The 144,179-nt window shown below is 49.9% G+C and overlaps 1 protein-coding gene across 1 annotated transcript; it reads left to right on the forward strand.

Moving 5' to 3' along the window:
* Positions 1–12,633: 12,633 nt before the first annotated feature.
* LOC123076243 (TANK-binding kinase 1-binding protein 1) lies at positions 12,634–106,650 on the forward strand. The gene is made up of 4 exons (XM_044498600.1): positions 12,634–12,708; positions 54,155–54,545; positions 104,898–105,189; positions 106,026–106,650. The coding sequence occupies exons 1-4, from the start codon at positions 12,634–12,636 to the stop codon at positions 106,576–106,578; spliced, it is 1,311 nt and encodes a 436-aa protein (XP_044354535.1). The 3' UTR covers positions 106,579–106,650.
* Positions 106,651–144,179: the final 37,529 nt, after the last annotated feature.

Raw genomic sequence — 144,179 nt, forward strand, 5'->3', positions numbered from 1 at the left:
TCAGATATAAGAAAACGTAACCCATTACGTTGTCTTCCTTGTCCAATATCAAACTTTTAGCATGTCATATTTTAATGAGTGCTCACATTTACAAAAGATGTCCAAGATAGTATATTTATATGTGAAATACCTCTTCCTTCAATATTCTTTCATGAATTGTTCAAGTGACCAATTCTACGTTTGCTAACTTTCAATAAGTTTACTACCTATACTTATTATGTGTGAAGTCATTACTCCCCATGTTATAAGCATATGAAACATATATAAATTCAGATTTATGACATTCAATTTATCCAACCGTTTACTCATGGGATATACGTGAAGCACATGAGTAAATGACAAACTACTCCAAAAGATATGAGTGAAGAACACTGAGTAGTCAAATAATTAACTAGCCATGGGAGGATTCTTTTTTCATTCAATATTTCAGATCCAATGATTTTATTTAACAGCAAGTAAAATTTAAAATACGCTTCAAGCAAAACACATATCATGTGACGAACAAAAATATAGCTCCGAGTAAGGTATACCGATAGTTTTGAAGACGAAAGAGGGGATGCCTTCCGGGGCATCCCCAAGCTTAGGTACTTGAGTCTTCCTTGAATATTACCTTGGGGTGCCTTGGGCATCCCCAAGCTTAGGGTCTTTCCACTCCTAATTCTCCTCATATCAATATCTCACCCAAAGCTTGAAAACTTCAATCACACAAAACTTAACCAAACTTCGTGAGATAGGTTAGTATGATAAAGAGTAAACCATTCACTTTGGTACTGTTAAGGAAAATTTACATAATTTTTATCACATAATTCCTACTGTACCATATCATTTCTACAATTTATATTGAGAAATATAAGTCATAGAAACTAGAAAACAAGCAAACTATGCAATGAAAACAGAATCTGTCAGAAACAGAACAGTCTGTAATGATCTGAACATAAACCATACTTCTTATACTCCAAAAATTATGAAATAAATTGGTGGACGTGAGTAATTTGTCTATTAATCTTATGCAAAAAGAATAAACTAAAAATCACTCTTCTGTAAAAAATGACAGCAAATCTTGTGAGCGCAAAGTTTCTGTTTTTTACAGCAAGATCACATTGACTTTCTCCCAAGTCTTCCCAAAGGTCTTACTTGGCACTTTATTGAAACAAAAGCTATAAAACATGATTAATACAGTATCTTAATCATGTAAACACACAAAAACAGTAAGGGTAAATATTGGGTTGTCTCCCAACAAGCGCTTTTCTTTAATGCCTTTTAGCTAGGCATGATGATTTCAATGATGCTCACATAATAGACAAGAATCGAAACACAAAGAGAGCATCTTGAAGAATATGACTAGCACATTTAAATCTAACCCACTTCCTATGCCTAGGGATTTTGTGAGCACACGACTTATGGGAACAAGAATCAACTAGAATAGGAAGGCAAAACAAGTATAACTTCCAAACATTAAGCACATAGAGAGGAAACTTGATATTATTGCAACTCCTACAAGCATGTATTCCTCCCTCATAATAATTTTCAGTAGAATCATGGATAGCAACTTTGTTCTCCTACTCAATTGGAACCTCTTCCGAAATAGTGGAATCATTACTAGCTAAAGTTGACACTCTTGCAAATCCACTTTCATAAATATCACACTAAGATTCAATACCCTCCAAAATAGTGGGATCACTAATTCCTAAAGTTGACACTCTTCCAAACCCACTTTAAATTATAGTATTATTCATACTCCAAAAGATACAAGTGAAGTTCATGGAGCATTCTACAATTAACATAGACTAACCAATACCCAAGCTCAAAATGTATAAGTGAATCACATGAAGCATTCTATAAAACCATACTCAAAAGATTTAAGTGAAGCACAAAGAGCAATTCTATAAGATCATACTTAAAATATTTAAGTGAAGCACATGAAGTATTCTATAAATCAATGAAGGGCTATCTCATTCTAGCATGGTTCTTAAAGGAAAAAAAACACAAAAGACACAAATCATGTGAACAAAGCAAAAACCGAGGTATACCGATATTTGTTGAAGAAGAAAGATGGGATGCCAACCGGGGCATCCCCAAGCTTAGATGCTTGAGTATACTTTGAAATATTTACTTGGGGTGCCTTGGGCATCACCAAGCTTGAACTCTTGCCTCTCTTTATTCTTCTCATATTGATAGCTCCTCGACCTTCGGACACTTCATCCACACAAAACTTTAACAAAAACTTGTGAGATCCGTTAGTGTAATAAAGCAAATCACTACCTTTAGGTACTGTAATGAACTCATTATTTAGTTATATTGGTGTTAAACCTACTGTATTCCAACTTCTCTATGGTTCATACCCCCCGATACTAGCCATAGATTCATCGAAATAAGCAAACAACACGCGCAAAAGAGAATCTGTTAGAAACAGAACAGTCTGTAGTAATCTGGAAGTTTGGTAAACTTCTGTAACTCCTAAAATTATGAAATAAATTTGAAAATTTGAAAAATTTGTACAGAAGTAATGTTCAAAAAGTTTCAGACCCATTTGACTTTCCAATAAAAATGTAAATTCACGCACTACAGCCAAAGTTTATGTTTTTGTTCTGCACATAGTAAACAAGCAATCTAATCATCCTAAAACCAAAGCTTGGCACATTATTTTTATTATACAATGGATATATACAAGGGGATAATTATTTACAGAGAAACTTCCATGAAAAATTCTACATTGTTTCCTTGAGCATGAACACAAGTGCTCAAGGTCGACCCTCACTTCTTCAATGCATAACTTTCCAATCACTTCTCTTTTTGAAAAACATTTTAGGCATGAGAGGCAAGTAATTTTTTTTGTATTTTCATTCTTTTTAAAAAAATTGTATGTTTCACCCGCAACTAAACAGAAACAGAAAGTTAAAACAAAATCTACTTAGTGAAGAAAGCAAACAAGCACACACGAGAATATCAACCCCACGCTATTGCTCCCCGGCAACGGCGCCAGAAAAGAGCTTGATAATCCCCAAGTGCAGGGAATCATCGTAGCAATTTCCAAAGGTGGAAGTGATAAGTATGGAGTGTCGAACCCACAAGGAGCTAAAGGTAAGATCAATATTCTCTCAAGCCCTATCTGCCATTGATACGACTCTACGTACACCGAACGTGTGCTTCCAACTAGCAACGAGAAATAAAACTATGTTGTGGGTATGAAGTGGATAACTTTGCATGATATCGGAGCGCTAAAATATGAAAGTAGGTGCTGTTATCATAAAGTTAGAATATATTACTAAATATTATAAATAGCGAGTGTGGAATAATGGTGGATCGGTGTGCGGAATTGTCCTAGGCAATCGTTAACAAGACCGTAATCACTATTGGAGTTTAATATGAGGGAGAGGCATAAGCTAACATACTTTCTCTACTTGGATCATATGCACTTATGATTGGAACTATAGCAAGCATCCGCAACTACTAAAGATCATTAAGGTAAAACCTAACCATAGCATTGAAGCATCAAGTCCTCTTTATTCCCATACGCAAAAACCCCCTTACTCGGGTTTGTGTTTCAGTCACTCACCAACCCACTATAAGCAAAACATGAACGTATTGCAACACCCTACAGCAGCAACCCCTCACGCTTGTGCGACACGGAGGGCACCATAGGATAGCACCAAAGTAAAACATACAACTCATACCAATCTAGATCATCAATCAACCCAAAGACAAAAGATATCTACTCAAAACATCACAGGATGGCAACACATCATTGGATCATAATATGTGGCATAAAGCACCTTGTTCAAGTAGGTATTACAGTGGGGTGCGGGAGAGTGGACGCGTAAAATAGATGAGTATGGTGATGATGATGGTGATGTTGATGAAGACAATCACCAAGGCGATGATTCCCCTCCCGATGGCACTCCGACGCCACCAAGAGCGTGGAGGAGAGGTTCTCCCCCTTGTGGTTCCTCCTCCATGGCCTTCCCCCTAGATGGGGAGAGGTTCTCCTTCTGGTCCTTGGCCTTCATGGCGATGATGGCCTCTCCGGGATCCTCCTCCATGGCCACCGGTGATGATGGCCCCCTCCGGCAGGGTGCCAGAGAGGGCCTAGATTGATTTCTCGTGGCTACAGAGGCTTGCAGAGGCGGAACTCCCGATCTAGGTTAATTTTCTGAGGTTTCTGTATTTATAGGAATTTTTGGCGTCAGTCTCACGTCAAGGAGCTGCCCGAGCTGTCCACGAGGCAGGCCCACGCGCCCAGGGGGTGGGCGCGCCCCCCACCCTCGTGGGCAGCTCGGGACTCTTCTGGCCCAACTCCGAGGCTCCGTGGTCTTCTTTTTGTCCATAAAAAATCATCAGAAATTGGCACGTCAATTGGACTCCGTTTGGTATTCCTTTTTTGCAAAACTCAAAAACAAGGAGAAAACAGAAATTGGCACTAGGCTCTAGGTTAATAGGTTAGTCCCAAAAATCATATAAAATAGCATATAAATGCATATAAAACATCTAAGATGGATAATATAATCGCATGAATACTTCATAAATTATAGATACGTTGGAGACGTATCACATACCTATCGGTATCTGTGAGGATGTGCCCGTTTTTGTTGCTAATGTTACTATTTTGACTGACTTTGTTATACTTGAGATGCGCGACGACGACGACATGTCGATTATCCTTGGTAGACCCTTCTTGAACACTGCAGGGGCTGTTATTGATTGCAGTAAAAGCAAGGTCACTTTTCATATTAATGGTAATGAGCATACGGTGCACTTTCCGAAGAAACAATTCCAAATGAATGGTATTAATATTATTGAAAAATCTCCGACAATCACTATTGGAAGTTTTCAAATACCTCTACCTACTATCAAAAGGAAATATGAAATGCTTATTGTTGGGGAGATGCATATCCCCATTGAGGTAACTTAGTGATTTACAAAAGTTCTTCGGTTTCATGCTAATCGAAAGTGGTTTTTAATAAGACCTGATCAACCTTATTAATGAATCATTTTTGAGCGGTATGAAGTTGATGAATTTAGTAAGCACTACTCTCTGTCCCTACTTTTTATTCTCTATTTTTATTAGTAAAATAAAATAAAATGCCATGCTTTGTCTGTTTTCTGAATTTCCCGTGCAATAAAAAAATGACCCAAAAATAAAAGTTCTCAGAATGCCCTGGAAATTTTATATGATTTTTCCCTGAATATTTAAGAATTTTTGGTGCAAATAATACCAGAGGGGGTGCACCTAGAGGGCACAACCCACCAGGGCGCACCAGCACCCCCTTGCGCACCGTGGGGGTTGTGGTCCCCACGTGGGCCCCCTCACTTATCTCTTCATCCCACATTGTCACCTACTTCCAGAAAAAAAATCACTCTTGCTCTCTCTCCCGTGTTCTTGTGCTCAAACCTGCGGATTTCGATCTCTTTGCTCAAAGCTCCGTTTCCGAAACAGTTTCGGGGATTTGTTGCTTGGTATGTGACTCCACCACTTGTCCAATTAGTTTTTGTTTTAGTTGTTTATACTTTGAATAAATAGCTACTCTTGATGCTGCTATAGATGTGCTTGCATGTTCAATTCTTAGTGTTCTAGGTAGTTTGAATGCTTGCTATAGCCTCTATGTATCCCTATGAGTAGTTGATGTCGGTGTCCTGGGAACGGGGGTCCCCATTATTGCCTGCCTGCGGCTCACGGCGTGGCTCCAACAGCGGCCCTGTACGGCCCATCTTCACTAGCAAACACTCAAGACCTTCTCGAGGGGCCAAGCCTCGCGAGGCGGACGACGCAAGACCTCCTCGGGGGTGGCCTCACCAGGCTGTCTCGCGAGGGGCGGAGAGATCAAGGCAAGGGGCACCTCGCGAGGTTCCTGTGACGTAAGCCGTGATGACCAGGGCCAGGCGGGCGCCAGCGCGCAGTGTCCTCGTTTCCTCTTTGGTGCTAAAGAGGCAAGCGCAGGCGAGGAGTCCCGAGGCATCAGGCAAAGGTTTCCATGTCGGTGCAATGAGACCAAGACCAGCAGGACGGCAGGACGGAGGTCACCATGGAGTCCAAGACGGCGTCACCGCCAGAGCCTTTGGCAGGCGAAGACCACCTTTAGTCAGGATAGCTTGTACTAGTTGTCTCCCTTCGAAATTGGCCGTTGTGGTATCCCTTCCCACTCAATATTTGGGAGGAGGACCAAGGCCTATATAAATAGGACTAGCCACCACCTTAGCAGGGGGACGGATCATTCAGATCATCCTAACCCACATAAGTTCACCAAGCACAAGAACACCTCTCCTCGGGAGGTTGTTCTTCCCTTGTAACTGTTCATCCTTAGCCCAAGAGGCAATCCACCACACCACACTGGAGTAGGGTATTACACCACATCGGTGGCCCGAACCAGTATAAACCTCGTGTCTCTTGTTTTGTGAGTTCGACGCATTGAGCTTTGAGATCGTGGTGAGGGCGTGAGCTAGGGGGAGGAGAGATCTTCGTGCGCACCCCAGTGTTCGAACCTCAAGGGTTTTGCCGGAACCCAAAATCCGACATTTGGCGCGCCAGGTAGGGGTGCGTCAAAGCTTTCCTTTCGGCGATCCACGCTCCATCGCCGCAGCACCTTGCCCCCATGGCCGGCGTTGCTCTTCCGGTTGCGACGGCGGATGCCCATGGCGGGGCATGGGATCTCAGGGCCTTGGCCCCCGCCTTGCGGCGGGTGCAGTGTCCACCCAAGTTCAAGCCAGAGATACCGCCGCGCTATGATGGCGCGGCGGACCTGTCGGCCTTCCTACTGGCGTATGAGGAGGTTGTCCTGAAGGACGGCAACGACGACAAGGTCATGGCCATCTGGCTTCCCGTGGCCCTCGCTAGTGCACCGTGCGCCTAGCTCCTCAACCCCCCAGGGTCCACGGTGGCATCTTGGGAGGAGCTAGGCAGCCACTTCGCTGCGCGCTTCGCGGCACCGGCGCCCCCCGCCGTTGTGGCCCTCCTCAGTGGCTCGCAAGCGCCGCCCTCGAGTCGTCACACCAAGCTATTCTTTCGCCATAACGACGCCGCCTCCGCGTGGCAAGGGCCTCCCCCGGGTTGGGCGGTGCCCAAGGCCGACCTGACCTTCGACTCGAGGGATCACCCTGTCACCACCGTCGGCTCGGGCATGCTCCCAATGCTTTGCACGCCCACCATCTGCAGCATAGCCGTCACCAAGACCCTCATTGAGGGCATCGCCGACTGTCGGTGTCAAAACCGGCAGATCTCGGGTAGGGGGTCCCAAGCTATGTGTCATGGATCGATGGGTAACAGGAGACAGGGGACACGATGTTTACCCAGGTTCGGGCCCTCTCTATCGAGTTAACACCCTACTTCCTGCTTGATTGATCTTGATGAATATAGGGTTACAAGAGTTGATCTACCTCGATATCATATGTTGTGGTCTAAGACCTAAAGGTATGATGAGTAATGTCATGATGATCTAGCTTATATCTATCAACTAGCCTAGCCTCGGTTTATATAATGCGCCAGAGGCCTAGGATAACAAGCGTCCTAGCCGAATACGCCGGTGGGGAGGAGTTCTTGTCTTGATCACCAAGTCTTGTGGAATATTCCTCGTGTATACATCGGTTGTCCGAAATGGCCCATGAGTATACGGCCATTGGGATCCTCGGCCCAATCTAACTGATTAGAAGACGACGTGGTGAGTACCCCCTAGTCCATGACACCGTCACCGGCCTCAATGTGCTCTTTGTGGAGGCTTTTAGCCTCCCCCGCGTACCGCTCGAGCGGCTCCGCCCCAGCAAGCCCTTCTCCAGGGTCGGCGGCGGCTCCTCCAGCCCCCTGGGGCAGATCCGTCTTCCCGTGACCTTCGGCACTCACGACAACTATCGCACTGAGTTGGTCGACTTCGACATCGCCCGAATTGGCCTCCTGTACAACGCCATCCTCGGGTACACGGCTTTGGCTCAGTTTATGGCGGCAACCAATCCGGCCTACAACCTCATGAAGATGCCAGACAGCAAGGGCGTCCTCACCGTAGTTGGAGATACTAAGGAAGCTCTGGTAGCGCTCAAGCTTGCCCTCAAGACCGCCGCAGCAGCGCGGCCGGCCGACGAGGTTGCCGCCGGAGTTAAGGAGGCCGCACCAGCCAAGAAGAAGGAGTTGTTCACTCAAGATCGGATAGAAACCAAGCAGGTGTCGGTCGAGGAAGATGGGTCCTCTGGAGCTACCTTCACCATAGGCGCCAACCTCGACCCAGATCAAGAGGAGAGATTGGTAAAGTTCTTGCGCGCCAACAAGGAGGTATTCGCCTGGGAACCCAAGCAGCTGGTAGGGGTCACGAGAGGGGTGGTCGAGCATCACTTAAGGGTGTGCCCCAAGGTGCGCCCTGTGAAGCAGAAGGCGCGGCGACAGTCCACAAAGAAGCAATCCTTCATTGTCCAGGAAACCCGCAAGCTGGAGGCAGCAGGCGTCATTCGCAAGGTTCGGTACCCCAAGTGGCTAGCGAACCCCGTCGTTGTGCCAAAGAAAGGTGGGAAGGAGCGCATGTGTGTCGACTTCACCAAGCTCAACAAGGCCTGCCCCCAAGATCCGTTCCCGCTCCACGCATCGACCAGATCGTCGACTCCACCGCAGAGTGCGACCTGCTATGCTTCCTGGATGCGTTCTCAGGCTATCATCAGATCAAGATGGCGGTAGAGGATGTGGAGAAGACGGCCTTCCTAACCCCGTGCGAAGTGTACTACTACACTTGCATGCCATTTGGGCTGCGCAACGCAGGCGCGACCTTCCAACGGCTAATGCACATCGCCCTGGGTCAGCAGCTCGGGAAGAACGCTGAAGCCTATGTCGGCGACATAGTGGTAACGTCTCGGGAGGCGAGAACTCTGATTCACGACCTGGAGGAGACCTTCGCGAGCTTGCGCCAGGTGGACTTGCAGCTCAACCCATAGAAGTGTGTGTTTGGTGTCCCCTCAGGCAAGCTGCTGGGCTTCCTCGTGGCCCATTGGGGGATCGAGGCCAAACCGGAGAAGGTCAAGGCAATCGACGACATGAACCCACCGCAAACCCTCAAGGAAATGCAGAAGCTTGCCGGCTACGTGACTTCACTAGGGCGCTTCATCTCCAAGCTGGGAGAGCGCGCCCTACCATTCTTCAAGCTGATGAAGAAGAAGGGCCCATTTGAGTGGACCCCGGAGGCCGACCAAGCGTTTCAAGACCTCAAGAGATACCTGACCAGCCCTCCGGTGATGGTGGCGCCCCGCCCTCTCGAGCCCCCGGTGCTCTACCTCCCCGCCACTCCTTACTCTGCCAGCGCAGCTCTGGTGGCGGTTCGGGAAGAGCGCCAGGTCAAGGATGCGTCACGCCGAGCCGCGCCCCCAGCCGGGGCAATTCAAGACCCATAGGGCATCGCAAGGGTTGCAGCAGCACCAACAGATGACCAGGCTCCGCAAGAAGGCACCCTCGGGCCTGCGGAGGCCCCACTAAGCGACCAGGCTTCGGGGGTTCCACCGCCTCAGGAGGCGCCTCAACCTCCAGCAGACATAGGCCCCGTCGACGTGCCTTCCCTCGTCGAGCACCCAGTGTATTTTGTTAGCACAGTTCTGCGGGATGCAAGGGCAAGGTACCCCATGCCTCAAAACCTCTTGCTCGCGCTCTTGGTGGCCTCGCGTAAGCTACGGCACTACTTTCAAGGTCACCCAATCAAGGTCGTCTCGGCTTACCCACTGGAGATGGTACTCAGGAGCTCCAACGCAGCTGGAAGAGTCACCGAGTGGAACATCGAGCTGCAAGCATTCTAGGTGGAGTTAAGCACAACCAGGGTCATCAAGGGAGCTGCGCTCGCCGACTTTGTGGCAGAATGGACGGACACCCCGGGGCTTGAAGCAGGCAAGGATCGATCCTCTCGCCAGGAAGTGAAGCGCCAGACGGCTGGGTTATGTATTTCGATGGCGCATTCGCACGCTAGGGCGCGGGGGCTGGAGCAGTGCTCGTCTCGCCTACCCAGGACAAGCTCTACTACGCCGTGTAGCTCTCCTTCCAGCATGGCGAGAAGGTCTCCAACAACATCGCGGAGTACGAAGGCCTCATAGCTGGCCTTACGGCTGTGGCGGCCCTGCGGGTGAAGCGCCTCACCATCAGGGGCAACTCGCAGCTCCTCGTCAACTTCTCCAACAAGGTGTACGAGCCAAGGGACGAGCACATGGAGGCGTACCTCGCGGAGGTGCGCAAAACAGAAAAGCATTTCATGGGCCTAGAATTGCAGCACGTGCCCCGTGGCACCAACAAGGAGGCTGACGACATCGCCAAAAGGGCATCCAAGCGACTACCCCAAGAATCGGGCGTCTTCGAGGAGCGGCTCTTCAAGCCGTCGGCAGCACCTCCGTTTTCGAGGCCGGCGCCGCCTCGGGAGGAGCTCCCCCAGCGACCAGCTTCGGGAGCCCCGGCCTGCGGCCCGCCCTCGGGAGCGAGCCTACTCTTGGCGCTTGAGCCTCAGGAAGGGTGCTGGACCAAGGAGTTCAAGGGATACCTGACGCAAGGGACGCTGCCGGAGAAAGAGGAGGACGCAGAGCGTGTGGCCCGGCAGGCCACCGCGTACTGCATCCAGGACGGTGAGTTATACAGGAAGCAACCGAATGACGTTTCTCTGCATTGTATCTCTAGGGAACAGGGAAAAGAATTGTTAGTTGACATTCACGGCAGAGACTGCGGGCACCACTCATTATCACGAACCCTTGTCGGCAAGGCATTCCGCAGCGGGTTCTACTGGCCTACGATGCTCAACGACGCGACTGAGCTGGTGAAGTCCTGCGAGGCCTGCCAATTCCACGCCAAGCAGATCCATCAGTCGGCTCAAGGCCTCCAGACCAGCTCGCTCTCGTGGCCATTTGCAGTCTGGGGACTCGATATCTTGGGTCCGTTCCCCCAAGCGCCTGGGGGCTACCATTACCTCTACGTCGCCATCGACAAGTTCACCAAGTGGGCGGAGGTAGAAGCTGCCCGCACCATCCCGGCCGGATCCGCGGTCAAGTTCATCAAGGGTCTCGTGAGCCGGTTCGGGGTCCCTAATCGCATCATCACCGACAACGGCTCGCAGTTCACTAGCAATCTCTTCAAGACATATTGTGCTAACCTTGGAACGTAGATCTGCTACGCTTCGGTGGCACACCCTAGGAGCAATGGCCAGGCTGAACGCGCCAACGCGGAGGTCCTGAGAGGCCTCAAGACCAGGACCTTCAAGAAGAAGCTCGAGGCCTTCCGCACCACCGCCACCAAGCCAGCGGGCGAGACCCCATTCTTCCTCGTCTACGGAGCAGAAGCGGTTCTCCCTCACGAGGTCAAGCATCGCTCCGCACGGGTCCTGGCGTTTGATGAGACGCAGCAGGACGCCATGCGGGGGATGGACCTTGTGCTGGGGGAGGAACGGTGCCGCGAAGCCACGCTACGAGCGGCAAGATACCAGTAGGCGCTGCGGTGGTATGACTACCGGAGCATCCGCTCCAGGACGCTCAATGTGGGTGACCTCGTCCTAAGGCAGGTGCTCTCCAGGGAAGGGCTGCATAAGCTTTCACCCATGTGGGAGGGCCCGTTTAGGGTCGCCCACGTCTCCAGGCCTGGGGCCGCGCGCCTGGACACGCAGGACGAGCTCCCCATCCAGAACACCGGGAACATCCAGCACCTCAAGAAGTTCTACCCATGAAACAAGGCGCAACGCCTGTGAAGCAAGGCCTAGTGCCTGTGAAGATCTCCGCTCGTGACACTCTCACGTAATAATGAGTGGGGCTGTACCCGCCCCGGAGTCTCAAGAGTGCCGCCCTCGGGCCTCGGGGGCTCCCTGCCACGTCCTAGTGGCAGCACTTAGCTCCGCGCTGGTGAGAAGACTAGACTAGGTGCCAGACGTGGCTTTTCATTTACTTTCCGCAGTTGGCTTGCCCCTCTTCAATGAAAATTTCCTTTCTGGTGTTCTTTGCCAGCTTGGTTCCATCGCCTTTTGCCTTCTGTTCTGCCCTCGCTTCCTCGTTTTGACCCGCACTCTCCCTTGCGTGCCTCGCTAGGGGGCTGGGCAGGCCCTCGTGAGCGCTTTTTCCAGTTCTTCACGAGGCACCCTCGCTCGAGCTCGCACCTCTCTCAATCCGTGCCACTCGGGTACCGCGATGCGAAGCGCTGGGTCATGGCCGGCTGCGTCGGCGACCAAGGGTCGGAAGAATAAGAGTTTCCTAATGAATTTTTGTAGTTCCTAGCCGCCTCCCAAGCCAAGGAGGCCTCGCCAGTTACTGGGAAATGCGCGCTTCACGAGGCGGAGACTACTTCGAGCGCGTCAAGCTAAGTTATTCCTATGCGCCTACATAAAACGTTGATGCTGCAACACGACACACGAACGATAAACATAGCATAGCAACATGGAAATCATAGTTGTTGCACGCCCCAGCGGGGCCCCATACTTGTCTCTCTCTTAATGCAGAGAGGAAAGGAACAACGAAACAAAAGTGGCACGTGCTCCCACGACAGTTCACGAGGATGGGCCCATGGCGCTCTCTTGAGCTCAGCCATACCCCTCCTCGCGCTTCACCGAAGCGCGGCGACGAGACGTCCCGCTGCCACCCTCGAAGCGGGCGCGGCGGCTGGTCGTAGCCGCCGCTACTGGAGCTGTCGCCGGAAGAAGAGTCTCCGTAGCTGGACGAGCCATGGCCGGTGCCGAGGACAAGCCCGCCTTCGCCCTCGTCATGGCCGTCGCCGAGGCTGAGCACCTCACCGTCGTTGTTGTCCTTAGGGCAGCACCCGACGCGGCGACCATCTTCCCCGAACACCCTCACATAGAGGGTCGCATTGCCATCGTACTTGAAGTGGAGGGTGCACCGCCGGCACAGGCCACGCGCGCGGGCAAACGCCTGCCACCCGTGGGCCAGGGCTGCGTTGCCCGCGACAGAGACCTCGACCGCGACCCATGAAGCCTTGCTGCAGCAGCCATCCGCCTGCAGCCACAGCCCGCCTGGACCTATGGCCGGCAGCTCGCCGACGAAGAAGCGTGGGAGCTGAAGCCAGGTGCCGCCCGGGTTCTCCGACCACATGACGAACTCCGGCAACACCTCCGCCGAGTGGAAGCACGGCAGGGGAGGCCCGACCATGGCGCGCCTCCCTTCGCTGACAGGGCTGCTACGACTTGGGCGACTCTCACCACGCGAAGAGGCGCCACTGGGGCCGCGAGGGGCCACGGCGGGGGTCGCGGCGTGCTTGCAGGGACGGCCGCGCCCCCTCTTGGGTGGCGGTGAGCCGGGCCCCTCCTGGCGGGCCTTCCCCTTCTCTGCGGCCGAGAACCTCTTCGCAGGTGCCATGGGTGTCGCTACTAGAAATGAAGCAACGAAGAAGAAACGAGCAGAGCAGAAAGAGATGAGCAACGGGGGCTCCGCCCCCCCCCCCCTTCATTTATAGCGGGAGAAGGCCAACCGGAGATCCCCACGATCATAGGTAATGATGATTTTTCTCTGCATGCAGCAGGGACTCGTCAAGTCGGATAGTTGCCGAGGCAGCGTGGGGAAGCAGAGACGCCCACGTCCAATCAATTGCCACGCGTCAAGCGGGGCCATAGGCTGTTGAGGCCCGCGGCGCTCCGCACTTGCCCCTTAGCTTTGCCTCGAGGCCAAGTCCGAGCACGCCTTGGGCCCGGGGGTTACTGTCGGCGTCCTGGGAACGGGGGTCCCCAGACTTGCCTGCCAGCGGCCCACGGCATGGCTCCAACAGCGGCCCTGTACGGCCCATCTTCACCAGCAAACACTCAAGACCTTCACGAGGGGCCAAGCCTCGCGAGGCAACGATGCAAGACCTCCTCGGGGGCGGCCTCACCAGGCTGGCTCGCGAGGGGCGGAGAGATCAATGCAAGGGGCACCTCGCGAGGTTCCTGTGACGTAAGCCATGACGACCAGGGCCAGGCGGGCGCCAGCGCGCGCAGTGTCCTCGTTTCCTTTTTGGTGCTAAAGAGGCAAGAACAGGCGAGGAGTCCCGAGGCATCAGGCAAAGGTTTCCATATTGGTGCAACGAGACCAAGACCAGCAGGACGGCAGGACGTAGGTCACCGTGGGGCCCAAGACGGCGTCACCGCCAGAGCCTTTGGCAGGCGAAAACCACCTTTAGTCAGGATAGCTTGTACTAGTTGTCTCCCTTCGAAATTGGCCGTTGTGGGATCCATTCCCGCTCAATATTTGGGAGGAGGACCAAGGCCTCTATAAATAGGACTAGCCACCACCTTAGTAGGGGGACGGATCATTCAGACCACCAGCCACCTCACAAGCTCATCAAGCACAAGAACACCTCTCCTCGGGAGGTTGTTCTTCCCTTGTAACTGTTCATCCTCAGCCCAAGAGGCAATCCACCACACAACACTGGAGTAGGGTATTACACCACATCAGTGGCCTGAACCAGTATAAACCTCGTGTCTCTTGTTTTGTGAGTTCAATGCGTTGAGCTTTAAGATCGCAGTGAGGGCGTGAGCTAGGGGGAGGAGAGATCTTCGTGCTCACCCCAGTGTTCGAACCTCAAGGGTTTTTCCGGTACCCGAAATCCGACAGTTGCTATTGGTTTTGTGAAATTTTTTTGGAAATATTTTGTGGACTAAAGATTCAGATTTTTGTTCATAGGAAAAATTGTACGCGGACATGAATATCTTCAGGAAATTTTGCTCTAAGAACTCCAAGGTGTTATTGGGGAGTCTTCTGACAGTGATATCCGCCCTCGGAGGTTGGCGGAGGTACGGCCGTGCGAATGGCCGCATACCCCGTTCCTCCAAGAGGTTGGAATTCATGAGGAGTTCATGCAATTTATTGCCAACGCCGGTCTCACTGACTTGATCGCAGATGAGTGTGAACAGCACCAAATCCTAACAAACATGTTTGTTCAAAGTTTTACTTTCCTGCCTAGGAATAATCCTCCTGAAGTGGGTTTTTATTTATATGCTGAAAACCATCAGATACCACTTACTGAGTTTTGCAACATATGCATGATCCCGTCAGATGGGAGCTTGGCTGAGCCTAGGCCGGCTGAGTTTGAGGATTTTTGTCGCACTTTGATAGTGGGTGATGAGAGGAGAGTGTTAGCCATCACTGCTGGTGGCTTACATTTTCCTGCTCTTCATTACTTTGCATATTTCATTACCAAATGCTTGCTTGCTAGGGACAAGGTGGGTGCACTTAGTTCACCAGACCTTGTTGTTTTACGTCATGCAATAGAGGGCGACAACACGTATAGCTTGGGAGCTATCTTGGCTCGTCGCCTGCACCTTAATAAATACCAAGGCAAAATACATGGTGGGGTTTTTGCTACTCGTTTGGCGGCTCACTTCGAGGTTGAGATACGCCCTCATGATTACCCTCTGACCAAGGTTTACCTAGACAAGGCAGCCATGCATCACCATCACTTTCTTGCACATGATCATCTTAACATTGCCATTCCTTATAACTTGGTTTATAGCGCTGATACTCGTGATGTTATCCCCTCGCCTGCAGCTGCTTTGTTTGATTCTGTTGCTAGGGCGGATATCGGATTATGCCTGCAGACATCCTCGCCTACTGGAACACTCACGCTGCTACAGAAGCTGCACAGGCACCTGAGAAGTGGGATGTGTGGATGCCCGCTCCTCAGGATCCCTACTACCCTCCAGGCTACTGATTGATTACCAACTTAGGCCCAAAAGCCTAAGCTTGGGGCAGTACGTGTTTCTCACCGACATTACATTCATTGACACATATCATTCTATTTGTCGGTGTTCACATTTTTTCATTATATCATCCATGCTTAGATTAATTTTCTTGCTTTCTTCTTGTGTGTTTGAAAAACTTTAGAAAAACCAAAAAAAATTAGTTGTAGTAATTTACCTTCTATGCATGCTTAGTAGTAGAGCTAAAAAGAAAATCCAAAAAGATTTCCTTGTTCTTCTTTTGCTTGTAGGGAGCTTTCCCGTGTAAATAGTTTTTCTCATTTTTAATTTTTCCCTTTTATTTCCTTGTTCAAGAAAACCAAAAACTCCAAAAATAGTTCACTGTGTTTCTCTGAATTTCTTTTCTTTTTATTTGAGTCTTACCGAGGAGAAGACCGCGATAAAAATGTGGAGTGGCTCTCATATGAATAACTGTTGAACTAATAAAGAGCACATTTTACCTTGTCTTCTCCTGTTGAATAAAATGTTTTGCAGATTCCAGCTTTGTCCATGGCACTCTTGCACTATTATTGTAGCGATCCGACCTTAGACGGTCAAATCTCTGTGCATAAGTGTCATCCCTGGATCGGTAATGCTGACACACACAGTACTCAATGATTTATAACAGAGTTCAATCACACCCTTATTACGTCGAATGTCTCAAAAAGAGTACTTATTACAATAATATGGCTGAAGGCCATCTAAATAATATAACTGCGGAAGCATCAAAGATAAATGAGTCCATCAACTCCAATGGCATAACTGAGTGCACGACAAGGACCTAGAGCACCTTACCCTTCGTCTTAAAACTCTGCAACATGATACGTTGCAGCCGTGTAGGTCATCACATGGAATATGCTGACAAAATAACACTCTAGCGGATAATGATGCAATAATAACTATCACTACATGCACATTTTTGGCTGGTGGAGGCTCTAGGTTTAGTTTTGCATAAAGCCAATTTTTCCCTACAACAAAGGAATATATTTTATTTCACTACAAAGTTGATTGAAATATTGAGAAGGTTCCTCCAACTCAATCCCAGAATAGTAATCATTAACCCAAACAAATTAATTAAGTAAAGTGTTGAGATCAACATGATAATCCAAGTACGAGAGACTCAAGACGTCCATAACCGGGGACACGGCTAACCATGATTAGCTTGTACACTCTGCACAGGTTTGCGCACTTTTACCCACAAGACTTGATCTCCTCCGTTAGATTTCTCGCACTACATGATGTTTGAGAAACGGATGACCGAGACACAGCCTTTCAGAAGCATTAACTCTTTACTCTGGATAGACAGTACCACCTACATCCCCTACATCTGCTAGCATACCACTGAAAGAGGTCACACAACATACTCAACTATGCCAGAGCCCATAATGGCTTGTGGCTGCACACGGAAGTTTCTAGCATGAATAATCTTATGATCCCTTTGATCCTAGGTGGCAAACCATAGGATGATCACACGGGTACTCCAGGATATCCAAGGACAACACTGGATTGCTCCTGGCGCCCTGCAACAAATCCACCCAGATGTGTATTCAAGTAGCTACCTTAAGTGTCCCTTAGTTAAATAATAACTCTCACATCTTGCATGAATCTCTCATACCAAACCACGTCTACAAGCATAGCATAACAGTTTAAGCATAACGTAGCAACTCCCAGGGTTTGAATATAAGACAATAGGTTCTACCTCATCAACTACTTCCCACCACCCACATGTTAATCAGATCCTACTCATGCAATGTTTGAGGATTGAAATTAATGCATAAAACTGGGTAATAAAGGGATATGATAAAAGTGCTACTTGCCTTGCTGACGATCGGAAAACCCTAGTGATTCGTAGTAGCAAGCCTCGCACTCCGGAAACTCTATCGTGATCAAACAATAGCATACATAAGCACTCAAGCAAAAGATGCAAAGATAAAACCAAGAGAAAACATCTAAACAGAAAGTACAAGTGAAGAGCTTCGATTTGCAAAAAGAATCAATCAATCGGAGCTACGAAACTCAAACTGCGATCAAAAGAAGTTCGAAATAATATCTGCTTGAAACCAAAATTTAAATTTTCAAAACCATGTTCAAGTTGATTATCTGGACAGAGGGAAATGAGACGAAGATTTTGACATTGGTTTCACTAGATTTGTTTAAACGAGCAAAAAGTAGCAAAGGTTTAAAGATCAGGGACTAATCTGCGATAAAATAATTATGGATAGGTCCCTGGCCGAAAAAATAAAACTAAAAGAAAAAAATCTACGGAATGAACATTCGCTTATAGAACTAAACGAACGAATACGTTCATTAACAGAAGCTAACGGGTGAACGTTCGCTAACAGAACTAAACGAACGAATACGTTCATTAACAGAAGCTAACGGGTGAACGTTCGCTAAATAACCTGATGAAATAAATAAAACCGATCTAATCTAAACCGAAAAAACCGAACAAAAACCGAAGAAAACCAAACGGTTTTTACTGGTCAACCGCGGCGGCGAGGTCAACGGCGAGATCCGGCACGATCCGGCGGTGCCGAGGCGAGGTGGGGCTCCGGCGGCGTGTAACACCCACGATGCGGCTATATCTCCCACGTGTCGAGGCACGACTTAGAGGCATAACCGCATGGTGGTTTTGTCGCAAGAAGGGTCATCTTCACAAAATCCCATGTAATGAACAAGAATGGGATAAAGAGTTGGCTTACAATCGCCACTTCACACAATACATAAATAAATCATACATCAATCAGAGTACAAACATAGGTCCGACTACGGAACCAAAATAAAAGAAGACAACCCCAAATGCTAGATCCCTGATCGTCCCAACTAGGCTCCACTACTGATCATCAGGAAACGAAACATAGTAACGACCAAGTTCCTCGTCGAACTCCCACTTGACCTCGGTTGCATCACCTGCACTGGTATCGTCAGCACCTGCAACTGTTTTGGAAATATCTGGTGAGTCACGAGGACTCAGCAATCTCACACCCGCGAGATCAAGACTATTTAAGCTTATGGGTAGGAAAGGGTAAGGTGGTGAGGTTGCAGCAGCGACTAAGCATATATGGTGGCTAAAATACGCAAATAAGAGCGAGAAGAGAAGCAACAGAACGGTCGTGAAGCTAGCAATGATCAAGAAGTGATCCTGAAACTACTTATGTGCATACATAACCCAGACCGTGTTCACTTCCCGGACTCCGCCGAAAAGAGACCATCACGGCTACACACACAGTTGATGTATTTTAATTAAGTCAAGTGTCAAGTTCTCTACAACCGGACGTTAACAAATTCCCATCTGCCACATAACTGCGGGCACGGCTTTCGAAAGATAATACCCTGCAGGGGTGTCCCAACTTAGCCCATTATAAGCTCTCACGGTCGACGAAGGATATTCCTTCTCCCGGGAAGACCCGATCAGTCTCGGAATCCCGGTTTAGAAGACATTTCGACAATGGTAAAACAAGACCAGCAAAGCCGCCCGAATGTGCCGACAAATCCCGATAGGAGCTGCACATATCTCGTTCTCAGGGCACACCGGATTGTCCAAGCTTCCGATAGGTGAGCCCAGAGTTGCCCCTGGTGGCCACCGGTGACTGACAGGTTGGACCAACACTCAGAGGAGCACTGGCCCGGGGGTTTAAAATAAAGATGACCCTTGAGTCTGCAGAACCCAAGGGAAAAAGGCTTAGGTGGCAAATGTTAAAACCAAGGTTGGGCCTTGCTGGAGGAGTTTTATTCAAAGCGAACTGTCAAGGGGGTCCCATAAATCACCCAACCGCGTAAGGAACACAAAATCAAGGAACTTAACACCGGTATGACGGAAACTAGGGTGGCAAGAGTGGAACAAAACACCAGGCCTAAAGCCGAGCCTTCCACCCTTTACCAAGTATATAGATGCACTAATTAAATAAGAGATATTGTGTTATCCCAAAATATCCTTGTTCCAACATGGAACCAACTTCAACTTCACCTGCAACTAACAACGCTATAAGAGGGGCTGAGCAAAAGCGGTAACTTAGCCAAACAATGGTTTGCTATGAAGGTGGGATAGAGGCTTGACATGGCAATATGGGAGGCATGATATAGCAAGTGGTAGGTAGCGCGGCATAGCAATAGAGCGAACAACTAGCAAGCAAAGATAGAAGTGATTTCGAGGGTATGGTCATCTTGCCTGAGATCCCGCTAGGAAGAAGAGCGAGTCCATGAAAAAGACAAACGGACGTAGTCGAACGAATCCTCACAACTCTGGAACGAAACTGAAGCTAACGAGAGAAGCAACCCGGAAAGAAACAAACAACATAGTAAACAACCACCACATACACATGGCATGATGCATAATCAAGTATGATGCACGTCCGGTTTAAATGAAGCATGGCATGGCAAAATGCAACAAACAATACTACAAATTCAGTGGAGCTCAATATGTAACAAGTTGCATATTGAAGAAAACACCACATCAAATATTTAGTTATCTCTCATTTATGTACCCAACAATATTAAATGTTGATTAACATGGCAAGAGGTGAAGCATAAGTAAACTAACTATTTAAGCAAGTTAAATGAGGCCGGAAACAATCAACAACAATTCCGGAAAATCCTCATGTCCATATTTTAGATTTGGTACTGTTCTTCCTAAAACCATATTTTATTGTTGTTAAACAGGAAAATGAAGTGTAACATGTTAATCTATGCATTTTTCTACCCCATTTACATATAAAGTTTATTAAAATCCGAGCTACGGTTATTTAGTTATGAAAAAATCATTTTAACATGGCATTTGAGCAAATTTAACCAAACAGCAATTTAAACATTTTAAACATGGATGAAAGTGGCATTATGCGAAACTAGATAAAATTCTAAGCATTTTACATGTTTAAAACATTTTAATCCGATGCACGGTTGTTGAGTTATTAAATGCATGAAGAACAGGGTTTTTCTGTAAAACAGAAGTTCACTAGATAATTGCAAAATGCGCAGCGTGTGAAAAAAATACATGGGCCGAACAACAGGCTGGCCAAACAGGTCGAAAAACAAGAGGAGGAGCGCTGGGGTGTGGCCTCACCCAGTGGGCCTTGGCCCGGTCGATAGATGTGGCTGAGGCGCGCTGGGCCTGGTGCAGATCTGGCCCAAGCGGGCGAGTGGCGCTCGTCCAGGCTGGCCGGATCGAACGAGGTGGAGGGGCGCGGTCAACGCTCCAGAACGAGCGGGACTTAGCGCTGGTCGTCGTCCCCGCACGCAGAAGCAGGGGAGGCCGGTGATGAGGGCTTTGGCGGAGGCAGCGGTGAGGAGAAGGACTCCGGCGAGGGTGAAGCTCCTCCTGTGGATGCATCAGAGAGAGAGGGAGACGTGTGAGAGATAGAAGGTGAACGGGAAGGAAGAAACAGGGGCACGGGCGCGGCTTGGCTCACCGGAGCTTCTCCATAGGCGTGCGGGCACGGCGGCGCTGCCGGAGGAGATGCAGGCGACGGGGAGGGTTCGTGGCGACGGCAGGACGCGAAGGAAGGCGCGAGGCTGGACCGGCCGGGGCTCAATGTGGTTGCTGAGGGGAACCAGATCCGAAGGCCAGAGCCTTGATCTGAAGAAGAGGACGGCCATGGCGTCCCTGCTGGACGGACTGAGAGAGCAGAGAGAGATGTGAGCGAGAGAACAAAAGAGGAAAACAGGAGCGAGAGGGTGGAGAGGAGCAACGAGACCTGGGGGTTTCGGGCGATGAAGACAGGCGCCCACGTCCTGGACGAAGCACAGGACTTGGCGCGGCTACGACGACGAGGAATCGAATGAGGAGGTCGGGGATGGGGCGTCGGGGCCAGATCCTATACAGAGGAGGACACAGGCGAGGCGGAGGAAGGCGGGGCACAGAGCTCCTGCTCTACTGTTGCGGGCATGGGGACGAGGAGGTGGAGCTCGGGCGTTGCAGATCGCGGAAAGGATGCAGGGAGCAGCGGGAGCAGGAGGTGCGCACGGGAGGGGCGCCATGGGTCTTGGGTACGTGCTCGAGCTCGAGCAGCGAGCTCCTCTTGCTCGGACGCGGGCGTTGAGAGGACGAAGGATGGCGAGGTGGCGGCTCGGGCTTCGGCCCTCCTGGACAGAGGCGACGGGGTTAGGAGCATCAGGTGCAGAATGAGGGAGAGGGCAGGGAAGGAGGCGCGGGTGGCCCGCTGCTCACCAGAGCTTGTCGGTGGCGGCGGAACGACGACGGGGCCGAGAAGAGGGAGCGTACGGGAGGGGCTCCAGAAGAAACTCCCCTTCGGGAGCGCGAGGAGGATTTCCTCTCCTTGGATCGTGTGCGCTAGGCAGAGCAGGAGGGGGATCGAGCGCTACTCCTGGTTGGTTCGATTTCAGTGGGGATTGGCCAGCGCTAAAAATTAGGAGGGAGGGGACTGGCTGTGTGGATCAGGGAAGGATCCCGAGGAACACGGAAGAGAGTGCCGGCGGCGGCTAGGAGGATCCCTAGAAATTAGGGATTTGGTCTCGGGTTAGACTAATATATATAGCAGATGAATTTAGGTTAGGGGATATTTGGTCCCTCCGATTTAAATCGGACAGTCAAGAAAAATAAGCTAGGAGAGTCCAACAAAGAAAACAGTGATGTTTTATAGATGTTAGGGGATGATCCGGACCCATCGGTAACAACAACCCGGGTCGGGTTCGGGACAATTTTCGGACGCGCGCGAGGGGTGGTCTGAGAGGGGTCGACAAAGACAAAGATTCTGACAAAAGGCCCCAGAGAAGACAAGAGAGAAAACGAGGAGCAACGTTGCAAGTGTGGTTGGTCTCGAAACGGTCAACGATAGCAAGGGGGGACGCGGCAACTATGAGCGGATGCATGTTTTAAAAACAATGACGGCAACGATGCAATGTGGATGATGCTATGATGAATGCAACAAACAAAAATAACACGCGGAAACAATCCAAAACATGGAAAGCATCTGGAGCGTCGGTCTCGCGGCGTTACACGGCGGCGGCGGGGTTGCGGGGCAGCGGCGGCGTGAGGTACTAGCGGCAACAACGGCGGCGAGCAGCGGCGGCGGTGGCGCAAAAGCGGCGGCGGCGTGGCACGGCTGGAGGCGGGGCTGCGGCGGCGATGATGATGAGGAGGAGGGGGCCGGGGTCCGGCTTATAAAGCCTCGGGGGGGGGGGGGGCGAGCGCTTGGGTGAGGGGGCGGCCGTAACTGGAGTCCGAGCCGGACTCCTCCCGAGTGGGGAAGGAGGCGGCGCGCGAGCTGGGCCAGTCCAGGATTTTTTTTAAAAATCGCCCGAAAGGAAAAATCTAAATAAAATATAAAAAAGATTCTAAAAAATTCCAAAAACAATTTTCACCGTCCAAACCTAATATTTAGGACAAGATGAACATTTTTCAGGGCTAAAATGAAATTTTCAAAAATGCAATTTTGCCGAATTTAATTCAAATAAAATTCGAATAGAACAAATGTTTTTATTTAAAATTAAATATCCAAAATTTCCTTTGTTTTGAAGAAGTCATATTGTCTTCTCTCATTATTTTATTTTGAAATTTTTGGAAAAATAATTTCAAATAAGAATCACTTTGATCCAATTACCAATTTTTTGAAAATTCAAAAATGGAATTTTATGAAAACCTCCAACTCTCTCAATTGGTCCTTGAGTTGCTTAAGGTCTCTGGGATCAAAATGCTCAAATAAGATCAATTAAATATGCAAAGAGCATGAATGCATATTTTGACTTAATGATTAACATCCAAATTGAAAATTGGGATGTTACAAACCTACCCCCTTAAGACGAATCTCGTCCTCGAGATTCGGGTTGGCTAGAAAATAGGTGTGGGTGGTCTTTCCGTAGGTCTTGTTCTTGCTCCGAGGTGGCTTCCTCCTCGGTATGGTGGCTCCACTGAACTTTGCAAAACTTGATGACCTTGCTGCGTGTAACTCGGCTCGCAAACTCGAGAATCTTGACTGGTTTCTCCTCATAGGTTAGGTCACTCTCCAACTGAATCGCTTCCAGGGGCACTGTATCTCTCAGAGAAATATCGGCCATCTCTGCATGGCACTTCTTCAACTGGGAAATGTGAAACACATCATGAACTCCTGACAATCCTTCGGGTAACTCCAACTTGTATGCAACTTCTCCCATACGTTCCAGAACTCGATATGGTCCTACAAATTTTGGGGCTAACTTTCCTTTAACTCCAAATCGTTTTAACTCCTCGATGTGGTGACACACGAAGATATGCTCTGTCTCCGACTTCTTAGACTGCCTCCTTGCGTTTCGTATCGGCATAACTCTTCTGCCTGAACTGAGCTACCTTCAATCTATCACGAATAAAATTAACCTTCTCTTCAGACTCCTTGATTAAATCCGGTCCGAACAACTGACGGTCTCCAACTTCATCCCACATCAACGGTGTCCTGCACCTCCTTCCATACAAAGCTTCGAAAGGGGCCATCTTCAAACTAGCCTAGTAGCTGTTGTTATATGAGAATTCTGCGTAAGGCAGATTATCATCCCAACTAGATCCGTAATCTAGCGCACAAGCTCTCAACATGTCTTCCAGAATTTGATTGACTCGCTCGGTCTGTCCATCTGTCTGCGGATGAAAGGCTGTACTGAATTCTAGCCTGGTACCCAAAGTCTGGTGCAACTGATTCCAAAACTTCGAAGTAAACTGTGTTCCTCTATCTGATACGATGGTCCTCGGAACTCCATGCAAACATACGATCCTGGTCATATATATCTTGGCCAACTTCGCGCTTGTATAAGTGGTTTTCATGGGGATAAAGTGAGCCACTTTGGTCAAGTGATCAACTACTACCATTCGGGTATCGGCATAGACTCCAGTAACCCTGCTGGCTTCTGATGTTCTGCCTTCACTCTCTGACATACATCACATATGGCTACATACTCGGCAATATCCTTCTTCATACCGGTCCACCAGAAACGCTCCTTTAAATCCAAATACATCTTGGTGTTTCCGGGGTGAACCGAGTATGGCGAATCGAGAGCCTCCTGAAGTATTAACTTCCTGATCGCTGGGTCATTGGGTACATATATACGATCCTCAAACCACAAAGTTTCGTGCTCATCCTCACGAAAACCTTTAGCTTTTCCTTTGCTCATCCTCTCTTTTATCTCCGCAATCTCCTTATCAGTCTTCTGGGCTTCTCGAATCTTTCCCAATAATGTGGACTCAACCTCCAATGCTGCAACAAAACCTCTCAGAACTATCTCCAAACGAAGTTCCCTGAGATCGTCGGCTAACTCCTAGGGTAATCCTCCGGTTAAGAGAGTATTGACATAATTCTTGCGGCTCAATGCGTCTGCTACAACATTGGCCTTTCCTGGATGATAATGCAGCTTCATATAATAATCCTTTATGAGCTCCAACCATCTCCTTTGCCTGAGATTCAACTCCTTCTGCGTGAAAATGTACTTCAAACTCTTATGATCCGTGTATACATCACAACGGTTTCCAGTGAGAAAATGTCTCCACGTCTTGATCGCATGCACTATGGCTGCTGACTCCAAATCATGAGTGGCATAATTAAACTCATGAGGTCGAAGCTGATGTGAGGCATATGAAACAACTCTTCCGTCTTGCATAAGTACTCCTCCAAGTCCTTGGCGAGAAGCGTCACAATACACTTGGAAATCCTTGCGTATATCCAGCAGAATTAGCACTGGGGCTGATACTAGACGCTTCCTCAACTCCTGAAAACTGTCCTCACATTCGTCTGTCCACTTGAACTTAGTGTTCTTCTTCAATAGCTCCGTCATGGGCTTCGCAATTTTGGAAAAATTCTCAATGAATCTCCGGTAATATCCCACAAGTCCAAGAAAACTGCGTATCTCTCCCACTGAGGTGGGTGCCAACCACTCTATGACCGACTGATCCTTGGTTGGGTCTACTGCTATACCTTCTCCTGATATAACATGTCCAAGAAATCCAACTTCTTTCAACCAAAACTCACATTTGTTGAACTTGGCATATAGCTGATGTTCCCTGAGCTTCTCGAGAACTAAGCGCAAATGTTCCTTGTGTTCCTCTTCATTCGTCGAGTATACCAATATATCATCAATGAACACCACAACAAACTTATCCAAGAACTCCATGAACACCTTATTCATCATACTCATGAAATAGGCAGGGGTGTTAGTCAATCCAAAAGACATAACAGTGTACTCATATAGCCCATACCTTATGGTAAAAGTTGTCTTGGGTATATCTTGTTCTCGGATCTTCAGCTGGTGGTATCCTGATCGAAGATCGATCTTGGAGAATACTTTAGCTCCTTGCAGCTGGTCAAACAAATCGTTGATCATCGGTAGTGGGTACTTGTTCTTGATCGTCACCTCATTCAATGCATGATAATCAACAACCATTCTCGAGGATCCATCCTTCTTCTCCACTAAGAGCACTGGGGCTCCCCACGGCGATGATATTGGTCAGATGTAAACTTTCTCCAATAACTCCTTAATCTGCTTCTTGATTTCCTCCAGATCATTCGTGGGCATCCGGTACGGTCTCTTCGATATTGGTTCGGTGCCTGGCAACAACTCTATCAAAAAATCTATATCCCGATTTGGTGGCATGCCTGGTAATTCCTCTGGAAAAACATCAGGATAATCCTTCACAACTGGCACTTCCTCCTGAACAACTCCCGAAAGTGAATTTACCTGAGTCCTCCTTGGCGCATGCCTAGACACATACTTGATCCTTTTTCCTTCTGGGGTGGTGAGGAGTATGGACTTACTAGCACAATCGATGTTCCCACCATACTTCGATAACCAATGCATGCCTAGTATTATGTCCAATCCTTGTGACTCCAAAATAATGAGGTCAGAGGGGAAAACATGCTTGCCTATGGTCAATGGCAACTGACAACACCAACGACTAGCCGTATATTCCACTCCTGGTGAGCTTACTAACATGGGTGATCTAAAAGGTAAGGTTTCCAGCTTAAACTTATCCACAAATCCCCTTGATATGTATGAATGCGATGCACCAGTGTCAAAAAGAACAAGACCTGTAAATGACTTAATCAAAAACTTACCAATAACTACATCAGGCTTCTCCTCAACTTCCTCCACGTTGATCTGGTTCACCTGACCTCTGGTAAATGGGTTTGGCTTCTTCCCTGAGCTTCTGTTACCATTACCATTCTTGGCTTCAGGACACTCGGTGGCGTAATGTCCAGTCTTCCCGCATTTGAAACAAGTAATGTGACTCCGATCCTTCTTAGCGGGTGTAGCGGGGTTGGAACGGTTCTGATTGTTGTTTCCTCCACTCCCATTGCCATTCTTAGGGCCATTATGGTTGTGTGAACTTCCTCCATTGTGAGAATGGCCTCCATGGTTATGTGCTCCATGGGTATGAGTGTGTCCTCCCGAGTACGGGGTATAGCGAGGCTTCTGCTGAGCTCCAGAGTTGTACTTCCCTTGTCCATATGTCCGTTTGCGGCTCTCTATCTACAGCTGCTTGTTTTCAATCATGAGGGCCCTGTCTACCAGCTCCTGATAGTTGGTGAATGTTGCCACCATTAACTGCATACTCAGCTCATCGTTCAGTCCCTCCAGAAATTTCTCCTGCTTTGCGGCATCTGTGGCCACATCATCTGGGGCACAACGAGCTAACTTGCTGAACTCATCCACGTACTGCCCCACAGTATGGTTCCCCTGGCGTAAGTTGCGAAACTCACGCTTCTACATACTCATAGCTCCAGCTGAGACATGTGTAGTGCGGAAAGCTTGCTGAAACGGATCCTAAGTAACATTGGCCACGGGGAAAGTGGCAGTGTAATTCTCCCACCATGAGGCTGCGGGTCCATCCAGTTGGTGTGCGGCAAAACGCACTTTCTCAACATTTGTGCGACCTGCGGTGGTCAGATCCCTTCCAATCTTGTGGAGCCAGTCATCAGCAACAATCGGCTCGGCGCTACTAAAGAACACCGGTGGATTCAACCTTAGGAAAACGGGCTAAGTTGTCAACTGGTGGTGGTGGAGGTGGGTTGTTGTTGTTGTTGCCTTGGTTCTGGACTAGTAACTGCATCAAGGCATTCTGCTGTTGGATCAACTGAGTGAGCTCCGGCAAAAAGGCAAATCCGGTGTCACGTCTCGGAGGCATCTGATAGGTTTAGAGGGATGAGAATAGAATAGAGTAAGGTCTAAAGAGAAATCACTACCCATATGCACATGAGACAAACACATTCAGTTCACACCACTCAATTGAAACAAGATCATACAATCGATCTAAGCTGCCGTTACAAAATACTCGGACTATTACTATATACATGGGGAAATAGTACTGATAATATGGTGGTCGACTAGAAATTTTGATCGGTGGAAGACTCCATGATATCCACTCCAGCTTCATCTTCAAAGTCATCACTCTCATCATCGCTGTCGGGGTCGGAGTCGGTGTCGTCGATAATGATATAGTCTTCAGAACGAATGTCCACTTCTGGGTCGGGATCTCCCATGAATATTCCTAGCTTCTTCTTTAGGTCTTCATTCTTCCCCAGTAGTACAGCAATTTCCTCTTCATATCCATCGCGCGTAGACTTGAGTTCCTCTTCTAGCTCCATGTTCCTGGTCATCACCTTCTTCATGTCTATCATATTGGCGCACATCTGGTTCTCCTGACGACGAATATGCTGATTTAACTCCTGAATGTAGGCTGCAATGGATTTATCCATTCTGGTGCTGATCATCTCCCATTGCTCATCTTGGCGTCCACATCTCTGGTAGATGGTGTCCTCAAGATCCTTGTTGTACACCTCGCCGATGCGTCCAATGGCGATGTGGGCAGCCATGATCTTTCCTAGACTCCAGGTGGGTGCATCAAAGGAAAACTCTATGGGCTCAGTAACTAGCGCGAACGTCCTTCCTGGAACATGAACTCGAATCGTCCAATGCTCTTCTTCAGGTAAAGTGGCGGTGTAGGTGCCGGTGAAGCTTGGTATTCCGATGCTCAGGTACCTAGTGACTTCCTTCAAGTGTCATCCAGAAGGGGTGTCATCATCCGGTTGAGTGAACTAGTTCCTTGAGTCCACCATCTATAGAGTAGAAATGGAGAAGAGCCAGAAATGGGTAGAGAAGAGTATCCTGTGGCTTATCCTAGTGGTCGCGTCCTACAGTCAGCGTGTGCTCTTATACCATCTTGTAGCGATCTGACCTCAGACGGTCAAATCTCTATGCATAAGTGTCATCCCTGGATCGGTAATGCTGACACACACAGTACTCGAGGATTTATAACAGAGTTCAATCACACCCTTATTATGTCGAATGTCTCAAAGAGAGTACTTATTACAATAATATGGCTGAAGGCCATCTAAATAAGATAACTGCGGAAGCATCAAAGATAAATGAGTCCATCAACTCCAACGGCATAACTGAGTGCACGACAACGACCTAGCGCACCTTACTCTTCATCTGAAAACTCGGCTACATGATACGTTGCAGCCGTGTTGGTCAGCACATGGAATATGCTGGCAAAATAACACTGTGGAGGATAATGATGCAATAATAACTATCACTACATGCATATTTTTGGCTGGTGGAGGCTCTAGGTTTAGTTTTGCATAAAGCCAATTTTTCCCTACAACAAAGGAATATATTTTATTTAACTACGAAGTTGATTGAAATATTGAGAAGGTTCCTCCAACTCAATCCCAGAATAGTAATCATTAACCCAAACAAATTAATTAAGTAAAGTGTTGAGATCAACATGATAATCCATGTACCAAAGACTCAAGACGTCCATAACTGGGGACACGGCTAACCATGATTACTTTGTACACTCTGCATAGGTTTGCGCACTTTTCCCCACAAGACTCGATCTCCTCCGTTGGATTTCTCGCACTACATGATGTTTGAGAAACGGATGACCGAGACACAGTCTTTCAGAAGCATTAACTCTTTACTCTAGGTAGATAGTACCACCTACATCCCCTACATCTGCTAGCCTACCACTGAAAGAGGTCACACAAAATATTCAACTATGCCAGAGCTCATAATGGCTTGTGGCTGCACACGGAAGTTTCTAGCATGAATAATATTATGATCCCTCTGAGCCTGTGTGGCAAACCATAGGATGATCACCCGGGTACTTCGGGATATCCTAGGAAAACACTAGATTGCTCCAGGTGCCCTGCAACTAATCACCCAGATGTGTATTCAAATAGCCACCTTAAGTTTCCCTTTGTTAAATAATAAATCTCACATCTTGCATGAATCTCTCATACCAAACCACGTCTACAAGCATAGCATAACAGTTTAAGCATAACCTAGCAACTGCCAGGGTTTGAATATAAGACAATAGGTTCTACCTCATCAACTACTTCCCAACACCCCCATGTTAATCAGATCCTACTCATGCAATGTTTGAGGATTGAAACTAATGCATAATACTGGGTAATAAAGGGATATGATCAATGTGTTACTTGCCTTGCTGACGATCGAAAAACCCTAGTGATTTGTAGTAGAAAGCCTCGCACTCCGGAAACTCTATCGTGATCAAACAATAGCATACATAAGCACTCAAGCATAACATGCAAAGATAAAACCAAGAGAAAAGATCTAAACAGGAAGTACAAGTGAAGAGCTTTGATTTGAAAAAAGAATCAATCGAATCGGAGCTACGAAACTCAAACTGCGATCAAAAGAAGTTCGAAATCAAATCTGCTTGAAACCAAATTTTAAATTTCCAAAACCATGTTCCAGTTGATTATCTAGACAGAGGGAAACGAGACGAAGATATTGACGTTGGTTTCACTGGATTTGGATAAACTAGCCAAATGTAGCGAAGGTATAAAGTTCAGGGACTAATCTGCGATAACATAATTACAGATAGGTCCCTGGCCGAAAAAATAAAACTAAAAGAAAAAATCTATGGAACGAACATTCGCTAACAGAATTAAACGAACGAATACGTTCATTAACAGAATCTAACGGGTGAACGTTCGCTAATTAACCTGATAAAATAAATAAAATCGATCTAATCTAAACTGAACAAAAATCGAACAAATACCAAAGAAAACCGAACGGTTTTTTCCGGTCAACCACGGCGGCGAGGTCAGCGGCGAGATCCGGCGGGGTCCGTCGGTGGCGAGGCGGGGCGGGGCTCCGGCGGCGTCGGCGTTTGGCGGCGGCGGCATGTGGGGACCCCGACATATGTCGTGATCACCGAATGCACGTGTACAGTGATCCCAGAGATCAATGCTCACTGAACACACAGAAGCTGAATAACAAGAGTCTTACATCCATACATACCGTATTACACAAGTAGGACCATTATGGTCAAGTCTTGAGTATAACATCGCAGCGGAAATCTTCGTCGATAACTTGGACCCATGCCATCTGCCTTAACCCTACAGGCATTCTGACTGGGAAGCGTCCTAGCTCGCACGTTCGTCACTGAAGTATTCTTCATCAAATCATGTTCTTTCATGCCTGGCCAATAAAATAACCAGTGGCAAGCCAATGAGTACTTTGAATGTACTCGCAACCAACCCAAGGGTGATAACAGAATAATTATGCAAGGCACTACTACTAAATTGGCATTTTTGCGGAAAGCTAGTTTTTCTCATGCAAGTATGATCAACATTTATCAAGGATATGAATGCGTCTGCAACATGTATCAGGAGGTTACAGACATGAACATCGAGAGAGAGTTGTGAACAACTCATGCTCAAGCTCATCGTGACTTCCTCACGAATCACGTCAATAGATTTACCAAACCTTGTTGTTTTCCAGAAATATATGGACGTAGTCTAAGCAGCACCACCCAACTGTCCTTGACCGTGGACACGGCTATTCGAATAGTTTTACACTCTGCAGAGGTTGCACAGTTTACCCACAAGATCCGGGGAACTTCCGTGTCATCCACGACCGACGGTACCTCAAGTACCCGGGGTAAGCACCCGATCACTATCTTTCCCTAGACGACACTAACATAGAGTCCACTCGATTGGTAGTAACCCCCGTGCCCAACATTTCACATCTTAAAATTTTGGAGCCTCGCTCCCATATTCATCACATACCACAAGCACGGGGTACCAATGGTGTGTCCGGTGCCCTGTGAAAACAGTCATGGCCGCCCTACCTGGCACGACCCTGTCCCGAGAGAGCGCAACAACGACTCTCCCGTCACTAGTAATGCGGGCTCCAAGCTTGTATCGGCCTAGGTAATCAATAATGCCCTTTCCCATATAAGGGTAGAGTGGTTGTGCATATAAGGTTGGGACAGTCGACAAATCTTAAATCTAATCCGTCTCTGGAAACATCACTTTTATCAAGCCTTGGTACACTACTTCTCCACCAAGTAGTGACCTAGTTCATCATCATCTCCCAGGGGCATCAGTGGCACCCACTGGGGTTGTTTGCAATTATGTCAAACCACACTTGTTTCTTTCCATGCATAACCCTGACCCACTTTGCGTAGCAACTACTTTAGCATCCAATCTACTCCCACCGGCATAACCCTCATAAGGAGGTAGGGTCATGCACCATGCAAGTATCAACGAGGAAGTAACGGTGGCAAACCACCCCATGTGGTCACCCCATCATTATGTCTCCGATGCAAGCAATAAAAGTGCTATATGACATGCATAAAAAAAAGGTTTCATAGGCATGGTCAAAGGGCTGCTTGCCTGTTTTAACAAAGTCTTCGAGGTCTTCAAATATCTTTGGTCCAACTCCGAGCATTTCGTCTACTTCATCAACTATCGTCGAAAGCAACCATAATAAGCAACACAACAAGGTAGAAAATAAAAGTGCTCTAAAAATATTAATTTGACTTTTCTAGGACATCTCTAGTTATATGAAAAATAACCAGAGTGGTTTCATTGGAATTGGGTCAGTGGATATTTCTAAACATTTTGATATGATGGAATTAGGGGGTTATGGATTTATAAGAAGTGTACAGAAACATATTTTTGAAAAATGAGCAAAGATACCCATTTGACAAGGCATGATTTTAGAAGCATTTAGGAGTTGGTTTCACTGGATTTGGAGTTCAAATGGTTTTCCTATGAATTTGCAAAGTTGACAAATATGAAGAAATGGCTCATTAATTTGTGTGGCACAGAAAGTATTAATAAAAATGTTCATAAACCAAGTTATGAACTTAGAAGCATCTAGGAATTGAATCATGGCATTTGGATCAATTTTGAGCTCTCTGTGATTTTCTAAAGTTCATCACAGAAATAGGAAAATAGGGTTTTACGAAATATGTGTGAAGAAAAGTTTCCTGGAAAAATGTGCAAACAGCACCGTGTGATAGATCATGAATTTATGAACTACTACAAATTTGAATCATCAAATTTGGAGCTCTGTTGAATTATTTATAGATTTTTGAAGTTGACTGGAAAAAGAAAAAGGAAATAAGGCTTTAACCTTATCCTGCGCACGGGGCGACAGATAGACCGTGGGCCGGCCCAGTCGCTCGGCTGCGCGGGCAAAGGTGGTGATGTCGAAGGCGGCTTCGCAGGGGCGCGCCTTCGCGCATGCGAGGCGGATCCGGCCGAAGCTGTTTCCACTTAAACGGTCGGGCCCGCCTGCTGGGTCGCTGACGCGCGGGGCCCAGCAGCAGGCCGTCTTCAACCTCCCGCGCGCGCTCCGGCCGCGGGGAGGACCGGCTCCCGCCGGCGATTTACGGCGCTACAGAGCATCTCCGGCAACGCTCCGCCCACCGGCGTGCTCAGGAGACCCGGCCGCGTCCAACCGTGGGTGGCACGATCGCCCAGGGGCATCGGGCTGAGCAGGGTGTTGGCCGCGGCGGACGAGGCCGGCGGTGATGGTGGGCACGACACTACAGCCACCGGGAGGAGTAACCAGAGTGCGGGGGAGCTTCGGGGGGTCGGGGAAGATGGATTGAGACGCATAGGTGGTGGGGACGGTGCTCGGGCGTCGCGAATTTAGCCCGGTGCCGGCGGCGGCTCTTCGGCCATGGAGGGCTATGGAGGGCACGAGGAGGGGAGTGGGTTGGTCCAGGGGGTGCACGGGAGTGGGAGAGAGCCAAAGGGGTAGAGAGAGGGCTCGGGGTGGCCTTAAGTAGCCGACCCGTGGCTCACCGTGGGCGCGGCACACGGGTGGCCGTGGCAACGGCCCGGGCGGCAAGGGGACAGAGCAAGGGGTTGTCTGCGGTGCGCGTGGGGGTGGAGTAGGGCGCCAGGAAGAGAGAGAGAGAGAGCGTGCGGGGATGGGTCAGAGGCATCGCGCGTGTGAGGCTACCCATTGGAGCCCTCGGGCGGCCGGTGTGCGTGCGAGAGGAGGCAGCAGGAGGAAGAGAGAGGAGGGGGCTAGCACGGTGGCATGTTGCAGACATCGAGGCACCTCGACTGGCGCGAGGGTGAGGCTCGAGGTGGTGGGGGGACGCGGTGTCAACGCTTGGGTGCTCTGCCACGCGCTCCAGAGCATGCAAATGGCCGGCATCCGCGGCTTTTTGCGTGCACCCGCGCGCCCACTTGTGTCTGGCGTCTGCAGGGGGTATGGGCAAAAGCTGAGGAGAGGTTTGGATGCTCTGGAATGTCAAGGAGGGAGAGAGAGGCTGACAGAGAGGGAGAATGCTGCTGCCCAGAGAAGAAAAATGGGGTTCTACCCCCCTTAATCATGGCTCCTCGGGCAGGGAAAGATGCAGGGGGTTAGAGGAGTATCACATGAGGCTGTGGTACAAACTTGGACTCAAGGAGATTAGTGGAAATGGACAAAACATGCATTTTAAATTTCATCCAGAAGGTGTTTGATGTAGGTTTGGGCAAGCAAATGGACTTCCCTTGTCATGAGGCTTGACAGGGTCAAATGGCATGAGAAAATAAGAGGTTCCACCAAGATTGAGTTTATTTGGGCAAAGTTGCCAATGCAACTTTTGTAAACCCTAGAAATCAACAGAAATGGACTTTTCAAGATTTAGTCATGCAAACCTATTCTCCTTGATGCACCACTTAGTGTAGTGTCATCATTTGAGGTTCTGAACATGTCCACAAAAGTTGAGATCAAAAGGAGAAAGTTGCCAATGTAAAGTTGTTCAACTTTGGTTCTGGACAGAGAGGGTTTTGGGGCACTTTGATCAACATAACATTCTCTTCAACTTGTGCCATTTGGTCTAGATGCATTATTACACCATTTGAGCATGTGCACCAAGTTTGAGAGCATTTGTACATGTTTGACAGTGCAAAGTTGTTCAAACTTGAAAAAGGACAGAAGTGGTTTTGAGAGGATTTCATGGGGTTATACTATTCTCCATGACATTAGACTTGGCAAGGTCATCAAACATGTCATATGTGACATGCTATAATTTTCTTGGAATTTTTGGGGAATGATTCCTTTGTAAATATTTCAAAATCTTAAAATATCCAGAAAGGGTTTTTGAGGGGTTTGACCAATAATTTGAACATGACCATGCGTTGAAACTCTTATATATGGACAATATATGTCCACTGAGTTTCCCTAGGTTTTTCCCAAATATTTTTAAAGAATTAAAATAATTTTAACCTATTAAAGACCATTTCTGGACTTAAGAAAAATCCTTTAAATAAAATAGGAAAATAAATTTTAAAATTATATTTTTGTCATTTCTGGGTGTCCTATATCTAATAGGAGTCAAATATATTTTTGGAAAGATTTTTACTGCCCTTAATTAAGTACTTGCAGTGCAAATCTCAATTCAGGGGTTTTTGGAAAACTAATTTTTGAAAATACTATTTGGCCAAATTATTTTTGTAAGAAATTATTTTTATGTCCTATACACATGGCATGATCATTGGGAAAGGTTTTTGGATCAAGGAGAAGGAGTATAAGAGTTGGAGAATTTATTTGATTTTTTAGAGCACTTGCAAACAGCAGTCAAACATTCAATCAAAGCAAAGGACAAAACACTCAAAAGTTTTTGTCAAACCACATTTTAGCATGATTTATTGACTTAAGTGTTGTGGCATGAAAATCAGGGTGTGACAGACCTACCCCCCTTACAAGAATCTCGTCCCCGAGATTCCCAGACTAGGCGCGGAAAGGGATACAAAAACTTGGATCTGGGGTAGTCTTCAAGTCCTCATGTTGCTTCTGCTTCCGTGTGGTGCTCCATTGAACTTGAAGTACTTGATGATCTGGCTTCGTGTATGACGTTCTTCTTGATCCAGGTTGCTAATGGGTGGCTCGCGGTAGGTTAGATTGGGTTGGGGTCGATGGCTTGGTGATCGATGTCCTCGTAGAGATCGGGCTTATCAGGGAGTTGGAAACACTTCTAGGGTTGTGATGCATGGAAAACGTTGTGCACATCAGGTAACTCAGGTGGCAACTCCAGCTGGTAACTGTCTTCTCTTCGTCTCGTAGTGATCTCAGAGGGGGTGTTAAATCTTGGAGTGATCTCGAAGAGGGCCGATGAATCTTGGTGTGGGTTTCTTTGTCATGGAAATGCTTGGTTCCTTAGAGAGGAGTGGCTTGTAGATACACCTGGTCTTCGATGCGGAAGTTTACTTCTTGGCGACGGTGGTTGGTATAGTTCTTCCTCCTCGACATGGCGGTCTTCAGATGTTCCTTGACCAGCTGAATGACTCTTCTTCCATCTTCAGGTAGACAAGTATGTCATCAAAGAAAGATGAAAACTAACTAGTCCAAGCACTCCATGAAGTCTATGGGGTACGTAAAGTGGGCTGAGGCATTGGTGGTGGTCACGGTTGAGTATTGGCCAAAGTCTTCTTGTCCTAGGTCCAAAGCCCATGGTCATGATCCGACCATATGGTGGCTTGGTAAGGCTTAAGGGTTTCAAGGATTCTAGGGTGCGAGTGAATGTTTATCATCTTATCCTTAAGCACGATTTCTGAGAGGCCAATTGTTCTATCTAGTCCTTCAAACAAATCACATCATATTACCAAAAGAATCATCTTGTGTAGGTCAACTCCAATCATCACTCATGCTATTCATATCCTTATGACTCTCGAGAGGAGGTTTAACAAAAATCATATAAGTCTATGATCCTCAAACTCATGTGTATGGCTATCCTATGTAAAAATCCATGGGTAGAGCATATAAGTTGCTAAGCTTCAATTAATCATGACAATCCAAGTGCTCAGCCTATTCTCCCAAGGTCCATGATAGGGCATCTCTTCCCTAAGGAAACACGTCGTATACCAATCCAAGATATTGATTCCTTCCTATGAATCAACTTCACAGCCCATTAACTAGACTAATAACTACATGATCCATAGGTTCCATAAATCCAATGTCTATGGTGTTCCACACGATCTTCTAATGCCCTATAATCCACAAACACTGGAAAGGGCTACCTGACTATAGTCAGTCCACCAATTTCTGTTATTGTGATTTGATAAACTCCAAGGTCAAGCTTATATAGAATCCTAGATCAACTTAGACAATTAATCAACTCTCCTAGTTTATTGTCCAACGAGAAACATGGTATCATGATCAAGATCATCAGTCTAAATCCAATTTACTCCGAACCATGTAGATATACTCAGCATTTATACTCAACTAGGATCACCTACTTACATCCAAATCTCATGCCCAACGAGAATTCCTATATGTTTACCCCAAGTCATTATCGTAACAACTATCTCCTATCAATATCCCTGGCTAAGTCAAATCCTTATACTTCCAAGAATTTTAGCTTGCGATCATAATTGTGCTACTAAATCCAATTTACTCAGGGTCAATGAGAGTTTTGCTACTCCATTAACACGATCTCTCCAAGTTCATCTACCAATATGAAAGCCTCATAATCGACAAAATAGTCTCAGATAAATCCCCCACGGTTACTGATGTAAACTCATCAAGTCATTTGTCCTCTATTCCCACATCCTCAAATTGGTCTTCCCTATGGCATCGTCAGTTCTCGTGCTAAATTAGGATCGTAATGTGCTAGTTCACTCTGTCCACTAGTTCCATATTGAACCCAGTGATAAGTAAGGTTACGGAGGCTTAACTGGTTCTCTTGCAATTCTGTGGGTTAAGCACATGGTTAAGGATTCGAGCTAGGGTATCTTGTGAAGTCTCGAAGGGTCTAGGAATGGGTTTCTAGTCTGGAGGGTTAAATCATAATTCTACGGGGTTGCACTTGGTCGTGGAGGTTGTAGCAGAAGTCTTCATTGCTAGTCGGTTGCCGAGGCAGAATCCTTAGTGTAGCTTGTCTTGCCGGTCTTCAGTTGAGGAGAGAGATGAGAGGGAAAAGTAGCATAGAGGAGGGGGATGCCTAAAGGGGGTTCTATAGTGCAAGTGCAAATAAGCAAGTGCCGAAAGTCCAAACACGAACAATAAAATAAGGCAGGTGATATAGCCGCGCACTAGTTGCCTAGGGAAAAAGTGCAACCTATATCAAAATACAAACAAATAAAAACAAGCAACACACAATCGTGGTTCTATTCGAACCATCATACGGACTCGACTGCGCATAGGGGGTACACGACTCATCCTACCCTAGGGGTTCTCGGACTCAGTAGTCGTGCCTTGTGCCTCGTGCAGTCTTCTGAGTTTTCCTCAGGTGTTGCTATGTCTCTTGTAGTTGTTCGATGAAACGATTTGGGTTGAGCCTGAAGAGTCTTCAAGAACTTCAGGCCTATTGAAGTGACGGGATGATGGTGGCTCCTCGTAGCTAGCATTGACTCGGTCTTCTGTTGTTTTCTTAGTCATGACGATCCCTTTAGCCTTTTAAGGTGTCAAGGTTTCGGATAAGCAATCATTTATGCAATGACATTAACAAGGCATAGTAGAGGTCCAACCTATTAGTTACGTTGATGACAACATCGATACCAAGAGTGGGGGACAAAGAGAACCATTTTCCTGCTCACTATAGTGAGGCGGACCAAATGGCTAGGTTCTCATCCACCGGTGGTTGCCGATACAATAACGGTAGTGAGAGGGTTACTCTATTAGCGATGTATATCATGATCTTGCATATCCTATGCCCTGATCATTTCAGGCTAGGGTCGCATCATCTTGGGGCAGTGTCAAGGGTGTCACCAACTTCTGGGTATTCGTGTCCTCATTCCTTGAGGATGTATCTACTGTTGGTATCGTCTTGTTGTGGTGTCACCAATCTTGTGTTCGGAAGATGTGGGTGAATGTCTGACAAGGCATCCTCCTTCTAGATTATAAACGAGGATCTCAAGGAATCTAGTGGTCAGAGGCATAAGGGTTCTAGCGACCAAAAATCTTGAAGGGGGAAGAGATCAATAAGGAAAGTATACCTTAGCTTTCAAAAAACTGAGAAGGGGAAGAGAAGTATAGATAGTTTTTGAAAACTAGCGATAGTTTTGAAAATAGTTTTACCCTAACTAACGACCATGCTAACTAAGGCTTCCTACAGTCAGGATGGCTCTGATACCAGTTCTGTGGGGACCCCGAATCATAAGTCGTGATCACCGAATGCACGTGTACAGTGATCCCAGAGATCAATGCTCACTGAACACACAGAAGCTGAATAACAAGAGTCTTACATCCATACATACCATATTACACATGTAGGACCATTATGGTCAAGTCTCGAGTATAACATCGCAGCGGAAATCTTCGTCGATAACTTGGACCATGCCATCTGCCTTAACCCTATGGGCATTCTGACTGGGAAGTGTCCTAGCTCGCGCGTTCGTCACTGAAGTATTCTTCATCAAATCCTGTTCTTTCATGCCTGGCCAATAAAATAACCAGTGGCAAGCCAATGAGTACTTTGAATGTACTCGCAAGCAACCCAAGGGTGATAACAGAATAATTATGCAAGGCACTACTACTAAATTGGCATTTTTGCGGAAAGCTAGTTTTTCTGATGCAAGTATGATGAACATTTATCAAGGATATGAATGCATCTGCAACAAGTATCAGGAGGTTACAGACATCAACATCGAGAGAGAGTTGTGAACAACTCATGCTCAAGCTCATCGTGACTTCCTCACGAATCACGTCAACAGATTTACCAAACCGTGTTGTTTTCCAGGAATATATGGACGTAGTCTAAGCAGCACCACCCAACTGTCCTTGACCGTGGACATGGCTATTCGAATAGTTTTACACTCTCCAGAGGCTGCACACTTTAGCCACAAGATCCGGGGAACTTCCGTGTCATCCACGATCCGCGGTACCTCAAGTACCCGGGGTAAGCACCCGATCACTATCTTTCCCTAGACGACACTAACATAGAGTCCACTCGATTGGTAGTAACCCCCGTGCCCAACATTTCACATCTTAAAATTGTGGAGCCTCGCTCCCATATTCATCACATACCACAAGCACGGGGTACCAACGGTGTGTCCGGTGCCCTGTGAAAACAGTCATGGCCGCCCTACCTGGCACGACCCCGTCCCGAGAGAGCGCAATAACGACTCTCCCGTCACTAGTAATGCGGGCTCCAAGCTAGTATCGGCCTAGGTAATCAATAATGCCCTTTCCCATATAAGGGTAGAGTGGTTGCGCATGTAAGGTTGGGACAGTCGACAAATCTTAAATCTAATCCATCTCTGTAAACATCACTTTTATCAAGCCTCGGTACACTACTTCTCCACCAAGTAGTGACCTAGTTCATCATCATCTCCCAGGGGCATCAGTGGCACCCACTAGGGTTGTTTGCAAGTATGTCAAACCACACTTGTTTCTTTCCATGCATAACCCTGATCCACTTTGCATAGCAACTACTTTAGCATCCTATCTACTCCCACCGGCATAACCCTCATAAGGAGGTAGGGTCATGCACCATGCAAGTATCAACGAGGAAGTAACGGTGGCAAACCACCCCATGTGGTCACCCCATCATTATGTCTCCGATGCAAGCAATAGAAGTGCTATATGACATGCCTAAAAAAGGTTTCATAGACATGGTCAAAGGGCTGCTTGCCTGTTTAACAAAGTCTTCGAGGTCTTCCAAATATCTCTGGTCCAACTCCGAGCATTTCGTCTACTTCGTCAACTATCGTCGAAAGCAACCATAATAAGCAACACAACAAGGCAGAAAATAAAAGTGCTCTAAAAATATTAATTTGACTTTTCTAGGACATCTCTAGTTATATGAAAATTAACCAGAGTGGTTTCATTGGAATTGGGTCAGTGGATATTTCTAAACATTTTGATATGATGGAATCAAGGGGTTTATGGATTTGCAAGAAGTGTACAGAAACATATTTTTGAAAAATGAGCAAAGGCACCCATTTAACAAAGGATGATTTTAGAAGCATCTAGGAGTTGGTTTCACTGGATTTGGAGTTCAAATGATTTTCCTATGAATTTGCAAAGTTGACAAGTATGAAGAAATGGCTCATTATTTGTGTGGCACAGAAAGTATTAATAAAAATGTTTATAAACCAAGTTATGAACTTAGAAGCATCTAGGAATTTGAATCATGGCATTTGGATCAAATTTGAGCCCTCTGTGATTTTCTAAGGTTCATCACAGAAATAGGAAAATAGGGTTTTACGAAATATGTGTGAAGAAAAGTATCCTGGAAAAATGTGCAAACAGCACCGTGTGACAGATCATGAATTTATGAACTACTACAAATTTGAATTGTCAAATTTGGAGCTCTGTTGAATTATTTATAGATTTTTGAAGTTGACTGGAAAAAGAAAAAGGAAATAAGGCTTTAACCTTATCCTGCGCACGGGGCGACAGATAGACCGTTGGCCGGCCCAGTGGCTCGGCTGCGCGGGCAGAGGTGGTGATGTCGAAGGCGGCTTCGCAGGGGCGCGCCTTAGCGCATGGGAGGCGGATCCGGCCGAAGCCGTTTCCACTTAAACGGTCGGGCCCGCCTGCTGGGTCGCTGACGCGCGGGGCCCAGCAGCAGGCCGCCTTCAACCTCCCGCGCGCGCTCCGGCCGTGGGGAGGACCGGCTCCCGCCGGCGATTGCCGGCGCTACAGAGCATCTCCGGCGACGCTCCGCCCACCGGCGTGCTCAGGAGACCCGGCCGCGTCCAACCGTGGGTGGCACGATCGCCCAGGGGCACCGGGCTGAGCAGGGTGTTGGCCGCGGCGGACGAGGCCGGCGGTGATGGTGGACACGACACTACAGCCACCGGGAGGAGTAACCGGAGTGCCGGGGGAGCTTTGGGGGGTCGGGGAAGATGGATTGAGACGCATAGGTGGAGGGGACGGTGCTCGGGCGTCGCGAATTTAGCCCGGTGCCGGCGGCGGCTCTCCAGCCATGGAGGGCTATGGAGGGCATGAGGAGGGGAGTGGGTTGGTCCAGGGGGTGCACGGGAGTGGGAGAGAGCCAAAGGGCTAGAGAGGGGGCTCGGGGTGGCCTTAAGTAGCCGACCCGTGGCTCACCGTGGGTGCGGCGCACGGGTGGCCATGGAAACGGCTCGGGCCGCAAGGGGAGAGAGCGAGGGGTTGTCTGCGGTGCTCGTGGGGGTGGAGTAGGGCGCCAGGAAGAGAGAGAGAGAGAGCGGGGACGGGTCAGAGGCATCGCGCATGTGAGGCGGCCCATTGGAGCCCTCGGGCGGCCCGTGCACGTGCGAGAGGAGGCAGCAGGAGGAAGAGAGAGGAGGGGGCCAGCACGGTGGCGTGTTGCGGACGTCGAGGCACCTCGACTGGCGCGAGGGTGAGGCTCGAGGTGGTGGGCGACGCGGTGTCAACGCTTGGGTGCTCTGCCACGCGCTCCAGAGCATGCAAATGGCCGGAATCCGCGGCTTTTTGCGTGCACCCGCGCGCCCACTTGTGTCTAGCGTCTGCAGGGGGTATGGGATAAAGCCGAGGAGAGGTTTGGATGCTCTGGAATGTCAAGGAGGGATAGAGAGGCTGAGAGAGAGGGAGAATGCTGCCCAGAGAAGAAAAATGGGGTTCTACCCCCCTTATCATGGCTCCTCGGGCAGCGAAAGATGCAGGGGGTTAGAGGAGTATCACATGAGGCTGTGGTACAAACTTGGACTCAAGGAGATTAGTGGAAATGGACAAAACATGCATTTTAAATTTCTGCCAGAAGGTGTTTGATGTAGGTTTGGGCAAGCAAATGGACTTCCCTTGTCATGAGGCTTGACAGGGTCAAATGGCATGAGAAAATAAGAGGTTCCACCATGATTGAGTTTATTTGGGCAAAGTTGCCAATGCAACTTTTGTAAACCCTAGAAATCAACAGAAATGGACTTTTCAAGATTTAGTCATGCAAAGCTATTCTCCTTGATGCACCACTTAGTGTAGTGTCATCATTTGAGGTTCTGAACATGTCCACAAAAGATGAGATCAAAAGGAGAAAGTTGCCAATGTAAAGTTGTTCAACTTTGGTTCTGGACAGAGAGGGTTTTGGGGCACTTTGATCAAGATAACATTCTATCCAACTTGTGCCATTTGGTCTAGATGCATTATTACACCATTTCAGCATGTGCACCAAGTTTGTGAGCATTTGGACATGTTTGACAGTGCAAAGTTGTTCAAACTTGAAAAAGGATAAAAGTGGTTTTGAGAGGATTTCATGGGGTTATACTATTCTCCATGACATTAGACTTGGCAAGGTCATCAAACATGTCATATGTGACATGCTATAATTTGCTTGGAATTTTTGTCATTTCTGGGTATCCTATATCTAATAGGAGTCAAATATATTTTTGGAAAGATTTTTACTGCCCTTAATTAAGTACTTGCAGTGCAAATCTCAATTTAGGGGGTTTTGGAAAACTAATTTTTGAAAATACCATTCGGCCAAATTATTTTTGTAAGAAATTATTTTTATCTCCTACGCACATGGCATAATCATTGGGGGAGGTTTTTGGATCAAGGAGAAGGAGTATAAGGGTTGGATAATTTATTTGATTTTTAGAGCACTTGCAAACAGCAGTCAAACATTCAATCAAAGCAAAGACAAAACACTCAAAAGTTTTTGTCAAACCACATTTTAGCATGATATATTGACTTAAGTGTTGTGGCATGAAAATCAGGGTGTGACACGGTGGGGTTGCGGGGCGCGGGGCAGTAGCGGCAACAGCGGCGGCGAGAAGCGCCGGCGGTGGCGCGGCACGGCTGGAGGCGGGGGTGCGGCGGCGATGATGATGAGGAGGTGGGGGCCGGGGTCTGGCTTATAAAGCCTCGGGGGCGACGGCTTGGGCCAGGGGGCGGCCGGAATGGGAGTCCGAGCCGGACTCCTTAGGCGGCGGCGGTCGGGACTCCGATCTTGAGCGGGGAAGGAGGCGACGCGCGAGCTGGGCCGGCCCAGGAGATTTTTTTTAAAATAATTTCGCCCGAAAGGAAAAATCCAAATAAAATATAAAAAAATTCCAGAAACAATTTTTGCCGTCCAAACCTAATATTTATGACAAGATGGACATTTTTCTGGGCTAAAATGCAATTTTGAAAAATGCAATTTTGAAAAATGCAATTTTGCCTAATTTAATTCGAATAAAATCTCAAATAAAATTCGAATAGAAGAAATGTTTTTATTTAAAATTAAATTTCCAAAATTTCCTTTGTTTTGAAGAAGTCATGTTACCTTCTCTCATTATTTAATTTTGAAATATTTGGAAAAATAATTTCAAATAAGAATCACTTTGATCCAATTACCAATTTTTTTAAAATTCAAAAATGGAATTTTATGAAAACCTCCAACTCTCTCAATTGGTCCTTGAGTTGCTTAAGGTCTCTGGGATCAAAATGCTCAAATAAAATCAATTAAAAATGCAAAGAGCATGAATGCATATGATGACCTAATGATTAACATCCAAATTGAAAATTGGGATGTTAAAATTATTATTTTCATATCATTCGGTCATGCAAGTGAAAGGCAATAATGACGATATTCGATGAGCTGGGCGTGGCAAAGAGAAACTGGTATGAACTCGATTGACTTGTTCTTGTTGTGTAAATATGTTTAACCTAGTATCCAGGCTTCAGCCCATTATGATTAAACATGTTTGCAATGACAATTAGAGATTATAGTTTCTCATGCCATGCATAAGTAGCCGGGAGTTGATAATGATTTATCTCGGATATCAACATAGAGTTAAAATGATTGTGGTGTAGTATGATGATATGGTATCCTCCTCTGAATGTTCGAGTGGCTTGACTTGGTACATGTTCATGCATGTAGTTGAATCAAAACCAACACAGCCTCTATAATATTTATGTTCATGGTGTTCATATCCTACTCATGCTAATGTCCAATGTTACTTATGCACAATGCCTGGTTATGATCGTTGTTGCTCTCTAGCTGGCCGCTTCCCAATCTTAATTGCTAGCCTTCGCCTGTACTAAGTGGGAATTCTGCTTGTACATCAAAAACCTTGAACCCAAAGTTATTCCAGATGAGTCCACCATACCTACCTATATACGGTATCACCCTGCCGTCCTAAGTAAATTTTCATGTGCCACCTCTAAAAACTTCTAAAAAATTATCCTTTTTGTGTGCCTGGATCGTTCGTGGAACGACAGGAGGTGGTCGATATCTTCCATGCTAGGCATGTTATCCTCAGGTCGAGTGTTTATTCACTCGCCATCGCACGAGGAAATGGGCGGTATTAGGGATGCCCGGTCCCAAATTGGAAACATGAAAAAGAGTGCATCTCTTGATAATCAAACAAAAACTCCCATTGGAGTCAAAACCTTTACTTTCTGCTTGCGAACCGCCACTAGCGTGCTTAGCATGGAAGATGTTGATAACTGATGGTCGTGAAGTGAATGAGAAGAGGGCATGTCTCAAAATATCATTTATCTCTATTTTAAAAATTGAGCTCTGGCACCTCTGCAAATCACTGCTTCCCTCTGCGAAGGGACTTTCTATTTACTTTTATGTTGTGTCATCACCTTCTAAAAACAAGCGCCAGAAACTTAGTAGAGCACAGCTGTCATGATTTATGCATTGTGTATAGCTATTGTTGGGTGCATCATGACTGGATCTTTTCTACCATGAGTTACAATGTTTAGTCGCTGCTTGAACTTTGGAGGTGCTCTGCATTTATGTTTTGCGGTCTCAGAAAGGGCTAGCGAGATACCACTATTGTCATATTATATCATGGTTGTTTTGACAACATGTTGCTGTTTGAGATATCTCATTATCGCTCGCTAGCTGATTATGTCATTGATATGAATCATTATAATCTTTAAATGTTATTGTTGACATGGTTAGTTATAATGCTGGCTGAAAACCTGGGTGCTGTTTAAGCTTATTTATGCAAACAAGAGCAAAAGAGTTCGTAAAAGTTTTTCTTTCTCACTTTCAGTTTATCAACTGAATTGCTTGAGGACAAGCAAAGGTTTAAGCTTGGGGGAGTTGATACGTCCCCAATGTATCTACTTTTTCTCACGCTTTTCCTCTTGTTTTTGACTCTAATTTTCATGATTTGAATGAAACTAAACCCGGACTGACGCTGTTTTCAGCAGAACTGCCATGGTGTTGTTTTTGTGCAGAAATAAAAGTTCTCGGAATGAAGTGAAACTTTGCAAGGATTTTTTATATCAAATACTCTTCAAATATTCTTTTGCTCCCCTTGTGTCGAATCTATAAATTTTGGTTGAATACTCTACCCTCGAAAACTGTCGCGATCCCCTATACTTGTGGGTTATCAATTTACCACTATCGTTTTGGGGTTATGCATTAGAGACAACCGCAATCACGTTAAAAAGGGCACCGTCTAAATCCGTTGAGACGATACCGTATGAACTATGGTTTGGCAAGAAACCTAAGCTGACGTTTCTTAATGTTTGGGGTTGTGACACTTATGGCAAAAGGCTTCAGCTTAATAAGCTCGAACCCAAATCGGAGAAGAACGTCTTCATAGGATACACTAAGGGAACAATTGGGTACACCTTCTACCATAGATCCGAAGGCAAGATCTTTGTTGCCAAGAATGGAACATTAGGGAAGGAGTTTCTCTCGAAAGAAGTGAGTGGGAGGAAAGTAGAATTTGATGAGGTAATTGTACCTTCTCTCAATTTGGAAAGTAGCACATCAGAGAAATCCGTTCCCGTGATGCCTACACCAACTAGAGAGGAAGCTAATGATGATGATCATGAAACTTCAGATCAAGTTACCACTGGACCTCGTAGGTCAAACAGCGCACGTTCCGCACTAGAGTCGTACGATAATCCTATCCTGGAAGTCATGTTACTAGACCATGGCGAACCTACGAACTATGAAGAAGCTATGATGAGCCCAGATTCCGATAGATGGCTTGAGGCCATGAAATCTGAGATAGGATCCATGTATGAGAACAAAGAGTGGACTTTGGTGGACTTGCCCAATGATCGGCAAGCCATTGAGAATAAATGGATCTTCAAGAAGAAGACAGATGCTGATGGTAATGTCACCATCTACAAAGCTCGACTTGTTGCGAAAGGTTTTCGACAAGTTCAAGGGGTTGACTACAATGAGACCTTCTCACCCGTAGCGATGCTTAAGTCAGTCCGAATCATTTTAGCAATTGCCGCATTTCATACTTATGAAATTTGGCAAATGGATGTCAAAAATGCATTCCTTAATGGATTTGTTAAAGAAGAGTTGTATATGATACAACCGGAAGGTTTTGTCGATCCTAAAGGTGCTAACAAAGTGTGCAAGCTCCAGCGGTCCATCTATCGACTGGTGCAACCATCTTGGAGTTAGAATATACCCTTTGATGAGGTGATCAAAGCATATGGTTTTATACAGACTTATGATGAAGCTTGTATTTACAAGAAAGTGAGTGGGAGCTCTGTAGAATTTCTGATATTATATATGGATGACATATTATTGATTGGAAATGATATAGAATTTTTTGATAGCATAAAAAGGATACTTGAATAAGAATTTTATAATGAAAGACCTCAGTGAAGCTACTTACATATTGGGCATCAAGATCTATAGGGATAGATCAAGACGCTTAATAGACTTTCACAAAGCACATACCTTGATAAAGGTTTGAAGAAGTTCAAAAATGGATTACTCCAAGAAAGGGTTCTTGCCTGTGTTACACGGTATGAAGTTGAGTAAGACTCAAAGCCCGATCACGGCAAAAGATATAGAGAGAATGAAAGTAATTCCCTATGCCTTAGCCATAGGTTCTATAAAGTATGCCATGCTGTGTACCAGACCTATTGTGTACCTTGCCAATGAGTTTGGCAAGGAGGTACAATGGTGATCCAGGAGTAGATCACTGTACAACGGTCAAAATTATCCTTAACTAAGAGGACTAAGAAAATATTTCTCGGTTATGGAGGTGATAAAGAGTTCGCCACCAAGAGTTATGTCGATGAAAGCTTTGACACCGATTCAGATGACTCTGAGTCTCAATCTGGATACGTATTGAAAGTGGGAGCAATTAGCTAGAGTAGCTCTATGCAGAGCATTGTAGACATAGAAATTTTTGCAAAATACATGCGGATCTAAATGTGACAGACTCGTTGACTAAACTTCTCTCACAAGCAAAACATGTTCACGCCTTAAGTACTCTTTGGGTGTTAATCACAAGGCGATGTGAACTAGATTACTGACTCTAGTAAACTCTTTGGGTGTTAGTCACATGGTGATGTGAACTATGGGTATTAATCACATGGCGATGTGAACAGATTATTGACTCTAGTGCAAATGGGAGACTGATGGAAATATGCCCTAGAGGCAATAATAAAATGGTTATTATTATATTTCCTTAATCATGATAAAGGTTTATTATTCATGCTAGAATTGTATTGACCGGAAACTAAAATACATGTGTGGATACATAAACAAATATCGTGTCCCTAGTGAGCCTCTACTAAACTAGCTCGTTGATCAAAGATGGTTAAGGTTTCCTAACCATAGACATGAGTTGTGATTTGATAACAGGATCACATCATTAGGAGAATGATTTGATGGACAAGACCCATCCATTAGCTTAGCATAATGATCGTTCAGTTTTATTGCTATTGCTTTCTTCATGTCAAATACATATTCCTTCGATTATGAGATTATGCAACTCCTGGATACCGGAGGAATGCCTTGTGTGCTTCAAACGTCACAACGTAACGGGGTGACTATAAAGATGCTCTACAGGTATCTTCGAAGGTTTTTGTTGAGTTGGCATAGATCAAAATTAGGATTTGTCACTCCTATATCGGTGAGGTATCTCTGGGCCCTCTCGGTAATACACATCATAAGCTTGCAAGCAAACGACTAAGGAGTTAGTCACGAGGTGATGTATTATGGAACGAGTAAAGAGACTTGTCGGTAACAAGATTGAACTAGGTATGAAGATACCAACGATCGAATCTCGAGAAAGTAACATACCGATGGACAAAGGGAATTACGTATGTTGTCATAACGGTTCGACCGATAAAGATCTTCGTAGAATATATAGGAGCCAATATGGGCATGCAGGTTCTGCTATTGGTTATTGATCGGAGAGGTGTCTCGATCACGTCTACATAGTTCTCGAACACGAGGGTCCACACGCTTAACGCTCGTTGACGATATAGTATTGTATGAGTTACGTGATTTGGTGACCGAATGTTGTTCGGAGTCCCGGATAAGATCACGGACATGATGAGGAGTCTCGAAATGGTTGAGAGGTAAATATTGATATATAGGATGATAGAATTCAGACACTGGAAGTGTTTCAGGGGGTACCGGGTACTTATCGGGTCATCGGAAGGGGTTTCGGGCACCCCCGGCAAAATATATGGCCTTATGGGCCAAGATAGGGAACGCACCGGCCACAAGGAGCTGGTGCGCCCCATAGCAGGCTGGCCTAGGAGAAGAAGGAAATGGGGGGAGGGAATGGAAAGTGTGGATTAGGATTCCCACTTCCTTCCCTCCCCTCCCCCCCCTCTTTCCTCCCCCCTCAGTTATATATGGCAGGGGGCACGGGTTGGGAGGGACTCCAAGTAGGATTCCTCCTACTTGGGCGCCTCGTATAGCTGCTCCTACCTCCCTCCTACCTATATATATGTGGGAGGGGGCACCTAGCACACATGAGACAATTGCCTAGCCGTGTGTGGCGCCACCTCCATCGTTTACACCCCGGTCATATTTTCGTAGTGCTTAGGCGAAGCCCTGTGGAAATCACTTCACCATCACCGTCACCACGCCGTCGTGCTGACGAAAATCATCTACTACCTTGACGTCTGGCTAGATCAAGAAGGCGAGAGACGTCACCGAGCTGAACATGTGCAGAGCACGGAGGTGCCGTGCGTTCGGTACTTGATCTGTTGAAGCACGAAGAAGTTCGACTACATCAACCGCATTGTGAAATGTTTCCGCTTGCGGTCTACGAGGGTACATAGACACACTCTACCCATGTTTCTATGCATCTCCATGGATATATCATTGTGTGTGCGTAGAATTTTTTGTTATCCATGCAACGTTTCCCAACAGAAATACTTTATGCGATGAACATGGAGCATAGCCAGACTATATGATTTTGTAGGGACAACTTTCTTTGGCCATGATATTTTGACAAGACATGATTGTTTTTTTAGTATGCTTGAAGTATTATTGTTTTTTATGTCAATATTAAACTTTTGTTTTGAATCTTATGGATCTGAATATTCTTGCCACAATAAAGAAGATTACATGGATAAATATGTTCAGTTGCATTCCACATCAAAAAATTTGTTTCTATCATTTATCTACTCGAGGACGAGCAGGAATTAAGCTTGGGGATGCTTGATACGTCTCCAACGTATCTATAATCTTTTATTGTTCCATGCTATTATATTATCTATTTTGGATGTTTTATATGCATTAATATTCTATTTTATATTATTTTGGGGACTAATCTATTAACCTAGAGCCTAGTGCCAGTTTCTGTTTTTTCCTTGTTTTTGAGTTTTACAGAAAAGGAATATCAAACGGAGTCCAAACGAGCTGAAAATGTACGGTGATTGTTTATGGACCAGAAGAGACCCATGGAGCATCGGAGTTGGGCCAGAAGGGTCTCGAGGCAATCACAACCCTAGGGGCTCCCCACCCCCTAGGGTCTGCCCCCTAGGCTTGTGGGCTCCTCGGGAACCCCCCTGACTTGTTTCCAATGCCAAAAATTCCTATAAATATAGAAACCCCCAAAAAGAAACCTAGATCGGAACTTCCACCGCTACAAGCCTCTATAGCCACGAAAAACCAATCAGGAGCCCATTCTGACTCCCTGCCGAAGGTGGAAACCATCACCGATGGCCATCTTTATCATCTCGACGGTCTCCATGACGAGGAGGGAGTAGTTCACCCTCGGGGCTGAGGGTATGTACCAGTAGCTATGTGTTTGATCTCTCTCTCCCTCTCTCTCTCTCTCTCGTGTTCTTGATTTTGCACGATCTTGATGTACCGCGAGCTTTGTTACTATAGTTGAATCATTTCGTGTTTCTCCCCCTCTACCTTCTTGTGATGAATTGAGTGTTACCTTTGAGGTTTCACTATTATCGGATTGAATACTATTATGGATTTGAGAACACTTGATGTATGTCTTGCGTGGGATACCCGTGCTGACAATGGGGCGTTCTATTGATTAATTTGTTGTATGTTTTGGCACTCAACTCGCAGATTCCCGAGGTGACATTAGGGTATCTATGCATAGGGGTTGATGCATGATTTGTCCTTGTTTCTCCGATAGGAATCTTGGGGCACTCTTTGAGGTTCTTTGTGTTGGGTTGAATATTATGAATCTGAAGTTGCTTGATGCATATCGTATAATTGGCCCACAGATACTTGTGGTGACATCGGAGTATCTAGGTGACATTAGGATTGGTTGATGTGTGTCATATGGTTTTATTTTACTATGAACTCTAGGGTTGTTTGTGACACTTATAGGAATAGCTCAATGGATTGATGGGAAAGAATAACTTTGAGGTGGTTTCGTACCCTATGAGCAATTTCATCTTATGTTCTCCGCGATAGGAATTTCAGAGTGACTCTTTGTCTCACATTGAGGGATTGCCATATGTTAAATATGTTGTCATTGTTGAGAGACCTTGCACTAGTGAAAGTATGAACCCTAGGCCTTGTTTTGAAGCATTGCAATACTGTTTTTGCTCACTTTTGTTACTAGTTGCCTTGCCGTTTTTATATTTTTAGATTACATAAACCTATATCTACCATCCATGTTACACTTGTATTATCATCTCTTCACCGAACTACTGCACCTATACAGTTTACCATTGTATTGGGTGTTTTGGGGACACAAGAGACTCTTTTTATTTGGTTGCAGGGTTGTTTGAGAGAGACCATCTTCATCCTATGCCTCCCAAGGATTGATAAACCTTAGGTCATCCACTTGAGGGAACTTTGCTATTGTCCTTCAAAACTCTGCGCTTGGAGGCCCAACACGAGTCTACAAGAAGAGGGTTGCATAGTAGACATCAGACACTCCTGCCTACTACACATGAGACGCGTCGAGCTTTTGGTATGACCTCCGTTTGCTGAAGGTTGTAATCTGCGAAGTGCCCACACCATCAGAAGACTACATGGATTACAAGCGCATTGCCTTTTTCAACATGGGACTAGTCTATCTGGAATCCGGTCGCCATACATGGTTATGGCTCATCATCAATCCTGTTAACCCTCCATTTATGTCTGATGCTATAGTGCATGATGGCATCTTTTACATGGTCGTTACACAGATTGGCTGCATATTGGTGGAATCTATCGTCGTGTAATTGTTCTATCTCATCTCATATTTACCTTGTGAATACGACTGCCTGTTGATTGTTTGAAATTTAGAATAGATAGTATTTCTATAACCACATCATTACTATATGTTCTTCTCATTTCCAAGATTTTTATGACCACACATGTTATTGTTAGAGTTGATATGAGAACAATTGGCATCTAATGATTGTTAGAATAGATATTATGAGTATAACCTCATGATTGCTATATGTTACTCTCATTTCCAAGATTTTTATAACCATACATGTTATTATTAAAGTTGATAGGAGAACAGTAGTCACTGCTATGGTAGAATATGAGTAGGCCTTGGCATAGTTGTTTTCCTCTCATTTTTACAGGATGTTTGAACCATGACATGTTGCTAGAATATGAAAGCCATTGGCGTATTTTTTAACTTGGGGTATGATTATGATCACTGCATTGCAATTCTCTTGCTATGATCTGTGTCACTATTATAATAATCTTAATTGCACACATACTCTGAACATGATTTTATATTCTTGTCCTTTTGATCTCCAATTTGATTTGTTGCAGCAGACGCAAATGTGTTGGGCTTCATAATCCAAGGACCTAGAAATATACAAGTCAATGGGTGGTGGTTTATCGCTCATTCAACTGATGGTGGTCATCTGATGCTCATTCACACGTACCAAATTGACCAAACCATTTCATCAAACCACATGCAGTACAATGCCTGGGGTGTTCGTGACTGTGATGGCTATGGTTGCTTCATGTTCGAGAAATATCCCAACTCCGTTGGGCCAGGCGTATTCAACTGGAGGCGGGTTTACAGCCTCAGCAACCACTCCATGTTCCTCGGGCTCAATTATCCGATCATCCAACCAATCATCGATCATATCACCGGTGATGATTATCGTGCTATGCAACTTCCATTCGCTAGGGGGAACTGCGTTTACACATCATACCATGGGTTTCATGAATAACCATATCCAGAGATTCGTCGACACAGCTTGTTGCAAGATGATCTTCAGTGCGTGAAAGGCATAGAGCTTCCAAGCGATGACTTTTGCAAATCCGACATGCGGCGATGTGGTACATGCCAACAGCAAATATGCACAACTTGATTCGTAGTGATATCTAGACTTAGCCATGTATCCAGCTGTTGTAGCATCACCCTCCTTTGTTCGATATTATGTAATGTAGTTAGTTTGAAGGATAGATACCATTCTGGGATCAAGTGCATCCTAACTCACCTGCGTAGCATGCACTGATAATGATGGCGGAGATCCTGTGCAGAAGCCATATATATCAATTAGGCTTCAAGTGCATACTTGTTGGTGAAAGTGTTGTCCAATGGGAATTATATTTTGTATTACTCGTGTAGCCTACAAAGTCTATCGCACAGCCTTGTAACTTTGGACTCCATTTCTAAATTTGTACTAGTACTAGTAGTCCTCTATACCGTATATTGCGCTACTCGTACTACTACTTGTAACACCCCGGATGTAACTTCCCATATTTGTAACTCCAACTCTTGCCATTTTCGGCTATGTGTTATGATATTCCCTTCGTGGCCGGGTTTTGTTTTTTGTTTTGCATTTTGTTCCTGTCATGCATCTCATATCATGTCATCATGTGCATTGCATTTGCATACGTGTTCCTTTTTTTGCATCCGAGCATTTTCCCCGTTGTCCGTTTTGCAATCCGGCACTCCCACCCCTCCGGCGCACCCCTCTTGTTTCGTTTCGTGAGCGGGTGTTGAACATTCTCGGAATGGACCAAGGCTTGTCAAGTGGCCTTGGTATACCACCGGTCAAGTTTCGTTCCATTTGGAGGTCGTTTGGTACTCCAACGGTTAACCGGGTAACCGCAGATGCCTTTTGTGTGTTGCAGCAAAAAAGCCCTCCAAACAGTCAAAAAAACCCTCTAAGTCTCTTCCATGCTCTAGGTCGTTCGATCACGATCGTGTGGGCGAAAACCGCACTCCATTTGGAGTCTCCTAGCTCCCTCTACCTATAAAACACCTCCCCCCCGAAATATTCGCGGTGCAAAACCCTAGTCCACTTCCCCTCTCCGCGGCCGGACGTGTCCGCCGCCGCCGGACAAATTCCGCCGCCGGCCGCAGCCACTCACGGCGCGCCACGTCGCCCGGGCTGCGCCCCACTTCGCCGCCGACCGCGCGGGCCCGGGAGGCCCACATCCGGCCCCCGCCGGCCCGTCTCCTCCTCCGCGCCCGCGCCTCCACCCCGCCCGCGAGCGCCGCCGCCACATCGCCGACCGTCGCCGCGCGTCGCCGCCCTCGGTGCCCGCCGCCTCGCCGGTCGCCGCCGCCGTCCTCCTCCGCGCCCGCACCCGCAGCCGCCCGACGCCGGCGCGCCGCCTCCCCGCGCCCTGCTCCACGCCGGCGCCCTCCTCCCGTCGCAATGCCGGCCACCGCGAGCAGCACTCCGGCGAGCTCGATCCGATCTGGATCCCGATCGAGTCAAATCCCACGGTTGACTTTCCCCCCTCCCAAAATATTCTAAGTCTCGTAATATTTGCATTACATGCTCATGTTCAACGCATCAAAACTCTCTGCATATAGCTCTGTTTCATGCGTGTAATATATCGAAATGTTCATTACGAGATGCTCTTCATTTTGTTCCTTTATGCCATGTCCATTTGAGTCCATCTTGACACCCAAATATCTGGTGCAAGAGTGCTAATTGCTTTTAACTGCTGTTACTTATCAGAACATGAGGATGTGTTATTTTTGTTGCATTTAATGTGTGCATCTTATGGGCATGAGCTCTACATATGTTTTGATGTATGCCATTACATCTTTAAGGAGGTGTATGCCATGTATTTTTGTGATCTCTGTGGTGACTAGCACAAGCATGCAAACTAGGCTTCGTGATGTTTCTGATTTCAGGGACTTGGTAATTTTACTAAGTCTGTGCCTGCCGTTATTTTGTTGCTATGTATCCATGTGTCTACAGAGAGATCGATGCTCCTTTTGGAGATGTTCAGGAAGGAGGTTTCGTAGATATAGTTGTGCTCTATCCATTCATGCCCCTGTTTGCAATTATGGAGTGCCATAGGATGACTCAATCTTGCTCTACTTTTGCTACAAAATGTTCCTGGCAGATTGTTTACTTGTTATTCAATTTTGTCAAGCTTGTTGTAGTTGTTTCATACATGCTATGAACTTGCTCTTGCCATGGATAGCTTCATAAACATGCCATCTTGCTGTAGGTATGCTTGTTTTGTCATGCATTGCCTTGTGTTGAGTGAATCAAGCTCACCAAGATGCCTTCATATTACTGTTTCTGCCATGCTCTGTTTTCTGCTAAGTCTGAAACCTGTTAACGAAACTTGCTATGTTTACATGGCTGCCATCATATCTTCTTGTCCTTTTTGGCTCATGGTCAGTGTCGTGGAATTGTCACGGCAGATGTCCTCGAACTAGGACTTAGTCGTGGAGCCATCGCAACTAGGAAGCTTGAAGGGGTTAAGTGGGACAAGGAACACGAGGGTTTATACTGGTTCGGACCCTTACGGTGAAGGTAAAAGCCTACGTCCAGTTTGAGGTGGTATTGATTAGGGTTTCGATGACCAGGGAGCTAAACTGCTATGCCTGGCTCTCGATGAGATCTTCCTTGTCCCTAAACCGCTGCCGGGTCGTCCCTTTATATAGGGAGGCTGACGCCCAGCAGCTCTCGGAGTCCCGGCCGGCTCATAAGAGTGTCCGGCTCGGACTCTCAACTATTCTTGCCTTACACTACAAGTTCTACTATGATAATGATTGTAACTACGGGCCTTAAGCCATATCCGGCTCTTAAGCCCATCTTTGGCCCACCGTCTTCAAGCTTGGCGCCGGGCTTCTGGCAATGACCATATGAGTAACCCGGCCCCTCCTGGCGGGTGACTCTAAGGTCTATATCCTCAACATTAGGCCCCAGATTGATTTGAGCTGGCTCATGTCAATCTTCAATCCTCTCGACAGAAAAAATCTTTGGCTTACCATTTGTGTGAAGGCCATAACCCGGCGTGACGTCATTCTCTGAACTCCGGGTAATCCGCTGTGACGTCATCTTCCATTAAGCCCGTTTTTTACTCCACCAGATCCGCAACGGATCTTATCTTCACTGCCATCCCGAAAATCGAGGCGTTTCGTGGGGAGATAATTACGCCGTGGTCTCCTCGTTTCTCGCACCCACTTATGAGCTCGCCCTTATAAATAGGCCGGCCCGACGGGCCTTCAGCCACTCCTCTCTTCTTCGTCTTCTTCCTCGCGCCACTGCTCCCCTGCTCGAGCTCTGCTGCTACCGCCGCCGCGGGTCTTCTCGCCGTCACCAACTCAGGCCGCTGCATCACCCTGATTTGACCAGAGAAACGCGACGACCTCCACGACTCTCCAGCCCCTGTAAGTCCTGGTTGCCCTGTAGAACAGATCTGCCGTAGGGTTCGTCCGTGCTCTTCGTGTTCTTCGCTGTCGCCCACGAACTCTGGTAGTTTTCACTTTTACTGCCCTTTTCTGATCTTAGCCCTGTATAGAACCACTGCGGTAGATGTTTTAGCACCCGTTTCACACGCATGTAGACCTCTTTTCACTGCATAAAGGCCTTGTTCGAGCTCAAGAACTCCCCTACGTCTGTTTTTAGGTCTAGAAATTTTCCTTTTGCCCGACCATTTTGATCCAAAATATTTACCGCAATGTGTGAAACCTGTTTTCACCACACTTAGTAAAAAACTGCACTCATTGAGTCATGGCGGTTTACATTTCCGGCTTAAAGAAAACACACGCCGTAGAACCTTCCGACTTAAAGGAGACCACGCGCCATAGAATTTTCCGGCTCATCTGTGTAAGGCCGTGGACAATCGAATTACTCTCAATACCTTGGGCGGCTTAAATAACCTGGTGCACTTAGATATATGTCATTAGTCCCCTCCGTAAGCCGCCACTTCAACAATGAACTATAACTTTCCTCCGGCTTATACTTAAACCGGACGTTTCCTTTTATCATAGGCTGCCGACTTTCACCATGCCTCCCAAAGCTCCTAAAGCCTCTATCACTTGCAATTGGATGAGTTCCAATGTCACCAATGAGACCTTAGCGGATTTTGTCAAGTCAGGCTACCTGCCCAAGAAGGACGTCATGTCCTACCGTGCCCCTGACCCATCAGAGGAGAGACCACAGCCAAAGGATGGGGAGGTGGTCATTTCTGCGGATCACATGAGCCGGGGCTTCGCACCGCCCGGCTCAAAGTTTTTTAGAGACGTGCTGAACTTCTTTGACCTGCGGCCACAAGATATAGGACCCAACTCGGTGTCCAACATCTGCAACTTCCAAGTGTTCTGCGAGGTCTATCTTGGAGAGGAGCCCAGCCTGCTGCTCTTTACAGAGCTCTTCTACCTGAACCGTCAGAATGAGTGCGCCAATGGGCCATGTTTGGAGCTAGGTGGCATCTCCATTCAGCGGCGGAGGGACTGCCTTTTTCCCTATGCAGAGCCGCCAAGCCACCCCAAAGACTGGAATCTGACGTGGTTCTACTGCCAAGACACGTCGCCGGCTGATGAGAGTCCGTTGCCCGGCTTTCGCCACTCGCGTCTGGAGCCAACACACCCACTGTCAGACAAGCTGACTCAAGCGGAGCGCCAACCTCTGCTCCCCACCATAAACAAGATCAAGGCTCTCCTGGGCGATGGTCTCAACGGAATCGATCTGGTCCGGGTCTGGATCTCCTGGCGGGTGATCCCATTGAGCCGCCGCCCCGGCTTAATGTGCGAGTACACGGGCCGAAAGGATGACCCTCAGAGACACAGCCACAACGATCTTCCTGAAGATGTTGCAGAAGATATGACCAAGGCTCTCTTGAACGAGAGCCTGGCAGACTGCGGGAGGACCGGGTTAGCCCCCTTCTGCAAGACCAATCCAGCCCCAGCGGTAAGCCGCTGATCTGAACATCTTATCTTCTTCTGTATATAACTTTCATCTGAATCGTTTTAGGAAATCATCATTGTATTTTTCAGGCTAATGACAAGTTCTGGCGGGTCAAATATGACCATGAGGCGGCCAAAAAGGCCAGAAAGGCGAAGAAAGCCGCCAAGAAAGCCGCCCCTCGCAAGAAAGTAAATAGGCCTACTGCTTCAGAGCTGATGCAACTGAGGGACAGCTCCGAGTCAGAGGTAACCCCTGAGCCTGTAAGTCCTTGCCGTATTTGTTGTTTATTTCTATCCGCCTTATCAATACTTGTTCATCAATAGGACGACACCGGAGCAAGTAACCCGGTGGTTGAAGAGGTAATGTCACTTTCCTCCGACTCGGAGCCCTTGCCAAGGCTGAAAGTCCGAAGGGTAACCCGGAAAGTAAGCTTTTCCAATCCTTTAGCTTATCAAGATCCTCAATTTATTTTGAAGCGACAGGTTCATGAAAGCCGGCGGCACACCCGGACCAACAAAGACACTGACCTTTCCGCCGGGTTACCTGACGCATCGAGGAAACGCCGGACCAAGGTGATCTCAAAGTTGTACCCTTTTCATCCTTTGGCAGGTGTTATACGTCAACCACTCAACTCTTCTGACTCAAATTATCAGGAAACTTCCCCCTCTTCTGGCGACTCTATGCAGTCGAATCTTCCGGCTTTCAAGACCGTGCCCGGGTAATGATGACCATCCCATGTTATACTTGTCTTTACTTACACTTTTGTGCTTAATCTTTTTTGTCTTTTCAGTGCCCAAGCAAAACTCAGCAAAAGGGCGAAGAAGCACAAGCCGGTCGATGAGCCGGACTTGCCTGAGCCAGAGGCAGCCGCTCAAGAACCGCCAGCTGCCTCTGCTCCTGAGGCCGCTGCTCCAACCAACAAGCCAACAGCAGAAGCTTCTGTTAACCCGGAGGCCTCCAGCTCGGCTCAACCAGCAGATGACCCGGACGTGGTAATCACCCGGACGGAATTTGTTGAGCCGGGGAGACCTACTGCGTTGGCCAAGTGCTCCGCCAAAGGGGAGCTGCTATAGCCCCGCCGGGTTATGGCCTTCACACAATCACGCTGTTAATCACAGATTCGTGTCATTCTTGTTTTGCTTGCCATTTGCAAACCGTGCATCCGTTTCCGGTGATCTTTATATCGATTTCGACCGAAATCATATTATATTTCCAGTGGCATGCTTGGTTTGCCAATTTACTGCCTTGTTCATCATTTTTCTTCTGGAGCACGCATATGCATCGCATACCACATCTCGCATATCATACATGTTTTGCATCATGTTGCTTGTGCATTTCCCGTGATTGATTGTGGTTCCGTTGCTTGTGTTCTTGTTGTGGGTAGAGTCGGGAGACGAGTTCGTGAACGAGGAACCTGTTGAGTACGCTTACGAGGATCAAGCTTTCGACAACTCTGAGAACCTTGCAGGCAAGATGACCATACCCTCGAAATCACTTCTATCTTTGCTTTGCTAGTTGTTCGTTCTATTGCCATGCTGCGCTACCTACCACTTGCTATATCATGACTCCCATATTTCCATGTCACGCCTCTCACAATCCTTTCCTAGCAAACCGTTGTTTGGCTAAGTTACCGCTTTTGCTCAGCCCTTCTTATAGCGTTGCTAGTTGCAGGTGAAGTTGAAGTTCGTTCCATGTTGGAACATGGATATTTTGGGATATCACAATATCTCTTATTATATTAATGCACCTATATATTTGGTAAAGGGTGGAAGGCTCGGCCTTATGCCTGGTGTTTTGTTCCACTCTTGCCGCCCTAGTTTCCGTCATACCGGTATTATGTTCCTTGAGTTTGTGTTCCTTACGCGGTTGGCTGATTTATGGGATCCCCTTGACAGTTCGCCTTGAATAAAACTCCTCCAGCAAGGCCCAACTTTGGTTTTACCATTTGCCACCTAAGCCTTTTCCCTTAGGTTTTCGCGAGCCCGAGGGTCATCTTTATTTATACCCCCGGGCCAGTGTTCCTCTGAGTGCTGGTCCAAACTAGAGCCACTTGCAGCGCCACCTTGGGGAAACTCGAGGATTGGTTTTAGTTGTACGTAGTGTTCATCCGGTGTGCCCTGAGAACGAGATATGTGCAGCTCCTATCGGGATTTGTCTGCACATTCGGGCGGCTTTGCTGGTCTTGTTTTACCATTGTCGAAATGTCTTGTAAACCGGGATTCCGAGACTGATCGGGTCTTCTCGGGAGAAGGTTTATCCTTCGTTGACCGTGAGAGCTTATAATGGGCTAAGTTGGGACACCCCTGCAGGGTATTATCTTTCGAAAGCCGTGCCCGCGGTTATGAGGCAGATGGGAATTTGTTAATGTCCGGTTGTAGAGAACTTGTCACTTGACTTAATTAAAATACATCAACCGTGTGTGTAGCCATGATGGTGTCTTCTCGGCGGAGCCCGGGAATTGAACACGGTTTGAGTTATGCATGAACGTAAGTAGTTTCAGGATCACTTCTTGATTATTTCTAGCTTCGCGACCGTTGCGTTGCTTCGCTTCTCGCTCCCATTTGCGTATGTTAGCCACCATATATGCTTAGTGCCTGCTGCAGCTCCACCTCAATATACCATCCTTTCCTGTAAGCTTAAATAGTCTTGATCTCGCGGGTGTGAGATTGCTGAGTCCTCGTGACTCACAGATTCTACCAAAACAGTTGCAGGTGCCGATGATGCCAGTGTAGATGACGCAACCGAGCTCAAGTGGGAGTTCGATGAGGAACGTGGTCGTTACTATGTTTCTTTTCCTGATGATCAGTAGTGGAGCCCAGTTGGGACGATCGGGGACCTAGCATTTGGGGTTATCTTATTTTCATTTGGATTTGACCGTAGTCGGTCTATGTGTGGATTTTGGATGATGTATGAATTATATTTATGTATTGTGTGAAATGGCGATTGTAAGCCAACTCTCGTTATCCCATTCTTGTTCATTACATGGGATTGTGTGAAGATAACCCTTCTTGCGACAATACCACAATGCGGTTATGAGATATAGCCGCATCGTGGGTGTTACAAGTTGGTAATCAGAGCCATCCCCGACTTAGGAGCCCCCTGCTTGATCGAATCGCTGGTGTTGTTGAGTCTAGAACAAAAAAATGTTTTGAGTCTTAGGATTATATATATCGGAGAGTAGGATTCTTTTTACTCCTCAGTCCCTTTGTCGCTCTGGTGAGGCCTCCTGACGTAGAATTTTTGACTCTTCTCTCCTCAAATTTCACTAAAAAAAATTAGGATCACGCGGGTATCTTAGAATTGTTCCGATGGTTTTGTGATGAGAACATTGTTCTTGGTGCCTCCTGACATTTAGGGGTTGTGGCAGTGTCCCGGGGAGTTGAGCTCCGAGGTGTTGTCGTCACAATTTTATCATTGCAGTTCTGGAATACCTGAGCTTCGCCGACATCGAAATCTCTTTTATGCAGTTGTTGGTGAGATCACCTCGACGCCACCCAGTACTGGGGCGGGAGTTCGGGAGTATTGCCATAACGCGTATAACGGATGTTTTTCGAAGGTTGAGGTACACGATTTCCGAAGGTTTCTTGGTTATGTGTTGACGGATGGATACAGCTGGATCTAGGGATTGCTAGTTTGGGTGATATATTTTTGTGACCCCTGTATCCCCAACACCAGATTGCATAACCAGAAAGTTTCGGGAGTTTATAAGTGGGAATTCAAGTAGCTCCTAGGATATCTTTCCGACAGACGCATGATATGAGATTGGGGTTCGACGTCTAGTGGTCCGCCTTTCCACGATTGGTTTTACAGTGGTCTCGTAGTGTCTTAAAGAGTCCTTGGCTATGCCGACTCAGGGACGCTTCTTATGTCATGTGCACTGCCTTGTACATGATGGTGCTGTACGATCGAGCCCGTGTGGGCCCCACCACGAAAACTTCGGACGAAATCTCTATCATATGTTTGTTCCGGCTTATTCTGCAAGCCAATACTTTGTTTTGTTTTGAATTGTGGTATTCGAGTTGCTTCGAAGTCAAATGTTGATTCCATACCTTTTTCGAAGTGGCTTCTCAACTTATGGAAGTGTGATGATTTACTATGGAATTCATTCGTTCATCCTCGTTCGAATGTTTATTGTGAAGACTATATGTTGCAATTTCTATCCGTTGATTCTACTTGTCTTTTGTCTATCAAGACGCTAACGGATGTCATCCTCTTCAGGATGGCTCCGCCAACGCGTCAGAATCCGGAACGCAATGAAGGGAGTCAGGCGAACCCTCCGCCACCACCTCCGCCTCCGGAGGCATGGCAAGCTATCATGGCAGCCACCAACGCCAATGCTCAGATGATTTTGCAACTCTTGCAAGAACGCACCCAAGGGCAAGGTAATCAAGGAAATCAAGGCCAAGGCAACAATCAGCCTCACTTCGCTACCCTCAACCAGTTTCTCGCAAATCATCCCAAGTCTTTCAGCTACTGTGCCGAGGCCACAGATGCCGATGATTGGCTCGTGGACATCAACAGGCATTTTGAATGTAGCAATGTCAGGCTTGAGGACTATGTCAAGTTCGCTTCTTTTCAACTCAAGGACCAAGCTGCTGATTTGTATCAACAATACAAAGATTCCAGAGGAGGTCGTGTGATCACTTGGACTGACTTCTGTCGGGACTTCAAACCGCACCACATTCCACAAAGTGTTCTTGAGAGCAAGCGTGAGGAGTTCCGCAATCTCAAGCAAGGCAACATGTCTGTGTATCAATTCAACATCCAGTTTCAGAAACTTGCTCGCTTCGCTAAACAAGACGTTCTTGATGAAAAGAGCATGATCTATCACTTCAGAGGTGGCCTTAGAGAGGATCTGCAGTTAGCTCTCGTTCTTGTTGAGCCTACTCAGTTTGATCAATTCTATAATATGGCACTGAAGCAAGAGGCTGCTCAGCTCAAGTGTGAGGCTTCTAAGAAGAGAGTCAGGGACGCAGTTCAGTCGTCTTCTTCCTCACTAGTGGCTGCTAAGCAACAGAAGTTCTGGTTGCCTCCTCCTCCTCCGTTTCGCCAGCCTTACCAGCAGAAGAACAAAGGTGGCCATGGATCTTCCCACTCTTTCAACCCTGGCTATCAGAACAAGTCTCAGAATCAAGCTCCAAAGTCGAATGCTCCTTATCATCGCCCACTCTCAGAGGTGACCTGCAACAAGTGTCAGCAGACAGGTCACTATGCTAACAAATGCTTCAACCAAAGGCGTCTTCCGCCTCCTCCTCCTGTGAGATCTTCCAGCAATGCAGTGGTCAAGCATAATCCCAAGTCTGCAAAGGTGAACATGATGAATGCAGCTCAAGCGGAGGAATCTACTGATGTGATAACGGGTAATCTCTCAGTTAATGATATTCCTACAAATGTCTTATTTGATACTGGTGCATCTCTTTCTTTCATTTCAAGACCTTTTGTTGCCAAGCATGAGTTTGTGACGGAAAGGATTCCTATCCCGTTGAAGATTGTGTCCCCGGGTAAGCAAATGACATCTAATAATTGTGTCCGAGATGTTTCCATCAAGATGGGAAACTATAAATTTCTGTCTAAACCAATTGTTCTTGGTGACTCGGATATTGATCTTATTCTCAGGATGGACTGGCTTTCTAAGCACAAGGCTCAACTTGATTGTGCTGCCAGGGAAATTCAATTGACACACTCTTCTGAGGATGTTACCATTTATGCCGCTCGTGATGAAACCATTCGGTTGTTTTCTCTCAATGAGAAGGGCGAGTTGAATGCCATCTCTCAGATTCCAGTCGTTTGTGAGTATCAAGATGTCTTTCCAGAAGAGCTTCCGGGTATGCCTCCTCACCGGCCAGTTGAGTTCGTTATCGATCTCGAGCCGGGCACTGAACCCGTTTGCAAGCGTCCTTACAAGCTGGGACCCAAGGAGCTGAAGGAATTGAAAAAACAGCTCGATGAACAAGAGCGTCTGGGTTTGATCAGACCGAGTTCATCTCCATGGGGTTGTGGTGTTCTTTTTGTCCAGAAGAAGGATGTCACGGAACGAATTTGTGTCGACTACCGTCCATTGAACAAGAAGACAATCAAGAACAAGTATCCTCTTCCCAAAATCAATGAGCTATTCAAGCAACTTAAAGGTGCTAAAGTATTCTCCAAGCTTGACCTTCGGATGGGTTATCTTCAGATTCGCGTTCGTGAAGAAGATATTCCCAAGACAGCATTCAGAACAAGCTTTGGTTCTTATGAATATACTGTCATGTCTTTCGGCCTTGTCAATGCTCCTCCAACATTCTCTTGAATGATGAATTTCATCTTCAACCCCTATACCAATGAATTCGTGTTGGTGTATCTCGATGATATCTTGGTCTTCTCCAAGAATAAGAAGGATCATGCCAAACATTTGCGATTGGTGCTCGACAAGCTCAGAGAGTATCAATTCTATGCGAAGTTTTCAAAATGTGAGTTTTGGCTTGATGAAGTTGTTTACCTTGGTCATATCATCTCTGCCAAGGGCATCGCTGTTAATCCCGAGAAAGTGTCCGCAATTGTGAATTGGGAACCTCCTCAGAATGTCAAGCAGCTCCGCAGTTTTCTTGGTCTTGCAAGCTATTGCCGAAGATTCGTTGAGAATTTCTTTAAGATTGCAAAGCCTCTTTCCAACCTCCTCCAGAAGCATGTGAAGTATGTCTGGTCTCCTGAGTGTGACGTTGCTTTCAACACTCTCAAAGAGAAACTAGTCACAGCTCCTGTCTTAACTCCTCCTGACGAATCCAAGCCATTTGAAGTTTTATGTGATGCTTCTCTTCAAGGTCTCGGTGTTGTGTTAATGCAAGAGAAAAAAGTTGTGGCTTATACCTCTCGTCAGTTGAAGCCCAATGAAAAGAACTACCCCACTCACGATCTTGAGTTGGCGGCAGTTGTCCATGCATTAATAACTTGGAGACATCTCTTGTTGGGAAGACAAGTGGACATATTCACCGATCACAAGAGTCTCAAGTACATCTTCACTCAGCCCAACTTCAACCTCAGGCAGACTCGATGGGTCGAAATGATTCAAGAGTACAATCCAAGTATTGAATATACTCTAGGCAAAGCCAATGTCATTGCAAATGCTTTGAGCAGGAAGGCTTATTGCAACAGCTTAATTCTCAAGCCATTTCAACCGGATCATTGTGAAGCTTTCCGCAAGCTGAATATCCAAGTTGTTCCTCAAGGTTTTCTTGCCAACCTCATAGTCTCTCCTACTTTGGAAGATCAAATTCGTGAGGCACAACTCCTGGATACCATGGTGAAGAAGGTGAAACGTGGTATCGACAAGGGTCTTTCCAAATACAAGTGCTATCGCATTGATGACAGAGACACTTTATTCTTCGAGGACCGGATTGTGGTTCCTAAAGGTGATCTAAGGAAAGTCATTATGAACGAGGCGCACAATTCTCTTCTTTCCATTCATCCTGGAAGTACGAAGATGTACCATGACCTCAAGCAGTCGTATTGGTGGACTCAAATGAAGCGAGAAATCCCTCAATTCGTGAATGAATGTGATGTCTGTCGAAGAGTGAAAGCAGAACACCAATGACCAGCGGGTCTCCTCCAACCTCTCGCTATCCCAGAATGGAAGTTTGATCATATCGAAATGGACTTCGTGACTGGATTTCCAAAGTCCAAGCGTGGAAATGATGCTATCTTCGTTGTCATCGACAAGCTTACAAAAGTGGCTCATTTCCTTCCAATCAAAGAATCTATCACAGCAGCTCAGTTGGCAGAGCTATACACCTCCAGGATTGTCTCCTTGCACGGCATTCCACAATTGATTTCTTGAGATCGTGGAAGCATCTTCACTTCTAAGTTCTGGGACTCCTTCCAGAAGGCCATGGGCACCAACATTCGCTTCAGCACAGCTTTCCACCCTCAAACTAGTGGCCAAGTCGAGCGAGTCAATCAAATCCTTGAAGATATGCTCAGGGCTTGTGTCATTTCCTTTGGCATGAAATGGGAAGATTGTCTTCCATATGCCGAATTCTCCTACAACAACAGCTTCCAAGCGAGTTCGGGCAAGGCCCCATTCGAGATTCTCTATGGCAGAAAGTATCGTACTCCTCTCAATTGGTCAGAGACTGGTGAACGCCAACTTCTTGGCAATGACTTAATCACAGAGGCTGAAGAAACGTGTAAAGTCATTCGTGAAAATCTCAAAGCCGCGCAATCACGCCAGAAGAGTTACTATGATAGTAAGCACCATGATGTGGCTTTCGAGATCGGAGACCATGTCTACCTCCGCGTCTCTCCAATGAAAGGCACTCGCCGCTTCGGTATCAAAGGGAAGCTTGCCCCTAGATACGTGGGTCCTTTCAAGATCATTGGCAAAAGAGGCGACCTCGCCTATCAACTTGAGCTTCCCTCCAACTTCGCGAACGTGCACGATGTGTTCCACGTGTCACAGCTTCGCAAGTGCTTCAAGACTCCTGAGCGCACCATCAACTTCGAAGAGATTGACCTCCAAGAAGATCTGTCTTATCATGAGCACCCTGTTGCTATTCTTGAAGAAATTGAGCGCAAGACTCGCAACAAGTCTATCAAATTTCTGAAAGTGAAGTGGTCGCACCATTCCGACCAAGAAGCCACCTGGGAACGCGAGGACCACCTCCGTTCCAAATATCCGGAGTTCTTTCAGTCCTAGATCTCGGGACGAGATCCTCTCGTAGTGGTGGAGTGTTGTAACACCCCGGATGTAACTTTCCATATTTGTAAATCCAACTCTTGCCATTTTCGGCTATGTGTTATGATATTCCCTTCGTGGCCGGGTTTTGTTTTTCGTTTTGCATTTTGTTCATGTCATGCATCTCATATCATGTCATCATGTGCATTGCATTTGCATACGTGTTCGTTTTTTTTCATCCGAGCATTTTCCCCGTTGTCCGTTTTGCAATCCGGCACTCCCACCTCCTCCGGCGCACCCCTCTTGTTTCGTTTCGTGAGCGGGTGTTGAACGTTCTCGGAATGGACCGAGGCTTGTCAAGTGGCCTTGGTATAACACCGGTAGACCACCGGTCAAGTTTCGTTCCATTTGGAGGTCGTTTGGTACTCCAACGGTTAACCGGGTAACCGCAGATGCCTTTTGTGTGTTGCAGCAAAAACCCCTCCAAACAGCCCAAAAACCCCCTCTAAGTCTCTTCCATGCTCTAGGTCGTTCGATCACGATCGTGTGGGCGAAAACCGCACTCCATTTGGAGTCTCCTAGCTCCCTCTACCAATAAAACACCTCCCCCTCCGAAATATTCGCGGTGCAAAACCCTAGTCCACTTCCCCTCTCCGCGGCCGGACGTGTCCGCCGCCGCCGAACAAATTCCGCCGCCGGCCGGAGCCACTCACGGCGCACCACGTCGCCCAGGCTGCGCCCCACTTCGCCGCCGACCGCGCGGGCCCGGGAGGCCCAGATCCGGCCCCCGCCGGCCCGTCTCCTCCTCCGCGCCCGCGCCTCCACCCCGCCCGCGAGCGCCGCCGCCCCGCCGCCACGTCACTGACCGTCGCCGCGCGCCGCCGCCCTCGGTGCCCGCCGCCTCGCCGGTTGCCGCCTCCGTCCTCCTCCGCGCCCGCACCCGCAGCCGCCCGACGCCGGCGCGCCGCCTCACCGCGCCCTGCTCCACGCCGGCGCCCTCCTCCCGTCGCAACGCCGGCCACCGCGAGCAGCACTCCGGCGAGCTCGATCCGATCTGGTTCCCGATCGAGTCATATCCCACGGTTGACTTTCCCCCCTCCCAAAATATTCTAAGTCCCGTAATATTTGCATTACATGCTCATGTTCAACGCATCATAACTCTCTGCATATAGCTCCGTTTCATGCGTGTAATATATTGAAATGTTCATTACGAGATGCTCTTCATTTTGTTCCTGTATGGCATGTCCATTTGAGTCCATCTTGATGCCCAAATATCTGGTGCAAGAGTGCTAATTGCTGTTAACTGCTGTTACTTATCAGAACATGAGGATTTGTTATTTTTGTTGCATTTAATGTGTGCATCTTATGGGCATGAGCTCTACATATGTTTTGATGTATGCCATGCCATCTTTACAGAGGTGTATGCCATGTATTTTTGTGATCTCTGTCGCCCTAGTTTCCGTCATACCGGTATTATGTTCTTTGAGTTTGCGTTCCTTACGCGGTTGGGTGATTTATGGGACCCCCTTGACAGTTCGCCTTGAATAAAACTCCTCCAGCAAGGCCCAACTTTGGTTTTACCATTTGCCACCTAAGCCTTTTCCCTTGGGTTTTCGCGAGCCCGAGGGTCATCTTTATTTAAACCCCCGGGCCAGTGTTCCTCTGAGTGCTGGTCCAAACTAGAGCCACTTGCAGCGCCACCTTGGGGAAACTCGAGGATTGGTTTTAGTTGTACGTAGTGTTCATGCGGTGTGCCCTAAGAACGAGATATGTGTAGCCCCTATCGGGATTTGTCTGCACATTCGAGCGGCTTTGCCGGTCTTGTTTTACCATTGTCGAAATGTCTTGTAAACCGGGATTCCGAGACTGATCGGGTCTTCTCGGGAGAAGGTTTATCCTTCGTTGACCGTGAGAGCTTATAATGGGCTAAGTTGGGACACCCCTGCAGGGTATTATCTTTCGAAAGCCGTGCCCGCGGTTATGAGGCATATGGGAATTTGTTAATGTCCGGTTGTAGAGAACTTGTCACTTGACTTAATTAAAATACATCAACCGTGTGTGTAGCCGTGATGGTCTCTTCTCGGCGGAGCCCGGGAAGTGAACACGGTTTGAGTTATGCATGAACGTAAGTAGTTTCAGGATCACTTCTTGATCATTTCTAGCTTCGCGACCGTTGCGTTGTTTCTCTTATCGCTCTCATTTGTGTATGTTAGCCACCATATATGCTTAGTGCCTGCTGCAGCTCCACCTCATTACACCATCCTTTCCTGTAAGCTTAAATAGTCTTGATCTCGCGGGTGTGAGATTGCTGAGTCCTCGTGACTCACAGATTCTACCAAAACAGTTGTAGGTGCCGACGGTGCCAGTGCAGATGACGCAACCGAGCTCAAGTGGGAGTTCGATGAGGAACGTGGTCGTTACTATGTTTCTTTTCCTTATGATCAGTAGTGGAGCCCAGTTGGGACGATCGGGGACCTAGCATTTGGGGTTATCTTATTTTCATTTGGATTTGACCGTAGTCGGTCTATGTGTGGATTTTGGATGATGTATGAATTATATTTATGTATTGTGTGAAGTGGCGATTGTAAGCCAACTCTCGTTATCCCATTCTTGTTCATTACATGGGATTGTGTGAAGATAACCCTTCTGGCGACAATACCACAATGCGGTTATGCCTCTAAGTCGTGCCTCGACACGTGGGAGATATAGCCGCATCGTGGGTGTTACACTACCTCCCTCCTGGTTTATTCGTCCCCTTTGTAATTTGTGTAAACTTTTGACCATAAATTTATCTAACTAAATTTTAATGCATGTCACAAAAAAATTATCATTGTATTCGTATTTCAACATAGTTTCCGATGGTATAATTTTCGGTGATATGCATTGACATTTTGTTAGTTAAACCTATGGTTAAAATGTGATACTAAATACGACTAGTAAGTAGTACAGTAGTACTATGTAATGACCAAACCTCGAAGGATTTGAGTCTCTGTGCTTACTGTGCTAGTCCCTGGATCGACTCGCTAGCACACACAGTATAGATGAATACCAGAACGAAGATCAATCTTAGAAAACACCGTAGCTCCCTCCAACTGGTCAAACAGATCATTTATCATAGGCAAAGGATATTTAATCTTGATGCTTACCTCATTCAGAGAAAGATAATCAACACACATCCTCAAGGTCCCATCCTTCTTCTCCAAAACTAAAACTGGAGCCCCCAAGGTGATGAACTTGGGCGAATAAATCCTTGTGCCTGCAATTCTCTTATCTGCTTCTTCAATTCCACCAACTCTTGAGGAGGCATTCTATACGGTCTCTTTGCAATAGGTCCGGTGCCTGGTACTAAATTAATAAGAAACTCAATATCCCTATCTGGTGGCATACCTGGCAACTCCTCTCGAAACACATCTGGATAATCCCTCACAACTGGCACCTCCTCCTGGCTACCCCCCTTAAGAGAGTTCACCTGTACCTGATTACGCTTATACTTACATACATATCTGATCCTCTTCACAATGACCAGGAGAATATGACAGAACCAAACTTTCACATGTTTGCACTTTTCAAATTTGAATTTGTTCAAATTCGAATCAAACCTTCCGGAGGCCATAACTTTCAAACCATTTAACGAAACTGGGTGTTACTTTTTGCATTATGTTTCTGGTGCATTGTAGTTGATTTGTACAGGATTTTATGCTACTTTTGTTGAATTCTAAAATTGTTTTCTTGTTGTTGGTTTTATTTTGGCTCTATTTGAATTTCGGTGATTGTTATGTTGATTGTGTGGAACGTGTAGATTGTCCGGAGTGCGACCTGAGCTATTGTCAGGAGTGTGACTTTTTGAACCAGAACGGAGGCAAGTTACATGTTGATCATCCTTTACCTATTGTTTTCTATGCATGCAGTATATATCACACTATGAGTTTATGCATGTATAGGATTACTATATTATTTTTGCTATTTTGTTGAGCTATCTCCCGTCAATGCAGATCGTGGTAGTTGTAGTTTTGCTATGCTTTATAGACGGGGGTGGTTCGTGTATACATTCAGTTTATGTGAGGATAATATATATAACTAAATGAGTAGTGATTAAGGATATAATTCACCTCTGGGCGGAAGTGGTATTGTTTAGTGTTGAGGGAAGGCATCATATGGTCTTGCACCTTTTCTAAGGCCATGTGCCCATGAGAGTGCACACTAAGTGGAACGCCGCCCAGGTTCAAAAAGATCAGACAGACTTAGTGACTAGTAGCTTCCATGTGCGGCCATTGGCTATATGGGCTCTGGCTTAGTTGATCAGTTGTTGGAACCCTTGCCCAGACAGTGTCGACAGAAGTAGCTTATGTAGGTGGGATGTGGCCGTCAGGTGGTTAAGGGAACCTCTTCCGAAAGACTTCATCTCAATCTTCGGATTGGGTCCAGTGGGTAATGTGTACAAAACTCTGCAGAGTATTAAAACTAATCATGATTAGCCATGCCCCGGTTATGGGAAAAATTGAGCCACTACGCCATTACAATTGTTGGATGATCTTGACAGATGTGACACTTAACAAATTTGTGTTTGACAAGTAATTATACATTTCTAATAATGAAATAACCTTTTTTTTAGATTTCCCATGCAGGTATTATATTTGCAAGACATGTCTGGATTGTTCACTTTGGAACACATCATTTAAGATCATGAACGTAAACAAGGCTAGTCCATATTGCATGTACTATACATATATGTATTCGGGTATTGGCGGCTGGCCGGCGAGCTCGCGCGTACGTACCTAAACACACACACACACACACACACACACAAAAGAGTCATACATGTGCTTGCACGTGAGATTCAAGCCCTTGCTCATTAGATGTGCATGTACATGCATGAAGTGGTTTAGCTATCCATGCACGCACGTATACACGCAGGAGCTGCCATTTGATCTTGTAGATTGGCACATATATGTACGTGGATCTCTATTACTGCTAGTACATGCATGAAGGATCAAGAATACGCCGGTGTGTATGTATTTTGTACCCATATACCAGTCGGAGAGCTCGCGTGTGTACGTATTTGAATACCTGAGACTAGCTATACTTAGAAGAAGAAGAAAAAAGCAAGGGAGCTGCCGGAGGTGTGTGTATAATCGGGAAGTCCCCAAGTTTAGGAAACAAAACAACCGACCTCGATGTTTATCATTGAAAGGCATATGTGAAACAACCAAGGTATGTATTGGATTATTTCCTTTTCTTCGTGCAGACTTGGACATCAAGAAAAATAATAGAAGGAAGAAACGAGGCGGTGGCTGCGTGCAGCCCCGGCCCTCCCATCCTATAAATGTGGAGCACCAACAACCCATGGAGGCGGGATCTCATGCAAGGGCAGAAGATGCACCATCGCAGCCGAGAACCTCACGCACGCACCGGGCAGAGACACGCCTGTTGGCGGCGTCAAACCCAAGTGCAAAGGAGGACGCGCTCACGGTGGCGTGGTGTCCGGTAGGCCAACGGCGTCGGCGACGTCATGCTAGAGGATGCGTAGAGGACGTCGCTGACAGCAGGCGCACTATGACATGGAGGCGAGGTCGTGATGCATGCATGTGCAATGACCCTGTAGGTACCTGCGGTCTTTTTTCTTGACAGGTTCCATGGAGGAGGAGACACGCCCGTGGCAGCGTCGTCAAAGTGGAACGCAAGCACGAAGGAGGACGCACCTGCGATGGCCGTGTAGGCCCTGTCTTGCGGTGACGAACACGCCGCGGAGATGACGAGGCGCACACAAAGAGGAGGCCTAGGAGGAAGCAGGAGACGCGCCGTGGCGGCAGCGTCGAGAACATCAGGAAGGCCACGCCCACGGCGGTGGCACGCTCGTCGGGCAACATGCACACGGCCTAGCGTTGTCCGGTGGCGGCAGTGCATGCGCCAACAAGGATCCGCGGAGGCCAGATACGTACATCTATGTCTTTTTTGTGTATGCAGGAGCCACGAACACATCTCAACGCAAGGAGGTAGCAGCGATGGAGAGCATGCACCAGCCGGGTTGGCGAGCCATGTACCCAGCGGCCACAGACGACGTTCCGATCACAGACGACGCGTCCACCATGGCGGCGCGCTCACCGGGCATCAAACATGCTGTTTGGCTCTGTCTGGCGGTGGTTGGCGGAGGAAAACACGGATGGCGCATGCACTAATGACCAACAGCTTATCTCTACATATATCTATCCCTCTTTGTATTCATAGGTACACGCAACCGAGGAGAAATCACGTGGTGAACTAGGACGGAGTCATCCCGGCCGGAGGCGGCAAACGACGCACGCGGCGAAGAGGAGCCTAGGATTCCAGAAGGAGTCCGGCGGTGCCCTCGCACACATGAATGCATGTTAGAACAAGGAGGTTATCGCCCACTTTTTCAATCCCGCGTACGCGCACGTGGTTGGAGCTTGAGGGACGCCACTGGCGTCCACTTCGTCAAGATGGTGCCTCGGAGGACGGCGACACGGAGCTCGCTCGGCCGATGCTCCGTCATCTTCTTCATCAAGCCGGCGCCAGGGAGGACGGAGGTGTGGAGCTCGCTAGGAGGATGCCGCCAATGGCAACATCATCAAGCTAGAGCACGGACACGTGGACCTTGTAAGGATGCCGCCGGCATGCCGCAGTGGATGGTGGCATGGAGCTCGCCAAGACGACGCCCATCGGCCATCGCCAACATCATCAACGCGATGCCGCGGAGGATCGTGGCGTGGAGCCCGGAGGCATGAAGCTCGCGGGGATGCCGCCGCATGCCGCGGAGGATGTCGACTCGGAGCTTGCTAGGACAACGCCCGTTATCTTCTTAATTAAACTAGTGGTACGGAGGATGGAGGCCAGGAGCTAGCGAGGATGCCGTTGTCATGCCATGATGGATGGCGACACCGAGCTCGCTAAGACAACGCCCATCATCAACATCATCAAGCCGGTGCCGCCGTGGATGGAGGCGTGGAGGTTGCGGGACGACACCACCGATGTCTACCTCATCAAGACGGAGCCCGCGATCCAGAGCCCATGAAGATGACACACGCCCCCGGTGCTGCCCGCAACACGGAGCCTGCGATACAAAGAAGATGGTGCTACGCGATGACACGTCTTCACTGACCCTTACCACGATCCCGCAATGTGTTGCCTTTGTCTTGGCGGACCACCGAATACGGCGTCCAGCCGAGATGAGGTGCACTCTTCATGGCGTATAGGTATCGGCGTACAGGCAGCATGCTGCTTGTCTTAGCAGACCACCGAATACGGCGTCTAGCTAGGACGACGCATTAACCACGCCCTTCCATGATGTCACCTTTCTTCGGCACCGTGATGCCTTGCCCTTGTCTTGGTGGACCACCGAATACAGCGTCCAGACGAAATGAGGTGCACCCTTCATTGCATCAGGTCTCGTTTGTCTTACAGGTGGCGTGATCCTTGTCTTAACAGACCACCGAATACGGCGTCTAGCTGAGATGGGGCATCAACCACGCCCCTCCATGATGTTACCTTTCTTCGGCCCTGCGGCATCATCCTTGTTTGGGCAGACCATGGAATACGGCGTCTAGCCAAGACGAGGCATCCACCACGCCCATCTAAGATGTTACCTTTCACGGCCTCCTGAGGCGGAGTCTTTGTCTTCACAGACTGTCGTAACCTTGGAGTCTAGTCGAGACGAGGCACCAACCACACCGGCAATGCCGATGCGAGTGGCCGTTTGTTTTACACCAATGCCGGTCTCCACAAAAGAATACTCCCGTGAGGCAACCCCTTGCATACCCCGATCAAGCCACTATATCGTCAAGAAGTCCGAGCCAAGCAGGATCCATGCTACTCCAACACCCACTACAACAACGCTGTCAAGACCGACGAGGCGCGACGGCGAGGGCAGACATGGCTAGCACAAAGCCATGTTTTGAGCGGCACGTGTACCGACGAGGACACGGGCTTTGCCGCTGCCCACACTACACATACACCATCATCATTATCATGCATGGAGAACGCGAAGCAAAGACGACGAAGACAACCACACGGCATAATCGGAGGTATCTCGCGGAGCAACCCGTGGGAGTAATTAACCAGGAGCTTTTTGAGGCCCCGGGAACCAGAGACTGCAATCGTTACAGTCAGGCAGGCCCCGCTAGTATGCCAGGGAGCGCATTCCATTTTATGGGATCTTGTAATTTTGTTTATCCGATGAGATTAATGAAATACTTGCTACCCATACAATTTTTTTGTATACTACGGTACACTGGCGCGCCCGCACACTTTTCTTTTCCCCGGTGCATGAGAGAGATCAAACACCTCCTCTTCCCTTCTAACGGAGCGCAGTAAGATTTTTCTCGTGTCAAACAAATTGGCACGTCCGGTGGGACATGGTTCTCCTCTCATCTGTCGGATTACGAGTTCCGGCAAACCCTTGAGGTTCGAACACTCGGGTGCGCACGAAGATCTCTCTCTCCCTAGCTCGCTCCCGCAACGATCTCATGGCCTAGCTCGACGAACCCAAAGAACAAGAGACACGAAGGTTTATACTGGTGCGTCCCACCGTTGCGGTGTAATACCCTACTCCAGTGTGGTGTGGTGGATTGCCTTGTAGGCTGAGGATGAACAGTAGAAGGTAAGAACAGCATCCTGAGGAGAGGTGTTCTAGAGCTCGGTGAGTTGGCCTTGGTGGAATGAGTCCAATCCAATATGAGGTGCCTCCCCATGGTGGTGGCTAGTCCTATTTATAGAGGCCCTGGTCCTCTTCCCAAATGTTAGGCGGGAAGGGATCCCACAATGGCCAAGTTTGAAGGAAGACAACTAGTACAAGCTATCCTGACAAAAGGTGGTCTTTCCCCTGCCAAAGGCTCTGGTGGTGACGCCGATGTGGGCTCCGCAGTGACCTCCGTACTGCCGTCCTGCTGGTCTTGGTCTCGTTGCACCGATATGGAAACCTTTGCCAGATGCCTCGGGACTCCTCGCCTGCGCTTGCCCCTTTAGCACCAAAGAGGCAACTGGTACTCTGCGCCCGCCTGGCCTTGATCGTCATGGCTCACGTCACGCGCACCTCGCGAGGTGCCCCTTGCATAGATATCTCCGCTCCTCGGGAGCCAGCCTAGTGAGGCTGCCCCTGAGGAGGTCTTGTGTCGTCCGCCTCGTGAGGGTCTTCAGTGGTTAATGATGAAGATGGGCCGTACCAGGCTGTTGGTGGAGCCGCGCCCTGGGCCGCAGGCAGCCAAGTATGGGTACCCCCGTTCCCAGGACGCCGACCGTAGCCCCCGGGCCCGAGGCGCGCTCGCACTTGGCTTCGAGGCAAAGCCAAAGGGCAAGTGCGGAGCGCCGCGGGCCCCAATTAATAGCCTATGGCCTTGATTGACGTGTGGCGACTGATGGGACGTGGGCGTCTCCACTTCCCCATGCTGCCTCGGCAACTGCCCGACTTGATGAGTCCCTGCTGCATGCAGAAGAAGAACCATCATTACCTGCGATAGTGGAGGCCGGCGGTTGCCCTCGTTGTGGCTATAAATGAGGAGGCGGGCGGAGCCTCCGTCACTCATCTCTTTCTCTATTCCGTCTCTTCTTCTTCCTCCTCCTTGCTCCACCGCCTTGCAGCGACACTCATGGTGCCAGTGAAGAGGTTCTCGGCCGCAGAGAAGGGGAAGGCTCACCAGGAGGGGCCTGGCTCGCCACCGCCTAAGAGGGGCGTGGTCGCACCCGCAAGCACGCCGAAATACCCGCTGTGGTCCCTCGTGGGCGCGGGCGAACTTCTTCGGGGTCCGGCGCCGTCCCTGGTGGCCGCGGTGGCGTCTCTTTGCACGGCGGAAGCCGCCCAAGACGTGACAGTCCGTCAATGAAGGGAGGCGCGCCATGGTCGCTCGGCCTCACCGGCCGTGCTTCCACTCAGCGGAGGTGCTGCCAGAGTTCGTCGTGTTGTCGGAGAACCCGGCCGGCACCTGGCTTCAGCTTCCGCGCTCCTTTGCTGGCGAGCTGCTGGCACCGGGTCCTGGCGGCCTCTGGCTGCAGGCCAACGGTTGCTGCAGCAAGGCTTCGTGGGTCGCGGTGGAGGTCTCCGTTGCGGGCAACGTAGCCCTGGTCCACGGCTGGCAGACGTTTTCCCCCGCGCGCGGTCTGAGCAGGCGGTGCACCCTCCACTTCAAGTACGACGGTGCAGCGACCCTCTTCGTGAGCGTGTTTGGGGAAGACGGTCGCTGCGCCAGGTGCTGCCCTGAAGACAACGATGGTGACGAAGTGCTCGGCCTTGGCGATGGCCGTGATGAGGATGAGGGTGAACTTGCCCTCGGCGACGGCCGCGGCTCATCAGGCGACGACAGCTCCTCCTCCAGCGAAAGCTCCAGCAGCGGCGGCTACGACCAGCCGCCACGTCGTCGGGCTCGCTTCGAGGATGGTGGTGGGTCGTCCCGTCGCCGCGCCCCAAGTGAAGCGCGAGGAGGGCTCCTGCTGAATCCGGGGGGGCGATCCTCGTGAGCAGCCGCGTCGTAGGAGCCGCTTTTGCCTGTCCTTTCCTCTCCCCCTGTATTACAAGAAACAAGTATGGGGCCCTGCGAGGGCGTGTAATGAACCATAGTGCTTATGCTGCTTTGTGCTATGTTTATTTTTTCTGGGTTGTGTTGTGGAATCTATGCTTTACGCAAGCGTAGAGGGATAACTTAGCTTGATACATCCGAGGTAGCTTCCACCTCATGAGGGTGCGCGCCTCCTGGCATCTGGTGGGGCTTACCTGCTGCCGACTTGAGAGACATCGCGAAGCTGCGAAAATTCGTTAGGAATTCCTTATCCCTCCTTGCATGAGGCCTCGGGCATGGGCGGATCATGGCCTAGCGCACCACGTCGCGGTGCCCGTGGGGCACAGACTTAAAAGGAGGGTGCGCCGGTAACAAGCTCAATCGAGGGCGCCTCGCGAAGACCAGGGGAGCGCGCACGCACACACACCTGTCCAGCCCCCTCGCGAGGCGTGCGAGGGAGAGCGTCGGGCAACTGCCGCCCTCCCTAGTGCAAAACGAAGAACCGAGGGAAGAATCAGAGAGAAGAGGGGATTCAACCAAGCCATCGAGAAACGCCAGAACTTCAAATTCCATTAAAAAAGGGGTGCAAGCCAACTACAGAAACCAAATGAACAGCCACGTCCGGCACCTAGTTTAGTCTTCTCACCAGTGCGGAGCTAAGTGCTGCCACTAGGACGTGGGAGGGAGCCCCCGAGGCCCGAGGGCGGCACTCCGAAGACTCCGGGGCATGTACAACCCCACTCATTATTACGTGAGAGTGTCACGAGCGGAGACCTTCACAGGCACTGGGCCTTCCTTCGTGGGTGGAACTTCCGGAGGTGCTGGATGTTCCAGGCGTTCTGGATGGGGATCCCATCCTGCGTCTCCAGGCGCGCGGCGCCAGGCCTGGAGACGCGGGCAATCCTAAACGGGCCCTCCCACATGGGTGAGAGCTTATGCAGCCCTTCCCTGGAGAGCACCCGCCTCAGGAAAAGATCGCCCACCTCGAGCGTCCTGGAGGGGACGCTGCGGTAGTGGTACCATCGCAGCACCTGCTAGTATCTCGCCGCACGGAGCGAGGCTTGACAGCGGCGCTCCTCCCCCAGCACGAGGTCCATCCCCCGCATGGCATCCTGACGTGCCTCATCAAACGCCAGGACCCATGCGGAGTGGTGCTTGACCTCGTGAGGGAGGACTGCTTCGGCTCCATAGACGAGGAAGAATGGGGTCTCGCCTGTTGGCTTGGTGGCGGTGGTGCGGATGGACCACAGCATGAACTGGAGCTCGTCGTGCCGGCCCCTACTGCAGGCCTCGAGCTTCTTCTTGAAGGTCCTGCTCTTGAGGCCTCTCAACACCTCTGCGTTGGCGCGCTCGGCTTGGCCATTGCTCCTGGGGTGTGCCAGTGAGGCGTAGCATATCTGCGTTCCGAGGTTAGCACAATATGTCTTGAAGAGATTGCTAGTGAACAACGAGCCGTTGTCGGTGATGATGCGGTTAGGGGACCCCAAACCGGCTCACGAGGCCCTTGATGAACTTAACTGCCGACCCGACTGGGATGGTGCGGACAGCTTCCACCTCTGCCCACTTGGTGAACTTGTCGATGGCGACATAGAGGTAGGGGTAGCCCCTGGCACTCGAGGGAACGGACCCAGGATATCCAGCCCCCAGACCGCGAACGGCCATGAGAGTGGAATAGTCTGGAGGCCCTGGGCCGGTTGGTGGATTTGCTTGGCATGGAACTGGCAGGCCTCGCAGGACCTTACCAGCTCGGTTGCGTCATTGAGTGCCGTGGTCCAGTAGAACCCGCTGCGGAACGCCTTGCCGACCAGGGTACGCGACGACGAGTGATGCCCGCGGTCTCTGCCGTGTATGTCAGCTAGCAACTCGCTCCCATGCTTCCTGGAGATGCATCGCAAGGAAACATCATTTGGTTGTTTTTTGTATAGCTCACCATCCTGGATGCAATATGCTATAACCTGCCGGGCCACGCGCTCCTCGTCCTCCTCTTTCTTCGGCAGCGTTCCTTGCACCAGGTATGCCCTGAACTCCTCGATCCAGCACCCCTCCTGAGGCTCGAGCGCCAGGAGCAGGCGCGCTCCTGAGGTCGGGCCACAGGCGGGGACTCCCGAGGCTGGTGGCTGGGGTAGTTCCTCTTGAGGCGGTGCGGGCTCCGCAGCTGAGGGGGCCACCAAGGGCTTGAAGAGTCGCTCTTTGAAGACACCGGGCTCTTGGGGCAGACGCCTTGACGCTCTCTTGGCGATCTCATTGGCTTCCTTGTTTGTGCTGTGTGGCACATGTTGCAGTTCCAGGCCCAAGAATTGGTTCTCCATCTTGCGCACCTCCGCGAAGTATGCCTCCATGTGCTCGTCCCTCAGCTCGTACACCTTGTTGGAGAAGTTAACGAGGAGCTGGGAGTCACCCTTGATGGTGAGACGCTTCACCCCCAAGGCTGCTGCAGCCTTGAGGCCGGTGGTCAACCCCTCGTATTCCGCGATGTTGTTGGCGACCTTCTCACCCCGCTGGAAGCAGAGCTGCACGGCGTAGTATAGCTTGTCTTGGGTGGGCGAGATGAGCACGGCGCCAGCCCCCGCACCTTGGCGTGCGAAAGCGCCGTCGAAGTACATGACCCAGCCATCTGGCGCTTCACTTCCTGGAGAGAGGGATCGGCTCTCGCTTGCTTCGGGCTCCGGAGCGTCATTCCATTCTGCGATGAAACCGGCGAGCGCGGCTCCCTTGATGACCCTGGTTGTGCTGAACTCTAGCTGAAATGCTTGCAGTTCGATGTTCCACTCAGCGACTCTTCCTGCAGCATTGGGGCTCCGGAGCACCCTCTCCAGTGGGTAGGCTGAGACGACCTTAATTGGGTGGCCTTGGAAGTAATGACACAGCTTGTGTGAGGCCACCAGGAGTGCGAGCAAAAGCTTCTGCAACATGGGATACCGTGCTCTTGTGTCTCGTAACACCGTGCTGACGAAGTATACCGGGTCCTCAACGTGGGCGGGAGCGTCGATGGGGCCTGTGGCCTCCGGAGGTTGCGGCGCCTCTTGAGGTGGGGGATCTCAGGAGCTTGGCCACCCACCGGGGCCTCCGCGGGCCCAGAAACACCGTCTTGTGGGGCCTGGTCATCCGCGGGCGTCGTCGTGGCTTTAGCGGAGCTGTCTCGACGCCGCAGTGTCTTGGCTGAAGGTGCTCTTGGCCTGGCGCTCCTTCCGGACAGCTACCAACGCCACGCTGTCTGAGTGGGGCGTGGCGGCCAGGTAGAGCACCAGGGGCTCGAGGGGACGAGGCGCTACCATCACCGGAGGGCTGGCCAAGTATCTCTTGAGGTCTTGAAACGCCAGGTAGGCCTCTGGGGCCCACTTGAACGGGCCCTTCTTCTTCATCAGCTTGAAGAACGACAGGGCGCACTCCCCTAGCTTGGAAATGGTGCGCCCCAGTGAGGTCACGCAGCCCACGAGCTTCTGCATTTCCTTGAGTGTTTGCGGCGGGCTCATGTCTTCTATCGCCTTGACCTTCTCCGGGTTGGCCTCGATCCCCTTGTGCGACACGAGGAAGCCCAGTAGCTTGCCGGAGGGGACACCAAATACGCACTTCTCCGGGTTGAGCCGGAGGTCCACCTGGTGTAGGCTGGTGAAAGTCTCCTCCAGGTCCTGAATGAGGGTTCTTGCCTCCCGAGACTTTACCACGATGTCGCCGACGTAGGCTTTAGCGTTTCTCCCTAGCTTCTGACCCAAGGCGATGTGCATCAGCCGCTGGAAGGTCGCCCCAGCGTTGCGCAGCCCGAACGACATGCAGGTGTAGTAGTATACCCTGCACGGGGTCAAGAAGGCCATCTTCTCCACGTCCTTCATCACCATCTTGATCTGGTGGTAACCCGAGAATGCGTCCAAGAAACACAGCAGGTCACACTCGGTGGTGGAGTCAACGATCTGGTCGATGCGCAGAAGCGGGAACGGGTCTTGGGGGCAGGCTTTGTTGAGGTTAGTGAAGTCGAGGCACATGCGTTCCTTCCCGCCTTTCTTGGGCACGACGACGGGGTTCGCCAACCATTCCTGGTACCGGACCTCGCGAATGACGCTTACCGCATGTAGTTTGCGAGTTTCCTAGACGATGAAGGACTGCTTCTCCGTGGACTGACGCCGCGCCTACTGCTTCACAGGGCGCACATTGGGGCACACCCTTAAGTGAAGATCAAGCGGAATCCCCAAAAACATGAGCAGTCCCTGACGGAAACCCTGAACACCTCTAAAAGATTCGCCCTCATCGTGCCTCATAAAGTGAACAAAACGATCATTGCCAAGAGGTTGTGGTGGCATCTGAAGGAGCGCGAATCTGACTGCAGCATCCCGTAGCTCAAAAAGACCCACCGATCTAATCCAAGGTTGAGCAGACCTCACCAAAACACCATGAGCTTGCAGCCACTGAACAACTTCCTCTCTAGAAGCACCAATCTAATCGGGAGGAGGGATGGGCATTACCTCAGCTAACATGAACTCCTCATGGTGGCGCACAATTGGGATATGTGGCGTCACAAAGGTCCGAGGCAAACGAGCATCACCGCCGTCCACAATGTGATGGCCCGCCGGCACATACAGCAAGGGGTCGAGGGGGAAGTTGGCCATCGGAGAGGCACAACCCGGGCTGGAAGAAGACGGCGAGGACTCCGGCGGAGGAGGGGTCTCAGGCGGCGCAGTCGAAGGTGTTTTGGGACCAGGACTGATGGAACAGGGCGAAGGAGTTAATGCGGAAGTGCAAGAGGAGTCCACGTTTGGTAAAAGCTGTGTCAGAGAGATATTCTCGGTAGGAGCTGAGCGATCCTCGGAAGTTGCAACGTTACCGGGTTTCGGTTGCCAAACCAAACCCAAGATCCGTGCAAACCTGTTGCAATCTTTTTTACCATGCCCCACCCGCAGACAAGAGGTACAATGCAGCTTGGACGTGCACGCCGCAGCAAAATGGCCCTTTTGCAAGCATTTCTGACACGTTAAATTTCGTCCACCATACCCGATACCAAGTTATCAAAATCTTCTTTTGCTTGCTGAGAGGATGGAATAATAGAAGGCCCAGAAGATAACATCGGCTCAACTTGGACCGTGGCACGTGTAGATGACGGCCCAATATGGGATGACACGTCCACATTCAAAGAGCCAGTATTCCCGCCCGAGATAGACGGCGTCCAATCCGCGGTTGGAAGAAGATCCCTAACCGTGCCAAAAGATATGGAGGGGGTGGTCGACGTCCACCGGAGTTCAGCCGGCGGTGGGGGATGGATGACCACCCTCTCATGCACAGAAAGCATGTACCCCGCATCTTCAACAGTTTGAATGCAATTTTGTGTGGCCGGATAACGATAACCACGACAAGCAGGATAATTATGGAACTTTGAAAATGAAAGCTTCTTGGCAGGGGCATGAGATGATCTTACCGAAGACTTTTGGGGTTTGGAGTGCATAGCCAACATGCCAAGGGCAGCTCGACGTTTGGAAGGACTAACAATGATCCACTCAGCATCACATTCCAACTTCCAAAGTTTGAACTCACGGCCCCAATTTGGGCCACCATTACCCCAAAGATGAAAGAAACATTTAAAATGATCACAAGAGAATGAACGGAGCTTGAGAATGATCATAGCCACAGCCTTGCAAGAAACTTGAAAACCAAAAACCTTATCCTTGATCGGAAAACCAATAAACTCAATGGCAGAACCTCTGATGGCCGCCTCAAGTGCCGCTGCCACTGAATCCTCATTCAAACGAAAATCATGCTGGCCAAAAGAAATTACCATGGTGAAGAAGCCCGTGTCATCCATGGGGTGCACCGGAAAGCCCGTAGATTGAAACACCTTATCCTAAAAAACCAGACCGTTGGAGAAGTCCAAGCCAAGGGTGGATCCATCAACAGAACCCACAGAGATGGGTATTAGGACGTAGATCTCAGAGCGCCGGAGAGATCTAATGGAGAGGAAAGGAAATTTGGTGGCTAGGGGAGGAGATCACCGGAGGTGGTGGCGATCGCCGGGGTGGGGGTGGGAGCGCCTATCATCCCGTATCGTTTGTCTACGTCTCTTGTTCGATAGCAGCCCACCGATGTTGAGGCGCCATCTACACCACCATCGACATCGAGCTTGCCTAAAGCGGGGTGTAACGCCCCGAGACTGATGCTTCAGTTGCCCTTCCATTTATGTTAGTTGTTGACGTTTGTTTATTATGTTTGTTGCATTATCATAATTGTTTTGCATATTTCTTTTCCCTATGTTGTTGCCATGATCATGATGAATGTCATTGCCATATTTTGATTCATGCATCATGTTCATCTTTTATTATATTGCATTGTGCCATCCTTGTTTGTTTGCCATGGTTGTGTCACTTGCTTTGTTCAATGCTTCATGTTGTGATATTGCCTTTGTCATTTTGTTGCATTTGCATCATGATCATTTGTCTTGTGCATATCTGTTGTGCGATTGTTATATTTGTGAACTCCTATTCATCTTCTTCTCCACCCATGACCCATTGCATGATCATCTTCTTCCCTGCCTTCTTTTCCATTTATTTGGGTATTTATTTTCCCTTCCTCCATTAATATTCATTCTTTCCCTATATCTAATTCACCATGTCTACATGTTCTGTGTCAAATTTCATCCCTTTTGAAGTTGTTTTGGTTGGGTTCAAAATTGCATCAAGTTTGAAGTTGATTCAAACATGGTTTACTTTTCTACCTGTAAAAATGCCTTGAGCAATTTATTCACATAGTACATATTTCCAGGAGTTTATTGATATTTTTATATCTCTCACATCCCTTCCCTAAGCCCCTGTGCATTTCTTCAAGATCTGTTTAGTTTTTATAAACAGAGAGTTTCAGAAGAAAGGAAACAGGAGAAAAGACCCAAGAAGAGTTCCTCTTAAATTCTTGCCTGTTCTCTTGAAGATGCGTAGTTGAAGCTTGATGCCATCCTCTCATAATTGTTTTCGATTGTGAGAATTCTTTTCACCCATCCGACGCATTTCAGGAGTTGCTTTCTTTTCTCGATCATCCGAAGGCCATCATTTCGAAAGATTTCTTTATTCTCATCTTTCCACTTCATTTCCACAATTCGTCTCAATTCATGCCTCTTCGTTCGTCTCCATATTCTTCCGGTGCATCGTTCAAGTATTCTCTAGTCAGCTCGTGATCTCTTCGTTCTCTTGTATCAAATTCACTCAAGTATCTTCGTTCGTTTTCTAATTCTTCCCGATGATTCGTGCTCTTTTCTTCGTGCGTTTCAAGTTCTTACGGTGGTTCATTTAAGATTCCTCTTCCTTTGCTATCATATCAATTTATTCGTTGTTTCAATCCTACCGGTAGTTCATTGAAGACCTTCCCAAGTTTGCGCTATATCTCTCTTAATCCTTTCTATGAGGATAAGTAGTATGACAGATCCATTGCTTGTCATCAGTTTAAGTTGATGAAGGATAATCATAACGTAATTCTTATTCTTCTTTCATGAAGATAATTCAATTCTTTCTTCCGGAGTTTGTTCATGATGAAGTAATCCTCTGTTCTAGTGTTTCATCTTTTCCTTTTCCGGAGTTCCAAGTTTTCTCGGTTATATCGTCGCGAAGCTCCATCTAAATCATCGCAAGGCTTTAATCTTATTCTTTTCATCCTTCATTTCTATCTCATCATCCTTTTGTTACCGGAGTTCTTCATGGTGGTTCATCATGATTTAATTCATTCCTCAAGTGTTCATCAAGATTCTTGTAGGCGAAGATCAAGTATTTCTTCTTCTTGCTTCTCAAGGTGCAAATAATTCTCCGTATTCTTTTGAAGTGGAGTTTTGCATTTCTTCATTCCTCTCAGCTATTCAATCATTTTCGTTTGTGGCCGGTTAGCACCTCACAATTTGGAGATGTTGTCCATAAGCCCACAACAAGCTTATTCATTTCGTTGTTGAATTTCCAACAACTTCGTTAAATCCTTCCTTGCAAGGATGCTTCTCAACTCAATTATGGTGGAAGTTGTCTTTTGTTTTCCCCTTTCTTTTCCTTCCAATGATTTACCTTCTATTCTTCCGTTTTGGAGGCAGTGTGATGTTGCTCTTTTCGCCCATCATCTGGTTGAATCCTTGCTTATCCATTTTACCGGAGTGTCAAGTCCTCTTTTGAAATCATTTTCTTGCCAAACTTTGCTTTCCTTTTCTATGTGGATGCCATCCCAATTCTTTCGTTCTTATTCCTTCTCTATCTTGTTCTAACCGGAGTGGTTTCAGAGTTTATCTTGTTCTTTGATCTTTTGATTCTCGTCATAATCGTTGTTCCTCTTTTCTACCTGAGTGTTCTCGACCTTGTTCATCTTCGCTTGCACTCTTGTTTATCTCATCCTCTTCTCTTCCGTCTCGCTCCTAAGATCTCGGGACAAGATCTTCTGTTAGTGGAGGAGAGTTGTAACGCCCCGAGACTGATGCTTCAGTTACCCTTCCATTTATGTTAGTTGTTGACGTGTGTTTATTATGTTTGTTGCATTATCATAATTATTTTGCATATTTCTTTTCCCTATGTTGTTGCCATGATCATGATGAATGTCATTGCCGTATTTTTATTCTTGCATCATGTTCATCTTTTATAATATTGCATTGTGCCATCCTTGTTTGTTTGCCATGGCTGTGTCACTTGCTTTGTTCAATGCTTCATGTTGTGATATTGCCTTTGTCATTTTGTTGCATTTGCATCATGATCATTTGTCTTGTGCATATTTGTTGTGAGATTGTTATATTTGTGAACTCCTCTTCATCTTCTTCTCCACCAATGACCCATTGCATGATCATGTTCTTCCCTTTCATCTTTTCCATTTATTTGGGATATTTATGTCAGGACCCCGATTCCAAGTCACATCGATCTAGCCGGTAACACCTCATATCACTTTGCGGCCTCACGCACGGTATTCCCACGAGTGTCGCCTTACCATGGCCCGGGACCGTTTGCGCCTTTTGGCTCACGTATATGATAGTGTCGCTAGCATCCATATGACAGAGAACCCAGGCCGACATGACTAGTCGTGAACCCAAAGTGGCACTAACTTACGGGGACAGGCATACATGAATCAACATCAAGCATGCCGGTCAGTAGCGTGCGAATCCGGGCTATAGCACTGGGCTAACAGGACTCCAGTGAACCGGGCTGTAGCAGGCTAGGCAGGACTCCGGATGTCACCCCGTGACATTTCCCCGAAGGGACAGACACAGGAACGAAGTGAATCACATGCCGGCCAGTTAAGTGTTCCGGAGCAGTAGTGCTAGGCTAGCAGGACTCCGGTGAACCGGGCTGTAGCGGACTACTATGGCTCATGGAAGCACAAGACTACATTTCCCCATAAGAGAGGCTACCAAGGATAAACAACTAGGTTGTCGGATCCCACACATACCAAGCATTTCAATCATACACACAATATGCTCGATATGTGTAAATACAACATGGCATCACAGCATAACTCTACGACTCAAGTATTTATTCATTAGGCTCCGAGGAGCGAGATATTACAAACATGGGTCTCATGACCCAACATTCAGAGCATACAAGTCAAAGCACATGCGGAAGCTTAACACGTCTGAGTACAGACATCTACAAATGAAAAAGGTTGAGAAGCCTGACTATCTACCAGATCCTACCGAGGGCACAAGATCGTAGCTGAGGTATCAAGCTAAACGTCGAAGTCCACACGGAACTACTAGCGAGACTGACGTCTCTCTACAAAACATAAAATAGGCAAACGTGAGTACAAAGGTACCCAGCAAGACTTACATCAGAACTAGCTACATATGCATCGGTATCAACAAAGGGGGTGGTGGAGTTTAACTGCAGCAAGCCAGCTTTGACTCGGTGGCTATCCTGAACTACCACTGCAAGTAACTCTTTTGAGGTGGCGCACACGAGTCCACATATTCACCATTTCAATACACCACTATGGATCTACTCCCGTCTCCCTACGAGAACGCCATCCATAGCACTCACGCTTATCTTGCGCATTTTAGAGTATCCACTTTCACTTGTCTATGAACTGTATAGGAAACCCAGAAGTCCTTTACCGCGGACACGGCTATTCGAATAGATGATGTTAACCCTGCAGGGGTGTACTTCTTCACACACGCTCTCGCCACTTACCACCATGTACACGTCGTGTATCTCGGCAACCTTCAAGCGGAAGCCTGGCGAGGGAGTCGGCCATGACCTGACTAACCACACAAGTCTCTAGTCCAGGTTTATCGCCTATTCGGGTTCCATCCGCAAGGAGATCCGGCCGGGGTGTCGCTCACGGCCCCAAACGATGGGTGCAGGGTTCCCAAGCCCACCTCCATGGATGGATCTACGCTTGGTACACCGTGCCACGGTGCCTAGTCTGTCCCAAGCCCACCTGTACCGGGTGCCACTTGGTAGACTACTAACACAACCTACAAACACCAGAAACTAGTTGCAACTCCTGGACAGAGATCGAGGCGGTTAATAAGCCGAGAGGGGTCGAGTTACCGGAACCCAATGTGTGGTAGTAACTATTCATGGATCACAAACACAGAACTTAGTTCCTGAGGATGGTTTCAATGAGACAACCCACCATGTACTCCTACATGGCCTCTCACCGCTACCTTTACCAAATCGTGTTCACACACTTAGCTCTCAACAGTAGGACATGTTCACCACATTCCAATTCATCCCCGATGAATCAGACCTGACTCAACTCTAAGCAGTAGCAGGCATGACAAACAAGCATGAATGAGTAGGAACATCAGGGCTCAAACAACTCCTACTCATGCTAGTGGGTTTGATCTATTTACTGTGGCAATGACAGGTCATGCAGAGGAAAAGGGGTTCAACTACCGCAGCATGTAACAGTTGAATCATTGTTGTCCTAATGCAGTAAAAGAGAGCAGGAGCGAGAGAGTGGGATTGTATCGGAATGAACAAGGGGGTTTTGCTTGCCTGGCACTTCTAAAGATAATATAGTTCTTCATCGGTGCCATCGATCACGTCGTGGGAAACATCGTCGACTGAGAGGGGACGGTTACCGGCAAACAGAGAAGGACACAATCAATGCAATGCAACAATATGATGCATGAATGTGACATGGCAATATGAGTGTGTTGGCCTAATGCAACTACAACCAAATGGGTTTGGGTCATTTTGAACCAAAGATTCAATCCCAAACTCAATTTATGAATTTAAATAGTGCCTTATCATGGTTTGCACTAAACAGCAAGGTTAAGTTGCTTTATCATGCATGAAACCAGTGCAGATGGATAGATTGGATTTTTCTGATCATTTTTCATATATAAATCTTTTCCATTGGAGTTATAGATTATTTTCTATGAATTTTAGAAGTTTGGGGTATTTTCTGAAATAAATAAATCATCTCTGATTTATTTAAATGTCACATCCTAGCTAGTTCATGCATTAGAGTGTTGCATCATCTTTACTTTTCCATAAACTTGAAATGGGGATGACAGAACCCCCAGCCCCCCCTGAAAACAACTAGGGTTTACTAAAATCATTTTCAATGAACCTGAAATGCCCTTCTAAAAAGTCCACCCTTTTTGTCTTGGGTTAGAACCTCTGAAAAAATGGGTTCACAATTTTCTAGGTCATCACAAGATCATTGAATTAAATCATATGTAACTTGCATTTGGGCATTTAATGATAGTAAATAATTTAAATACCTAAATAATTCTGGAAATAAATGTGGGCTGTTGGAAATAATCTAAACAGAGTCCCAAATTATTTTCAGGATTTTTGAAAGTGCCTAACTATTTTTAATAAAGCCACACAGTTACAAAAAAATAGAAAAAGACAAAAACAGAATAAAGAGAGGGAGAGAATCTTACCTGGCAGCCCCCTGGCCGGCCTAGCACTGTGCTGGCCCGTGCCAGCCATCTGCTTCCTCTAACCAGAGCAGGCAGAGAGGTGACGCCGGCGCGCGCGAGCTCGCCACAGCGCCACCTGCTTGCCGCCCGCGCCCCTGAACACCTAGGCGAGCTCCACGTCCCCGCCCCGACCCCGCAGACACCTCACACGCCCCCTGCCTCTCTCCCTCGCCCTCTCGCGCCATGGCCGACGCACCTGCCGCCGCACCGCCGACGTAGTCGCGCTCTCCGTCGTCCTCGCACCGCCCCGTCTTGTCCACGAGCTCTGCCGCTGTCCGCTACACCGAGCTAGCCGAGCCCCGAGCGGTCGCACGCTCTGCATCGCCTCCTTCGACCTCGTCTCCACCGAACACCGCCGGAGATCCCCTTCGCTGGTGCTGCCGCATCAGCTCGTCCCCGACCTCGCCGACTGCTCCATCGTGACTGCCGTGAGCCCAGCTACCTCCTCCCCCATCCCTTTCTCGCTCTCAAGCATCGTAGCAACCGCATGGAGCTTCACCGCATGCGCCGCCGCCGAGCTCGTTGCTGACGATGCTCCGGCCACCCAACGGCCACACCACCTTGTCCAACACACTCACCGCATCCCCAGAAGCCCGTAGCACCACCCCACCCGCCTCGCCGTGCCCCCTAGCGACGGGTTCGACCTCGCCCGAACTCCGGCAGCCGCACAGCTCGTCGCTGGCGACGTTTCCGGCGCCCCGAGCCCAACCGCCACCACCACTCGACGCGGCTCACCGCTAGCTGCTCGTAGATGGTCTCCGCCGCCCATTTGGTCGCCGGAGCACGAAACCCGCACCGCGCCGCCGCGTCTAGCCTCGCCGGCAGCTAAACACCGGTGAGGTGACCCCGCTGACCGTTGACCAGGTGGGCCCAGCTTGACTCCCTGGGTCACTGACGTGTGGGCCCCAGGCCACTAACTAAACTAAGTTAGTATTAGTTTAACGCTAACTAAATTTAGTTAGGTTAACTAACTATTGACAGACGGGACCCACTGGTCAGTTTGACCTGGACCGACCCCGTTGACCGCTGACGTCACCCTGACGGAATAAGTATTTTCTGGATTTATTTTTATACAGGAAATTCCAGAAAATACTACAAACTTCAAAAATTCATAGAAATTAATCTGTAACTCCAAATCCAAAGATTTATATACGAATTTTGATCAGAAAAATTCAATCCATCTATCTGTACTGGCTTCATGCATGTCAGAACACTTTTAACCCTGCTGTTTAGGTGAAACAAGTTACTACACTAATATCACCTCTTATTTTGGGTTAGCATTTGGATCCTTGATCCAAATGAACTCAAACCAATCTGTCCTAAGTTGCTTTAGCCAAAACACACTCATTTTGCCATGTCATTGCATGCACCATATTGTTGCATATTGCCATGTGGTGATTGTGTTCCGATGTGTTCTTCGTGGTAGGTTCTGCCTCCGAGGATATTCACGAGTATCCAACTGAAGGGCAGTATTCCACTACCACTCTGTCAGGCAAGCAACCCCATTGATCATTTCGATACAAACCCATCTTCTCGCTTCTGCTCTCGTTTACTACATTAAGACAACGTGTTTCCAACTGCTGCGTGTTGCGGTAGTTGAACCCACTTCCTCTGCATGACCTGCCATTGCCACAGTAACTAGATGAAACCCACTAGCATGTGTAGGAGTTGTTGAGCCATGTTTGTGTTTCCTACCATGCTATGCTTAGAATCGTGTCAGGTCTGGCTCATCGGGGTGATGAACTAGAGTGAAAGGTTGTGTCGGTAATGAGAGTGAAGTGTTGAACATGATTTGGTAAAGGTATCGATGAGAGGCCATGTAGGAGTACATGGTGGGTTGTTTCATTGAGGCCGTCCTTAAGAACTGAGATCTATATGCGTGATTTAAGATTTAGCTATTACCACACATTGGGCCCTGAAATATGACCCCGCTCGACTTACTGACCCCTCTTGTCCTCTGTCCAGGAGTTGCAAGTAGTTTCTGGTGTTTGTAGTTGCTGGAGGTCGTGCATAGCGCTGACTTTAGGGGTGGGCTGTGATGCGGTAGGCTCGTGGCACGGTGTACCGAGTCGCCCGTTTGGTGTCTCGGGAACCCTGCACACATTGTTTGGGGCCGTTGAGGACACCCCGGCTGGATTTCCTTGCGGATGGAACCCCATATAGGCGATAAACCTAGACTAGAGACTTGCGTGGTTAGTCAGGTCGTGGTCTACACCCACGTCGGCTTTCGCTTGAAGTCTGCCGAGCACATGTCGGGTGCAGACGCTAAGTGGTGGAAACATGTGTGACGAAGTACACCCCTGCAGGGTATAAAACTATTCGAATAGCCGCGTCCGCGGTAAAGGACTACTTGGTCGCTTATGCAGTTCATAGACAAGTTAATGGTTACTACTAAAAGACTCAAGATAAGTGTGAGTACCGCGGATGGCCCTCTCGTAGGATGACGAGGGACGATCCACGGTGGAGTATTGTGATGGTGATTAGTGGACTCGTGTGCGAAAACTATTTTACAAGTGGTGTCTCGTAGGATAGCTTAGCCAAGAGTCAAAGCTGGCTTGCTGCAATAACACCACTACCTTCTTGAGAATGTGCATGTATAGTAGGATCTGTTGTAAGACTTGCTGAGTACCTTTGTACTCATGTTGCTTTAATTACTGTTTTCAGACGACAACACCGCCCCCTCCGATGGGTTCTACGTAGATCTCGACGTTGACGAGTGACTTGCCACCCAGGTGGTGATCTGAGCTTGCGAAGGGCCCTATGTAGATAGACAGGCTTCGCCAAGCCTTCTTTCTTTCTAGTTGTCTGTACTCAGACAAGTTTGCTTTCGCATGTGCTTGTATGTTTGTATGACTTGAGTGTCGGGTCATGTGACCCCTACCTGTATGAACATGTTATGTACGGCTCTCCGGAGCCTTTAAATAAAGTACTTTGAGTTGTAGAGTTTTGTTGTGATGCCATGTTGTATTTACACATATCGAGCATATTGTGTGTATGATTGAAATGCTTGGTATGTGTGGGATCCGACAATCTAGTTGTTTATCCTTGGCAGCCTCTCTTATGGGGAAATGTAGTCTAGTGCTTCCATGAGCCATAGTAGTCCGCTACAGCCCGGTTCACCAGAGTCCTGCTAGCCCAGCACTACTGCTCCGGAACACTTGACTGGCCGGCATGTGTTTCACTTCGTTCCTGTGTCTGTCCCTTCGAGGAAATGTCACGCGGTGACATCCGGAGTCCTGTTAGCCCAGTGCTACAGCCCGGATTCACATGCTGTTGACTGACATGCTCGATGTTGATTCATGTATGCCTGTCCCCGTAAGTTAGCGCCGCTTTTGGTTCACGACTAGCCATGTCGGCCCGGGTTCTCTGTCATATGGATGCTAGCAACACTATCATATACGTGAGCCAAAAGGCGCAAACGGTCCCGGGCCATGGTAAGGCGACACCCGTGGGAATACCGTGCGTGAGGCCGCAAAGTGATATGAGGTGTTACAGGCTAGATCGGTGTGACTTAGAATCGGGGTCCTGACAGCGTTGGCATCAGAGCCGGACTGCCTGTAGGTTCGTCAAGCCAAACTGGTCGATGTTGAGTCTAGAAATGCTTTAGTTATATGTAGGGGAATTGATTGTGGGAGGGACGTAAGGCTATTTTTACTCCTTTACCTTATGCCCTCTGATCTGAGTCTTTCTCTTCTCATTCTACGTGGGTTAAGGACTAGGCTCTCTTCTCTCTATCAGGTTCATGTGTTACTAATCTGTAGTAACTTATAGGATTGTTGGTTACAAACCCAGTTGAGTTTCTACTACTTTTAGTATGTTGTCAGTTGAACCAGAACCTTGATATGATGTTGTTGAGTGGTTTTGCAAACTGTTGTGAATGTCTCAAATCTTTTTCTGAGCATTTACAGCCGTTATGCTGTCCGATTTCTCCTAGAAAATTATAATGCCTTTGCATTATTTCGTGCTTTTAGATGGCCACCCATTCCCGGAATCAAGTGGTTCGTCTGACTCGGTGCCTCGATGTACCTGGTCACACGGCCATGCTGGTCCGAGTGATGGTCGAGATAGGCTATCGATGGTATCCTGAGTATACCGTTGAGGAGCAGTTTCGAGAATTTAATCAGAGCCAATACCTTTGTACAGTCAGGATATACCCTTCCTATCCTGGAGCTACTGAACCCCTCATTTGCTCTTATGGACTTGGGGTTACCGTTGAGATGTCCATGCAGGACGCAGCTTACTCGATGATGACTATCATATGAGCCAGAACTGCCTTGCTTCGGAACACTGATTTCCGCTATATGCCAGCATCACTCCCTGGGGCACAAGGGTACTATCAGGCTATTTACTGTGACTCTACCCATGAGGATTCACTACTCCGCACCACCACCGAGATGCTTGAGGACAAGGACCGCGAGAATCGTGCCTTGCGAATGGAGCTCTTCAACGCTCGTTCTGATCACTGGGCCACTCTGACACGGTTTGCACCTGCCGTGCAGGGTGGGTATATGGACATGAGGGACTTGTACCCCGTGCGGTCTGGTCTGCCAGATTGTATGGAATGGCGTGATGTAGGAGGCATCACTCCACCCCGTGGACCCCGTCTGCCAACGTTTGTTGGACCAAGGCCACATCCAAGTCCTTATGGACCGCAAGCTCCACAGGACCGACTGTTTCCAGATGATCATGATCAGCTCCCAGGACATGGTGGTAATCTTTATGAAGATTACTACGGAGACGTCTGAGTTGGTAGTAGCTTCACTAGTAATGTAACAGTTGTATTCTCCACAATCCTGCGTGACTCGTGGGATACGACTTGGTGTGTATCACGTTCCGGAGGTGTAGAAAAATAATGTATAGGAGCTTGGAATGCCTCCGATGAGATGTAACGTCTTTCACCGTAGTTGTACTTTAGCCTGGGCTTGTACTAAACTATGTACGGTGTGTATGACCAATGGTATATATATGGCAGTTTCTATATTACCATGTCGTGCAAATGAACATCTCAACATTCCATGTCGTCCATTACATTCCGCACTTCCTTGCCAAGATTTTGCCATCCTTGTCTAAACCGTTGTCTTTTTTTTCCTAGGATGGTCAACACCCACAACAACCATGCTGCCCTGCCTCAACCGCCTTCTCTGGCCGAAGTTATGCTGGAGGCGGAAAGAAACGAGCATGAGACCAAGCGCTTGCTGGAGCGGATTGAGCAGAATACTGCACGTCATCAAGGAACGACTTGGTGTCAATCAATGACTTTGTCAAGTTGTACCCACCGAAGTTTAATCATTCCGTCGAGCCCCTCGATGCGGATGATTGGCTTCGCAGCATCACCCATAAGCTACGTTCTGCCAACTTAGTCGAAGCTGATAAGGTTACCTACGCTGCCTATCACCTCGAAGGCCCTGCTAGCCTTTGGTGGGAAAACTTTGAGGCTATGCGCCCAGCCGGCCAAATCACTACTTGGGCTGAATTCAGTGAGGCTTTCCGTGATCATCACATTCCGGAGGGTCTCATGGATCGTAAGCGGGAAGAATTCTGCAATTTCACCCAAGGCAGACTGACCGTGGATGAATACAGCCGTGAGTTTGGAAATCTGGCACGTTATGCTCCTGAAGAGGTATCCACCGACGCCAAGAAGCAGGCAAGGTTCGCAAAGGACTTAGCCCCGAGCTTCGCCGTGATCTTCGTCTGCACGAGTGCACCTCCTTCCAGAAGCTGGTCAATAAGGCTATCAGTGCTGAGACAGGTCAGACTGACTATGACGCTTCACGCAAGCACTCCCATGACTTTAGTTCTTCATCCGGCTCTGGATCTCAGAAACGGCGGGTCTGGATTCCAAACACAGCCCTGCCACCCAGGTTCACTCCGAGGCCATCCTTTGAGGCGCCTCACCCCAACCAGCAGTTTGCACCACCCAAGGTCTATGGTGGCCCCGCTGCTAATGCCGCTCCATGCCCCAATGTTGTGACATGCTTCAAGTGTGGAGAGACGGGTCACTATCTGCGCGAGTGCCCCCAGAACAACCCCAATCAGCCTGGAAAGTCCGTTGGTCGTGGCAAGCCAGCGGGGAAGACTTACTACGCCAAGCTAGCCACCACTGCACGTGGCCATGTCAACTATGTCTCAGCTGAGGAGACTCATGATGATCCCAACCTCGTCCTCGGTACGTTCCTTGTTAATTGCCATCCGGCAACTGTTCTTTTCGATACTGGAGCATCTCTTTCATTTATTTCTGAGAGATATGCTCGATTGCACAACACCACATTTTGTGACATGCCCACCTCCATGGTAATTCAAACCCCTGGTTCTAAATGGCAAACCTCTCAAGTAAGCCATGGAAATGAAATTCTTGTCGATAGATTGGTCTTCCTTGCATCACTGATAGCTCTCAAGTCCTCGGACATAAACATCATCTTGGGTATGGACGGGATGTCAGCCCATTATGCTAAGATTGATTGCTCTACTAGAACTGTTCAACTCACCCATCCATCGGGCAAGACAGTCAATGTTTTGATCCGAGTGTCTAAGCGTCAGCTCTACTCCCTAAATGCCAACCCTCTTCCAGACCTTGAAGATTTCCCGGTAGTCCGTGACTTTCTAGATGTCTTTCCAGAAGAACTGCCAGGTGTTCCACCTGACAGGGATGTCGAGTTCGTGATAGACCTTGTTCCAGGAACCGTCCCAATCTCTAGAAGACCCTATAAGATGGCACCCCTAGAACTAGCCGAGCTTAAGAAACAACTCGATGAGTCCTTGAAAAAGGGTTTCATCCGTCCTAGTTCTTCTCCATGGGCTTGCCACGTCCTCTTCGTCAAGAAGAAGGATGGAACGGATCGGATGGTTGTAGATTACCGACCTGTCAACTTGGTCACTATCAACAACAAGTATCCGCTCCCCAGGATCAACGATCTGTATGATCAGCTCGCTGGATCCTCAATCTTTTCCAAAATGGATTTGAGGTTGGGCTACCATCAAATCAAAATCAAGAACGGGGACATTCCTAAAACGGCCTTTGTTACTCGTTATGGCCAATATGAGTACACTTTCATGTCCTTCGGTTTAACCAATGCTCCAGCCACCTTCTCTCGGTTAATGAACTCGATCTTCATGGAGTATTTGGATAAATTCGTCGTGGTATACCTCGATGATATACTCATCTACTCCAAGAATGAGGAAGAACATGCCGAGCATCTAAGGCTAGTATTGATGAAACTTCGAGAGCACCGCCTTTATGCCAAATTCTCCAAGTGTGAATTTTGGTTGCCAGAAGTGACCTATCTAGGCCATGTAATCTCTGGTAAGGGTATTGCTGTCAATCCCGAGCGAGTTCAAGCCGTCCTTGATTGGACTCCACCTAAAACGGTCAAGCAAGTTCGGAGTTTCCTTGGCTTAGCGAGCTACTGTCGCCGCTTCGTCGAGAATTTCTCCAAGGTTGCTAAACCTCTAACTGAACTCCTCAAGAAAGATAAAAAGTTCAAGTGGACCCCATAGTGCGAGTTCAGCTTTCAGGAACTGAAAAGACGCCTGACATCTGCTCCCGTACTCGTGCCACCAGATTTTTCTAAGGACTTTGTTATCTATTGCGACGCCTCGTGACAAGGACTAGGTTGCATACTCATGCAAGGTCGTCATGTGATTGCCTACGCTTCTCGACAGTTGCGTCCACATGAGGATAACTATCCCACACATGATCTAGAGCTTGCAGCTGTAGTCCATGCACTCAAAACATGGCGACAATACCTTCTCGGTAATCGTTGCAAGATTTACACTAATCACCAAAGTCTGAAATACATCTTCACCCAACCGGATTTGAATCTCAGGCAAAGACGTTGGGTCGAGTTGATTACAGATTACGACTTAGGAATAACTTACACCCCAGGCAAAGCCAATGTCATGGCTGATTCGCTAAGTCGTAAATCTTATTGTAACAACTTGATGTTACAACAAAGTCAACCACTTCTCCACGAGGAATTTCGTAAGCTTAACCTTCACATTGTTCCTCGCGGATTCCTATCCACCCTGGTGGCGAAGCCTAACCTTACGAATCAAATCATAGCTGCCCAGAAGCGTGATAAGGGCATATCCCGGATTAAGGAAAACATCGCTAGCGGAGTTGCTAAATGTTTTTCCATGGATGAGCGAGGTGTTGTCTTCTTCGAGAACCGCTTGGTGGTTCCCAAGAAACAACATCTACGTCAGTTGATCCTTAAGGAAGCTCATGAATCCCCTCTCACCATTCATCCCAGTAGTACTAAGATGTATCAAGACCTACGCCAGAGGTTTTGGTGGACTAGGATGAAGAGAGAAATTGCTCAATACATTGCTAGTTGCGACGTCTGTCGTCGTGTTAAAGCAGAGCATCAACGGCCTGCTGGCACCCTTCAACCTTTGGCTATTCCTGAATGGAAATGGGATAAAATCGGTATGGATTTCATTACCGGGTTTCCCAGGACCAAGAGAGGGAATAATGCTATCTTCGTCGTTGTCGATCGTCTTTCCAAAGTAGCCCACTTCCTACCTGTTCGTGAGAGTATAACCGCTAGCCAGCTAGCTGACTTGTACATCTCCCGAATAGTGTCTCTTCATGGTGTTCCATTGGAGATTAACTCAGACCGTGGAAGTCTTTTCACCTCTCGATTTTGGGAAAGTTTCCAAAATGCTATGGGAACTCGTCTCTCCTTTAGCACCGCCTTCCACCCTCAATCAAGTGGTCAGTAGAACGAGTCAATCAAATTCTGGATGATATGCTCCGAGCTTCTGTCATCTCTTTCCGTATGGATTGGGAGAAATGCCTTCCATTCGCCGAGTTCGCTTATAACAATAGTTATCAAGCTAGCTTGGGCAAAGCTCCTTTCGAAGTTCTCTATGGATGAAAATGCCGAACGCCTCTTAACTGGTCAGAAACCGGGGAAAGACAACTCTTTGGCCCGGACATGATTCAGGAAGGAGAAGAGCAGGTTCGCATTATTCGTGAGAAATTGAAAACAGCCCAATCTCGTCAAAAGAGCCAATATGACCACACACATAAGCTCATGACTTATGAAGTTGGCGAGAAGGCTTACCTTCGGGTTACTCCTTTGAAGGGAACCCATCGATTCGATATCAAAGGCAAATTGGCTCCTCGTTACATTGGACCCTTTCGCATTCTTGCCAAACGAGGGGAAGTTGCCTACCAATTGGAACTACCTCCGCATCTCTCCAGAGTTCATGATGTCTTCCACGTTTCTCAACTCAGGCGTTGCTTCTCGGATCCTATCCGTGGAGTGGACCACGAAACGCTTGATCTCCAAGATAATCTCACATATCGAGAATATCCCGTTCGTATCCTTGACCAAGCCGAGCGTACCACTCGACGCCAGAATATCAAGTTTCTCAAGGTTCAATGGTCACACCATTCCGAGAAAGAAGCTACTTGGGAAAGGGAGGATCGTCTTCGACTTGAGTACCCCACCTTCTTCCCAACGGATCCTAAATCTCGGGACGAGATTCTTTTGAGTGGGGGTGAGTTGTCACATCCAAGCTAGTTCATGCATTAGAGTGTTGCATCATGTTTACTTTTCCAAAAACATGAAATGGGGATGACAGAACCCCCAGCCCCCCTGAAAACAACTAGGGTTTACTAATATCATTTTCAATGAACCTGAAATGCCCTTCTAAAAAGTCCACCCTTTTTGTCTTGGGTTAGAACCTCTCATAAATTGGGTCACAATTTTCTAGGTCATCACAAGATCATTGAATTAAATCATATGTAACTTGCATTTGGGCATTTAAATGCTAGTAAATAATTTAAATGCCCAAATAATTCTGGAAATAAGTGTGGGCTGCTGGAAATAATCTAAACAGAGTCCCTAATTATTTTCAGGATTTTTGAAAGTGCCTAACTATTTTTAATAAAGCCACACAGTTACACAAAAATAGAAAAAGACAAAAACAGAATAAAGAGAGGGAGAGAATCTTACCTGGTAGCCCACTGGCTGGCCCAGCACTGTGCTGGCCCGTGCCAACCAGCTACTTCCTCTCGCCAGAGCAGGCAGAGATGTGACACCGGCGTGCGCGAGCTCGCCACGGCGCCACCTGCTTGCCGCTCGCGCCCCTGAACACCTGGGCGAGCTCCATGTCGCTGCCCCGACCCCGCAGACACCTCACACGCCCCTGCCTCTCTCCCTCGCCCTCTCCCGCCATGGCCGATGCACCTTCTGCCGCACCGCCGACGTAGCCGCGCTCTCCGTCATCCTCGCACCGCCCCGTCTTGTCCACGAGCTCCGCCGCCGTCTGCTACGCCGAGCTAGCCGAGCCCCGAGCGCTCGCACACTCTGCACCGCCTCCTTCGACCCCGTCTCCACCGAACACCGCCGGAGATCCCCTTCGCCGTCGCCGCCGCATCAGCTCGTCCCCGACCTCGCCGATTGCTCCGTCGTGACCGCCGTGAGCCCAGCTACCTCCTCCCCCATCCTGTTCTCGCTCTCGAGCATCATAGCGACCGCATGGAGCTTCACCGCACACGCCGCCGCCGAGCTCGTCGCCGACGATGCTCCGGCCACCCAACGGCCACACCACCTTATCCAACACACTCACTGCATCCCCAGGAGCCCGTAGCACCACCCCACGCGCCTCGCCGTGCCCCTAGCGACAGGTTCGAGCTTGCCCGAACCCCGGCAGCCGCACAGCTCATCGCCGGCGTCGTTTCCGGCGACCCCGAGCCCAACCACCACCACCACTTGACGCGGCTCGCTTCTAGCTATTCGTAGATTGTCTCCGCCGCCCATTTGGTCGCCGGAGCACGAAACCCGCACCCCACAGCCGCGTCTGGCCTCGCTGGCGGCTAAACGTCGGCGAGTTGACCGCTGACCGTTGACTGGGTGGGCCCAGTTTGACCCCCTGGGTCACTGACGTGTGGGCCCTAGGCCACTAACTAAACTAAGTTAGTATTAGTTTAACGCTAACTAAATTTAGTTAGTTTAACTAACTACTGACAGACGGGACCCACTGGTTAGTTTGACCTGGACCGGCCCCGTTGACCGCTGACGTCACCCTGACGCAATAAGTATTTTCTGGATTTATTTTTATACAGGAAATTCCAGAAAATACTACAAACTTCAAAAATTCATAGAAATTAATTTGTAACTCCAAATCCAAAGATTTATATATGAATTTTGATCAGAAAAATTCAATCTTTCCATCTGTACTGGCTTCATGCATGTCAGAACACTCTAACCCTGCTGTTTAGGTGAAACAAGTTAATGCACTAATATCACCTCTTATTTTGGGTTAGCATTTGGATCCTTGATCCAAATGAACTCAAACCAATCTGTCCTAAGTTGCATTAGCTAAAACACACTCATTTTGCCATGTCATTGCGTGCATCATATTATTGCATATTGCCATGTGGTGATTGTGTTTCGATGTGTTCTTCGTGGTAGGTTCTGCCTCCGAGGATATTCACGAGTATCCAACTGAAGGGCAGTATTCCACTACCACTCTATCAGGCAAGCAACCCCATTGATCATTTCGATACAAACCCATCTTCTCGCTTCTGCTCTCGTTTACTGCATTAAGACAACGTGTTTCAAACTGCTGTGTGTTGCGGTAGTTGAACCCACTTCCTCTTCATGACCTGCCATTGCCACAGTAACTAGATGAAACCCACTAGCATGTGTAGGAGTTGGTTGAGCCATGTTTGTGTTTCCTACCATGCTATGCTTGCTATGCTTAGAGTCGTGTCAGGTCTAGCTCATCGGGGTGATGAACTAGAGTGAATGGTTGTGTCGGTAATGAGAGTGAAGTGTTGAACATGATTTGGTAAAGGTGTCGATGAGAGGCCATGTAGGAGTACATGGTGGGTTGTTTCATTGAGGCCGTCCTTAAGAACTAAGATCTGTATGCGTGATTTAAGATTCGGCTACTACCACACATTGGGCCCTGAAATATGACCCCGCTCGACTTACTCACCCCTCTCATTCTCTGTCCAGGAGTTGTAAGTAGATTCTGGTGTTTGTAGTTGCTGGAGGTCGTGCGCAGCGCTGACCTTAGGGGTGGGCTGTGATGCGGTAGGCTCGTGGCACGGTGTACCGAGTCGCCCGTTTGGTGTCTCGGGAACCCTGCACACATCGTTTGGGGCCGTTGAGGACACCCCGGCCGGATTTCCTTGCGGATGGAACCCGAATAGGCGATAAACCTGGACTAGAGACTTGTGTGGTTAGTCAGGTCGTGGTCTACACCCACGTCGGCTTTCGCTTGAAGTCTGCCGAGCACATGTCGTGTGCAGACGCTAAGTGGTGGAAACATGTGTGACGAAGTACACCCCTGCAGGGTATAAAACTATTCGAATAGCCGCGTCCGCGGTAAAGGACTACTTGGTCGCTTATGCAGTTCATAGACAAGTTAATGGTTACTACTAAAAGACTCAAGATAAGTGTGAGTACCGTGGATGGCCCTCTCGTAGGATGACGAGGGAGGATCCACGGTGGAGTATTGTGATGGTGATTAGTGGACTCGTGTGCGAAAACTATTTTACAAGTGGTGTCTCGTAGGATAGCTTAGCCAAGAGTCAAAGCTGGCTTGCTGCAATAACTCCACTACCTTCTTGAGAATGTGCATGTATAGTAGGATCTGTTGTAAGACTTGCTGAGTACCTTTGTACTCATGTTGCTTTAATTACTGTTTTTAGACGACAACGCCGCCCCCTCCGATGGGTTCTATGTAGATCTCGACGTTGACGAGTGACTTGCCACCCAGGTGGTGATCTGAGCTTGTGAAGGGCCCTAGGTAGATAGACAGGCTTCGTCAAGCCTTCTTTCTTTCTAGTTGTCTGTACTCAGACAAGTTTGCTTTCGCATGTGCTTGTATGTTTGTATGACTTGAGTGTCGGGTCATGTGACCCCTACCTGTATGAACATGTTATGTACAGCTCTCCGGAGCCTTTAAATAAAGTACTTTGAGTTGTAGAGTTTTGTTGTGATGCCATGTTGTATTTACACATATCGAGCATATTGTGTGTATGATTGAAATGCTTGGTATGTGTGGGATCCGACAATCTTGTTGTTTATCCTTGGCAGCCTCTCTTATGGGGAAATGTAGTCTAGTGCTTCCATGAGCCATAGTAGTTCGCTACAGCCCGGTTCACCGGAGTCCTACTAGCCCAGCACTACTCCTCCGGAACACTTGACTGGCCGGCATGTGTTTCACTTTGTTCCTGTGTCTGTCCCTTCGGGAAAATGTCACGCGGTGACATCCAGAGTCCTGTTAACCCAGTGCTACAGCCCGGATTCACACGCTGTTGACCGACATGCTCGATGTTGATTCATGTAGGCCTGTCCTCGTAAGTTAGTGCCGCTTTGGGTTCACGACTAGCCATGTCGGCCCGGGTTCTCTGTCATATGGATGCTAGCGACACTATCATATACGTGAGCCAAAAGGCGCAAACGGTCCCGGGCCATGGTAAGGCGACACCCGTGGGAATACCGTGTGTGAGGCCGCAAAGTGATATGAGGTGTTACAGGCTAGATTGGTGTGACTTAAAATCAGGGTCCTGACATTAAAATCCCAGAAAATATTTACTGCGTCAGCATCGCGTCACTGTGACGTCAGCAAGTCAACTACGGCTGACCAGGTCAAACCTGACCAGTGGGGTCCACTGGTCAGTCACACAGTGCTGTCTGGGTCAACGACATGTGGGGTCGGGTCAACGGCCACGTCAGCAAGTCAGCCCTGACGCGTGGGTCCGCTAGTTTTGTTAATTAATCTAACTTAAATCTAACTAGCGGCTTAATTAGGCAGCAGAGCCCACTGTCAGTGTCTATAGAGTGGGGTTAATTAGTGGTGTTAGCTGCTAATGATGACGCCACGTCATCATCGCCGGCGTTTAACCACCGTCGTAAACAGAGCACGACGAGGTTGCTCATCCGGCCAACTCCGGCGATGAGAGGTCGCGCGACCGGGCGCGTTGGAAGCGGTGCAACGAGGCGCGTCCGTTGGTCGCCTCGGGAGGCGCTGGGGTGGCGTGCAACGGCGGGGACAGCGAGTTGGGCGGCGGTCGGAGTTCGGCCGGGTGCGGGGACGTGGCTGCAGCGCTCGAGAGAGCGAGTTGGGGTGCGGGTTGGGTTCCTGGCGAGGTCTGGAGCACGTCCATGTGCCTAGGAGCGACAAACACGGCCTCTGGCCACGGCGGCGAGGAGCTCAGGCGGCGGCGCGAATCGGTCGCCGGCGGAACAGTGGCCATGGCGAGAAAAGGAGCACGGGAGCAAGGGGAGAGGAGGCAGGGGCTCACGGCGAGTCGGTTGGAGCAGACGACGAGCTCGGGGGAGGTCGGACAGCGGCGTAGCGAAGCCGGCGATCTCGGGCGGCCGGAGATGGGGAAGACGGCGTGGGCGGCGATGCAGGGCTCCCGGCGTTGTCTTGGAGTCGTCCGAGCTTGCGTGGGTTGGCGGAGAGGTAGCTGGAGTCTGGGCGGTGCTCGGGGGCATGGCCACGGGGCAAGGGGACGGCGGTGGTCCCGGTGGCAGCAAGCGGCGACGACGGCAAAGCTCGGTTGCGCGAGAGAGAGAGGGTTAGAGGAGGGGGCGAGAGCAGAGAGTAACGGGGAGAGGCAGAGAGGGGTCCAGGGCGGCGACGAGGGAAGGATCGGGGCTCCCAGGTGGAAGCAGGAGATGGCCGAAGCCGCACGCGCGCGCACCACGCCTCTCCTCTGCCTACTGGCTGAAGGAAGAAGACATGCGTGCCCCTGTGGGCTAGGCCCACAGTGTTGGGCCTGGTGGGCTGTGCCAGGTAGGTGGCCAGGTAACTTCTCTCTCTCTCTAATTTAGTTTCTGTTTTCTATTTATTTGCTCTGTTTTGATTAGTTTAGCACTAAATCATTTTTATATAATTCTGAGAATATTTTTGGGCACTCTCTGAATTAATCCGGTGTCCCTCAATATTTCTCAGAATATTTGGAGCTGTCAAAATATCTATAGCAATGTTTTGGAGCCCCAATCAAATACAATATCTGTTGAGGTAAAAATCCAAGATGGCTAGGAAAAATGTGCATCACCTCTGGTTGCTGTTTCCAGCATTTCCAAAAATCATGAACATTTTTCTAAGACCATTTTGGGTTCTTGGAATTTATTTTAGTTGAACCTATTTGATTTCTCTTAGGTGCTAGGGTTTGAGTCAATCCTCATTTCAAATTCACATAACTTTAGACATGATGCATGGATGCAATGCCACTATCTGCAACCAAATTCTAGGGCCGTGACAATTTATTTTCCCTTCCTCCATTAATGTTCATTCTTTCCCTATATCTAATTCACCATGCCTACACGTTCTCTGTCGAATTTCATCCCTTTTGAAGTTGTTTTGGTTGGGTTCAAAACAGCATCAAGTTTGAAGTTGATTCAAACTTGGTTTAATTTTCTACCTTTAAAAATGCCCTGAGCAATTTATTCACATAGTACATATTTCCAGGAGTTCATTGATATTTTTATATCTCTCACATCCCTTCCCTAAGCCCCTGTGCATTTCTTCAAGATCTGTTTAGTTTTTATAAACAGAGAGTTTCAGAAGAAAGGAAACAGGAGAAAAGACCAACCTGCCAGCCCAACCGCGGCCCAGTAGTAGCAGCCCGCAGCCCAGCCTAGCCTCTCTCTTTTTCTCTCCCTGGTAACTTGCCACGCTGGTCACCGTGCCGACCCCACCTGCAGCAACCGATACCCTCTCTTTTTCTTCCACCTCTTGCGACCTCCCCCTCACAGTAAAACTGGAGCAGCAGCAAACAGGGCCACCGTGGCCACGGCACCGCGCCCGCTCCTCCTATAAAACCCGCGCTCCTCGTCCTAGGGTTCCGTCCTCCTCCTCTTTCCCTCCTCGCCCCGCCGCCCGGTAAGCATCCAGTTCCACCGCGCCTCCTTCCCCAAGCCCAACGCCATGGAAGGCTCGGACCCGAGCTCGCCGTTGGCGTGATGAGCTCCGTCGGATCCCCTCCTCCGTCCACAAGCCCCGGGACGCCGCCGTGACTCCGTTACACGCCTTCCCCGAGTCGGATCGCCAATTTCCTCGACATCTTCTTCCTCTGCTCGACTTCTTCAGGGAACGCGAACACCTCCACGATCAGCGCTTCTTCCTGTACGCCTCCGTCGTCGCGTACCCGGCCTCCACGTCGTATCCTTCGAGCCCATGGTGAGCAGTCGCCCCTCCCCAGTCCTTCCCCGGCGTGATTTTCATCCCGTAGGCGTCGTTTTGATCTTGACCGAGGCACGTCCGCCATGGCCGTTTCTGAACAAAGCCGAGGCTCTGTTTCCACGCACCAGCACACCTTGCTGCCGCCCCTTGCTGCCGCCCCTTGCTGCACTTGCGCACCTTGCCAGATGCTGCTTCCGCCCGCACACCAGGCTGTCGCCGTCGCCTCGCCGCAGACCCGCAACCTCACCAGTTTCCGCATGCACGCACACCAGCAGCTCTCGCGCGCAATCAGAGCCTCGCCCGTCGCCTTGCAGTCATCCCATGCATCGCCGTGGTCGCCGCCATGGCCACAAGCTCGGCCTCCCGCAAGCCCCACCTGTGCATCCACACACACAGCAAGCGCCCGCCACAACCAAGTTTCCCTTGCCTATTTCCGCACCCCCGCCGGTGCTCTACTGCGGCAGAGGCCGCTGCCTTTGGTCACCGCCGTTGCCGTCGGTTGTCGTTGTGCAGCCATGGTCAAAGTCGATCTGCTGATCGATAGCTCAAAGGAGCCAGGGAGCATTGCATATTTACAGAATTGCCACTGTTTTACATTATCTATAGCTAAATATCCATGCATCCAAATAAAATATGTCATATATGAATCTTGCTTATATTTTCATCTACTTTCACAATATCACACTTTCATCCAGGGAAACGTTTCCCTATGGTGCGCCGTTCGAGCGTTTCGGCTGGTCGTGCACGCGCACTTTCTTTTACTCTTGCTGCTAGTAGGCCCACCCCATCGCTTTTTCTCATACCTTATCGTCTCGCACCCGCTCTCTCCACAGCCTGTCATTTGCTCTTCTTCATCCCGCATCTCAGCTTTTCTCCTCTAACAAATCGCCAGCAACGGCATGGCTGCCCATCGCCCCCGGCCACCCGTCGCCGGCAGGCGAGGTCGTCGGCGTCGACTCAACTGAGGCTGCGTGCTGCAACCCGCCACGACGGACAGCCGCTAGCCTGGGGCGACGGCCTGGCCGTGCGCCACCACACCCCGAGTCCTCTTGCGTTTGCGCTGCACGCTCCGACGAGGCCTTGCTACGAGCGGCGACCGGTCGCCGGAGACTGGCACAGCAGCGAGGCATGCTGCAACCTGCGTCCGTCGAAGCTGGAACCGCCATCTCGGCGTGCTGCAACCAGGCAACACAGAGCTGCGACGGGGGCGGGTGGCGACGGGCGGGGCTGGGATTGCTGGAGCCAGCGACGGGAGGTACTACAACCGGTGTCATCGGGAGCATCGACGGTCCGCGGCGGTGCTCCAAATTTTTCTTTGGTGGAAAGACAACGAGGTGGCTTCTTTTGCTGGAACCGGCCCATACTTTTGCTACTACCTTCTTTTGATTTTGCTGGAGCCGGCTAGAAATTTGCTACTACCGTATTTTGATTTTCGCTGAAAGAAGCCTAATTTTTTGCGACCACCGTCTTCTACTTTTGCTGGAACCAGTATTTGATTTTGTTTTTTGCTGGAAACATTATTTGATTTTGCTGGAACCAGCGAGTGGATTTGCTACAACTAGCGCCCAGATTTGCTACAAACCACAACAATGAAGTGTCGCCGGCGGTGACGGTGCTGTGATTTTTGCTACAACCGGTGCCCAGATTTGCTACAAGCCTACAACCAACGACAACGAAGTGTGGCCGGCGACGACGGTGCTGCGATTATTTTTGGTTGCAACCAGGGAACGGCGAGCGTGGCCGGCGAAGACGACACACGATTTTTTGTTGCTGCAGCGGGTGCTGGGATTTTATGCGGAACCATGGGGGCTCCTGGAACTGCGGTTGTCCGGGATCGAGAATGGCGAGCTGGCGGCGCGGGAGAGGAAGGATTCTCTCGTTCGTGCTATTGGCGAGTCACGACAGCGCGTAGGGGGTGCAGCGAGCGACGCCGGGAGGAGGGATTCGCCCAGGTCTCTGATTTGGGGACGAAGCAGTGGGGAATAAGAAGATATGATGACGTGGGGATAGGGATCGGATGGCTATGGGGTACAAAATCGGACGGATTGCGTGCGACCGGCCGAACCGTAGTGCCGGTCCGCCGGCGCCTAACAATCGCCTTTCATCCATGATAAAAATGCTTAAAATTGTTGTTTGCTTTTTTACTTAAATGGCATGCTAAAATGGTTTATTTCATAACTAAATAACCGTAACTCTGAATTTAATAAATTATATATGTAACGTGCTCAGAAAAATGCATAGATAAACTTGGTGCACTTATTTTGCATGCTTAACAACTCTAAAATTGTGTATAGGTAGAACAGTACCAAATTTAAAATATGCGCATGAGAATTTTCCGGAATTGTTGTTCGTTGTTCCGGCCTCATTTAAACTTGCCTAAATAGTTACTTTACTTATGCTTCACCTCTTGCCATGTCTAACAACATTTAATATTGTTGGGTACATAAACGAGAGCGAACTAAATAACTTTATTGCGGTGTTTCGTCAATACGCAACGAGTTGCATATTGAGCTCCACTTAATTTGTAGTATTGTTTGTTGCACTTTGCCATGCCATGCCTCATTAAACCGGACATGCATCATATTTGGTTGTGCACCATGCCATGCTTAAGTGATGGTTGTTTACCATGTTTTTTGCTTCTTTCCGGTTGCGCTTCTCCTTGATAGTTCCGGTTACGTTGCGATTGTGAGGATCCGTTCGACTACGTTGGTTCGTCTTCTTCATGGACTCGTTCTTCTTCCTAGCGGGATTTCGGGCAAGATGACCGTCACCTTGGATCTCACTACTATCTTTGCTTTGCTAGTTGTCTCGATGCTATCGCTATGTCGCGCTACCTACCACTTGTTAATCAAGCCTCCCAAAATTGCCATGACAGCCTCTAACCTTTTCACTCTTTCTAGCAAACCGTTGTTTGGCTATGTTACCGCTTTGCTCAGCCCCTCTTATAGCGTTGCTAATTGCAGGTGCAGTTGCAGGTTGTTCCATGTTGGGACATGGATACCATGGATATCTTGGGATATCACAATATCTCTTATTTAATTAATGCACATATATACTAGGTAAAGGGTGGAAGGCTCGGCCTTATGCATGGTGTTTTGTTCCACTCTTGCCGCCCTAGTTTCCGTCATACCGGTGTTATGTTCCTGGATTTTGCGTCCCCAACACGGTGAGGGTTTATGGGCCCCTCTTGACAGTTCGCTTTGAATAAAACTCTTCTAGCAAGGCCCAACATTGGTTTTACATTTGCCACAATAATACTTGAACTAAATAATTAATTGGCATAGGGCGTCATGAACCCGAGGATTCTTTTCTACATACAGGGCAGGGGCCAGTGCCGATGGTGTTGGTCCCAACTAGAGCACCATGCGGGACCGACCCTAGGAAACTTGGTTATATGGATCCTGTACGCTTCGCTCATCCGGACGTGGCCCGAGACGAGATACGCGCGGCTACTATCAGGGTGTCGGCACGCCGGGATGTCTTGCTGGATTAGTTTTACCATTATCAAAATGTCTTGTGCACCGGGATTCCGAGTCTGATCAGAGGTCCCGCGATGGAGGATTGTCTCCGCGGATCGTGAGCTTGTCATGGAATAAGTTGGGACAGCCCTGCAGGGTTTAATCTTTCGAAAGCCGTGCCCATGGTTATGTGGCAGATGGGAATTTGTTAATATCCGGATGTAGAGGACTTGAAATAACTCAATTAAAATACACCAACCGCGTTGTGTAACCGTGACTGTCTCTTTTCGGGAAAGTTCGAGAGGAGAACACGGTTGGGTTATGTTTGAACGTAAGTAGTTCAGGATCACTTCTTGATCATTACTAGTTGGCTATTGTTGTGTAGTTTCTCATCTTACTCTTGTACTCGTAAGTTAACCACCATACATGCTTAGCCACTTGCTGCAACCTCACCACTTACCCTTCCATACCCATTAAGCTTTGCTAGTCTTGATACCCATGGTAATGGGATTGTTGAGTCCTCGTGGCTCACAGATTACTACAACAACAGTTGCAGGTGCAGGTAATGCGATGTTCATGACGTGACAGCGATGTTTGCCTGTTTTGGAGTTCTTCTTCTTCGTTGATCTTGGGATATGTTCCTGCTTGGCAGCCCGGGCTAGCAGGGTGGATGTCGTTTGAGTTTCTGTGTGTGTTTCATCCGTAGTCGGATGTTGTTCTCTTGTATGATGTTGATGTATTCTTGCGGCATTTGTATGCCCTTTGTATGTATCCCCAACTATTATGTAATGGTACGATGTAATGATATCCACCTTGCAAAAGTGTGTCAATATGCGGTTCTATCCTTGGTGGGACCTTCGAATTCCTTTAGGATAGAGTCGCATATTGGGCGTGACACGGGGCTTGGTCGACTCTATGGTCCAGGCGGAGCTTGGCCCGGGCAGGGATTGATCTACACTGTCGTCGATGCGGAGCACGCCCAAGGTGTCGTGCAATCTACGCTGCTGAACATCCTAAGTTGGGGACACTGCCTACACTGTCACCGGCACAAGCTCACCCAGGTGGGGTGTCATTTACACCGGACATGCATCATATTTGGTTGTGCACCATGCCATGCTTAAGTGATGGTTGTTTACCATGTTTTTTGCTTCTTTCCGGTTGCGCTTCTCCTTGATAGTTCCGGTTACGTTGCGATTGTGAGGATCCGTTCGACTACGTTGGTTCGTCTTCTTCATGGACTCGTTCTTCTTCCTAGCGGGATTTCGGGCAAGATGACCGTCACCTTGGATCTCACTACTATCTTTGCTTTGCTAGTTGTCTCGATGCTATCGCTATGTCGCGCTACCTACCACTTGTTAATCAAGCCTCCCAAAATTGCCATGACAGCCTCTAACCTTTTCACCCTTCCTAGCAAACCATTGTTTGGCTATGTTACCTCTTTGCTCAGCCCCTCTTATAGCGGTGCTAGTTGCAGGTGCAGTTGCAGGTTGTTCCATGTTGGGACATGGATATCATGGATATCTTGGGATATCACAATATCTCTTCTTTAATTAATGCACATATATACTTGGTAAAGGGTGGAAGGCTCGGCCTTATGCCTGGTGTTTTGTTCCACTCTTGCTGCCCTAGTTTCCGTCATACGGGTGTTATGTTCCTTGATTTTGCGTCCCCAACACGGTGAGGGTTTATGGGGCCCTCTTGACAGTTCGCTTTGAATAAAACTCTTCTAGCAAGGCCCAACATTGGTTTTACATTTGCCACAATAATACTTGAACTAAATAATTAATTGGCATAGGGTGTCATGAACCCGAGGATTCTTTCCTACATACAGGGCGGGGCCAGTGCCGATGGTGTTGGTCCCAATTAGAGCACCGTGCGGGACCGACCCTAGGCAACTTGGTTATATGGATCCTGTACGCTTCGCTCATCCGGACATGGCCTGAGACGAGATACGCGTGGCTACTATCAGGGTGTCGGCACGCCGGGAGGTCTTGCTGGATTAGTTTTACCATTGTCGAAATGTCTTGTGCACCGGGATTCCGAGTCTGGTCGGAGGTCCCGCGATGGAGGATTGTCTCCGCGGATCGTGAGCTTGTCATGGGCTAAGTTGGGACACCCCTCCACGGTTTAATCTTTCGAAAGTCGTGCCCGCGGTTATGTGGCAGATGGGAATTTGTTAATATCCGGTTGTAGAGGACTTGAAGTAAACTCAATTAAAATACACCAACCGCGTTGCGTAACCGTGACTGTCTCTTTTCTAGGAAGTTCGAGAGGAGAACACGGTTGGGTTATGTTTGAACGTAAGTAGTTCAGGATCACTTCTTGATCATTACTAGTTGGCGATCGTTGCGTAGTTTCTCATCTTACTCTTGTACTCATAAGTTAACCACCATACATGCTTAGCCGCTTGCTGCAACCTCACCACTTACCCTTTCCATACCCATTAAGCTTTGCTAGTCTTGATACCCATGGTAATGGGATTGCTGAGTCCTAGTGGCTCACAGATTACTACAACAACAGTTGCAGGTGCAGGTAATGTGATGTTCATGACATGAAGCGATGTTTGCCTGTTTTGGAGTTCTTCTTCTTCTTCGTTTATCTTGGGATAGGTTCCTGGTCGGCAGCCCGGGATAGCAGGGTGGATGTCGTTTGAGTTTCTGTTTGTGTTTCATCCGTAGTCGGATGTTGTCCTCTTGTATGATGTTGATGTATTCTTGCGGCATTTGTATGCCCTTTGCATGTATCCCCAACTATTATGTAATGGTACGATGTAATGATATCCACCTTGCAAAAGCGTGTCAATATGCGGTTCTATCCTTGGTGGGACCTTCGAGTTCCTTTAGGATAGAGTCGCATATTGGGCGTGACATGGGGCTTGGTCGACACTACGGTCCAGGTGGAGCTTGGCCCGGGCAGGGATCAATCTACACTGTCGTCGATGCGGAGCACGCCCAAGGTGTCGTGCAATCTACGCTGCTGAACATCCTAAGTTGGGGACACTGCCTACACTGTCACCGGCACAAGCTCACCCAGGTGGGTTGTCATTTACACCGGCGCTGAGGCGGAGCACCGGCCATACCGTTGCTGATACGGAGATCGCCCGGGGAAGGGCGCCATCTACGCCATTGGAAAAGGAGCATTCCTGAGGTGGGAACAACATTGACCCCGTCGCCGACATAGAGCTCGCCTAAAGGGGGCGACATCGACACCAACACAAAGCTCGCCCAAGGTGGGTGCACCTTCTACACCGCCACTGAGGCAGAGCTCAATCTCTACACCTTCGCTGACACGAAGCCCGTCCAAGGCCACCTTGCATGGTTTCATGATAACCCTGTATTGCCACTTGTTAAGGTGGCAACATCGTCAACATCTACCCCAGCATCCACACGACGCACGTCCACAACATCGCCCAAGCACCAGCAAGGCGAAGCTGTACTCGACCGACATGTCTTTTACCAATGAAGCAACCCATATCTTGCGAGGCACTGATGAGGCAAAGGCAAATCATCCAGTCCGACACCGACAAGGCGGACACCACCAGGCTGGGCACCGACAAGGCGAAGGCCGCCCACTTCATCATCGAACAATGACAAGATGGAGGGATATGGCCAAGCATGGCTAGAGTGATGGGCGTATCGCTCTCCCTTTCACTTCATCACCACATCCCCACCATCGACACCAAGCCAACGGAGCAATCGAAGCTTTCAACAACACACTCGGTAAGATACTCAAGAAGATGGTGACAAGGAATAGGAGAGACTGGCATGACCGTATTTTCGAGTCCTTGTGGGCGTACCGCGTTACGGTCCATACCCCAACACAGGCAACCCCGTTTTCTCTCGTTTACGGGAGTGAGGCGGTCCTCCAACTACCCTCTTTTAGGGTGGCTATCCAAGCTGAGATCACCCAAGACGAACATGTACAACTGCTGTTTCAGGAGCTCAACGCCCTTGAAGAGAGCCGACTTAATGCCCTACAAAACCGGGAGCTTTACCGCCAGAATATGGTGAGAGCTTACGACAAGATCGTCAAGCAACACGTCTTCGGCAAATGCGAGTTGGTCCTTGTGCTCAGGCGGCCCATCGTCGTGACGCATAGGACGAAGGGCAAGTTCGAGCAAAAGTGGGAAGGGCCATACGTTATCGAGCAAGTCTACGACGGGGGAGCATACCAGCTTGTCGATTCCCAGGGAGTCCGTCCTATGCCCCCAATCAACGGAAAGTTCCTCAAAATATATTTTTCTTAATTTTTTTGCCTCTTTTGTTGCCTTCCGGTTTTACTTTGGGGAAACTTTTTCTGTGGGCTATCGGATCCATGATGCATTCTCCTTTGTATTTTGTGGATATATCTAGTTTTCCCAAATTTTTAGGGACTAAGTCCAACCAAAAAAATGGCTTTCCCCTATCGCACTACGCTGTTGATTGAAGTTTTGGCTACCCTAGGACTTGTTGGAGGGCGACACAATGTGTCGATTTGCAGGTGGAGCAGCTCCTACAGCCACAATGCACGACACGTACCAGGTGTATGCTTCTGGAGGCAGCGGAGATGATTACTTGGGCACTTCTGAGTATTGAGACCCGCACTCTTCATGTTTCCCGGCATGCCTCGTGTTCACAGAGGCTCGCGCACTCCAGGGAAGACTATAGGAAAAGATCATGGAGGGCTGCCTGACCCAACACAAGTTGGTTTTGTGCATAGTCACATGGCAACCCTGGGGTGCGCCACCAGAAGCCCCAGATAAAGTGCTAGAGGGTTTTCCTAGTCTACAGAGGTGAACAGTTCCCTTCCATGTTCCCAAGGTGGGTCCCCAAGAAAACCTAGAAGAAGAGTCCTAAGGAAGTTCGAACCGAATGTCAAAACAAGTCCATGAAGTCCGCGGCCAATCAATCATCCGCGTGAGCAATCATAATAAAATTCCAAAAGTCCAAGAAGCAAATTCAAGAAAAAAATCCCAACAGTCGAAGAAGCTATCAAGTGTTCCCAAGCAGTAAGGAACCCACTGGAAGGAAGGCGGAAGGTAGCTATTCACCACCCATCAATATGCATGAAGAAAAATCGCCAAGCCTTTGTCCCAAAACTATTTGCTCTGAACCTACCATACCCAAGTCTCTGGGTTCATGGGGTATGTGCAGGGGGCATGTCGAGTTGTGGGGCTCTCAATATGATGATGGGCTAGAGTATGAATTTTCGTTGCCTCTTGGAAGCATCCTAAAACACGGCGTCTTCATACACGTACACCGAAGCTTATTTAAGTTGTTGAGTTGCAATCGTCAAGGTCTTTCGACGGTTCCCAATGCCAAGTCCTTCGGTAGCCTTCTCGGATATCACGCCTATAGTTGGTGTATAACAGGAAAGCCAACATAAAAAAAACTTTCTCTCTCTCTCTCTTGTCTGTTTTCATTTGGTACTTCTAGATTGTGCTCCTCCGACATCTTCGCAGCCATGGAGAGGCAATCCCTATCATCGTCGATGGCATTCTGACGACAAGTCACTACATCGAACTACGTCAGGGGTGTTTGGGTGCAGCAATACCTATGCGTTCCTGACAACGCCGACGACAGCCTGGCAACCAATGGTCTACGCCGACATGCACGATGGGTGCCAGAAGGCAACACTTGTGTTCACGAAAGTGGAGCCGGTTCGTCTCCGCAACCCCGTCTCCAACAACAATGAAGCATGGGGCAACGTCAACCCCTCAATTATTCGTAAGGCCGATGGCGTCCCGGCGCACCACCGGAATTGTCACACCATGGATGGTGTGACGGTTCGCTCAACGAAGGGGAGCTATCGACGGTATATCGATGCCTCGCCTACATCAACACAAGGAGATCATGGGAGCAGTGCAACACGCCAGTGCGGCTAGCGTGAATCTATGAAACCCTCCAATCAACTCGGCTGCCGTCGTAGCAGCTAGACGGTCGCGACGAAATCGGTAATTTTTTTTTGTTTTCAGGACAAGGCATGATGTTTCTCCATGGAATGAAGATAGGATAGGGTTCATTCGTTGGCTGGCGTCGTGCGTGTTATACGATCCAACGAGCACCCTAGAGAACAGAGTGCGGATAGACATGCCTACACTAATTTACATTACAATCAATCAATCATCTTCGGGACGGCCATCTTCAGGACGTCACTCGATGTCACGGACCTCGGGTCAATACCTCTCTAGCCTGCACACATGTTGATGCACCAATTCTTTACAGAAAAAAGAAATGTTTTCACCAAACTAAGTTCGATCGCTTCACACTCGAACTTTATTTGGTGAGGGGGCATTTGTTTGACAAGTAATTATACATTTCTAATAATGAAATAACTTTCTTTGAGATTTCCCATGCAGGTATTATATTTGCAAGACATGTCTGGATTGTTCACTTTGGAACACATCATTTAAGATCATGAACGTAAACAAGGCTAGTTCATATTGCATGTACTATACATATACGTATTCGAGGACTGGCGGCTGGCAGGCGAGCTCGCGCGTACGTACCTAAATACACACACACACACACACACACACACACACACACACACACACACACACACACACACACACACAAAAGAGTCATACATGTGCTTGCACGTGAGATTCAAGCCCTTGCTCATTAGATGTGCATGTACATGCATGAAGTGGTTTAGCTATCCATGCACGCACGTATACACGCAGGAGCTGCCATTTGATCTTGTAGATTGGCACATATATGTACGTGGATCTCTATTACTGCTAGTACATGCATGGTGGATCAAGAATACGCCGGTGTGTACGTATTTTGTACCCGTATACCGGTCGGCGAGCTCGCGTGTGTATGTATTTGAATACCTGAGACCAGCTATACTTAGAAGAAGAAGAAGGAAGAAGAAAGCAAGGGAGCCGCCGGAGGTGTGTGTATAATCGGGAAGTCCCCAAGTTTAGGAAACAAAACAACTGACCTTGATGTTTATCACTGAAAGGCATATGTGAAACAACCAAGGTATGTACTGGTTTATTTCCTTTTCTTGGTGCAGACTTGGACATCAAGAAAAATAATAGAAGGAAGAAACCAGGCGGCGGCTGCGTGCAGCCCCGGTCCTCCCATCCTATAAATATGGAGCACCAACAACCCACAGAGGCGGGATCTCACGCAAGAGCAGAAGATGCACCATCGCAGCCGAGAACCTCACGCACGCACCAGGAAGAGACGCGCCTGTTAGCGCGTCAAACCCAAGTGCAAAGGAGGACGCGCTCACGGTGGCGTGGTGTCCGGTAGGCCAGCGGCGTCGGCGACGGCATGCTAGAGCATGCGTAGAGGACGTCGCTGACAGCAGGCGCACTATGCCATGGAGGCGAGGTCGCGATGCTTGCATGTGCAACGACCCTCTAGGTACGTACAGTATTTTTCTTGACAGGTTCCATGGAGGAGGAGGAGACACGCCCGTGGCAGCGTCGTCAAAGTGGAACTCAAGCACGAAGGAGGACGCTCCTGCGATGGCCGCGTAGGCCCTGTCTTGCGGCGGTGAGCACGCCGCGGAGATGACGAGGCGCACACAAAGAGGAGGCCTAGGAGGAAGCAAGAGACGTGTCGTGGCGGCAGCGTCGAGAACATCAGGAAGGCCATGCCCACGACGGCGGCACGCTCGTCGGGCAACATGCACACGGCAGTGCATGCGCCAAGAAGGATCCGCGGAGGCCAGATACATACATCTATGTCTTTTTTGTGTATGCAGGAGCCACGAACACATCTCAACGCAAGGAGGTAGCAGCGATGGAGAGCATGCACCGGCTGGGTTGGCGAGCCATGTACCCAGCGGCCATAGATGACGTTCCGATCACAGACGACACGTCCACCGCGGCAGCGCGCTCACCGGGCGTCAAGCATGCTGTTTGGCTCTGTCTGGCAGTGGTTGGCGGAGGAAAACACGGATGGCGCGTGCACTAATGACCAACAGCTTATCTCTACATATATCTATCCCTCTTTGTATTCATAGGTACACGCAACCAAGGAGAAATCACGTGGCGAACCAGGACGGAGTCATCCCGGCCGGAGGCGGCGGACAACGCACGCGGCGGAGAGGAGCCCAGGATTCCAGAAGGAGTTCGGCGGTACCCTGGCACACACGGATGCATGTTAGAACAAGGAGGTCATCGCCCACTTTTTCAACCCCGCGGACGACGCACGTGGTTGGAGCTTGAGGGACGCCACTGGCATCCACTTCGTCAAGATGGTGCCACGGAGGACGGCTACATGGAGCTCGCTCGGACGATGCTCCGTCGTCTTCTTCATCGAGCCGGCGCCAGGGAGGACGGAGGTGTGGAGCTCGCAAGGAGGATGCCGCAACAGGCAACATCATCAAGCTGGAGCCCGGACACGTGGAGCTCGTAAGGATGCCGCCGGCAAGTCGCGGTGGATGGTCGCGTGGAGCTCGCCAAGACGACGCCCATCGGCCATCGCCAACATCATCAACCCGATGCCGCGGAGGATCGTGGCGTGGAGCCCAGAGGCGTGAAGCTCGTGGGGATGCCGCCGCATGCCGCGGAGGATGTCGACTCGGAGCTTGCTAGGACGACGCCCGTTGTCTTCTTCATCAAACTAGTGGTAAGATAGACGGAGGCCAGGAGCTAGCGAGGATGTCGTCGCCATGCCGTGATGGATGGTGACACCGAGCTTGCTAAGACAACGCCCATCATCAACATCATCAAGCCGGTGCCGCGGTGGACGGAGGCGTGGAGCTCGCAGGACGACACCACCGATGTCTACCTCATCAAGATGGAGCCCGCGACCCGGAGCCCATGAAGATGACACACGCCCCCGGTGTTGCCCGGAACATGGAGCCTGCGATACAAAGAAGACGGTGCTACGTGACAACACGTCTTCACCGACCCTTACCACGATCCCGCGATGTGTTTCCTTTGTCTTGGCGGACCACCGAATACGGCGTCCAGGCGAGACGAGGTGCACTCTTCATGGCGTACAGGTCTCGGGGTATAGGCAGCATGCACTTGTCTTAGCATACCATCGAATACGGCGTCTAGCTAGGACGACGCATCAACCACGCCCTTCCATGATGTCACCTTTCTTCGGCATCGTGATGCCTTGCCCTTGTCTTGGTGGACCACCGAATACGGCGTCCAGACAAGACGAGGTGTGATACGTCTCCAACGTATCTATAATTTTTTATTGTTCCATGCTATATATTATATTCTGTTTTGGACATTAATGGGATTTATTATACACTTTTATATTATTTTTGGGACTAACCTATTAACCAGAGGCCCAGCCCAGAATTGCTGTTTTTTTTGCCTATTTTAGAGTTTCGCAGAAAAAGAATATCAAACGGAGTCCAAACGGAATGAAACCTTCAGGAACGTGATTTTCAGAACGAACGTGATCCAGAGGACGAACCCTACGTCAAGCCATCAACCAGGAGCGCACGAGGTAGAGGGGTGCGCCTACCCCCTGGGCACGCCCTCCACCCTCATGGGCCCCATGTTGCTCCACCGACGTACTTCTTCCTCTTATATATACCTACGTACCCCCAAACTACCAGATACGGAGCCAAAAATCTAATTCCACCGCCGCAACCTTCTGTACCCGTGAGATCCCATCTTGGGGCCTTTTCCGGAGCTCCGCCGGAGGGGGCATCGATCACGGAGGGCTTCTACATCAACACCATAGCCTCTCTGATGATGTGTGAGTAGTTTACCTCAGACCTTCGGGTCCATAGTTATTAGCTAGATGGCTTCTTCTCTCTTTTTGGATCTCAATACAATGTTCTCCCCCTCTCTCGTGGAGATCTATTTGATGTAATCTTTTGTGGTGTGTTTGTTGAGACCGATGAATTGTGGGTTTATGATCAAGTTTATCTATGAAGAATATTTGAATCTTCTCTGAATTCTTTTATGTATGATTGGTTATCTTTGCAAGTCTCTTCGAATTATCAGTTTGGTTTGGCCTACTAGATTGATCTTTCTTGCAATGGGAGAAGTGCTTTGCTTTGGGTTCAATCTTGCTGTGTCCTTTCCCAGTGACAGTAGGGGCAGCAAGACACGTATTGTATTGTTGCCATCGAGGATAAGAAGATGGGGTTTATATCATATTGCATGAGTTTATCCCTCTACATCATGTCATCTTACTTAAAGCGTTATTCTGTTCTGGTGAACTTAATACTCTAGATGCATGCTGGATAGCGGTCGACGTGTGGAGTAATAGTAGTAGATGTAGGCAGGAGTCGGTCTACTTGTCTCGGACGTGATGCCTATATACATGATCATACCTAGATATTCTCATAACTATGCTCAATTCTATCAATTGCTCAACAGTAATTTGTTCACCCACCGTAATACTTATGCTCTCGAGAGAAGCCACTAGTGAAACCCTATGGCCCCTGGGTCTATTCTCCATCATATTAATCTTCCAACACTTAGATATTTTCATTGCCTTTTATTTTACATTGCATCTTTATCATAAAAATACCAAAAATATTATCTTATCATATCTATCAGATCTCACTCTCGTAAGTGACCGTGAAGGGATTGACAACCCCTTTATTGCGTTGGTTGCGAGGATTTATTTGTTTGTGTAGGTGCGAGGGACTCGTGCGTGGCCTCCTACTGGATTGATACCTTGGTTCTCAAAAACTGAGGGAAATACTTACGCTACTTTGTTGCATCACCCTTTCCTCTTCAAGGGAAAACCAACGCAGTGCTCAAGAGGTAGCAAGGTGCACCCTTCATTGCATCAGGTCTCGTTTGTCGTATGGGTGGCGTGATCCTTGTCTTAGCAGACCACCGAATACGGTGTCTAGCTAAGATGGGGCATCAAATACGCCCCTACATGATGTTACCTTTCTTCAACCCCGCGGCGTGATCATTGTTTTGGCGGACCACCAAATACGGCATCTAGCCAAGACGAGGCATCCACCACGCCCATCTAAGATGTTACCTTCCACGGTCTGGTGAGGCGGAGTCTTTGTCTTCACAGACTGTCGTAACCTTGGTGTCCAGTCGAGACGAGGCACCAACCGCACCGGCAATGCCGATGCGAGCGGCCGTTGGTTTTACACCGACGCCGGTCTCCACAAAAGAATACTCCCGCGAGGCAACCCCTTGCATACCCCGATGAAGCCGCTATATCGTCAAGAAGTCCGAGCCAAGCAGGATCCACGCTACTCCAACGCCCACTACAACAACGATGTCAAGACCGACGAGGCGCGACGGCGAGGGCGCACATGGCTAGCACAAAGCCATGTTTTGAGCGGCACGTGTACCGACGAGGACACGGGCTTTGCTGCTGCCCACACTACACACATACCATCATCATCTTCATGCATGGAGAACGCGAAGCAAAGACGACGAAGACGACCACACAGCCTAATCGGAGTGTCGGGGGAAAAAACACCTACGGGATCACGAGGAATCCCTTTTGCTACGGTTGGTGGGCGCAGGGTTGTGGAAAGAGCGGGATTGACAGATCAACGCGGGGGGATTATCCAGGTTCGGGCCGCAAGTGATGCGTAATACCCTACTCCTGCTGGTTTCTGTTTATCTGGTGTTCTTGGACTAGCTACAAGGCATGCAGGGTCCAAAAAGTCCGAATCCTCTCCCAGTACGCCGCGGGCCTCCTTTTATAGACAAAGGGGCTGCCACAGTGGCACACAGGAGGTGGAAAGCTATATAGTGGTTGAGTCTATCCTCTGGCACCGTAGGACAAACGCATTTAATGCGCTGGCGACGTGCCCTTATTGTTTTATCGGGGACGGCAAGGAAGCTCATCCCAGCTGTCGCCGCCTCGCCTGGCTTCGACGCGCGTCCGAGCTGATGAGGCGGGTAGTGCCACGCTGGCTGGCTGGCTGCTGAGTTGGTGCGGTGGTAGAGCCTTCACGAAGATGTGCATGCCACCACGCAGGTGCATACTGAGTTGGCCTAGAGGCGGCACGTCGCCATACAGGTGCTCGCCTAGTTGGTGGGCTGGCAGCTGTATGGGAACGGCGGCGGAATCTTGGCAGATGTGGGCCTGGCTGCGGCCCCGTGAATTTCTTTGGAAAGGGTCTTGCCGGGGCCCCGGCAAGGGTCTTGCCGCGGTGTCCTGGGCTTTCCCGGCAAGGGTCTTGCCGGGGGGATCCTCGTGGGTATCCTCGGCAAGGATCTCACCGAGGATCTCCGTCTTCTGGTTATTCATCTAGTCTTGTATGCTTCTGGTCTTCACAAAGATCTGCATGCCACCATGGAGGCGCTTCCCGAGCCTTGGTTCCAAAGTGGTTTGAGGGCGTCGGAACTCTCAGGCTCAAGGGTGGCAGCCCTGCTGGCGTTGGGCAAGTTCCCCGGCAAGGCTCTTGCCGGGGCTATGGAGCCCCCCGGCAAGGGCCTTGCCGGGGGAGTCCACCTCGCCCTTTGCTCTTTGTGGTTCCAGCTTGGCTTTGGTCTAGTCGTCTTGTGCCTTTGCTTCTTCTGCCCCGCCAAGCATGGCCAGGGGCGTGGGTCTGCGACTGCCCGCGCACAAGTAAAGGGGTGCAAAAAGGGACCCCTACTTTTGTACATCGACAGAGCCCCCGGGCCTGAGCCACATATAAGCGCAGGGCGTTACTGGGCCAGGCCGAGAACGGTGCATGGGCGCGCGTGCGGCGGAGTTTTTACCGCAGTAACTCCCTCGCTCACTGCGCTTCCCCACGACCCGCATTGAATGCGCGACGTGGGGGTCATGCGTGGGGCGGTTGCTGCCCTCATGTGTCACATCATAGTAAAGAGGCGGCTCGCGCCTTCTCCATAAAAAGAGGAAAACGCAGGGGCGCGGCTCATTTACTAAGTGGACTCGAGTCGGTGGCCTTCAAGGCGCCCGTGCCCCACGATCACGGGGTGGAAAACGGCCGCCTCACTCATCTCCTCGATTTCGGCTTGCTCGCCACGTGTCCCCCATGCCTCGAAGATGGTAGGCGGTAGACGCGGGGGGCACGGGCCTTAAATGACGAGGCAGGGAACCGGGTCGTCGCTGATTGGAGCAGCGGGTCGGTCTCGATTCCCTACGCCCCTGGTGGCCGGATTGGTTAAGTGGGGCGGCCGAGCCCCGGCCCCGCCCCTTTATAAGAAGGGGAGGGGGATGGCACCCCTCAATCTTTCATCATTCATCTCCTTCCACCTTGGCTCCTTCCTTTCTTCTGCTATGGCGAGAGGGCGCGCCGGCACTCCGATGGCGGCGACGAGGGTCTCTTCTTGACAGCGCGCCCCTCCTTCCCAAGAGCTCGTGGCATCGGAGCCGGCCATGAGAGGAAGGGGGAGGGGCGAGGCCGAGGCCGCCGTGGCGCTCGGGGAAGAGGAGGACGGGGCGGCGCACCGGCCTCGCCTCCGCCAGCGGCCCCTCGCCTAATGGAGGGGCACGTCGGAGACCAGCCCCGTGAGTTCGTCATCAGGCTGCACCGGCCAGTGCACCGTTGCCTTCGTCTCCCTACTCCGTTCGCTTGGGATATGGAGCTCGACCCGCCACAGGCTCTGAGGTTGCATATGAGGGGCTGCGGGAATGGCAGCATGCGGGTCGACGTCAACTTCCCCGCCCCTCACGTCATGTATCTTCGTCGCGGATGGAAGACCTTTGCTCGTGCCCACAGCCTGTCGGAGGGACTCGTTCTCCACTTCAAATTAATGGAGAACGGCCTGCTCTCCATCAAGGTCTTTGGGCACTTGGGAACTCGCGTAAGGTGTTGCGTGGAGAGCTCCTCCGATGATGAAGACTCCTCCTCAAGCAGGAGTGACGAGGAGGACAGCGACAGCATCGACGAGGGCGTCAAGCGGGAGGACGCCGACTCCGACTGACCGCGCCGCCCTCCTCCCTCGGCCACGCGCCATGCCGAGGGTCTTCCTCGTCAAGCTCTCCATCGGCGCGTTCCCCGTCGCCACCTTTTTGCCTTCACCTGCCGCACCTGGGACGAAAGGGGAAAGAACGGGGATCACGGGGCACTTATCTTTTTTAGTTTTTAAGCCTGCGGGCTCCTGTTAGATTTAAACCTTGTAATCCCCTTGCTATTTTCTGGAACGTATTAATGAAAAAGGGTGCTTGCCGGGTTCTTTGTGCGTGAGCGAGGCCCATGCCAAGGAATGAATCCTTGTTATTTTTAAGATAAACATTGTCGCCCAGCAACAGGCCTTGCCGTCCCCTCACTTCATGCACGACCATACTCACGCTCTCGGCGGAGGCAGGGGCGAAGTAGGGTTAGGCCCTTCGTTTGCTTCCTTGTCACTGCAACTACAACCAAGTTCCGGCCCAGGGAATAGTTCTTGGGCACAGGAAAGGTGGAGCACGGTGGCCCAGGAATAAACGAGGCTTCATACATCCCAGTTCCATACAGAAATGCATAAAAGGGGATAAAGGACTCATCTGGATCTGCAGCCCCCGGCAACCTTGGATTGCCATGGTCGGGTGCTTGAATCTGCAGCCCCCAGGCAATGGCTTGCTAGGGTCGGGGATGTCAATCTGTCTCCCTGCCCTTAAATGGCTTAGCAGAAACGCATGTGCAGCCTGCGAACCAAAGAAAAGACTGGAAAGGACGGAAGGACACACACCCGACCTCTATGCTAGGGGTTAGTTGCCACCGAGCACTATCAACCCTACCAAAGAGAGATTTAACCTAGCATGCATGCTAAAACTTAGGGCGCCAGCGCTTCATTTATTTATGCTCAGGGACTGCGCCTGGCTTTGTACAAATGGTTACATGCCTTGTCGGCAAGGCTCGTACAAAAGGTGGCTTGCCGGGAGGCCCAGCAACTGCGCCTCATGGTTAAAACTTATGAAGATGTTCGATGTCCAGGAGTTGCTCACTGGGATACCATCTTCGGTCTCCAGGCGGACTGCGCCAGGCCTGGTGACTCGTATTACCCGATAAGGGCCTTCCCACTTGGGCGTCAACTTATTGGAATTCTTGGCCGATTGAACGCGCCGAAGAACAAGGTCGCCTTCCTCAAGACTTCTGGCATGAACCTTGCGGCTATGGTAGCGGCGCAAGGCCTACTGGTAGCGTGCAGCTCACACAGCCTCCCGAAGATGATCTTCCTCAAGGAGCGTCGCGTCATCTTGCCGCAACTGCTCTTGCTCAAGCTCGTCATAAGCAAGCACTCGAGGTGACCCACATGTGAGTTCCGTGGGGAGAACTGCTTCTGCCCTGTATACCAGGGCAAAGGGTGTCTGGCCGGTGGCTCGATTTGGCGTCGTTCTGATCGACCAAAGAACCGCGGGCAACTCATCAATCTAGTGCCTTCCACACTTGTGCAGCCTGTCAAAAGTCTTTGTCCTCAGGCCTCGCAGTACTTCAGCATTTGCCCTCTCCGCCTGGCCGTTGCTCCGTGGGTGTGCCACTCAAGCGAAACAAACCTTGCTTCCGAGGTCCTGGATGTATTGCATGAAGGTGCGGCTTGTGAACTGCGTGCCGCTGTCGGTGATGACTCTGTTCGGCACACCAAAACGACAAACTAGCCCCTTGAAGAACTTGACGGCTGACTGTGCTGTCACCTTCCTTACTACTTCCACTTTGGGCCACTTTGTAAACTTGTCGATTGCAACGTACAAGTACTCAAAGCCCCTGACAGCATGGGGGAAGGGGCCCAGTATGTCGAGCCCCTAGAACGAAAATGGCCAGGAGACAGGGATTGTTTGAAGGGCTTGAGCTGGTTGATGAAACCTCTTCGAATGGAATTGACACGCTTCACACTTGGTTACTAGCGCAGCTGCATCCTGGAGGGCTGTGGGCCAGAAGAAACATTGCTGGAATGCCTTGCCGGCAAGGGCCCTTGACCCGATGTGAGAGCCACACATACCTCCATGTATCTCTGCCAATAGCTCTAGTCCGTCCTCTCGAGGAATGCACTTCAGCCTGACTCCGTTTGGCCTCCTTCTGTATAGGGCCGACGGGCTACTTTCTCGGGGAGCTACTTTCTCTGCTTCTTGTACCGACGGGCTACTTTCTCTGCTTCTTCCAGCTCCTCGGGGAGCTCTCCTGTTTGGAGGAAACAGATGGTGGGCTACGCCCATGCCAGAGCATGGGGCTCGACGGCAAGGACCAAAGGCACATCTTCGGCCGCAGGGGTAGCTGACTCTACAGTCAGGGCCTGGGGCCCCGTCGGAGGTAGTTTCCCCTCGACAAGCTTGGGGTACCCGGCAACCTCCTTGCCGGCGGCTCCTGGGAGCTCAGCGGGAAGGTAGTTGCCGAGGCTTGTCTTCCTTCGCTTGTTCTGCCCTATTGATGGCTCTACGGATGGTTGTATTAACTGAAGTAGAAAGGTACCTGGTTCCACATGCAACTTGAGGGCAGCGCGTTTCGACAAGCCGTCGGCAATGTTGTTCTCCGCTCTGGGAACATATTCTGCCTGTAGGCCGTCGAAACGTTCTTCCAACTTCCTCACTTCATTCACGTAGGCCTCCATCAACGGTCTCTGGTAATCCTTGTTGACTTGCTTGACGACGAGTTGGGAATCACCTCTTATGATGAGCTTCTTGATTCCGAGGTCTGCCGTGATCCTGTGACCGGCAAGCAACCCCGCATACTCTGCCGTATTGTTCGTTGATTTTTCCCAGGGGAAGTGCATCTGGATTACGTACTTGAGGTACTCTCCGGTGGGTGCGACGAGTAGCACGCCAGCACCAGCACCTTGGAGTGAGAAAGCTCCGTCAAAGTACATAATCGACTCACTGCTTGTCTCCTTGTCGGGAAGGGTGGTCTCTTGGATCTCCTCGTCGGGCGTTGTGGTCCACTCTGCTACGAACTCTGCCAAAGCTCGGCTCTTGATCATTGAAGTACTTTCAAAACTAAGGCCAAAGCTCGACAGCTCCACTGCCCACTCCACAATCCTCCCTGTCGCATCTGGGTTGTGCAAAATCCGTTGCAAAGGGAAGCGAGGGACGATGGTGATCTCGTGTGCTTGGAAATAGTGGCGCAACTTTCTCGAGGCCATGAGAAAGCCGAAAAGCAGCTTCTGCATTCCAGAATATCTTGACCTAGCCCCCTGCAAGAGGGAACTGACAAAATACACTGGGTGCTGCACCATCTTATTCTTCTGTCCCACTTCGCCCATCTGCACAAGTTCTGCCTCGGCGGGTCTGAGCCTTGCTGGGGGTTCTGATTTACCGGTGTCAGGCTCTGCCGGGGAAGACCGGCTTGCCATCCGATGGCTCTGATGCAACTGCTGCTTCTCCCTCAAGTTCCCTCCGCGCCACCAGCAAAGCACTGATCACTTCATTCGTTGCTGCTAAGTACAACAGCAACGGCTCCGGTGGTTTAGGCGCGACTAGTATTGGCGTGGAGGAGAGGTACCTCTTCAAATCTTGCAGTGCTGCCTCTGCCTCCGAAGTCCATTTTACTGGACCCGCCTTTTTCAAAACTTTGAAAAAGGGGAGGGCTCGCTCAGCAGATTTGGAGATGAACCTACTTAGGGCAGCAACGCAGCCGGCGAGCCTAAGGATGTCTTTGACCCATTTCGGCGCCTCAATCTGCTCGATCGCTTTGATCTTGTCGGGATTTGCTTCGATTCCGCATTGAGACACAAAGAACCCAAGAAGTTTGCCGGAGGGGACACCGAACACGCACTTCTCTGGGTTGAGCTTGAGGTTGATCTTGCGCGGGTTTGTGAATGTTTCTTCTAAATCTTGCACGAGCGTGGCCCTATCCTTGGTTTTGACCACTATATCATCCATATAAGCTTCCATATTTCTATGCAGCTAGGGCTCAAAACCAATCTAGACTGCTCGGGCAAAAGTCGAACCAACGCTCTTCAACCCGAAAGGCATTCGTACAAAACAGTACATACCACATGGGGTGATGAACGCGGTCTTCTCTTCTTCTTCCTTCATCATGAAGATCTGGTGGTACCCCGAATAGCCATCGAGGAATGACAGCAGGTCACACCCGGCAGTGGAGTCTACTATCTGATCGATGCGTGGCAGAGGGAAAGGATCCTTTGGACAGGCTTTATTGATGTTTGTGTAGTCAATACACAGCCTCCACTTCCCATTTGCCTTACGCACCACCACCGGATTGGCCAACCACGTGGGGTGGAGTACTCCTCTTACCAGGCCTGCCGCCTCCAACTTCCTGATCTCTTCAATGATGAACTCTTGTCGCTCCAAAGCTTGCTTCCTGACCTTCTACTTGACGGGCCGTGCGTGAGGACATACAGCAAGATGGTGCTCAATAACCTCCCTGGGAAAGCCGGGGAGTTCAGATGCTTGCCATGCAAATACATCAACATTCGCCCACAGGAAGGCGGTGAGCGCGCTTTCCTATTTGTTGTCGAGGGTGGAGCTTATAGTGAAAGCCCCGCCCGTGCCGTCCTCCTTGACGGACACCTTCTTGGTTTCTGGTGGTGCAGCCTTGGACTTCTTGCTCCTGCTGGTGGAGCTCTCTGGCACATCCTCAACGGGAGCACAACACTCCGAAGAGGTGCGCTTGCCGGAGGGGGTGCAAGAGGTCTTGCCGGAAGAAGTCTTGCCGGAAGGAGTCTTGGCGGCCTTCTTCCTCCCTGGAGCTTTAGCGGCAGGAGCAAGTGACCTGGCGGCAGTTGCTGCAACTGCCTCTCGATAGAGTTGGTCAGCGCAGATGAGCGCGTCTTTCTTGTCAGAGGGGACGGTGATGATGGTCAGCGGCCCCGGCATCTTCAACGTGTTGTAGGCGTAGTGGGACGCCGCCATGAACTTGGCCAGCGCTGGGCGGCCAAGGATCCCATTGTATGGCAAGGGGATCTCGGCGACATCGAAGACGATCTTCTCTGTCCTATTGTTTAGCTCGCCCCCAAACGTAACCGGCAGCATGATTTTACCTTTGGGCTGGCTCCTTCCCGGGTTGACTCCTTGAAACGTGCCCATCTCTTCGAGGTCTCCATCAGGAATCTGCAGCTTCTTGATCACAGCGGGCGAGATCAAATTCAGACCGGCCCCACCGTCAACCAGCACTCTGGTCACCTTCAGGTTGCGTATTGTAGGTGAAACCAACAACGTCAAACACCTGACCACGGTTGTGCGGTCAGGGTGATCCTTGGTGTAAAAAACGATGGGCGTGCGGGACCACTTCAGTGGCTTCTGGGCATCGAATGACGGCTCCGCCACAGTGACCTCACGCACCGACTGCTTCAGCTGGCAGTGTGAGGTGTGCAACGAGGCGCCATCGTCGACACACATAGCCTCGGTAGCCTTCTGGAACTCGTGCTCGCCGGACTCGTCGTCCTCGTCGTGATCATCATCCTCCTCTTTCTTGTCGCGGCCCCGAGCGGGCCTGTCTTGTTGGTTACCTCTGCCGCGGCGACCCCCTTGGCCGCTACACTTCTTGCCGGATCCCTCAGTACCATCCTGACCCTTCTCCTTGTCTCGCCTTTCATATTCAGCCTTCTGCTTTTCTGCAAGTAGCTCAACTTGTCGGCAGTTCTGGAGGTCATGGCCCTTGGTGCGGTGGATCTTGCAGTACTGCTTGTCGGAGCTTCCTGGCTTGCCGGCGGCCGCCAGGGCCAAGCAGGCGGCACAACTGGCAACCTCCTTGCCGGGGTCGTCAGCCTTGGCCTTTTTGGCGGCGACGAGCTCGCCGGATCCCGCAATCGCAAGCACAGTCTTGCCCTTGCGCTTCCTGTTGTGGCGCCGACCCTTCTTTGTCGGGGCGGCGGTGTCTTCGTCTGTGGAGTCGGTGTCGGTGTACAAAAGAGGGGGCGCACCTTTGTACCCCTTTACAGGTGCACGGACAGTCGGAGCCGCGCCCGCGGCCACACCAAGCAGGACAGGGTAGGTGAACCAAGGTAAAACCGAAGCCCAAGACAGCCAGAGCAACGCCAAGACCGAGACCACGAAGAAGCAGAGAGGCGAAGCAGGTTCCCCCGGCAAGATCCTTGCCGGGGGCAGCCTCCGCGGCCCCGGCAAGATCTTTGCCGGGGCGGCTCGCCCACACCAGCGGAGTGAGCCACCCTCGAGCCCACTGGTTCCAACTCAACCAACCACATTGGAACTAGGGCTCGGGAGGCACCTCCATGGTGGCATAAAGATCTTTGTCACGACCAAGGAATCTTCAAGATCAGATGAGGATTGAAAGATGACGATCCTCGGCAAGATCCTTGCCGAGGAGATCCACAAGACCCCGGCAAGAACCTTGCCGGGGACGACAGCGCGCCACGGCAAGACCCTTGCCGGGCCACCCGGCAAGGCTCTCACCGAGGACACCAGCAGGGCCACTGCCAGGCCCGCACCAGCCAAGTCTCCAACGCCGTTCGCATGCAGCTGCCAGCCCAAACCAGATGGGCAGGCAACTGCGTGGCAACATGCAGCCCTCAGGCCAACTCACCAGGCGCCTGCGTGGAGGCATGCAGATCTTCGTGAAGACCCTACCACCGCGCCACCTCAGCTGCCTGCCTGCCTACATGGCGCCGCATGCGTCGCTGGCTAGGGCGCGTGTCGAAGAAAGGAGGAGCGGCGACGTACGGGACGGGCCTCGCCCCCGTCCCCGATAAAGCTAGGGGACACCTCAGTGGCGCATTAAATGCGTCTTGTCCTATAATACGAGCGATAAGCTCGTAGCACTGTGTGCCTTTCCACCTCCTGTGTGCCACTGTGGCAGCCCCTTTCGACTATAAAAGGAGGACCATGGCATACTGGAGGAGGATTCGGCTCTTTGGAACCACGCACCCACCATAGCTAGTTCGAGAGCTCAAGAACTCTCTGAAATACATCCACCAAAGTAGGACTAGGGTTTTACGCATCCTCGTGGCCCGAACCTGGGTAAACGATCCTTGTGCTGATTACTAATCCTGCTCTTCTCGCAAGCCTGCGCCTCGGCAACCGTAGTAGGGATTCGACATCTTTGGCACGCCAGGTAGGGGGTCCAATTGTGAGAATCTGGTCTAGTAGTTGGCCTAGCAGTTCTTCGTCGCCATGGCTCCCAAGAAGAAGACCGCCAAAAGGACAGTGGTACCTGCAAGCGCGAAGGGCGCCAGAGCGGCGACAATATATATAAGGTTATCCTCCTCGGAGATCCTGCCTATCTATGGGAAACCTGCACGCAGAGGGGCCCTCCCGCGATTGGCAACACCCTTGTTCTGTTTCGAGTCCGCTCAAAAGCTCAAGCGGCCGCGTCGAGAGTGGTGGGGTAGCCTTCTGCACCTGGCAATGCTCTCGATTCTGAATCGAGTCAAGCTCGACAGTTCGGGCGGCCGCGTTAAGGGCGGTAAGGTGGTTCGCCCGGTAGCAAGCACACCCTGCAGGCCAATGGGGATCTGTCCTCAAGACGCCGCCCTGGGTTTACGCGCCGGCAAGCCTACCCGGATATGTAGGGTGGATATACAAGGGAGGATCGAACAGGAAAATAACATGCATAATATCAAAGTGCTGCAGAGTCATATTACATCAAATTGTTGCCGCGGTTCTAACTAAAGATAGCAATTGTCTTGGTTGTGAACCTGCAGCGGCGATAAGAAACGGGGTGCCTAATCCCGGCGCTGGCCCTCCACCCTCAGAATTCCGCCGACACGGCTGATGATGGGCTTGATGCGCTCCCTAAGCAGCGCGAGGTCAGTATCCTCCAGCAAGCTCTCTAGCGCAGCGTCGAAGTCGAGGTCGGGGTACCAGTATGCCACCTTGGTGAGAACCTTGGTCATGGCGCCCTGGCAAAGCCTCTGGGCCTCGTCGGCCAGCGAGGCCGCCCGGTTGGCGTGAAGCTGCTCCAGGGCCCTGAGAACACACTCGAACAACAAGGTCAGCTTGGCATTGGTGGTCCCGCTGCGCTCTGGGCGTACCTCACGTTTGGGATCCCCATGTTAGCCAGCTGCGCGGTGATCCTGCTGGCAACGTCCTCGACGCCGCCGATCCAGCGGTTCACGCCCTCCTTGAAATCCTTATGCTCGGCGGCCTCGTTCTTCTGCAGCTGCTTCTCGGTCTCCAGCTCCTTGGCCAGGGTCCCCTCCCGGGCTTTGGCCTCCGTGAGCATCCCCTTGAGGCCCTCCAGCTTCAGCGTGAGGTCCTTGATGGACTTGTTGGCCTCGGAGAGCTCCCCGGCCTTGCTGATGGCCGCGCCCTGCGCCTCCATCAAGGCGCCGTTGAGCGTGTCCTTCTCCTGGGACAGCTTCAGGGCCTGCTCCTTCAGCTCGTGCCACTCCACCTCCAACTCCTTCACCTTGCCGGCGTGAACCTGGGCCTGGGCATCGAGCGCCTCTTTGTGCCTCTGCTCCAGCTCACGGGTCCGCTGCAAGACAAGCTTCTCCACCTCCCTGTCCTTGGCGCGGAGTTTGGCGTCGAGGTCCGCCTCGCGCTTGGCGAGGTCCTCCTCCTGGCAGTTCAGCGCGGCCTGGTGCTGGGTCCGGGCGACCTCAGCTGCCGCGGCCAAGCCCTCCGCCGTCTCTTGGGCCTTCTCGATGTCGGCCAGCTTCATGGTGAGCTCCATGTCGCGCTTGGCCAGCTCGCCCTGGGCGGTCTTCAGCTCCTCGTGAGCCTGGCAGAACCAGTCCTGCGTCTCGGCAACGTGCTTCTGGAGGTCCACCTCCGCCTTCTCCGCCACTACCATCCTGGACTTAGCCTTGTCCAGGCGGGCGCGGTGGAGCGCCTGGAGCTTCCGGAAGCTGGCGCCCATGGCGTGGAGGAGCCGCTCTTCCTGGGAGCCGTTGCCACCAGCGCTCGGCTCATCAACGATCTCAAGCCCGGCGGCGGCGAGCACCTCGTCGTCAAACACCTCCCCCTTGATCAGAGCCCTGGTGCTCGACGGGCCTGGGAGGTGGACGAAGAGATCGTCGCTCACCTTCAGGTACCTGCCGGAGCCAGAGGCAGCGGAGGAGGAGGGCTGGTCATTGACCACCTCCTCCTCGGCAGCAGCCTTGCCAGCCTCTTCGGCAGGCCCCTTGCCAGCCTCCTCGGCGGTAGCCTTGCCGGCCTCCCCGGCAGGCCCTTTGGCGGCCTCCTCGGCGGCGGTCTTCTCGGCCTCCGCCGCAGCGTCCTTGGCCACGTCCTCGATGACGGTGTCCAGGTCCTCCCGGTCCGCCGAGAGAGGATCTGGATATCAAGAAGAGGGTGGGGTAGAGCCAAGATCAAAGATTCAAAAAGAAGAGAAAAAGCAGGGATAAAAGGCCAGAGACTTACCGGTCCCGGGCTGGGAAGTAGAAGTCCCCTCCCCGCCAGCGTCTGGCGCCGAGGCGAAGCCACCGGCGCCCAAGTTCTCCTCCTCCTCCTCCTCCATGTGCATGGGCTCGGTGCTGGGCGTCCTTGCCGGGGACGCCCCTCAGGGGGGTGTGGTTGATGGGGGCGGCGTGGTGGGAGTAGCCCTCTGTGTCTCCTCCCGCTGTTGCTCTCCTCCTGCATACACGACAAGGTCAGCGCCAAAGTATCATACCCATGAGTCCATGACACATGTCGACGAGGAGTGAGCGGTGAACTTACGTTGGGGGCTGCGCCGGGGGCTGCTGTCCGGGCTGCTCAACACCACCAGTGGCGCCCTTGAAGTACCAGCCGGGGGCTGGATGCCCGCCGAGGTCTTGGCCCTCTTCACCCTCTGGGCCAGCGTCTCCGCGTCCCTGCAAAGATGAAAACAAGTCAAGACAAGCGACACAGATTGAGGAGACAGAGATGAGGGGAAGAAGCCAGATACTTACTCGTCGTCCACCTCCTCCTCTGCTGTTTTTCTCTTCCTCCTCGGGCTGAGGGATCTGAAGTCGAAGGTGACCCCCGCGTCGGCGTCCGCCGGAGGAGGGGAGGAGGGCGGAGTCTGGGCGCGCTTGGGCGAAGAGGAGGCCGATGCTCTCTTCTTCGCCGCCGCGGCCTTCACCACTCTCTTCGCCGTCACGGCCCTCGTCTGACGCGCGGACTCCTCCGGAGACTTTGGCCGCCATGCGGCCCTAACAGGCCGTACCGGCTCGCCAGAAGTAGCCCGCCGTAGGACTCACCCTCTCCCCATGGCTGGAGGGTCAACAGCCTCGGCCTCCTCCTCCGACGACTCGTCGATCGCATCCTCAACCAGAGGAGCCTCGGTGCCGGCGCTGCTGGCTTCCCCGGTGGCCGCCGCCCACCGGGCGAGCTCCTCCTCCTCTGCGGCCGTCGCGGCCTTGTCCTCCACACCACCAGCGCTGCCGAACTCTTCGGCAAGCTGCGCCTCCCTCGCCCTGGTGGCGATGTAGTCCAGTTCCGCCTGGGTGTTGTCCTGGACGAGCAGCCGCTCGTCGTCGGCGTTGATGTACCCCTCGTGCAGAGTGTCAAAGAACTGCTGCATCTCAATGTCCTCTAGCTCCTTCCAGCTCGGTTCAGGGCCATGCGCGTTGCAGTCCGACATCATGGCGATGATCTTGGTCCGGTGCGAATTATTGCACAGTGGGACCACTCCCGCTGGCAACTTGAACAAGGGCCCCTTGAAGACCTTGCCGGCCTTCGCGACGGCCCTCGCGACCTTGCCAGTTCGCTCGACCATGCCGTCGCGGCCCACATCAAGCTGGAAGAGTCGCTGGCAGAAATGGGCATGCCCCATCACTGTGAAATTGTGGTCGAGGCCGAGGCGAAGCCGCATGATGTTGGCGGGGTTCGTGAAGAGCCAGGCCGGCCTCCCCTTGTTGTGTAGTGGAGTGATCCGGCGGCGGATGAAGTCCGCCCCGATCATCTCGAGGGTGAGCCCGGCCTCGGTGAGCCGCAGGATCCTGGTGGTCGTGATCGTGAGCTTCTCGTCGTCGGCGTCGACGTCGCCCCAATCGCCTCTGCGGACCGGCGGCGCCTGGCAAACTTCGCAGAGCGCCGGCGGGTCCTTCTCTTTGATCCAGCACCACCGGCCCCGCCATTCTTCCCACCTCTCCTTCATGGCGCCATCCGGATACACTCCCTTGGACCTTGGGATCCAGGTGATGCAACCAGAAATGGCGCCTCCCATTTGGATCTGAGGGAAGAAGTAATGGCGGAAGAGCGCCGTGTTGGGGTGCACCCCGGCGAAACCTTCGCAGAGGTGCACGGAAAGGGCCATGCATGCCATGGCATTCGTGGTGAAAATCCAAGAGGCAAATGCCAAAGGTGTGCATGATGTCGCTGAAGAAATCAGAGAAGGGAGGACAAAGCCCGCAGGAGAAATAGTCGACAAAGAAGGGGTACCGATTCAGGGCAGCCTCGGCGCAGTTGGCGGGGATGACGCGCGTGGCTGGGTGCCCCGTCTTCTCTCCCCCATTCTTCACCCCCCACAAGGGCTTGAAGGCTTCCCGGAGCTCGAACACATCAACCGTCAAGGGGAAGTAGGCGGACTGCATCCGCTGCACCGCTAGCACACTCTCCGGCGGCTCCGCTGCTCCGGCATCCTTGGCCACTCCCTTGCCCTTGGTGGATTTTGGCGCCATGGCGGCTGGGGGAAGGGGGTGAGAGGCAGAGGACGGCGGGAACGCAACAGCGGCGAATGAGAGCGAAGCTTAGGGAAGAAGAGGAAGACGAATGGAGGCTTCTGAGATTGTGATTGCGCGGAGGGTAAAAGGAACAGTGCGCTCGCGGTTATCCCTTTTTATGGGGAAGGTGCGGGTCGCGCTGCCCATTTACTACGATGTGACACATGTGTGCGAGAACCGCCCCACGCATGCCACCCACGTCACGCGCACCCCTCCACGTCGTGCATTCAATGCGGGTCGTGGGAAGCGCAGCGCGTGAAAAGTTTTACGCGGTAATAACCACCCCGCCTGCCCGCGCACCGTTTTGGGCCTGGCCTAACAACGTGTTGCGCTGATGTGTGGCCCAGGCCCGGGGGATCCTGTCAGTGTACAAAAGAGGGGGCGCACCTTTGTAACCATTTACCTGTGCACGGACAGTCGGAGCCGCGCCCGCGGCCACACCAAGCAGAACAGGGGAGGTGAACCAAGGTAAAACCGAAGCCCAAGACAGCCAGAGCAATGCCAAGACCGGGACCACGAAGAAGCAGAGAGGCGAAGCAGGTTCCCCCGGCAAGATCCTTGCCGGGGGAAGCCTCCGCGGCCTCGGCAAGACCCTTGCCGGGGCGGCTCGCCCACACCAGCGGAGTGAGCCACCCTCGAGCCCACGGGTTCCAACTCAACCAACCACGTTGGAACTAGGGCTCGGGAGGCACCTCCATGGTGGCATGCAGATCTTTATCAAGACCAAGGAATGTTCAAGATCAGATGAGGATTGAAAGACGACGATCCTCGGCAAGATCCTTGCCGAGGAGATCCACAAGACCCCGGCAAGAACCTTGCCGGGGACGACAGCGCGCCACGGCAAGACCCTGGCCGGGCCACCCGGCAAGGCTCTCACCGAGGACACCAGCAGGGCCACTGCCAGGCCCGCACCAGCCAAGTCTCCACCGCCGTTCGCATGCAGCTGCCAGCCCAAACCAGCTGGGCAGGCATCTACGTGGCAACATGCAGCTCCTAGGCGAACTCATCAGGCGCCTGCGTGGCGGTATGTAGATCTTCGTGAAGACCCTACCGCCGCGCCACCTCAGCTGTCTGCCTGCCTACATGGTGCCGCATGCGTCGCTGGCCAGGGCGCGTGTCGAAGTGAGGAGGAGCGGCGACGGACGGGACGGGCCTCGCCCCCGTACCCGATAAAGCTATGGGACACCTCAGCGGCGCATTAAATGTGTCTTGTCCTATAATACGAGCGATAAGCTCGTAGCACTGTGTGCCTTTCTACCTCCTGTGTGCCACTGTGGTAGCCCCTTTCGACTATAAAAGGAGGCCCATGGCATACTGTAGGAGGATTCGGCTCTTTGGAACCACGCACCCACCATAGCTAGTTCGAGAGCTCAAGAACTCTCTGAAATACATCCACCAAAGCAGGACTAGGGTTTTACGCATCCTCGCGGCCCGAACCTGGGTAAACGATCCTTGTGCTGATTACTAATCCTGCTCTTCTCGCAACCCTGCGCCCCGGCAACCGTAGTAGGGATTCTTGTGATCCCATAGGTGCCGTTCCACACCGAGAGTCGGTTTCCGCACCGGCGTCCTCGCCGGGGTACTTCCTCCCCTCTTCAGCTCGAGCGCCTCTATCGGTCAGAACATAAAGTTCGGCCACATCTTTGACCTTGTTCATCGCCAACTCTTCACGCATCTTGCGGTTGCGCACATTCTGATGGAATGCGCTCATAACGGCGGTAGGATGAACATCTGGGATGTTGTACTGCACCCGGTTGAACCTCTGTATGTACTTGCGCAGGTTTTCACCTTCTTTCTGGGGGATGATATGCAAATCGCTTGCCTCGCCATCAGCTTGGTGGCCTCCAGTGAAGGCGCCAACAAACTCATGACACAATTCTGACCAAGAAGAAATGGAATCCACTGGAAAGTGCATCAACCATGACATGACATTGGGTTTGAGTGCCAACGGGAAGTAATTGGCAAGCACCTTGTCGTCGCGAGCTCCAGCAGCTTGCATCGCGATGGTGTAGATGCTGAGGAACTCCAACGGGTGGGTCTTGCCATTGTTCTTCTCGCCAACATCGGTCTTGAACATGCGGTGGGAGGGCCATTGGAACTACTGCAGCTCTTGGGTAAAGGCTGGACAACCCACCTCGTAAGGCAGGTCGCCGCCCCCCCCCGGCGCCAGGTGGTCCATAGTAGGCCCCGCACGCCAATCTAACTGATGGAGCGTCTCCCGTCGTCGTTTGATGGTAGTTCGAGCGTCTTCCTGAGCCCGTTCCCGAAGGACTTGATGTTGGTCGCGGCGTGTTCGCGGGGCGGACGATGCTGTGGAAACGTTGTTAGCGACGTCGGGTCGATGGGCCGGTGGCTGTTGTCGCGGCCGCGGGGGGGGGGGGAGTGCACCGTGGTCGCAGCATCTTTGGTCTCCCCACCGCCGGCATGCACCAGCTCGTCAGGACGCTGTTGCGAGGGTCCCGTCGGGAGCGGCTCGTCTTTGTTGGCGAAGCTGACAAGGCTTCGGATGGTGGCTCTCCACTCGTCGAGCTTCTCTGCAGCAGGGGGGAAGTCGAGGGTGTAATGCCCACGATGCGGCTATATCTCCCACGTGTCGAGGCACGACTTAGAGGCATAACCGCATTGTGGTTTTGTCGCAAGAAGGGTCATCTTCACACAATCCCATGTAATGAACAAGAATGGGATAAAGAGTTGGCTTACAATCGCCACTCCACACAATACATAAATATAATTCATACATAATCCAAAATACACACATAGACCGACTACGGTCAAGATCCAAATGAAAATAAGATAACCCCAAATGCTAGATCCCCGATCGTCCCAACTGGGCTCCACTACTGATCATCAGGAAAAGACACATAGTAACGACCACGTTCCTCATCGAACTCCCACTTGAGATCGATCCCATCATCTACACTGGCATCGTCGGCACCTGCAACTGATTGGTAGAATCTGTGAGTCACGAGGACTCAGCAATCTCACACCCGTGAGATCAAGACTATTTAAGCTTATAGGAAAGGATGGTGTAAAGAGATGGAGCTGCGGCAGGCAATAAGCATATATGGTGGCTAAGTTGCGCAAATGAGAGCGAGAAGAGAAGCAACGGAACGGTCGTCATCTAGCAATGACCAAGAAGTGATCCTGAACTCCTACTTACGTCATTCATAACTCAAACCGTGTTCGCTTCCCGGACTCCGCCGAGAAGAGACCATCACGGCTACACACGCAGTTGATGTATTTTAAATTGGGTCAAGTGACAAGTTCTCTACAACCGGACATTAACAAATTCCCATCTGCCTCATAACCGCGGGCACGGCTTTCGAAAGATAATACCCTGCAGGGGTGTCCCAACTTAGCCCATCATAAGCTCTCACGGTCAACGAAGGATAAACCTTCTCCCGGAAAACCCGATCAGTCTCGGAATCCCGGTTTACAAGACATTTCGACAATGGTAAAACAAGACCCGCAAAGCCACCCGAATGTGCCGACAAATACCGATAGGAGCTGCACATATCTCGTTCTCAGGGCACACCGGATAAGCGAAGCGTACAGGTACCAACATAACCCAAGTTGCCAAGGGACGGTCCCGCACGGTGCTCTAGTTTGGACCAGCACTCAGAGGAACACTGGCCCGGGGGTTAAAATAAGATGACCCTCGGGCTCGCGAAAACCCGGGGGAAAGGCTTAGGTTGAAAATGGTAAAACCAAGGTTGGGCCTTGCTGGAGGAGTTTTATTCAAGGTGAACTGTCAAGGGGGTCCCATAAATCACCCAACCGCGTAAGGAACGCAAACTCAAGGAACATAATACCGGTATGACAGAAACTAGGGCGGCAAGAGTGGAACAAAACACCAGGCATAAGGCCGAGCCTTCCACCCTTTACCAAATATATAGATGCATTAATTAAATAAGAGATATTGTGATATCCCAACATATCCATGTTCCGACATGGAACAAACTTCAACTTCACCTGCAACTAGCAACGCTATAAGAAGGGCTGAGCAAAAGCGGTAACTTAGCCAAACAACGGTTTGCTAGGAAAGGATGGTTAGAGGCTGACATGGCAATATGGGAGGCATGATATAGCAAGTGATAGGTAGCGTAGCATGGCAATAGAGCGAATAACTAGCAAAGCAAAGATAGAAGTGATTTCGAGGGGTGGTCATTTTGCCTGCAAGGTTCTCAGAGTTGTCGAGAGCTTGATCCTCGTAAGCGTACTCAACGGGTTCCACATTCACGAACTCATCTCCCGGCTCTACCCAAGACAAGAACACAAGCAATGGAACCACAATCAATCACGAGAAATGCACAAGCAACATGATGCAAAACATGTATGATATGCGAGATATGATATGCGATGCATATGCGTGCTCCGGAAGGAAAATGATGAACAAGGCAGTAACTTGGCAAACCAAGCATGCCACTGGAAAGATGAGGTGATTTCGGTCGAAATCGATATAAAGATCACCGGAAACAGATGCACGGTTTGCAAATGGCAAGCAAAACAATAATGACGCGAATCTGTGATTAACAGCATGATAGCACTTAAAATGCAACAAACAACAATGCTACAGCACTCCAACATAGCAACAAATCATATGACCGTAATCTACAGGAGATGCTTGACAAAAGATGAACACTGAGCTACGGCTAGATCACAACATATCAAGCTCAAACAAGCATGGCAAAAGTGCAAAAGATAACAGGTTCACAGACTTGGTGAAATTACTGGACATGGCAGAAAACAGCATCAGGTAGCAATGTTCAGAGCACGAAATCAACATGCTACAGGAACTTAAAATGGCAAAACAAGGCATGAAATTATTCTACTAAATGCATATGACAAAAGTACCTTAGTGACCATAAGCCAAAAAGGAACACAAGATATGATGGCAAGCAAGGAAACATAGAAAGTTTCGTTATCAGGTTTCAGACTCTGTGAGCTTGATACACTCACTACAGAGCAATGCATGACAAAACAAGCATACCTAGAGCAAGATGGCATGTTTATGAAGCTATCCAATGCAATAACAAAAGCATATCATGAATGGATCAACTACAACAAGCTTGGCAAAAATGAATATCATGTTAAGAATCTGCCAGAAATATTTTATAGCAAAAGTAGAGCAAGATTGAGTCATGCTATGGCACTCCATAATTGCAAAAAAGGGCAGGAATGGATTAATTACAACAATATCTACAAAACATCCTTACTGAACATCTCCAAAATATGCATGGATCTCTCTGTAGCATCAAGTTTACATGGCAACAAAATAACAGCAGACAAAGACTTAGAGAATTCACCGTCCCTGAAATCAGAAACATTACGGGGCCTAGTTTGCATGCTTGTCCTAGTCACCACAGAGATCACAAAAATACATGGCATACACTCCTGGAAAGATGGCATGGCATACAACAGAACACATGTAGAGCTCATGCCCATAAGATGCACAGATTAAATGATACAAAAATGACAAATCTCCAAGTTCTGCTAAGAACCAGCAGATAACAGCAACTAGCACTCTTGGAGCAGAGATTTGGGCATCAAGATGGCCTCTAATGAACATGGTGCAATTGAACAAAATGTAGAGCATCACGAGACGAACAATTTGATATATTACACGCAATGAACAGGGGCACTTGCTGAGAAATCTTAAGGACTTAGAAGATTTTTAGGGTTCGGGAAAGTCAACGTACAGGAGATCTAGATCGGGGCCGGCTCGCTCGGGCTCGTCGCCGGCGACGGGGGAGGAAGGGCGACGGCGGCCGGCGTTGGGGGAAGGAGGCGAGGCCGGCGCGGCGCGGCGAGGCAGGCGGCGGCGCACGCGGCGGCGGCGCGGGCAGGCGACGACGCGGGGCGGGGAGGCGGGCGCGGGCCGCTGGGGCCGGGGACGGGCTCCGCGGACTCGGCGGCGGCGGCATACGGGCCGGCCACGTGGCAGTACGCCACTGGTCCGGGGAGGCGGCGCGAGGTGTCCGGCCGACGGCGGACGTGTCCGGCGGCGCGGAGGGATTTTTCTAGGGTTTCGTCTGCATTTGTAAACGAGAGGTCTCACATATTTATAGGGAGAGGGAGCTAGGAGGCTCCAAATGAGGTGCGGTTTTCGCCCACACGATCGTGATCGAACGACCTAGAGCATGGAAGAGAGTTTGGTGGGTTTTGGGCTGGTTAGAGAGGGGTTTTTTGCTGGAACACACAGAAGGCATCTACAGTTACCCGGTTAACCGTTGGAGTACAAAACGACCTCCAAATGGAACGAAACTTGACCGGTGGTCTACCGATGGTATACTAAGGCCACTTGACAAGCCTCGGTCCATTCCGAAAAAGTTTGACACCCGCTCACGAAAGAAAACAAGAGGGGTGCGCCGGAGGAGATAGGAGCGTCGGATTGCAAAACGGACAACGGGGAAAATGCTCGGATGCATGAGACGAACACGTATGTGAATGCAATGCACATGATGACATGATATGAAATGCATGACATGAACAAAATACAAAATGAAAAACAAAACCCGACCACGGAGGGAATATCATAACACATAGCCAAAAATGGCAAGGGTCGGAGTTACAAATATGGCAAGTTACATGCGGGGTGTTACAACACTCCACCACTACGAGAGGATCTCGTCCCGAGATCTAGGACTGAAAGAACTCCGGATATTCGGAACGGAGGTGGTCCTCGCGTTCCCAGGTGGCTTCCCGGTCGGAATGGTGCGACCACTTCACTTTAAGGAATTTGATTGACTTGTTGCGAGTCTTGCGCTCAGTTTCTTCAAGAATAGCAATGGGGTGCTCATGATAAGACAAATCTTCTTGGAGGTCAATCTCTTCAAAGTTGATAGTGCGCTCAGGCGTCTTGAAGCACTTGCGGAGCTGTGACACGTGGAACACATCGTGCATGTTCGCGAAGTTGGAAGGAAGCTCAAGTTGATAGGCGAGGTCGCCTCTTTTGCCAATGATCTTGAAAGGACCCACGTATCTAGGGGAAGGCTTCCCTTTGATACCGAAGCGACGAGTGCCTTTCATTGGAGAGACGCGGAGGTAGACATGGTCTCCGATCTCGAAAGCCACATCACGGTGCTTACTATCATAGTAACTCTTCTGGCGCGATTGCGCGGCTTTGAGATTATCACGAATGACTTTACACATTTCTTCAGCTTCAGTGATTAAGTCATTGCCAAGAAGTTGGCGTTCACCAGTCTCTGACCAATTGAGAGGAGTACGGCACTTTCTGCCATAGAGAATCTTGAATGGGGCCTTGCCCGAACTTGCTTGGAAGCTGTTGTTGTAGGATAATTCGGCATATGGAAGACAATCTTCCCATTTCATGCCAAAGGAAATGACACAAGCCCTGAGCATATCTTCAAGAATTTGATTGACTCGCTCGACTTGGCCACTAGTTTGAGGATGGAAAGCTATGCTGAAGCGAATGTTTGTGCCCATGGCCTTCTGGAAGGAGTCCCAGAACTTAGAGGTGAAGATGCTTCCACGATCTGAAGAAATCAATTGTGGAATGCCGTCCAAGGAAACAATTCTGGAGGTGGAACTTAGTTGGAGTACCAAACGACCTCCAAATGGAACGAAACTTGACCGGTGGTCTACCGATGGTATACTAAGGCCACTTGACAAGCCTCGGTCCATTCCGAGAAAGTTTGACACCCGCTCACGAAAGAAAACAAGAGGGGTGCGCCGGAGGAGATAGGAACGCCGGATTGCAAAACGGACAACGGGGAAAATGCTCGGATGCATGAGACAAACACGTATGCGAATGCAATGCACATGATGACATGATATGAAATGCATGACATGAACAAAATACAGAACGAAAAACAAAACCCGACCATGGAGGGAATATCATAACACATAGCCGAAAATGGCAAGGGTCGGAGTTACAAATATGGCAAGTTACATGCGGGGTGTTACAGAGGGGCAGCTGCACGCGCGCCAGCGCTTCTACTGGCGTAGGCAGCGGCGAGATCTGTGTAGAAGGGGCTCTGTCGGTGTCTCACGGTCGCACGCCGCCTGCACCGGCGTCTGAGCGCGCATGCCCACCTGGCTCGTCCTGTGAGTGGCGCATATGGCTCTTTCCGCGGTGGTGCCCGGGGGCTCCAGCATCGTTGTGTTGCTCATCGTGCGCGGCCTGGGAAGGGTGTGGCGCGGGCGCCAGATAGGGTGCCGTAGAGGCTGCTGCGCCGCCCGTGGGCAGCACGGCCCCGCCCCTGGACCCAGCGGCACGTGGCTCGTCGTCTCGGATTCGGACGATGCCGCTCGCCTGGCTCCGATTGCCAGAATGTCGTGGATGCTCGCGGTCAACGTCTCCAGCCCCATCCGTGGGCACCTGGCCGCCTGCTCGCACTGGTGCGGACGGGCCGGCCCTGGACGAGCCGATCGCTGTGATCCCCTTTCTCTTGGGGGCCATGGTGATGATGAAGTCGGTGTGCTAACCTTCAAACCGGATTTTCATAGCCTACGCCCCCTACCTGGCGCGCCAAAGATGTCGGGGGAAACGACACCTACGGGATCACGAGGAATTCCTTTTGCTACAGTTGGCGGCCGCGGGGCTGTGGAAAGAGCGGGATTGAGAGATCAACGTGGGGGGATTACCTAGGTTCGGGCGGCAAGTGATGCGTAATACCCTACTCCTGCTGGTTTCTATTTATCTTGTGTTCTTGGACTAGCAACAAGGCGTGCAGGGTCCAAAAAGTCCGAATCCTCTCCTAGTACGTCGCGGGCCTCCTTTTATAGACAAAGGGGCTGCCATAGTGGCACACAGGAGGTGGAAAGCTACACAGTGGTCGAGTCTATACTCTGGCACCGTAGGACAAATGCATTTAATGCACTGCCGACGTGCCTTTCTTGCTTTATCGGGGACGGGAAGGAAGCTCATCCCAGCTGTCGCCGCCACGCCTTGGCTTCGACGCGTGTCCGAACTGACGAGGCGGGTAGTGCCACGCTGGCTGGCTGGCTGCTGAGTTGGTGCAGTGGCAGAGCCTTCACGAAGATCTGCATGCCACCATGTAGGTGCTTGCTTAGTTGGCCTAGAGGCCGCACGTCGCCACGCAGGTGCTCACCTAGTTGGTGGGCTGGCAGCTATATGGGAACGTCGACGGAATGTTGGCAGATGTGGGCCTGGCTGCGGCCCCGCGGATGGCTTTGGCAAGGGTCTTGCCGGGGCCCCGACAAGGGTCTTGCCGCGGCGCTTGGTCGTCCCCGGCAAGGGTCTTGCCGGGGGGGCCTCATGGGTATCCTCGACAAGGATCTCGCCGAGGATCTCCGTCTTCTTGTTATTCATCTAGTCTTGTATGCTTCTGGTCTTCACAAAGATCTGCATGCCACCATGGAGGCGCTTCCCGAGCCTTGGTTCCAATGTGGTTTGAGGGCGTCGGAACTCCCAGGCTCAAGGGTGGCAGCCCTGCTGGCGTTCAGCTAGTTGCCCCGGCAAGGCTCTTGCCGGGGCTGTGGAGCCCCCCCGGCAAGGGCCTTGCCGGGGGAGTCCACCTCGCCCTTTTGCTCTTTGTGTTTCTGGCTTGGCGTTGGTCTAGTCGTCTTGTGCCTTTGCTTCTTCTGCCCCGCCAAGCGTGGCCAGGGGCGTGGGGCTACGATTGCCCGCGCACAAGTAAAGGGGTGCAAAAATGGACCCGTACTTTTGTACACCGACACGGAGGTATCTCGCGGAGCAACCCGTGGGAGTAATTAACCGGGAGCTTTTCGAGGCCCCGGGAACCAGAGACTGCAATCGTTACAGTCAGGCAGGCCGCACTAGTAGGCCACGGACTGCATTCCATTTTATGGGATCTTGTAATTTTGTTTATCCGATGAGATTAATGAAATACTTGCTTCCCATACCATTTTTTTGTTTACTATGGTACACTGGCAAGCCCGCACACTTTTCTTTTCCCCGGTGCATGAGAGAGATCAAACACCTCCTCTTCCTTCTAACGGAGCGCAATAAGATTTTTCTGGTGTCAAACAATTTGTTGGGAAACTTAATAATGGGTAGGTTGGATTTGGACTTGCCAATTCAACCTTGTGTATTTAATTGTAGTAACAAAAAATTAAATAATTTTTTTACAATTAGGTAGATATGAGGGCAAAATCAACTTTCTGCAAAAATTAACCCTCAAGCCTTCCTTTTGTTATACTATGCATATACATGTAGGTCTGCTTTATTATTACTCCTGTGTAACTTGCCAATACATTCAATGTATTGACCT

The sequence above is a fragment of the Triticum aestivum genome, chromosome 3D (genome assembly GCF_018294505.1).
Source record: "Triticum aestivum cultivar Chinese Spring chromosome 3D, IWGSC CS RefSeq v2.1, whole genome shotgun sequence".
NCBI classification, from domain to species: Eukaryota; Viridiplantae; Streptophyta; class Magnoliopsida; order Poales; family Poaceae; genus Triticum; species Triticum aestivum.

Bases quoted from the DNA above. Each gene is read 5' to 3' on its own strand.
- LOC123076243 (XM_044498600.1), top strand. From the start codon at position 12,634: ATGGCCGGTGCCGAGGACAAGCCCGCCTTCGCCCTCGTCATGGCCGTC. The intron at 12,709-54,154 runs GTTGTCCTTAGG...GCAAAACCCTAG, and splicing joins CTGAGCACCTCACCGTCGTT to TCCACTTCCCCTCTCCGCGG. The intron at 105,190-106,025 runs GTGAGCAGTCGC...CTCTCTCCACAG, and splicing joins TCGTATCCTTCGAGCCCATG to CCTGTCATTTGCTCTTCTTC.